Source organism: Sminthopsis crassicaudata, chromosome 2, assembly GCF_048593235.1.
Source record: "Sminthopsis crassicaudata isolate SCR6 chromosome 2, ASM4859323v1, whole genome shotgun sequence".
NCBI classification, from domain to species: Eukaryota; Metazoa; Chordata; class Mammalia; order Dasyuromorphia; family Dasyuridae; genus Sminthopsis; species Sminthopsis crassicaudata.
In genome coordinates this window covers 259,827,368-259,944,943 of record NC_133618.1, presented here as the reverse complement: position 1 = coordinate 259,944,943, position 117,576 = coordinate 259,827,368, and the positions used below count along the sequence as shown (strand labels likewise).

Sequence of the window (117,576 nt, the reverse complement as noted above, 5' to 3'; positions counted from 1 at the left end):
CCTGAAACAGGGTGAGACATTCAAACTAAAAGTAAAAGGGTGGAGCAGAATCTATTATGCTTCAGGCAAAACCAAAAAAGCAGGAGTAGCCATCCTCATCTCAGATCAAGCAAAAACAAAAATTGATCTAATTAAAAGAGATAAGGAAGGGCATTATATCCTGCTAAAGGGAAGCATCAATAGTGAAGCAGTATCAATATTAAACATGTATGCACCAAGTGGTGCAGCATCTAAATTCTTAAAAGAGAAATTAAGAGAGCTGCAAGAGGAAATAGATAGCAAAACTATAATAGCGGGAGATCTCAACCTTGCACTCTCAGAATTAGATAAATCAAACCACAAAATAAATAAGAAAGAAGTCAAAGAGGTAAATAGAATACTAGAAAAGTTTGATATGATAGATCTTTGGCGAAAGCTAAATGGAGACAGAAAGGAATATACTTTCTTCTCAGCAGTTCATGGAACCTATACAAAAATTGATCATATACTAGGGCATAAAAACCTCAAAATCAAATGCAGTAAGGCAGAAATAGTAAATGCATCCTTTTCAGATCATAATGCAATCAAAATAACATTTAATAAAAAGCCAGGGGAAAATAGACCAAAAAAAATTGGAAACTAAATAATCTTATACTAAAGAATGATTGGGTAAAACAGCAAATCATAGACATAATTAATAACTTCACCCAAGAAAATGACAATAATGAGACATCATACCAAAATGTGTGGGATACAGCCAAAGCAGTAATAAGGGGAAGTTTTATATCTCTACAGGCCTACTTGCATAAAATAGAGAAAGAGAGGGCCAACGAATTGGGCTTACAACTAAAATTGCTAGAAAAGGAACAAATTAAAAGCCCCCAGACAAACACAAAACTTGAAATTCAAAAAATAAAAGGTCAGATTAATAAAATTGAAAGTAAAAAAACTATTGAATTAATTAATAAAACTAAGAGTTGGTTTTATGAAAAAACCAACAAAATAGACAAACCCTTAGTAAACCTGATTAAAAAAAGGAAAGAGAAAAAGCAAATTGATAGTCTTGAAAATGAAAAGGGTGAACTCACCACTAATGAAGAGGAAATTAGAACAATAGTTAGGAGCTACTTTGCTCAACTTTATGCCGATAAATTCGATAACTTAAATGAAATGGAAGAATACTTTCAAAAATATAGCTTGCCAAGATTAACAGAGAAAGAAGTAAGTAGTCTAAATAGTCCCATCTCAGAAAAAGAAATAGACCAAGCTATTAACCAACTTCCTAAGAAAAAGTCCCCAGGACCAGATGGATTTACAGGTGAATTCTACCAAACATTTAAAGAACAACTAACTCCAATGCTATGTAAACTATTTGAAAAAATAGGGATTGAAGGAGTCCTACCAAATTCCTTCTATGACACAGACATGGTACTGATACCTAAACCAGGTAGATTAAAAACTGAGAAAGAAAACTATAGACCAATTTCCTTAATGAATATTGATGCTAAAATCTTAAATAAGATATTAGCAAATAGACTTCAGAAAATCATCCCCAGGATAATACACTATGACCAAGTGGGATTTATACCAGGAATGCAGGGCTGGTTTAATATTAGGAAAACTATTAGTATAATTGACCATATTAATAATCAAATTAATAAAAACCATATGATCATCTCAATAGATGCAGAAAAGGCATTTGATAAAATCCAACATCCATTCCTACTAAAAACGCTTGAGAGTATAGGAATAAATGGACTATTCCTTAAAATAATAAGGAGCATATATTTAAAACCTTCAGTAAACATCATATGTAATGGTGATAAACTAGAACCTTTCCCTGTAAGATCAGGAGTGAAACAAGGTTGCCCACTATCACCATTACTATTCAATATAGTACTAGAAACTCTAGCCTTGGCAATAAGAGCCGAGAAAGAGATCCAAGGAATTAGAGTAGGAAATGAAGAAATCAAATTGTCACTTTTCGCAGATGACATGATGGTACACTTAGAGAACCCCAAAGACTCTGCTAAAAAACTATTAGAAATAATTCAGAATTTTAGCAAAGTCGCATGATACAAAATAAATCCACATAAATCCTCAGGATTTTTATACATTACCAACACAATCCAACAGCAAGAGATACAAAGAGAAATTCCATTCAAAATAACAGTCGATAGTATCAAATATTTGGGAATATATCTACCAAAGGAGAGTCAGGAATTATATGAGCAAAATTACAAAACACTTGCCACAAAAATAAAGTCAGATTTAAATAATTGGAAAGACATTCAGTGTTCTTGGATAGGCCGAGCGAATATAATAAAGATGACAATACTCCCCAAACTAATCTATTTATTTAGTGCTATACCAATCAGACTCCCAAGAAACTATTTTAATGACCTAGAAAAAATAACAACAAAATTCATATGGAAGAATAAAAGGTCGAGAATTGCAAGGGAACTAATGAAAAAAAAGTCACAGGAAGGTGGTCTAAGTGTACCTGATTTAAAGCTATATTATAAAGCAACAGTCACCAAAACCATTTGGTATTGGCTAAGAAATAGACTAGTTGATCAGTGGCATAGGTTAGGTTCACAGGGCAAGATAGTAAATAAAAATAGCAATCTAATCTTTGACAAACCCAAAGATCCCAAATTTTGGGATAAGAATTCATTATTTGACAAAAACTGCTGGGAAAACTGGAAATTAATATGGCAGAAACTAGGCATGGACCCACATTTAACACCACATACTAAGATTAGATCAAAATGGGTCCAAGATTTAGGCATAAAGAACGAAATCATAAATAAATTGGAGGAACATGGGATGGTTTACCTCTCAGACTTGTGGAGGAGGAAGGAGTTTGTGTCCAAGGGAGAACTAGAGACCATTATTGATCACAAAATAGAACATTTTGATTACACCAAATTAAAAAGTTTCTGCACAAACAAAACTAATGCAAACAAGATTAGAAGGGAAGTAACAAATTGGGAAAACATTTTTACAGTTAAAGGTTCTGATAAAGGCCTCATCTCCAAAATATACAGAGAATTGACTTTAATTTATAAGAAATCAAGCCATTCTCCAGTTGATAAATGGTCAAAGGATATGAACAGACAATTTTCAGATGATGAAATTAAGACTATTTCCACTCATATGAAAGAGTGTTCCAAATCACTATTGATCAGAGAAATGCAAATTAAGACAACTCTGAGGTATCATTACACACCTGTCAGATTGGCTAAGATGACAGGAACAAATAACAATGAATGTTGGAGGGGCTGTGGGAAAACTGGGACACTGATGCATTGTTGGTGGAGTTGTGAAAGAATCCAACCATTCTGGAGAGCAATCTGGAATTATGCCCAAAAAGTTATCAAAATGTGCATACCCTTTGACCCAGCCATACTACTACTGGGTTTATACCCCAAGGAACTACTAAAGAAGGGAAAGGGACCTGTATGTGCCAAAATGTTTGTGGCAGCCCTTTTCATAGTGGCTAGAAGCTGGAAGATGAATGGATATCCATCAATTGGAGAATGGTTGGGTAAACTATGGTATATGAATGTTATGGAATATTATTGTTCTATAAGAAATGACCAACAAGAGAAATACAGAGAGGCTTAGAGAGACTTACATCAACTGATGCTGAGTGAAACGAGCAGAACCAGAAGATCATTATACACTTCAACAATGATACTGTACGAGGATGTATTCTGATGGAAGTGGATTTCTTCAACATGGAGAAGAGCTAATCCAATTCCAATTGATTAATGATGGACAGAACCAGCTACATCCAGAAAAGGAACACTGGGAAATGAATGTAAACTGTTATTTTTACCTTCTGAATCCAATTCTTCCTGTGCAACAAAAAATTCGGTTCTACACACATATATTGTATCTAGAATATACTGTAATATATTTAACATATATAAGACTGCTTGCCATCTGGGGGAGGGGGTTGGGGGAGGAAGGGAAAAAATCTGAATAGAAGTAAGTGCAAGGGATAATGTTGTAAAAAATTACCCATGCATATGTACTGTCAAAAAAATGTTATAATTATAAAATAAAATAAAAATTAAAAAAAAAAAGAATTTGTCCTTTCTTATACTATAATAATATTCTATAATAATCATATGCCATAGATTGTTTAGTCATTCCCCAATTTGTGGGCTGCTATAGACTTGTATGAATAGGTTTTTTTTCCCTTTTTTTATGTTTTGGGAATATAGATAGTAGTATTCCTGCATCTTTTTTTAAGGATTAGAGGTTTGTTTTTTTTTGTTTTTTATTTTTGAAGTGCTATTTTAAGGAATTTAATTAAATCTTCTGTTTTTAGCATAATTTTTCTTTCATCATTCAAAAAAATTCATATCTCATTAAAATCATTGAGACTTCCTATATTTAGAAATTCTCTTTGTACTGGATGTCTTGTGAATAATTCCCTAAAATAAGACACTTCTTTTACACAGAATTTATAGATGTAATAACTAAATCAAATTATTTGAAATTAAATTCAAATATTCATCATGAAACAATACATTTATTTTTCCTAGATTTAATGTTATATTGGTTATTGAACACACTGGAAATTAGTTTGCACACTTATCTCTCTGTCTCTAATGCAGTCAGTGTAGGCTTATGTGCTCCCCTTTTTCATCTCTAATTTTGTAATGAAATCAATACTGTTATTCTCAAGAAGGATTTGTCAATCAAATTTCCTACTATTCTGCTTCCACTCCACACACAATATTCCCCTATATATCTTAACTTCCCTTTTTAAAATATAAGTTTTTTGACAGTAGACATGCTTTTTTGTATTTTTATTCCCAGAACTTAGCACATTCCTGACATCCAGGAGTTAATTGACAAATTTGTTGATGCTTTATTCATTCATTCAACATAAAATAACTGCTTAAACTAATTTAAAATAACTGGCTAATTCTGAAGTGCAATTTGAGCTAATAAGCTGTGTGTACTTTTTGATCCACCAGTGCCATTACTGGGTCTGTATCTCAAGGAAATCACAAAGGAAAGAATGTTTGTGGCAGCTCTTTTTGTGATAGCAACAAATTAGAAAATGAGTAGATGCCCATCAATAGGAGATGGCTGAACAAATTGTGGTATATATGAAGGTAATGTGTAATATTATTGTTCTACAAAAAAATGATGAACAAGCTGACTTTAAAAAGAAAAGGCCCAGAAAGATTTAGATGAACTGATGCTGAGCAAAACAAGCAAAACCATAATACATTGTACACAATAACAGCAAGAATGTTCAATGATTAACTAAAAGACTAGGTTCTTCTCAGTGGTTCAGGCATTCAAAGCAATCCTAATAGACTTTATAGAAAGTGCCCTCTTCATCCAGAAAAAGAACTAAGGAAACTGAATGTAAATCAAAGCATGCAGTGTTCACTTCTTTTTTTGTTGTTGTTGTTTTTTAATCTCTCCCATGTTTTTTTTTTTTTCCTTTTGTTCTGATTTTTCTTTCCCAATATGATTCACAAAGAATTTTTGTTAAAAAGAAAAAAAAGAAAAGAAAATAGCTGACTGAAACTAATCAAATCAAAACTGTTGTTATCTAATGGGGAGAACTTCATGACTAACTTGTTGAACCCTCTGAGGACATTGATAACTTTTGGAATGTCAAGACATGCATAAAGAAGTGAGCTTCCATTATATAAGGACATTGTAATCTCTTATGTAGGCAAAAAGTAGATTCCCTAGTCTGATGGTATGGCATCTTGTTTTAAACTATTGTTTTTAAAAAATGGGTGTGATCCTCCTAATATATTCATACTACTTATATATACATATATATCTATTACTATCTCCAATTAATTTTCCATCCTTTCTCAAACCTCTCATAACTTACCCTTCCTCTGACTCTTTCAGCTAAAAACCTTGTCTCGTATTTCACTATTAAAGTCTTTCTGAAGAACTTTAAATCAATTGTAAGAGAAGGGAGATGCTGACAGAGGATCATCCCACATGACATGATGCATCAAAGAGGGTGCTGTGTTCTACAAGCAAAACAGAATCACACACAAAGGAAATGGGAAATGCACAAATCTAGAGACAACTTCATCCTACATAATCAATTATTATTGCCCTCCTGACAAAATTACAATGCAAACAAGGATACAATTATTGCCCTAATATGAGCCTTCTACCCTCCCCTGAATTTTGTGTTCTATCTTATTTTGATTATTCCCTAAATCAGCTCAACTTGGACCTCACTCCTTTGACTAATATCTAAATTTGTCTATACCTTCCTCAGTCCATCCCCAGAACCAGTAGTTTTGCTCCTAAACCAAAAAAATCTATTTACCTTACTTATTTAATTTTTTTCTCAAAGATTTCTCTTTTTGTGATTGCTGCTTTTCCTAGAACTCGGTGGTTAAAAAGGAAATTAAATCAAAGGGATCTAGAAAGAAGATTATTTGTTTGTTGTTGAGTCTTCATTTGTGTCTGATCCTTTGACTCTTCACGATTCCATGGACTATAAACACACCAGGCCCCTTTAGCCTCCACTGTCTCCCAAGAGATATCCAAACTTTGTTCATTGCTTTCACACTATCTATCCATCTCATATTCTGCTGTCTACTTCTCCTTTTGCCTTTCCCAACATCAGGGTCTTTTCCAATGAATCCTATTATCTCCTTATGTGGCCAAATATTTAAGTTTCAATTTAGTATTTGGCCTTCCAACAAATAGTCTGAATTGATTTTGAGTATTGATTGACTTGATCTCCTTAATGTCCAAAGACCCTTAAGTCTTCTCCAGTACCACAATTCACTAGTATCACTACAGTGCTCAGCTTTCTTTATAATCTAACTCTGATAAGCATATATTGCTACTGTAAAAAACCATTGTTTTGATTATAGGAACCTTTATCAGCAAGGTTTTTAGTCTCTGCTTTTTCATGTGCTCTGCAGATTTCCCATAGCTTTCTTAGAAAGAAGCAATTTGTTTATTCAACAACAAATCAACAAGCATTTATTAAATAGCTGTTAAGTACATAACACTGTGCTAAATCCTGGGGATACTAAGAGAGGCAAAAACAGTCCAGCCCTCAAGGAGATTACAATAAAAAGGGTAATTATTTAGACAGGAAAATTCTAAATATCTTCCTCTTAGTATTCTCAGATTCTTCATCAATAAAATGAGAATAATAATAACATCTTGAATGATTGTTATGAGAATCGAATGAGAAAATATTTATTAAAAATATAAGGAGCTCTTAACACAGTGTGTGTGCCAGACAATCCCTTTCCTTCCTTCCCTTCCCTCATCTCCTCAACGTCAGGTTATGCTCCCACTGGACTTCAAATCCAATGAACATAATGGTTATTTGACTGAATTAATTGGTCAAATAGAATGTTCATATAAGTTGCAAAGACTATACAGCTGTGTGACCCAGTGGATAGAGCACTAAATATGAAGTCAGGAAGACCTGAATTGAAATCCAGTCTCAGACATAGTCATGCTATGATGCTGGACAATTCACTCAACCTCTGTCTACTTCAGTTTCCTCATCTATAAGACTGGGGATAACCACATTTATCTCCCAGGGTTGTTGGTAGGATAAATGTAATATTTGTTAAGTGCTTTGCAAACTTTTAAAAGGTTATATAAATACTAGCTATTATTATCAGTTGGGTCATCTAAGCGGTGCAATTGATACAGTGCCAGATTCATTTTGATAAATTCCAATCAGGCCTCAAACACTCTGTAGTTTTATTACCCTAGGTAAGTCATGTAACCATGTTTGCCTTAATGTTCTTAAAATTTGATCAGGAAGAGTCAGAAATGACTGAAAAATTACTAAACAATAAAAATAATTATTTGTAGAAGAATTGTACTCCCCTCAGATTCCTCACCTGGAAATTTCCTTTTTTGATGAAATCCTAGGTCCAGATCAAGAGTGAGGGGAAGAGAAAAGGGGACAGAAAGAAGTATTGAAGGAGGTGGGGAAAAAGAAAAAGAGAGAGAAAAATAGAATTGGAAATAAGTGTAGATATAGTCAAGATCTAAATATAGATATAAATTATATGGTTAATATAGATATAAATATTGATATAGACATATTCACAAGTGTAAATTTAGATCAAAACTTCTTAAACTGTGACTCATAACCCTATATGGAACTGAATAATTGAATGGGAGTTCATGATAAATTTAGCAACAAGAAAAGGTATGAAATATTACACCAAAATTTAATTCTTTATGTAAAAAAGCAAACACATCCATCTTATTAGTATACAAATGTCTTAACAAATAATAAAATTATATGTACACCGAAGAAATGTTTTAAAATAAATTCTTTGGTATACATATATCCAGGGTCATGTAAAAATTTCTCAAGTGAAAAGGGTTATAAGTAGAAAAAGTTTAAAAAACCTGGTACAGATGATAGAGATGACAGATCAGTGGCAAAATGGATAGAGTGATGGCATTGAAGCAAAAAGTACCTAAATTCAAATCCAGCCTCAGATACATCCTAGCTGTATAGTCTTGATCAATCACTTCATCTCTATTTGTCTGTTTCCTCACCTATAAATAGGGATAATAGTAGACGCTACCTTCCAGAGGTGTTGTCAAAGGTTAAAAATGAAATAATATTTACAAAATGTTTAGCATAGTAACTAACATATAGTAAATATTATATAATTGCTAGATATTTTTATAATTATTATATATTAGAAAGATGAGAGAGAGAAAAAAAAGAAAGAAATATAGATGTAAACCAAGGCTTCTTAAACTTTTTTTCACTCATAAACTCTTTTAAAGCCAAAGAAATGTTTACATGATCCTTGATACATAAAATAGATATACAAATCAAACATTTACTGATAATAAAACATAATTTTGTGATTCCTATATTCAGATGCAAGACTCCATATAAGGTTGTGAACCACAGTTCAAGAGGCTAGGATATAGACAGTGATGGTGATAGTGATATAGATTAAAAAAAAAAAAATCAGATGCATTAGAGGTGACTTTTAAGAACAATACAATTTCTTTACAGAGGACAGATTTCCTGAAATCTACCTGGTATTTGTTCTGGCTTTTCTTTTCTTTCTCATTCATTTAAGCCCAACCCCAGGGGCCAATCTATACAGACTATGAGAAGACCCATGGGCATGGGAGAAGATGGCCCCTGGAGGAGAAAAAGATAAAAATATTGAACTCACCAAGGAGAAATCTGAAATTTCACAGTGATCACTGGAGTTAAACATAGTTTGGGTGCTTTAAATATTTATAGAGGCTAAAGAAACCCCTAGGAAACAAGCCATTGGGCTATCCAAGTGCAGAAGGAATAAAATAAATGATGTATTTTTCCAACAGTGCTTTTTCTTTAGTCATCAAGGCTAGAATCGCTGTGGCTGAGATTTCACTAAATATTCACTCTTTTCTATAGGTGAATCTGTATCACCATTACCAGGTGTAAGAGAAAGGTGCTAAGTTTCAATACAATGACTACTTCCACATACCTGCTTCAATTGCTCATTATGAATTGTCTGAAGAAAACTCAGAGAACCATTATGGTGATTTGGAAAGATTGAAGATAGAAGAAGATAGAAGATCTAGTTCTAATTCTAGCTTTGCTACCAACTTTGTAAGTTTTTTTGGAAAAGTAATTTTCTTCTTGTTTTACTCATCTATAAAAATAAGAAGTAAGATTGGATGATTTCCTTTTTTTATTAATTTTATAATTATAAAAATTTTTTGACAGTATATATGCATGAGTAATTTTTTATAACATTATCCCTTGTATTCATTTTTCCAAATTTTCCCCTCCCTCCCTCCCTCTACTCCCTCCCCTAGATGACAGGCAATCCCATACATTTTACATGTGTTACAGTATAACCTAGATACAATATATGTGTGTAAACCCAATTTTCTTGTTGCACGTTAAGTATTGGATTCCGAAGGTATAAGTAACCTGGGTAGATAGACAGTAGTGCTAACAGTTTACATTCAATTCCCAGTGTTCCTTCTCTGGGTGTAGTTGTTTCTGTCCATCATTGATCAACTGGAAGTGAGTTGTATCTTCTTTATGTTGAAGATATCCACTTCCACCAGGAATACATCCTCATACAGCATTGTTGTTGAAGTGTATAGTGATCTTCTTCTGCTGCTCATTTCATTCAGCATCAGTTCATGTAAGTCTCTCCAAGCCTTTCTGAATTCATCCTGCTGGTCATTTCTTACAGAGCAATAATATTCCATAACATTCATATACCATAATTTACCCAACCATTCTCCAATTGATGTGCATCCATTCATTTTCAGTTTCTAGCCACTACGAAAAGAGCTGCCACAAACATTTTGGCACATACAGGTCCCTTTCCCCTCTTTAGTATTTCTTTGGGATATAAGCCCAATAGCACCAATGCTGGATCAAAGGTATGCACAGTTTGATAACTTTTGGGGCATAGTTCCAAATCGCTCTCCAGAATGGTTGGATTCTTTCACAACTCCACCAACAATATATTAGTGTTCCAGTTTTCCCACATCCCCTCCAACATTCATCATTATTTGTTCCTGTCATCTTAGCCAATCTGACAGGTGTGTAGTAGTATCTCAGAGTTGTCTTAATTTGCATTTCTCTGATCAGTAGTGATTTGGAACACTCTTTCATATGAGTGGATATAGTTTCAATTTCATTATCTGAGAATTGTCTGTTCATATTCTTTGACCATTTATCAATTGGAGAATGGTTTGATTTCTTATAAATTAGGGTCAGTTCTCTATATATTTTGGAAATGAGACCTTTATCAGAACCTTTAACTGTAAAAATATTTTCCCAATCTGTTACTTCCCTTCTAATCTTGTTTGCATTAGTATTTTCTGTACAGAAACTTTTTAGTTTGATGTAATCAAAATCTTCTATTTTGTGATCAATAATGATCTCTAGTTCTGTGGTCATAAATTCCTTCCTCCTCCACAGGTCTGAGAGGTAGACTAGATTGGATGATTTCTAAAGCCTATTTTATTCCTAACAAGCTATGATTATGAATAGTGTACCCTTTTCTCCTGAGAAATCAGTTCACTTTTTTGGCACTAATCAAGAATTCTTTCTCTTAAGTCACTTTTTAAACACATGCATCCAGTTTATGGTATAACTGGAGAGGAACCGTGATAGATAAACCATTCAAACATTCACTCTTAGTTTATCTTGGGGTGATGTATTGTTCATTTACTTGTAGTCAAAAGTAGAAAAAAGTGGAGGGCATGGTCTTTTTGCTTTATAGAAGTGATTTCTGGATCCTGAGAGCTTGAGAAACGATGGTCTTATGACCAGTTAGTGGGAGTGTGGGAGGAGGAAATACTACATTCTTAAACACCTAACTATATTACCAGAAAGTGTCAACATTCCAGCAATTCCTGCAGAATATTAAACCTGGCTCTTCTTCCCTACAGCTGTACATCTTTTGCCTAGTTTATTTCTCATATTTCTCTCCAGAAAGATAAGAGAGATGATAATAGAAAAACTTAAATCAATCAACCTGAATACTGACAAATATTACACAGGGCTCAGTAGAGGAAGTTTATTCTTTGTGATTTGAGATTTCAAGTACAATTCATTTATCCTTTTTCATGTATCTATGGATAATCAAGTTTTTCACGTACTAATATTCTTGTCAACAAAAAGCATTTCATTGCTCACCCTTCAGAGTTGTTATTTCCAGACAAATTCTGTGAGACTAGATTCTTGGTCTTTGTTCCTGGAAGCATCACAAGAAGTATCTTGTCTCTGGGTCATTGATACCTACTTTGTAACCTATAAACTAATTTTTGTTTAGGAAACTGGATATTGCTTAGAGATAAAATACTTAGAAATTGATTTTTCTCTTTAAGATTTCTCATCACATTCCTCATCCCCACCAACATAGTTCTCATGGAAGAGTCTATTTCTTCCTTCTTAGATATCACTATTCCCTTTTCAAATTCTTTTTTTTTTCTTCTTGATTAACACAGTGAATTTGCAAATCTGATACATTTCACCTTCTAGCTTTAATTTATAGGCTCTGATTCTGTAATGAATCTTATCACTTTTTTTAACTGACTAACTTTTTTAATAAAGTATAAAGTATCCAGTCAGCCCAGTCAACCATTTAAATATCTAATATAGCTTTATTTTCAAGGAATAAATTTCATTCTTATGGTTCAAATTTTCAGTCATATTCTCAAAGAATATGTACCTGTTGACAAAAGCCAAGTTTTGATGGTCTAGAAATTCAAGGAAAGAAAATTAGTTTCTAGCTATATAGCTCTGTCCATAATTTGTCATAAAATGATGGATTCTTATAGAATATTGTTGTAGACAAAATTAGATTTGTTTTCATTGTTCAAAAGGTGGTATTAAATGAATTCTACTTTAATATTTAAATTAACCTTATTGTATATTTTCTGCAGGGAAAATCTGATCCTGAAGGAGCTTCTCTTTATAGGTTTGTAAACAACACAGAAATTAATACTGGTAAGTAGCAGACCAATGACACTTGAAACCATATTTCCAAATATCTTGTTTTTATGTTTGTTTTTGTTTTTTCTAGAACAGGAATAAATATGCAATTATTTTTCAAAATATGAGGTGCAATTCAACAAAAGAAACAAGAGTGAGATTTAAAAGGAAACTTTCAAGGAAGAGTCAACACTATGTTGATTGTGGGGAGTTGACCATCTCAGTTGATATGAGAGATTGTGATGTAGTGAAATTTGAATACTGGATTTGTCAGAAGCTCTGCGCCCAAATTATAACCCTGCCACTTACTAGTCATGAACCTCAGTTTACTCACCTCTAAAATAGAACTAATAATAGCTGCCCAACTTTTTTTACAAGGTTGTAAAATGTTATCATCATGAATCCAAGATTATGATATAGAGGCTATTGCCATATGAGCTAGTTAATTCAATTCTATCTGTAGTTATAAATTGATCCTTTATTCCTAAAACTGTTCTCCAAAAACATTCATTTGGACATATAGCAGACTGGATAAGAGAGTATAAAATTACTGGATAAGGTTATCATGGACCTGTTGCCACTTCTGGTAAAACAATTCAAAATGATCATGTAGCAGTGATTGAGTCAATATATCCACATATATATCAAATAAGACTAAGATAAAATTGTGAAGTCAACAGAGTTCACGTTTTCCCTAAGTCCATCCTAGTTCTTCTACTTTCTCTTCTCCTAAAGCTTAGTTAATGAACTAATTTCAGGCAAAAATATTTAATGAACTTAATTAATGTATTAACATATTTCCTAATAATGACTCAAAATGAAAGAAATCCCTCCACCTTCCAAAATATTTGTATTTAAAAAACAACCTCAAAGTTGAAAAAGAGCATAAAACCCTAGGAATAAAACTATAATGATGAAATTATAGATCATGTCATTATTTGAGGGATAAGCTGCATCCTGCACCTCTTTAAATTACAACACATCTCTTGTACATCTTACTAAAACAAGTTCTGTGTGTATTTTAAGATGGCATTGAAATTCATGGAAAGAATATTGGTTTCTAGATATATTGTTTCTATTTATAATATACCTCATAAAATCATAAATACTAGAGAATATTCTGAACCTATAAATGCTAATGTTACTTCTCTTCCCAGTCCAAACATGTGGGAGATATCTCAAAAGAAAAATGAGATTGTGGGTAATTATGTTGATGGCATTCTGTAAAAAAATAAGTGATCAAGGATAAAACAAAAGTTATAGAACAGATCTTTATAGTTTTAACCAGATTTCAGAAAAAAGACAATATGAGAGAAATGAATTCTATACCTATATTTGTCTTTAATATGCAAATATAATGAAAGTAACAGTCATTTCCATCCATCCACTGAAAGCTCAAGAAAAAAGTTAAACTGTAGGCATCATTGATTTAATTGTCCCTAGTTTCAAAGAATAAATAAATTTGATTGGTTTCTAATGCTCTAGGAAATTCAAGGAACCTAGTGTTCTGTCATTATGAATCAAGTCACATTGAATCTTAGGGTTCCAGAGTTCATTTAGAATAACACAAGGTTGACACCCAAAATAGTCTCAGAATAATGTGTTTCCCCTGCATCAAGCAATGAATCATAGATCTAGAGTTGGAAATCATCCAGAATTGATTTTAGAAGACATTTAGTACAACTTCTTCCTTTTACAGATGAGGAAACTGAGTCACAGAAAAATTGATCAACTTGTCTAAATTCACACAGGTAGGAAATGGCAGAGCTGTGATTGAAATTTAGGTTCTGTGATTCCAAGTTCAGTCCTTAAAATTCAGCACTCTTTCCACTATGCCACATTGCCTCCCTCAAACTCTTTGAGGCAAGTTCATTATTCCAAGAGAAGCTTCAGAATCTCAAGAAAAGTACTCTTACATCATGATTTTTGTCTTTGTCTTTTCTGCAGTTCTAAGACCCATGAATAGGTCAATAACAACCACTGTGACTGAGTTTGTCCTCCTAGGCTTTCCTGGGTCCTGGGAGACACAGGTTACCCTCTTCTCACTGCTTTTGGTCATCTACATCCTGACTCTTCTTGGTAATGGAGCTATCATCTGTGCAGTAATATGGGACCAGCGACTTCACACTCCCATGTACATTCTCCTAAGCAACTTTTCCTTCCTTGAAATTTGGTATGTTTCTTCCACTGTTCCCAATATGTTGACCAATTTTATCTCCAAAACCAAAACAATTTCATTCTGTGGATGCTTCTTACAATTTTATTTCTTCTTTTCCCTTGGTACAACTGAATGTCTTTTCCTAGCAGTTATGGCTTATGACAGATATCTGGCTATCTGCTGCCCACTGCACTACCCAACCATCATGACTGGGAGGCATTGTGCCACCCTGGTATCTCTCTGTTGGTTGATTGGCTTTCTTGGCTACCCAATTCTCATTTTCTTAATCTCCCAACTGCCCTACTGCAGTTCTAACATCATAGATCACTTTTTGTGTGACATGGATCCACTGATGGCCCTCTCCTGTGCTCCAGCTCCTATCACTGAGCTGATCTTCTATACCCAGAGCTCCCTTGTCCTCTTTCTCTCCATTATGTATATTTTCACATCGTATACACTGGTGCTTAAAGCTGTATTTCAGGTGCCTTCAGCTGCTGGTCGGCGTAAAGCCTTCTCTACATGTGGATCTCATTTGATGGTAGTGTCTCTTTTCTATGGGACAGTCATGGTGATGTATGTGAGCCCAACATATGGTATCCCAACTTTGATGCAAAAAATTGTCACTTTGGTGTACTCAGTAATGACTCCATTCTTAAACCCTTTAATCTATAGTCTGCGCAATAAGGATATGAAATGTGCCCTAAAAGCAGTCTTGTGCGGCATGAGAAGTAGCCAATTTTCATGAGTTGCCTTTATTTGACTAAAAGATTCCATACCTTAATTCTCCTAATTAGTCAATTTAGGAAAATTGTCACTTTTTCTAATAGTGCTCTAATTTTCACTTTAAAGAAATAAAGATAAGGACATTTCTCCCTCATTTAAATTCTCTCCTACCTTGATCTAATTGAACCTCAGCTTACTGAATTTCAACATCCAGTGTCAAGATTGTTCTTCAAATATGAATGACATAAATGAGAAATAGAAGAAAATTAATGTATTGCCTTAATAAATGCTTGTTGATTAATAGCTATGTATCTTTATTACTTTTGTATATACAGTTCTCATCTTCATTTTAATCTCCCAACTTTCCTACTACAGTTCCAACATCATAAATCACTTTCTGTGTGACATGAATCCAAAGATATTTGGATATAATTTTTCCTCATTAGTTGTTTATTGGAATATATAATTTTCAAAATAAAGAAAAAAATCAATCAACAATAAAAGAGCACTTTTTTCTGGAATAACTAATTCTGTACTCCTCAAATGAATCAGCTATTCAATAAATATTATAGAATGTAATATAAAAAAGGAATATCATCCAAATTATTCATTTTCAGAAGAGAAACAAAGACCTAGAAAAATGAAGTAACATGTTCACAAAACTAGTGATGGAGCCAAAATTTTTATCATTTATCATTTATTGAACCTTGTAGCCACCACTGTACTAAATTATGTGAGAAATATAAGAGGAATATAATCTGTGGTTAGGAATTTTTCTACATGGAGCAAAAATAATTTATAGAAAAAGAACTATAGTGATGCAATCTGAAGGAAGAAACAGCACAAAGAAGTGATTGAGCACACAAATGTAGAAACATTAGGAGATTGAGTGACCTTCTCCACATATTCTGCAACTCTTTTGCCTTCTCTAAAATTGCCACTTTCTCTAATCCAGTTTTAGCTATCAAACCTGATCCCACTCCCCAAAAATAAATAGATAGATAGATAGATAGATAGATAAATAAATAAATAAAGACAAGCACTTAAAAGTCCCAGGATCATAGTGACACTTACGCAGTATACCCAACAGAGGAAACTTGAGTGACTGTCAAGCTCAGATTTCCAAAGAACTAGAATTCCAAATCATTCTTCTTTTCCCTTTTGATAAATTTATTTTTTTATTATGGCTCTCTTATTATTCTACCTCATTAAGTAAAATCCCTCCGTACATTACTATGTAATCCAGCAAAACAAATTTACATATTAATCATGCCCCAAAACTTATGTCTGTTTCTTTCTACATTTAAAGTTCATCACCTCTTTTTCAGGAAGTAAAAATTCTTTTGGATTCGTGATTTATTATTTCACTGATCAGAGTTCCAAAGTTTTTGAAAGTTGTTTTTTCCCATAATAATATCACAAAAATTGTTCTGATTCTGCTCACTCCATTATACATCAGTTTATAGAACTATTCACAGTTTTGTCTGAAATTGTTCATTTCTTCATTTCTTATGGCCCTGATAATATTCTATTACATTCACAGGAAACAATTTACTTAACCATTTCCTAAAAGGAAGATACCTCTTTAGTTTTTAATTTTTGACTATCATGAAAAGAGTGCCATAAACAGTTATGTGCATATAGATCCTTTTTCCTTTTATTTCCTTGGGGGTATAAAAATAGTATTTCTATATATAGTTTATATAGTCTATTTATATATGGGTCAAAGGATATGCAATGTAAATTGTTTTACAGAATGACTGCACTAAGTCATAGTCCACCAACAACGGATTTGGGTACTGTTTTTTCACAGCCCCTTCAATATTTATAATTTTCCTTTTTTGTCACTTTTACCATTCTAAGTATGAGATACAACCTCAACGTTTAATTTGTACTTCTCCAGTTATTAGTAACTTAAAGCATTTTATATGATCATAAATAGATTGGATCTCTTCCTTTGAAAATTATCCATTTATACCTAAGCAATGTGAATTTATCTAATCCATACTTAGTGGGAAAACCCTACTCCACCCATGGAATTGCTGGATTTCACTGAGTCTTGATCACTATACCTGTCAAATTGGCTAAGATGACAGAAAAAGATAATATAAACGTTGCAGAGAATGTGGGAAAACTAGGATAATAATACATCGTTGGTGGAGTTGTGAACTGATCCAACCAATCTGGAGATCAATTTGGAACCATGCCCAAAGGGCTATCAAATTGTGCATACCCTTTGACCCAGCAGTGTCTCCACTGTGCCTGTATCCCAAAGGACTATAGAAAAGGGGAAAGGACCCACATATGCAAAAATATTTATAGCAGCCTTTTTGTGGTGGAAGTTAAGTGGATGCCCATCAATTGGGGAATGGCTGAATAAGTTATGGTATATGAACGTTACAGAATATTATTGTTCTTTAAGAAACAATCAGCAAGATGATTTTTAAAATGCCTGAAAAAACTTACATGAACTGGTACTAAATAAAGTGAGTAGAACCAAGAGAACATTGTACACATTGGCAAGATTATGTGATGATCAAATCTGATGGACTTGGCTCTTTTCAACAATGATATGATTCAAGCCAATTCCTATAGACTGGTGATGGAGAGAGCCATCTACATCCAAAAAGAGGATTGTGGGGACTGAATGTGGATCACAACTTATTATTTTCACCTTTTTGTTGTTGTTTGCTTCCTTTTTTCTTTCTTTTTCATTTTCTTTCCTTTTTGATCTGATTTTTCTTGTGCAGCATAATAAATATGGAAATATGAATTAAAAATAGCACATGTTTAACATATATTGTATTACTTAATGTCTAGAGGAGGGATGGAGGAAAAGGAGGGAGGAAAAGGAGGGAGGAAAAATTTGGAACACAAGGTTTTGCAAGGGTAAATATTGAAAATATCTTTACATGTATTTTGAAAGTAAAAAGCTATTATTTTTAAAACAAAATCCAATAAAATTTCTGCATAAGAATTTTAAAAATACAAATGTTACAAGATACTTATATTTGAATATAAAAATACTTATATTCATAAGAAAAGCATCCATGAAAGGAAATAAAAACACAATATATTTAAACACAATCATGCAGCTGTATCCCAGAGCTGCCACCAGTTCCAAGCCAAATGGAGCTAATTTATAGCGATGCTCTGAACCTAAAAGTTATAAAAAAAAAAAATCACATTTCAGTTTAGATACAGTGGCTGCTTCTTCCCTAGAAACAAGCAAAAGGGGGTCCTTGAAATAAAACACAACTCTCAAATGCTCAAATTCACAGCCTCCAATAAAGTCACAGTCTGTTAAGAGAATTCATGATTTCAGGGCTCAGCTCTTTCTCATATCTTGAGAACATAATTTGTAAGATGCTGAATGCAAAAAGACTTTTTCTTATTGCCAGATATTACACTCAAATCATATCAATTATCTTCTCTATCAGTATTCTGAAACCTCAAAGAATAACTCCTGACTAAACAACAATACAATATCATCAAAGTCAGTCAATGGCCAAGCCAGAGCAGCCCCTCTGTATCCTGATAACCTTCTTGACTTCTTTGACAGTATCCTCCTGGCACTTGACTCTCTATCTCCTTGGTGGAGGCAGCTTCACTACATACTATCCATTCTCCTCCTTGAGTATAATTCTTAAACTCTTTTCATATTGTCTTCACTTCATCTGTATATCCACCCCACTTCACAGAATGCAAGAATTGGGTTTGATTCAAAGCAAGAAATATGAATCTCAAGTGGAACACAGCTATGAATACAAAAATATACTGGAATGTACTTGTATTAAATTTTCAATATAAGTATTTACACTTTGGAAATGGGCAAATGATATAAATCAATGCTTGGTTTATTGTTTTATTGTCTAGATTTAAGAAAGTTAAGAAGAAAATTTAACAATTCAGATTACATTTTAAAATGTGTCCTGAAAACATTTTTCCCCCAAGAAGAGTTTTTTGCGAAACATTTACCAGCACATTTCTATATGTAACCCCTACTGCAGTTAAGTTTCATTAACATTACCAACATTATTCTGGTACAACATTAACAAGCTTTTGCCAAAACTTCTGGTCAGAAAAGGGTAAGTGATATTACTTCTGAGGATTGTGAAGGGTGAAAGTCTAGAAGGAGCAACTTATGTGCTCAGAAATAAAATTTGCTAATTTACATTTGTAACAAAGTCTAGAGTCACTACTGAATACTAGGTGACCAGATTCTTGAAGTGGAAATTCCATGTGTAAAATAGGAAAAATCCATGACTACAAGGGCAAGTATCCCTATCTACATTTACCCATTCCACCAATTTTCTCATCCTCTTCTGCCTTCAGCATTCTTGGCTCCATATAATCCCTATATTCAAATAACTATTCCTTTCCCTTATAGTCTTCTGCCCTCTAGTGGTCATAGTACTCTCAGTTGTATTTCAATTTTGTAGTTTTGTACCATGATAAAAATTTCAACTTAATCGCCATTTGAAATGGCAAGAAGAGTATAGTGAATATGACGTAATTTCATACATTCACAACATTTGTTTGAGTATTTATTTTTTACATGCACAATCCTGGACTTAGTGCCATTAAAGATATAAAAGAAATAATGGAAGCTGACCTCAAATGGTTACTTATTTTATCTTTGATTCTTTCCTCAACAATAGAATTTTTCCTCTAGGAAAAATCTCCTAAGTATAGTTGATGTCCAGGTTTCCTGAAATTAAGAAGATAGGTCCCAAAGACTCAGAGACACTCATTATGTATTGGTAGAAATAGGAAACCCTTTATTTCTCCCATCACAAACAAAGTTCATAAGAAACAAAGGTAGGATGTGAAATAAGACTTGGTGAGATGAGGAGGGAAAGAGATCTGGGCATGAGGAAATAGCAAGTAAGAATGTCCAGAGTTGGGAAATATAATTTCTAGCATGAGAAATTAGCAAGGAGGCCAGAGTCATATGGATTGAAGAGTCACAGTGGGGTACGTGGAGTAAGAAGTCTTAGAAAGTTTGAAAGAAGGGGCAGCTAGGTGGCGCAGTGGATAGAGCACCAGCCTTGAATTCAGGAGGACCCGAGTTCGAATCTGACCTCAGACACTTAACACTTCCTAGCTGTGTGACCCTGGGCAAGTCACTTAACCCCAGCCTAAAATTTAAAAAAAAAAAAAAAAAAAAAAAAAAAAAAAAGTTTGAAAGAGACCAGGTTATAAAAGATATTTAAAATCAAACAGAGAATTTTATATCTGATCCTGGGGATGATAGGGATTTATTGAATGAAAGGAATATGTCATATGATTAGCCCAGTATTTCAGAAAGATCAATCTGACAGATGAGTAAAGGTGGGAGGGACCGGAGTGAAGAAAGGCTTAAGCAAAGAAACTAACCAAAAGACTATTGCAGGAGTCCAGGCTTGAGGTAAAGGACTAACTTATGTGGTTACAGTGTCATAGGAGAGAAAGAAGATATATGAGAGACATTACAAAGGTAGGTTATGTAACAACAGAACATTTTAATAGATTAGGTATAAGGATAAGAGTGGGGATCTGAGAATTACACATAGTTTGAAAATCTGGGTGACTGAGGATGATATTACTCTCAACAATAATAGAGAAATTATAAAGAGCAGAAGGTTGAGGAAAAGATCATGAATTCCATGTTGGACAAATAATGAAATAATACATTAGACTTCTCAAGGAAACAAAAATACTATTGAGGGATTGCTGAAAAAATAGTGCCCATTGCCCTCAGAGCAGCTGTTACAGAGACCCATCCAAGCAACTCAGCTAATTTTTCAAGGTTGATAAGATCCAGATCTCTCCAACTATAGATACATGGCTCTAGATCTTCAGCTATAGTCATCCTCTGTGGGGGATTCTCTTCTTTCTTCAAGAAGCACACTGTGAGGAGGCTGATGTCCTAATAGTCAAACTCTGGTACTTTCTTTGGAATTAATCACATTTAAATGGAAAATCCATGAAAATTCATTTTGTGGTATTCCTGTCTCCAACCTGTATTCAAGAAAAACAAAAAACAGACAAAAGACAGCCAGGACACAGAGATTCAGAAATTCCCCCTTTCCCTCACCCCTCCCCCAAGTTCAACCTGTGCTTCTCTAATAAATTACCTGGAGACACAAAGAGAGATCTCCTTTCCCACACAATTTACTATGCTCAGATCTAGAAAGTCAATGCTGTCTATCTATAACAAGAAAAGAGAAAAAGAGTAAATAAACTGTTTTACAGCACACTTTTCTAGACTACTGGGAAAAAGCAGATCTTCTAAGAGGAGCATGTCTCTCATCATATAAATTGCCAATCATCCTATAAGTCACTGGGAACAAATCAAAGTTTCTGTGTGCTCTCTAGCAAGAAGCTGGAAAATACATCTATTTCTCTGGGTGGTGCTCTTTGGACAAAGGTCTATCCTATAATACCATCCATTCAATTGGGAGATTCATCAAATGTTTCAATTAATAATACTTCTTGTTTTTTTTTTTTAAATGTGCTACCAACATTCCAGGAATTTATCATTTAGAAATGTAGAGAAAACATAAGCACTAGTTTAATGACACTACATGGTCAATGAGAATAATAAAGACATCAGGTTCTATAGAAATTCAAGAAAATAGGATATTAATAAAGATAAGAATCATCAATAAAAACCTCAAAGAGGAGTTGAGATTTGAGCTAAATCCCAAACAACTAATAGTATTTAAACAGGTATAAGGAAGAAGAAAAGATAGAGAGAGGGAACAACATGTTAGGATTAAGTTAGGAATTGGTTCAAACCAATTGAAAAGAAATTTAACAATAATAATTAAATTTGTTCACCTAGGTTCAAAAAAAATGATTTTTAAGTATAAGAATACTGAACCATTGATAGATGATAGTTTTTTGTTTTTGTTTTGTTTTTTCTGAAAAAGACCTGAGAATTTAATGGACATAGTATGTTAAGGTAGCTTAGAAAGCTAATGTGCTTTCCGGCTATAGTTAGAGAGAAAAAGTTCCTAGATGTAAGGTGATGACCATCCTGCCATATTCTGCTTTAATCAGACCACCCCTGGAATATTGTGTTCAGTTTGGGATGTCAAATTTCTGAAAATTCATTGACAAGATGGAGAAGAGTTAAAATGGTAAAGAACTTTGAGTTCATGCCAAAAAAGGGTCAATTTAAAAAGCTGGAAATATATAGCTAAAAGAAAACATTTAGAAAATATGACAATGATTTTCAAGCACTTGAAGGGACAACATAAGAAGAGGGATTAAACTTGTTTGATTCTGAAAGGAAGAACTAGAAAGTAGCAAAGAGGTAAATTTAGGCTGGTAAAAGGAAACATTCATTTCCTAAAAATTAAAGTTGTGCAAAAGCAGAATAGGACCTTTAGGCCTTGTGGCCTTGAGAAGCACACTTGGAGCTTTGTTCTGGTTTAATTATCTTTTTCAATTTGAGGCAACAATGGAGATTCCAAAATTGACTTTTGTTTATATTTTCCAGATTAAATAATACTATAGGTTTTGTAGTAAGGTAGAAATGGAAAGTAAGATATCCCCTGCAAAAATTGTAGTGTTCATTAAAAATATATAATAATAATAATATTCAGGTCTTTATGATAACCAATTTTAATACTGTTGTGGAATCCTATTGTGAAATCTCCATATATTTAAAATTGTTTTGAAGGCATCTAAATAAATAGTACATTATATCTCAAACTTTGTGATCTTTTGCTTCTTCAGGAGTTTATTCAGATTTCTCTTTAATTCTAAGTTTCAACCACCCAAATAAAAAGTATAATATTTTCTGTTTTTCATAATTTGGTAATAAAAGTTGAACATTTATGTGTATATATATATATAGATAGATAGATACATGTATAATGTGTGTGTATATGTGTACACATGTGTAATGTCCTAACTACTTGAGGAAAGTAACCTCTTTGTTCTCAGTTTTCTATAAAATGAGAATGTTAGAGAATGATGATTTAAAAAATATTTTCCAGTTCCGAACATATAATTCTATCATTATGTAATTAAAAAACAAAAAGAAAAAAAAAGAAAAAATTTAAATATAAAACACAATTTTCAAAAAATATAAACACAAGTATAATTAGGTATTATTCTTATTAATGCTTAAATGTTTCTCATCTTAATTCTTCTCTTCCTTGTCCCATGACTTTAAAGAGAGGAATATTTAATTCTTTTACTCAGCTAACATTGGTATCATATTCTTCCCACAGCTAACACTATTTCCTAGCTCTTAGAATTAAAAGTCTCTAGAGCTTTTAGACAATAGTTCTTTAGACAATAATAGCTCTTTTTTTAATTCCTAAAGAAATTCCTCAGAAGTTTTCAGTTCCCTGCCCTACAAAGCTCTTTATTCCTTCATATGACTTGGAAGAAGTCAGAAGACCAAAAAAAAAAAAAAAAAAAAAAAAAAAAGGAGGGGGACTATTAGGTAGTACTGTGGATAGAACACTGGTCCTTGAATCAGGAAGACCTGAGTTCATATCTAGCCTCATTCTTTTCGGAATGCACATGAAGAAAAATCTAAAATGGAGACCTCATCTAACCCTTACTTTTCACTATGAATTTGGAAAAAAAAAGTTAATGGAGGAAATCTTCCAATCTGGAAGAAGGCAGAGGTTAGACAGTGAAAGTGAGCATCTCAGCAATTCTTTCACAATTTCTCCATCCTTCCCACACGTGGACAGTAAGGGATTTGTTTAAAGACATTAAAGAAGAGGAGGAAGAAAGTCATTTAGCTTGGATAGAAATTTTATTTTTATAACATATGAAATATGTGAGAATTTTAAAAAGGAGATAGTGAAAGGAGTTCCCTTGCCAGCAAAAAGAAATAATTGTAATTCATAAAATTCTATTTAGAATAATTTAATTCATGTTTAAATAGGGACACTAAATCACATGCATGAAGGAAGGTAACACAGGGGCAATGAACTCTTGGATCAACTAAAATGAAAGCATCTTCAATGAAAATGCATTTGCTATCCTGACACACTACTCTAAGCACTAGTTCTGAAAAGAGAACACTGTGTCATGAAAAAAACATCTCCTAAGAGGTTGTAGAATTCTTTAAAATACAAATTGAATAAAAATATGTCTGTATACATGGGGAGATGGATATGGTTGTTTTTCACAGAATATTTGAATCTATAACAAAAAGTCCTAAAATATATTTCAAATATGCATGCCTTCATGGTAAAGAGAAACAAGCATGGTCATTTATTCAAAAGAGCTACCAAACAATTTGAAGATCATCCCCTTCAAATGACTTTGTTTCCTAGGTTGGCTAGCTCAGTCAGGCATGTCCCACTTTTATTCTTCACCAGGAAAGTATTTAAGACCTCATCCAAGGAGCACTTGGTCATCTTTACTCTTTCTCTCCCCTCACCTTGCTGGGGGTAGAAGCAAAGATCAGGTAAAATAAGTCAACAGGCACAGGCCAGGGTAGTTGGCACTCTTTAGGCAGCTTTTGCTCTGGCAATGATACCCATAGGATTTCTTTACCCTCAAGATTTTAAAGATCAAATTGTTTGAAATTATTAGTAAAGAAACTTAAAAGAAACAAGGTTGGTGTTTAAAAAAAAAAAAAAAAAGTCATGGTCCCAAGACTCCTATTTGTATTATAGCTCAGTAGCTCAGGCCTGGGTGATTAACAGAAGTTAAAGAAACTCAAGAGAGTCAATTAGAACAGGAAGCTGGGGCAAGAGAGTGAGAGATGCTACCAATTAAAAGTGAATAAAACCTACAGTGCCAGGGGACAGGATTCTTGGCTATTGCATCAGTCAAGTTCTAACTCTAGTTCCCCAAACAGAGAGGAAAAGTGAAGGGCAGAAGGGAGTGGGAAAGGGACATAAGTGGGTCACACACTCAGCCAAGATTTCAGCTCTTATCCCAGGTGAATGCAATTAAAATACAACAGGCAACCCTTGGTCAACAGAGGCCTGGGCCTGGTGGATGGGGAAGAAATAAGCAAGTTCACAGGAAATCCCCAAGAGAATCCCAAGAAAAGGTCAGGCCTCCCAGGCCTTGTGACAGGCCTTCCAGATAGGAAAGAGCATAAACTCTAGTATAACAACTCTACTACTAACTTAAGGTAGTTACAATCAAATCATATCATACTATCTCCATAGGGGGAACTAAAATTAGTAAATCCCCAGTACAGTTTTCTCTCCCCACCTCCCACCCCCATCCCCTTCATTCTACTCTCTCCTACCTCCACACACAAAACATATGAGGGAGAGAGACAGAGAGAGAGAGAAGAAGAGAAAGAAAAGGGTGAGAGAGACAGAGACATACAGAGACAAACAAGAGAGACCCAAAGATAAAGACAAGCAGAGAAGAGAGAGACAGAAACAGACAGAGAGGGAGGCAAGGAGGATGGGGGAAAGAGAGAGAAGGAGGGAGGGAAGGAGAAAGAGACAGATACATGGACAGACGAGATGGAGGGAGGGAGGAAGGTGGAGAGAGAGAGGAGGGAGGGAGAGAGACAGGAGGGAGGGAGAGAGAGAGAGGGGAGGGGGGAAGAAGGAAGGAAGGAAGGAAGGAAGGAAGGAAGGAAGGAAGGAAGGAAGGAAGGAAGGAAGGAAGGAAGGAAGGAAGGAAGGAAGGAAGGAAGGAAGGAAGGAAGGAAGGAAGGAAGGAAGGAGAGCAGATTTTGGTAAATACATTTAGATATTTCTAGAAGTTAATAAAAAAAAAAAGCCTCATGGAAAGGTTAGTTATACAAACCATGAGTTCATCAAAGAAGAAAAGTAGCCAATTGAAAGATTACTCATTCTTCCAGACATCTTAAAAAGCTCTTCTAAAGGAGGCAGGACCTTGGTTTAGCAGACCAGGTCCCCACACCTACACTTCCAATACAGCAGAGCTCGGGCATCTCCCTTGTCTTCCCATTCTTTCTGCCTCATTTACCAAATTCTGGATCTCAAGTTAGGATTCCACTCCTTTCAAAAGAGAATCTGAACTAGTACCTTGCACAAAGTAGACTCAATAGATGAGTTCCAGCTCTTGGCTCTTAAACAAGGTCCCTGCTTTATCTTAAGACCCTGTAAATCTCCCTCCTGAATTCTTCCTTCCTACACCATTTCTTCCAGCCAGTAAGTTTCCAGCTACCCCATTTCTGTAAAGGACAAAGCCATCCTCATTCTCCTTCACTACCTGTATCTAGTTTTTGAATACTAACATATCTCTCATATTTATCCCCTTCCCTCTAGTCAAATGGACACCAGCCTAGTTCAGGCTCTAACTCCTCCTTTCTAGACTGAGTTACTGCAGAAGTCATTCAACCCATCTCCCTGCTTCATCTTTCCCTTCTCTAATCCATTCCATACACAGCTGCAAAATGATTTTTTAAAAGTCCATCAATAAGCATAGCACTATACTAAGGGCTGAGGATATAAAAAGAAGCAAAAGATAGTCCTTGCTCTCACAATTTAATGGGAGACAACATGCAAATAACTATATATAAACAAGCTATACAAAGAATAAATAACAGTGGGAAGACACTAAAATTAAGAAATATTAGGAAAAGTTTCCTGTAGAAAGTGGAGGACTTAAAGGAAACCAGAGTAGATGAAGAATATTCTATGAATGAGACAGTCAATGAAAATGACTACAGCTGAGGAATTATGTGTCTTGTTCAAGGAAGAGCTCAAGGAAGCCAATGCCCATTGGACTAGATTGATGAGGGATGTAAGGTAGAAAAACAGGAAAGGTCAGGGTAACAGAAAGGGAACTAGGTTATGAAGAGATCTAAACATGAGACAACTTTATTTTTGATCCTGAAGTTAGGGAACCATTGGAAATAATTAAGCCTGCTTAATTAAGCCTTACGAAACATAACAAGACTTACACTTTAGAAAAATCACTTTGTCAGTTAAGACAAGAGGAGAGATTTGTGGCAGGCAGACCAACCAGCAGACTGTGACACTAGGCCAACATGATATGTTGCACCAGTGTGATAACAGTAACAGAGTTGAGAGAAGGGGGCATATATAAGAGATGTTGCAAAGGTGAGATGAACAGGTCTTGGCAACAGACTGAATATATGGGTGGCAGACCAGAGTTGATATAATACCTAATGGTTGTAAGTGTGAAAAAACAGAATAGTGCTCTTCACAGTAATAGGGAAATTTGGAAGCAGGGAGGGTTTAGAAATAAAGATGAGTTGTTTTACAAATGTTGAGTTGAAGACATCTTAAGGACATCCAGTTTGAGTTGCCAATAGGCAGTTGGAGATGCAAGATTAGAGGTCAACAGAGAAGTGAGGGCTAATTAAGTAGATTTAAGAATCATCAGTATAGAGACGATAAAACCCCCAGGGGTTCAACATATTAAACAATACATACAGAGGAGGTCCAATATTCAGTGGGACATGCATGGATAGTGGTCATGACCTCAGTGAAGATCCAGCAAAAACAGAAACTATCAAAGGACCAGAAGAGAATGCTATCTTAAAAATCTAGAGAAAAGTCATTATTAGTGCCAAAGGCTACAGAGAAGTCAAAGACAAAAATTGAGAAAAAGCCATTGGATTTGGCAATTAAGAGATCATTGGTAACTATTTTCAGTTGAAAGTCAGAAGCCTTATAAGAACAGTGAGAAAAGTAGAAACTCCTATTTGCAGATGGCCTTCTCAAGTTTAGCTTAAAGGGTAAGAAATACAGAACAAGTTAGATTTTTTTTTTTAAGATGATAGAGACATAAACATACTTGTGGACAATAGATTAATAGCCAGTAGTTGGTGACAAATTGAAAGTATAAGAGAGGGAATATGATAGAAGACAATTTGTTGGAGAAAATTAGATGGAATGGGATTATTTGTACAAGAAAAGGGATTTGCCTTGACAGGAATAGCCACCTCTTCATGTGAGATATGAGTTGTGAATCTAGTTGCAAAAGTTGTGCATCTGAGTAGTGAGAGGAATGAAGGGAGAAACAGCTTCAATTTCTTCAATAAAATATGAGATAAGGTACTTAGCTAAGGGGAGAACAGTGAAAGAAAGAGCCATCAGAGCTTTGAGGAAGGATGAAAAAATTTGCAAGAGCTACTGATGACTGGAATAGTGAGTTAATTTAGGAAGATATAAAAGGATTGCCTAGAAGTGAGGGCCTGTTTGAGTTTATGTAACAAATTTGTAGTGAACCAACAATCAAGTTGTGTGATTTTCTCCATCTTCCCTCACCAGTAAGCATGTTAGGAGAGAAGGCAGTAAATGAATGAGTGATCCAATGCTGACAACTGATTATAAACAGGAGCAAGGGATTGACTATAGTACTTGACCAGTCCACCAACTGCAATGGTTCAGTTGTAGATTACTCTGCTGGACTTTTAAAGCCTACCCCAAACTGGCCCCAACTCCATTTCCAATCTTTATATGACTCTCCTTCCCAAATTATGGTGTCCCCCCCAAACTAGCCTTCTTGCTGGTCCTCACACATAACACTCCACACTCCAAAGCCTGCCTCTGTGCTTTTGTACTGGCTATTCCTCTTAACTAAGACACACTTCCAAGATGACAGGAACAAATAACAATGAATGTTGGAGGGGCTGTGGGAAAACTGGGACACTGATGCAATGTTGGTGGAGTTGTGAAAGAATCCAACCATTCTGGAGAGCAATCTGGAATTATGCCCAAAAAGTTATCAAAATGTGCATACCCTTTGACCCAGCCATACTACTACTGGGCTTATACCCCAAGGAACTACTAAAGAAGGGAAAGGGACCTGTATGTGCCAAAATGTTTGTGGCAGCCCTTTTCATAGTGGCTAGAAGCTGGAAGATGAATGGATGTCCATCAATTGGAGAATGGTTGGGTAAACTATGGTATATGAATGTTATGGAATATTATTGTTCTATAAGAAATGACCAACAAGAGAAATACAGAGAGGCTTGGAGAGACTTACATCAACTGATGCTGAGTGAAACGAGCAGAACCTGAAGATCATTATACACTTCAACAATGATACTGTACGAGGATGTATGCTGATGGAAGTGGATTTCTTCAACATGGAGAAGAGCTAATCCAATTCCAATTGATTAATGATGGACAGAACCAGCTACATCCAGAAAAGGAACACTGGGAAATGAATGTAAACTGTTATTTTTACCTTCTGAATCCAATTCTTCCTGTGCAACAAAAAATTCGGTTCTACACACATATATTGTATCTAGAATATACTGTAATATATTTAACATATATAAGACTGCTTGCCATCTGGGGAGGGGGGGGGGGTTGGGGGAGGAAGGGAAAAAATCTGAATAGAAGTAAGTGCAAGGGATAATGTTGTAAAAAATTACCCATGCATATGTACTGTCAAAAAATGTTATAATTATAAAATAAAATAAAAATTTTAAAAAAAGGGTAAAAATAAATTAAAAAATAAAAAAAAAAAAAAAACTAAGACACACTTCCTTTTTTCTTTATCCTCTTATAATTTCCACTTTCCTTCAAGCGCTACTTTCTCCATGATTCCCTGATTCTCCACCAAGTAACAAAATGTCCTTGCTTACCCAAATTTACCACGTACTTACTTTGTATATATCTGTCTATAAATTGTTTCCTCCAGTGGAATGTACATTTTTGAGGACGTGAGGCATTTCACTTTTGCCTTTGTATAAATATCCAGCACCAATTTTAGTGCCTAGCACAAAATAAGTATTTAATAAATACTTGATTATTTCACAGGGTTACAGATATCATATGGGGCCCTGTAACATCTCTCTGGGCAGTCTAGAGCAGGGGTTCTCAAACTACGGCCTGCAGGCCATTTATGTGGCCCACAGGGTTATGACAAATGGGCTGAGAGATAGAGACAGAATGTGAGTTTTTGTTTTTACTATAGTCTGGCCCTCCAACAGTCTGAGGGACAGTGAACTGGCCCCCTATTTTAAAAGTTTGAGGACCACTAGTCTAGAGAATGAAACCGCTCCACAAGATGCCAAATGTGTCAACTACCATAGGGATGCTACAGTTCTTACCCATCCCATTTAATTGTGAAGACAGCAATCTGGAAATGGGTTCTTTAACTACTTCATTTCTATAGTATTACCAATCTATTTGAACCATCCTACCTAGAAATCTAACCTTTGTTTAAAAAAAAAAAAACCTCAATTATTATACTTCTTCATCTAAAGCAGGGGTGGGGAACATCTCTCAAGCTATATAGGCCCCAAAAACCATTTGCATAATCAACCTCCCATTGCCTGAAGACTGTAAGCTGATAATTTTGCTATGTTATAATTATCCAAAAGCCTCTTGGCAGAAAAAAAAAGATTCCTCACCAGCGATTTAAAAGCTGTGTAGAAATTGAAAATTTTATAAAATAATTTTGCTCTACAAGGTAGCTAAGTACCTTTATATATAAACATATTTTATACCTCTCTGTTTCTATATGAAAGTATGGAAATAGACAAATAGCAAAAGGCAGGATTTAGGTTAGATTTGATAACAGTAACTTCTTTAAAAAAAAAATAGAACACTGTTGATCTAAAAAAGATGTGACATTGTCTTTCCTGGATATTTCCCAGAATAAGACGACTACATATCTAGAGTTGAGAATGTGAATTGAAAGAATATAGTAGAATCAAGGTATTTAGAACCCAAAGATTCCAGCAAGCATAAAAGAACATGAAAATGTCAGTTCCTCCCATGGCATTTTCCATAATCTACTAAAGGTGGACCAGTGGACATACTCCTAGATTAGTACCCAGCAAAGAGCTATCATTTATGGATTTCTTCATGGGATTCAACACTCTCTTCCTTATCGTCCTCCTAACTGTCCCTTTGCCCCACTACGGAGCCCCAAAGACCTCACCCACTTACTTTCTTATGTAGAACTTAACAAATCTGAAAAACTCCCTAGATCAGTAAGAAAACAAAAATTATAGAGGAGTGAGAACACTAAGTAGGATTACTTTTCCCTTCTGGTTCAAAAGCAGATCCATAAATCAAAATACAGCCTAAAGAAAAAAAGGCAGCAAGAGCCCTAGAGAAATCAAAAGCACTTTTGTTTTTCTTATATTTCTGGTATGATGTTGGTGTTGGTGTTGTACATATAATTCTGTGTCTACAGGGAAATTCTAAGTATGGTGGGGACAGGGTGACAGTAGTTTTCAGAGAAAACACTGAAAGTTGATTAAGATAACTAAGAAGTCCTGTGTTGCTTAGAAAGTTATATTTAGGAATACTGGGGCCTGGAGGTATTTTGAACCCAAATAAGCAGCCAGACAAGCCTTACTACTTCCTATTTGTCCCCCTACTCATTCAATCTAAGTGCCACTATGTGAACACTAGAGAGGGAAAGAAAGGAGAAGAAAACTTAACAAACTACAGGTGACTTTGTTTTTCCAAATGAATTTAATTGATGGCCCCAGCTTTACAGAAAGGGCAAGACCTTGACTTAAAATAAAAAATAAAAAAAGCATTGTCAAAAAACAAACTATAAAAAATTTTAATCCCTCCCCCTAGCAATAAATATTAAACTAATATATACACACATGGCTCAGGGAGGATTCAAGAATAGAAACTCTTGGGGTCCCAGCCCCATAGCCCAGCCCCAGGACTCATACCTATCCAATGATCTTAGCCCAAAATACAGGGATCAATTAAAGCAACAGATGGTATCCCAGGCAAGGGGGAAGGCATTGAGGAGGGCTGAGACAGGGCAACAGAAGGACTGGCGGAAGGGAAGCTAGGTTAAGTAATATGGCAAAAAAGGGAAAAATCCAACCCAAACACATGCCCACCCCTCTGAGTCACTGGGTAAGAGTAATCCAGCCTCTTCATTCCCTGGAACTTCACTCCATGTCTCCACTTCTTCTCTAAGATGTGAGTCAGAGAGTCATTCACTCTGGGGTCGATATGCCACAGTAGAAGCAGCCTGGCTGCTGGAGCCTTGTGGCTTCCCATTTACCACCAACAAAAGGGGTGTCTCCACACGAATACAGGAAAAGGAATAGTTCTGGGGGAAAGAAAAAAAAAGATGAATATTGGTTTTGGATAGGAGGAAATTCCAGAATAGGTCACATCACCCCCTCCTACTCCTCCTTCTCAACATTCATGTGCTCAACTTCATCTTACATTATCCTAGGCTGGGCTACAATTGGAACTGAGCATAAAGAGAGAATAACTAAGAAGTGTCTTAAGCTTAAGTTAACCTTATCAGAGAGAATAGGGGTTTTAGACATGGATGGAAAAAATCAAAAGGGATTCTGAGAGAATTCTACATTTCTTCAATGCTCTCTAGATAATAAAAGAAATAGCTTGTATAGAAGGAAAATTACCAGCATAAGTTTTAAGGAAAACAAAAAAAGTAGGAGAAAAAATGGTTTTATAAGTTTTCTAATTATAATAAAACATACTAACTCACTATACCTCAGAGTCACCCAAAGATTCCCTGAAAGTTGACTCACAGATTCACTTGGTTTTACAAAATAAGTTGGGGGATTTCTATCAAAGATCCTATTATCCCACTGCAGGTTTGGGATAGGACAACTGAGGTCCTGGTAAGGGTTGAGTTCCCTGTTTTCAGATGTGGTTTAAAGTTGAAAGAGAGGATATGGGACCCATCACCCACCTTTCCTTTATGCTGGATTTGATGTTGTCGGAGATGGGGTTCAGGGATAGCCACAGAATCACCAATGAGCACACCCCAACTCTGTACCATATTATACACTGTCACGGCAAAACAGGGTCCCTCAGAATCCACCAGGCCAAATGTGCTGCCAAGAGTAAAAAATACAAAGAGTGTTGGCAGAAGAGAAGACCAAAAACAAGGATTTTACTAAGAAAAACTAGAAAGATAAATAAACTTTTAAAACCAGCTTCATTCTCTGATATCTCCCAAGAGGGCAGGGCCACGAGGCATGCATTAATTACCATTATATATCTTTTCCAAAATACTTTTAAACTATCCCATGTATCCAGAGTCACTCAACAATTAATAATGATGAAACATCAACCAAATTGTTGTGGCTAAAACTATGTTTCTTGTTTATCATTTTAATTATTGTCTCATCTTCCTTCAAACTTTCTAACTTCTCCCAGTTACCCACATAAAATTTGAATTCACAAAGCACCCCCACATGACTTCCTCTACCCCTATACTTTTATGGTGGGGGAAAAGGTGAGGAAGAATAGGAAGGCAAAAAAAGGGACAACCTGTTTTCAACAGTCTAGGAAACTCCCAGGATGGGGGGGGGGGGAACTTTACCAATGCTTATTGAGAATTCTGTAGTTCTGAAATCTGTAATCTTAGAAAGTTACAAGGTAAAATAATTAAAATGTCAGGACTTGAATTCAGTCCTTTCTGATTGTAAGGCTAGCCCTCTATCCACTACTATACCACAGTGTCTCCCATAATTACTTCTCATAATTACAATTTTATTTAATTGGCCCTTTTCTTAATAGCTTTCCTTCTCTTTTTAATCCAACATACCTAGGATAACCTCCCTAGTCAAGCTCTTTTCCTCTTTTTACTTAAACCTCACCTCAAAGCTATCAGCTATCAGGATAATTAGACACATTCACCAAACAGGACAAAGCAAAAGCTCGGGTAAGATCATCACAAATTTAACAGTGCACCCCTCTGAGGCCAAGGGAAGGATGTTTTATCCAAGCAAAAGACCACTCTTGGGACATAAACCAAAGGGAAGTGAGTTGATTTTCAACTCTACCCAGAAGCCACTAAGACTACGGAGAGTAATCAAGTAGGACCTCAATTGCCAGAAAAAAATCTAGGCAGAACATTGGATCAATATAGACACTCACAAGGGCACCTTCTCTTCTGTGGTAAGGCTGAAAAGGACCTTGCCCAACACTACAGTACCACTGTTTATGCCAGGTTGCAAAGTATTCAGTGGCTTTAGCTCCAGTGCCATCTTCTGCCCAGAGGCTGCCTGATAGCGCCCATCCCCACAAGGGCCTAACTGGGCTGGGCGAAGACTTCCCAGCATGCTCTGCAACTTTTTAGCCTTCACCTTACCCTATAGGTGATGAAGATAAAGAAAAGACATGTCAAAAAACCAGCCCCAACCCTTAAGCCACATTGTCCCCATCCCTTCCCACCTCTATCTAGGTTGCCATTCACACAGCAAATTCCAATCCCAATAACCCCATCATGAGAAAGAGGATGAAAATCAATCCATTCAGGTTACCATACCTTGCTATCAAGTAGGCTGGTCAATCTATCTAGGAATTCTAGAAGCTGTTGCTCTCGTTGCTGAGGCTCTGGCCAGGCTGGGTCCAATGCTGCTGCTCTAGAGAAGCCTTCCAGGGCCTCCTCATAGTTTTCCTCATATTTATGTAACTGCATATAAAGAAGTAATCAAGATTTTTCACACACATACACACACAATATGTGCACCATCATTAACTAAACTTTCTATAGCATTTTAAAGTTTGCAAAATTCTTTACATACATTGTTTAGTATCTCTTTTATATACTATTAATTTAATATCTAAATGAACCAAGTCTTACAAAACTTTTCTTTTCCAACTGTATCCTCTTTTCTCAGGATCTCCCACTCCTTCATTCCATCTCCTTTCCTTCTAGAGTGCCTATTATCATACGAGATTGGGCTATTCACCCCATTCCACACATTTTCTATTTTCTTTAGATATATGTTCCAAATTTTGCTATAATCCTACTCAGTTATATCCATAAATTGAGGCTTTATACATTGTCCCATCAATAGGCTTACCGTAGCCCGGTTCAGGTGGAGATCTGGATTGCTGGAGGCAGTCCTGTCCACTTTTTCCTACAGTAAAAATTAAAAAAAAAAAAAAAAAAAAAAAAAAAAAAGTCATTCATTAATGATTTCTGTTTCAGACACGAGACTGGTCATTCTAAACATGGCTTGGGGCCTCAAAGAAGTTCTAATATTTCTCTCCATAACAAAGAGTCCCCTATCCATCTTTGGTTGTACTCTTATTTCTGCTATAAATAGGGGCTATCTGGTCAGCAAAGGGAGGGGATAAATACCCAGATAATGAAACCTCATAATGAACAAGATAAATGAAATTAAAGCTGGTGATTTGTTTATCCATGTTTCATGTATATTTTTAAAATATTACTAAAACTATTATAAGAATAAAATTAATAAATGTGAAAGCATTTTAAGTGAATGACTGAATAAAAAAGCATTTATTAAAGCTATATCCCAAGAACTATACTAAACTTTGGGGACACAAATGCAAACAGAGACAGCCCTTACTCTCAAAGAGCTTACATTCTAATAGAAAGAGACAACATATATAGGGAAGTAATGTCCAGAAAGAAGTATTTGGGTCTAGAAAGTCACGAAAATGGTAAGCAGAACAGTAAAACAATCCAGAGACATGACCTTTTCAGAGGTAAGGGTAGTATTGATTTAATTATAATTCTCTATCTAGCTATCTATCTATTTATTTATTTATTGGCTGGGGTTAAGTGACTTGCCCAGGATCACACGGCTAAGAAGTGTTAAGTGTTGAAGCTAGATTTGAATTCTGGTCCTCCTGAATTCAAGGCTGGTGCTCTATCCACTGCGCCACCTAGCTGCTCCTGATTATAATTCTCAAAGCAAGAGGTGGAAAGAAAGTATTTAACTCAGTTTCAACTGAGTAATAGAGAACAAAGGAATCTGAAGTAACAATAGATACATCCAAAAAAAAGGTTTCTCTTTCCTAACCTCATTAAAAGTCAGATTAAAAAATCATATTCTAGGGGTAGCTGCTTGGCACAGTGCATAGAGCACCAGCCCTGAAGTCAGGAGGACCAGAGTTCAAATCTAGCTTCAACACTTAACACTTCCTAGCTGTATGATCCTGGGCAAGTCACTTAACTCCAATTGCATCAGCAAAACAAACAAAATTATATTCTATCTCTAAATTTGAAACTCAAAAGTAGTTATAATACAGCAAATGGAAATACAAAAATGTGCGCTCCCAGTAGAACACAGAGGCCAAGCACACAGTAAGGAATATATAATACATATAAGGGAGTGTATATATGTATGCACATATGAATATACACAAATAGGCATATGTATATGCATATACTACTTTTTTTAAATGTGTTTTAAGATTTAAATTCTAAAAGGGGAAGAAAAGAAAAGGATCTTTTGTGAATTAAAGGCACAGTATAGATTATGAAACCTGCTAAAAATCTTGCCCTTAATAAAGGTATCTATTCTTTGAATAGAGAAACATTCCTCAGGACAAAGGTACTAGAAAAATACAATTGCAAACCAGGTAACTAATTTTCTTTTGCTAACAGAAGAAGCAAAACTGTGAAATGTAAAAAGTAGTATCCCTGTGCAAAGAAAAAGATGCAGAAAAAGAAGAGTAGCAAAGAAGGTCTGAGAGTTAAATGAGTGAAAAGGCAAATCAATGCTTTCTAAGAAGTTGTGTAAGTAGTTAGAGGATAGAAGGAAACTATCTGCAAGAGTTGTTTTCTTTTTTTAGGGGAAAAGTGATTCTGAAGCTAGGAACTATGTCCTACCAGGTCTTTGATACAAAGAAAGCATTCAAAATTAATTTAAGTTTTTTCCACTTAAACCAGAAAGAATTCCAGGACTATACTACTAAGTTATTAATACATACCTCATTAGGTCAAATTTAATCAAAGAGACACATCATGTTGCCATTTTTAGTGTTCTTAAAATGAGTTTGTAATGTTAGTAACTGATTATTAAAAAAAATTGCCATTAACTATTATTATAAGTACTTTAAAATAAAAGAGTTAATATTTGTAGTCACATGAAAAAGTGTTCCAAATCACCTATTGATCAGAGAAATGCAAATTAAGATAACTCTGAAATACCACTCACATCTGTCAGATTGGCTAAGATGACAGGAAAAGATAATGACGAATGGAATGTTGGAGGGGATGTGGGAAAACTGGGACACTGATAAATCGTTGGTGGAACTGTGAATGTATCCAACCATTCTGGAGAGCAATTTGGAACTATGCTCAAAAAGTTATCAAACTGTGCATACCTTTTGATCCAGCAGTGTTTCTACTGGGCTTATATCCCAAAGACATTTTAAAGGACGGAAAGGGACCCACATGCACAAAAATGTTTGTGGCAGTCCTCTTTGTAGTGGCAAAAAACTGGAAACTGAATGGATGCCCATCAATTGTAGAATGGGTGAATAAAGTGTGGTATATGAATGGTATAGAATATTATTGTTCTATAAGAAACAATCAGCAAGATGATTTCAGAGAGGCCTGGAGGGACCTTCAAGAACTGATGCTGAGTGAAATGAGCAGAACCAAGAGATCATTATATACGGCAACAAGATTATATAATGACCAATTCTGACGGACGTGGCTCTCTTCAACATTGAGATGATTCAAACCAGTTCCACTTATACAGTGATGAAGAGAGCCACCCAGAGAGAGAACCGTGGGAACAGAATGTGGAACACAGCATAGCACTCTCACTCTCTATTATTTGCTTGCATTTTTGTTTTCTTTCTCAGTTTTTCTTTTTCTTCCTTCTTGATTTGATTTTTCTTGTGCAATAAGATAACTATATAAATATGTATACATATATTAGATCTAACATCTATTTCAACATATTTAAGTGTATGTATTGGACTACCTGCCATCTGGGGGAAAGAGGAGAAAATTTGGAAAAAAAGATTATACAAGGGTCAATGTTGGAAAAATTACCCATGCATATGCTTCGTAAATAAAAAGCTTTAATTAAAAAAAAAAAAAAAAAAAAAAAGTTAAATTTCTATAGAAAGAGCAAAAACTGATGTCATTGCTTGCTATGTTCTTTAAGCCTATGGAAAGTCTAAGACAATTGTTTCATGCTATTCACCTGGTGGTAGTTCCCTATACCACAGGCATGTACATAAAAAGAATAAACAACTCTAAATGACTAACTTTGTAAACTCAAACCTACAAAGCAACAGTAAATATCTCTCATGCTAAATACTGAAAGGCCACAATCATTAGTATTAGGAATCTATTGCTACCCACCCCCACCTGTCCCAAGCAATCATTAATACTCACTGCTTGAGCATAAGCACTAAGAGCTTGCTGGGAAATCTTAGGGTTCTGTCCTGCATTGAAGAAGAGGGATAGGTATGCATTCCCTAGGATATCTGAATAAGAAATGCAAAAACAGTTAAATAATTAGCACAAACCCAAGTTATTCTCCATAATCAGCACTAGATCCTTCCATTCATCCCATAGATCCTGTTGTCTAGGGTGAGTGGGTCTCATTTTAAAAAGCCTTGAGCAGGAATTCTTAACCTAGATCCAAGACCTTAGTTTTAAAAAGTATTTTGGTAAGTGTTTTTCAATACAATTAGTAACCTCTGCAAATCGCACATATTTTGTTTTATACATTTAAAAACATTGTTCTGAGAAGAGACCCACAGGCTTCCCCAGACTATTAAAAGTCCCATGACTCAAAAAAGTTCAGAAATCCCTGGATTAAAAGCTAAAAAAACCCAAAATCTATTAACTCCAGACTCAAGGCAAAGACTGTGGGAATAGTTCTGACTCAACCCCTATGTGCACTGAAATAGTATAGTTACCCCTTCACAAAAATTTTGCAGGGGGTCCCCCAGATTTAATAAAAGAAAAATCTACTACTCCCAAAATAAAAGACATGAAATCCTCTAAGAAGGCACTCACACCACGAACGTCCATCATGCACATCCATCTGCACAGCTAATTTGGCCTGCCGGACACTGTCCATAACATTACGGGAGTGTTCCTCACTAGTCTCGGCCCGCAGCTGACGAAGCACCATTGACAAATTCTGCAGAGAGACTTTGTTCTTGTACTGCAAATGAAAAAGATATACGGTCAACCCCCCAGGAACCATCCTGACCCCATCTCTTCATAAAATATATTCCCTAAGCCCATCTTCACATCACTCTCATTTCTAAATTTAAGTCTCATTTTTATCATTCTTTGTTCCCATCCCCTATGTTAGTTCTATATCTAACTCTATTTTCATTCCTGGCTGTCCCTCACCCAAATCCATTACCTTCTCCCCTTCTTAGTCCTTTGTCCCTCATTCCCTCTTCCAGGTTTGCTCCTCAATTCCTGTTTCTAGTCTTCTAATTCTGGTTTAGTTTCAACCTGGCTTTCATGTACTGTAGGGAATTCCTAGACAGCAGAAGAATGTCATCCTTTCCATATGTGATTCCTGTAAATATAGCAGGAAGCTCACATGGGAGAGGGCTCCAGAGAAGCAGGTGTGTGCAGCTGCAACATCCCCTTTCTTCCAGTACACCTCACCCAGCTGGTTCCAGGCTTCCACCAGCTCAGGCTCCAGTTTCACAGCCTTCGACAAAAGCTCCTCAGCCTGAGGACTATAGTCAGGAGTCACATTCAGAGCCTTCCCTGTCAGCATTAGAACCCAGGCCTTTTCCTGGGAAAAGCCTATGAAGGAAGAAAAAGTAAAAGAAATTGAAATATAAGACAATCTTAAAAGGGTTCTTTCCCCCAGGGAACAGGTTCACATCAGTGGGAAGATTTTGGGAAAATTATCATCAGCAAAAGTATTAAATTTCTACAAAGTGTAAAATGCTATATTAACTGCTGGTGTCATAAATTATTATAGGTTAAGGCATGATCCTTGTCTTCAAGAGGCTTATAGTTTACATGGAAAGTGTACATAAAAATAGGTCATGTACATACATACATATATGCATATATGAATGAATTAATAAATAAACATCAGTATAAAGCTTCATATAAACGTATGCATGGTAAAAATAACTGACTACAGAAATTTGCTGAAGAGAAATATAACAACTGAGGAAAGACTTCAAGAATCCAAGTTATCACTGTTGTTTAGAACTGCGAACTAATCTGCCTATAAAATTGTGCACATCCTTGGACTTAGCCATACAAACTATTAGGTCTATATCCCAAGGAGATCAAAGAAAAAGGACTATATATACAAAAATATTTTAATAACCCTTTTTGGGTGGCAAAAATTGAAAATTAAGGAAATATCCATCAGTTAGAGAATGGCTGAACAAGCTATGGATATATGAATATGATAGAATACTATTGTAAGAAATGATGAAGGGGATGTTTTCGGAGAAATCTGGGAAGACATGAACCTATGAAAAGAGAAATGAATAGAACTAGGAGAATATAGTAATTCTGTTCAATACAATGATCTACCAGAATTCCAAAAGATTCATGTTGAGAAGTGCTATCTACTATAGAGAACTGATGATTCAATGCAGACTGAAGCTTATATTTATTTCCTTTCGTTATTTTCCTCGTCTTTTTTTTTTCCAGAGACAAAGGAGATGGAAGAACATAAATAATGTGGAAATATGGTTTTGAATGATTCTGTGTGATTAATGTGTAATTAATAATTTGCCTTTTCAGAGTGAAGGGAGAGCTAGAACTTGAAAGTGAAAATTCTTTTAAATCCAAGCTATCAATAACCATATTAAAAATATGGCCCAAATCATTAATCTTTAGAAAAAAATTAAAACTCTGCAGTTCTACCTCATACCCATCAAAATACCAAATATGACAAAGAAAAAAATGATAAATTTCAGAGGGGTTACAGGAAAACAGACACATGCTGTTGGTGGAACTGTGAATTGTTCTAACTATTTTGGAAAATAATTTGGTACTACTCCCTAAAAGTAATTCAAATGTGTGTACCCTTTGACCCAGCCATATTACTATTAGGTCTATACCAATGAAAGTGGGAAAGAATCTAAAATATTTATAAGGGGCAGCTAGATGGAGCAGTGGATAGAGTGCTGGCTTTGAATTCTGGAGGATCTGAGTTCAAATTCAGCCTCAGACACTTAATACTCCCTACCTGTGTGACCTTGAGCAAGTCATTAACCTAAATTGTCTCAAAAACAAAACAAACAAAAAATAAAATATTTATAGCAACTCTTTTCATAACAATAAAAATCTGAGGGGGCAGCTAGGTGGCGCAGTGGATAGAGAACCAGCCTTGAAGTCAGGAGGACCCAAGTTCAAATCTGGTCTCGGACACTAACACTTCCTAGCTGTGTGACCCTGGGCAAGTCACTTAACCCCAGCCTCAGGGGGGGAAATAAAAAAATCTGAAAATAAGAAGTGTGTCCTTCTACTGGGGAATAAGTAAATAAATTATGCTATATGATGATCTAATAGAATAACACTGTGTTAGAAGAAATGACAAAAACAATTTAAGAGGAAACTGGGAAGATGTGTGTGAGGTAATGCTGAGTGAAGTGTGCAAAACAAAATGGACAACTTTGTATAATGACAATAATGCTATAAAGAAAAGCAACTTTGAGAGACTTTAGAATTCTGATCTTTATAATGACAAAACATCTTCCCTCTGTTTATTCCTCCAATTTATTGTCTCCAATTTATCTTGTCTACTGGGCACTGGGAGATGTGAGACTAGAGGTCAGGAGAAAGGTTAAGGCTAGATAAATAGGTCTGGGAATTTTCCGTATATAAAAGTGATCACTGAACTAATGAGATCAATAAGAAAAATAATTTAGAGGGAGAAAAAAGGAAGGGGAAGACCAGTCTTGGTAAACACTCCTGGTTAGTTGGCATGATCTTGTAGAAGCTCCAGACTGAGAAAGGACTGTCTGTCAGACAGAGGAAAACAAGCAAAAGAAATTAGTGTCCCAAAAACCTAGAAAAAACAAAGTGTCATCAAGGAGAAAAGGAGGATCATTAGTATCAAAGGCAGCAGAGAGATCAAGAAGGATGATAACTGAGAAAAGGCCATTAGATTTGGCAATTAAGAGATCACTGGTAACTTTGGAAAGAGATCAGAAGCCAGACTGCAGAGTTAAAAGAGGAGAGGAAATGAAGGTGCTGATTACAGATTCTTCCAAACTCAATTTACATGTGACCTTCTAAAGAAACGTATCTTCCCAATTGCTAGTATCTTCCTCTTGTAAATTACTATGTATAAACTTTGTATTTAATTTTCTAAATAGATACTGTTTCCTCCCAATTAAAGGATGAGCAGGAACAAATTAATTTTTGTCATTGTATTTCTAGAACCTAGCAGAATGCCTGGTACACAATGGAATTTATTAAAAACTTAATTAATGAAGTTTGGAAGGATCATTGAAGACCTAGTTCAGACTTCATTCTATAGATCATAGGCTGCCATTGAAGGTTTCTAAGTAATAGAGTAGCAAGACCAATCTGTCACTATAGGAAAAGAATTCTGGAAGCTATACGTAGATTTGAAAGGTGATACTCAAATATTCTATGTATCCATTAATTATGATCTTTAGCTATCAGAAAGACTTGTTTGGGGCAGTTAGATGATACACTGGATACAGCACTGGCCCTGGAGTCTGGAGGACTTGAGTTCAAGATACTTAACACTAGCTGTGTGGCTGTGGTCAAGTCACTTAACCCCAACTGCCTCAACAAAAAAAAAAAAAAGAGAGAGCTGTTTTGTTGATCAACTAGAAGTGACCTCTTTACAGAAGTGACCTCTTTACAGAACATACAAAGGGAAGAAAGTCCATCTCACTTTCCCATTGATATTCTATCTTGAATCTTGAGAGTCATACCTACTGCTTCCCCCATCTTTTGTAGAGTCTTTTCCATTTCTTCTCGAACATCCTGATTCTTCTGACCAGCATACTCAACTGGATGTGTCTCGAAGTAGTGGTCCCGAAATGCATAGAGCTGGTCCACCAATTCCTAAAAGTATATTTAAATGAGGCCATCATTTAAAAAGAACAAAAAGCAGAGTAATCTGAGACTGGCTAGTCACGGGAAATGATTTTTTAACGTGGAAACATCAACTCCCTGCAGAGTAGCAGTTAGAGTAAACAGGTCAGAACAACAGGACTGGGATATCAGAAAGCCACAAATCACAACATAAAGCTAGGATTGCAGGCTCGTATTTCAGAACTTTGTTCTCCAGTGTTCACCAAAAATGTGTCAAGGTCAGAATAACACTTCTCTCTCCATTATCAATAATCTGTAGATATGTTCTGGTCTTAAGGAACTGGACTTCAATCACAAACTTGTCTGTTCTATTATTCTTGGCCAAGCCCTGAAACTGAGGCTCACAGAAATACATCATTTTTGTGATATTCACACTAGGACATTTTTCTGGGTTCAACTAAAAAGGGTCAGCAGAGGCCTCTTCTACCTCCAAAAGTCTATAAAAACAAAAACCTTTTCTCAGCTTTCTAACCTGACAATATCAACTTAGTCTTTTCTTCTATCTGTTTTCTCCTGTTTCTTTTTTTTTTGCATAATCCCCTGTCTACCCTCTACAAGGTTACTCTGGAACAGGGGTTCTCAAACTACGGCCCTGACCCAATGCGGCCCACTGAGGACGGTTATTCAGCCATAGGGTTAAGACAAATGGGCTGAGGGGCGGAGACAGAGTGTGAGCTTTTGTTTTTACTATAGTCTGGCCCTCCCACAGTCTGAGGGACAGTGAACTGCCACTGTATTTTAAAAGTTTGAGGACCGCTGCTCTGGAGCGTCCAATGCAACCGTGATCCAATATTAGGGGAATTCTTTCAGCCCCAGTCACCACCAATCTCCACCTTATTTTCTCCACTTAGATCTGGGATCTTAGATCTGAAGCTAGAAAGGACTTTGGAGATTACAGGTCCTGTTAGAGGTGCAGAAGGTCTGAAACCTTTATCCAAGGCCTTCCAAGTAAAAAGCAGCGGGCCCTGGATTTGAACTGCCTGCCGTCTTTTTAAATGGCTCTGAAGTTTTAAAAAAAAAAAAAAAGTTGAACCAAGTTCCTCGGGATGAGTTAAGCCAGATGTGGTTACAATTGGTACTGCTTCAGCCTGAGTTAGCTGTTAAGGCATCTTTCACAGATTTTAGAAATCCCCCTGCGCATAGGGGATTATGTTAAATCATTATACAGTAAATTAAATCATAGCATAGGGCGCTCCCACTCACTGCCACCTTCCTCGGGGGCTGCCTGTCTCAGCCACTGGCAGTCCCCGGACCCCGGTTATAGGAGTACGTAAAACAGGCACATGAATCAAACATTTACTGATAATAAATCACAAGTCTGCCACGCCAGAGTCACGTCCGGGGCGCCCCAAGCCACAGCTTAAGAAACTTTGAACTAGACAATTCCCCGCCCCCACCCAAGACAAAACAGCACTGCAAGAGAAGTGCAGGACTGTCTACTTCGGTGGCATGGGGAATGGTAAACAAAGCAGCCTCACCACAAGTGCATAGTGGGTGGACTTGCAGAAAGGGGGAGTTGGAGGAAGTGCCCCCAGTGGGGTTGGAGAGAAAAGAAAATCCCTACCAGAGCACCATAAGGGAAAGTTAGCTGCTAGGAAACAGCCCCTCCCCCAGAGTGCTCAGTGGAAATGCCCGGAGCTCGCAGAGCATCCCGGCAGCAGGACCCGCCCCGCCCCCAGCCGCTGCAGCGGCCGGTACACAAATGGACCCCCACCGCACCTCGTCCCTAAACAAGGAAGCTTCATAGCCCCACCCCCCACCCCCGGGGCAGGACACTTCCGCACCCCCAGTAACGGCCCCCCCCACGGGAAAGAGCTTGTAGAGTAACTGCACCCCGCATCCTTCAGACACCAGAAGTGCGCACGCCAGTAAACCCACCTAGCGGAAGAGCTTTCGCCCCCGGCCCTACCTGCAAGCACTGCACGGGCTGCTTGGCTTCCTCCTCTTCATCAGCCATCGTTCCTGCGGTTGCAGCCCTCACCTCCCCTGCGCTTCTACCACAGAGAAACAGGAACTCGCGCGGAGCCACAGTGACACCTAGAGGAGGGGAGGCTCCCGTACGCACGTAGCGCCGCTCCCGACTTACGACCCCGGGGTCTGTCAGTCCGTGTACTCCTAGGTGGCCTAGGAGCTGTCTGCGAGCGAGCCTCCGGAAGGCAGCTCGGTGCAGGGGGACCTGTCTTCATGGATATTATTGTGTTCATCTGTATGTCCCTGAATATTACATCCTACAGTATACAACACTATGGGATTGGGAATGGCCCGGATCCGCTAGCTACCTTGCGCTCGAGGCCGGCACATTCCCGTGTAGGGCGGGCGGAGACGAACGGGGGAGCACACGGGGGAGTCAGAAAGACCGCCTGCTCCAGGCTGGTCAGGGACACATTCATTCTGAGGGGCTGTGTGTGACGGAGGCAAGTCTCTGAGCTTCCCGGGGCCCTGGGCACTGGCGCTTTCTGTGCAGATAAGAAATGTACTCTACATTGGTGGAGAAAATTGCCACATGAACAACTGTCCACACTTATGAAACCAAAAGCTGCCACCAAACCTTCTTGACTATTTTTACTTCTTTGAATCCCAATAAAACCTTGAAGTTAATCTTATAAAGGTCTTTTGGTGCTAAAATATGTAAAGTGAGATGTGCATTTGCACTCCCTCTCCTCCCCCCCCATCAAAGATTTATTTAATGTATATTATGCTCATTTAATATCAAGCCCATTGGAATCTGGCATTTAGACAGCACTTAGCAGTGCCTGGCTCATAGTAGGCACCTAAATGTTGATTGATAAACCCAGAGTTGTCTTAAGGTGTGAATGAGGCTTTGCAAAGGTTCTGCAGACCTTAAAACACTGGATCAATGTCAGCTATTATTTTATTTTTATTCCTAAAACATCAAGGAAAATTACACCATTTCTCCTCCCAATCTACAAAAAAATGAATCATAAGATTAGAGAGGAAAATTAAAGGCCATTTAATTCCCTTATTTTACAAATAAAGAATTTGAGGTACAAAATATCTCAGTCTAAATGAGAACCTGCATATCCTAATTCCTTAACCATGCTTTTTCAACATATATCATATCATACCTTCCTGAAACTTCCAAGTCAGAGAGTCTATCCTTTAAAAAAAACTAAGTTTAATTTTTACTGGTTTGTGGCGAGGTAAAAATATTCAAGTCTCTGACTAAAACATACATGAAACTATTCTTCAAAAGTTTTTAAATGCCATCTCTAAAATGAACTTTTGGTTACAGTTTGCATTTATATAAAGGTTTGCAAAGCATTGTATGTAATGTATTGTTTATATTTATGTTTATGTATGTTGATATTCACAACTGTAAGGAAGGTGCTATTACAATATATGGTTTATATAAATTTCTATATATGGCTAGGAAAACTTTCTATAGTGTATGTAACATATGTGTACACATAAATACATGTATGTATATGTACCTAATAAAGCAAAATTGAAACAATAAATGATAAGGTAAAAATACAGCATATGTGTTATATTAAAATGGGTAATTAAGAGCCAATTTAAAGAAAATAATAATCTTTATCAGTCTGACTAGTTTTAATTGGAATACCTCCTTGACAAACAAATGCCAATGAAATAAGATGTTCACTTGCATATTCACAAATATACTTCAAAAACATGCTGACAGAGATACACAAACATAAATATATCAAGAGACATACATACAGAAATATACCAAGAGCATCTAATCATAGATTCATATGTATTTCCCAAATTAAATATATACTTAAATATGATAACAAAAATTCAAGTATAAAATAAAATGACATAATTAAATATTAGAATTTACATACACAGGTAAATACATATACAACTTAAAAGAAGCCACAGTGCTACATATGTATATACAAGTATTCCAACATTTAATATTTTATAGATATAGCAATATGTAATCATACAAGCCAAATAATTACAGTAAGCTTAAATGATGCTCTAAATCCCAATACATCCCCACATTTGTCTGCATATTACTGATCATAGATAAGCAATAGCTCACAATCTGAGTTTAATAAAACAGTGCATTCATTATTCAAAATAATAGACAGGCAAAAGAATAAAGTCCAAAGCCAACTTCCTTCTCACTAAGTTTCTCACAGCAAGCAGCAAACTCTGTAGAACTAATAGCACAAGGAAACTGATAACCTCAAGAATGAGCATTGACTCTTGCCATAAGAATGGCTACAGCATAACTAGGGCCCATTTACTATTAGAAACTACCAGAGAAGAGCAAGAAACCAAACTAGATGCTGAGTGAATTCAACTTCGAAAAATAAGGTACAGTGGCCCACAATAGTTATTATAAATTACCCCTCTTTCTCACTTTGCCCTCTTATTTCCAAGATGGGCTACATTCTTTTCACTTTAAAGTTTCTACCACCACCTGGCTGTGACCCTGCTTCATGACTGGGAGAAGCAAAACTGAAAAAACTATTGCTAGGTTCAGCTGCTGTGGGAGACCCCACAAAAAATGGTCTGAACTGGAAGTCTCCATCTCCACTGCCCCAGTTTCGAACAGGCGTCATATCCACAGGAAACTTGGAAGTGTTCCCTGGAGAGAAAGAAAGAACAGAACAGAATTTAAATATCTATTTCCTTGCAATCTTTAAGAATGTATAGATAAAAGGCATTCTGTAAATATTGTTGACTGAAACTTGAAACTCAATCCTCTGAGAAGAAAAAATTTAATTCTGAAAGTGTTAAGGGAAGGTCTGTAATCACCTGCAATGTAAACACATTTCTGTTTAATTATTAAGTCATAGCTAGCTTCTGATTTCATATCAAAAGTAGTCTGAGAAAGACATGGGTTTGAGAAAGAACTAGAATGTGCTTTTGATTATCACAGAATTACAGAAAGGGAATCTTTCATCTTTTTTCCCCAGCATGATTAATTTGACTACAGTAGGTGTTTAATATATTTTTAAATCAAATAACTCATTTTTCTTAGATGATTCAAGTTCTTATGCTGTGTAGTAATATTCTGAGCAACAACCCGCAATCAACCCTCTAAATTCTCTGTGGTTGACTAAAGAGATTGCAAATTTGGGGGGGTTTTTAGGTATGTGATATAATGTTCTATTCTATCATGTACTCCGTTCAGAAAAAAATGAAGTCACCTCTTTAAATGAGATAGGGATGAAGAATATAATAGTATAAGGCATCAAAGTGGGATGAAAAAAAGGAGATGAGAGAGCTCTCAGCAAATGGACTCTTTGGGCACAATGTAAGGCAAGGTACTTAGCTGAGAGTATAGAAGAGTTGTTATGGGTGATTTAAGGAAGGATAAAAAGGTCTGCAATAGCTTTATCTTACAAGTTTTAGCTTGTACAAGTTAAATATTAACTTTCATCATTCTAAATATGAAATATTTATCCAGTGCCAATGAGTATTATGTTCTATTGTCACAGCAATATTAACATTCTTATTATAAATAAAACCAAAAGAGAAAAAGAAATAAAAGCTAAATGGAAGTTTGGTACATAGCTTTGGAGAGGAAAATAAAGAAATTAATAGAATTGATTTTATCATGTATAAAAAGGTAATGAGATATATTTCATGTAACATAGTCATCTGCTCAAGCATAAGCAAAAAAAAAAAAAAAACCTAGTATGAAGATAAGTGTAGCTTACTACTTAAATTATAGAGTGAAGTAATAGAAAAATTCTATAAAGAACCTGATAAATCTTCTAAATTAATTCATGTTAATCTTCAATTTCTTAAATGCAAAAAATGAGCATTAGAAAAATGGGGGAAAAAAACAATGGAAATATGGTTTGAGTTTCAGAAACAAACGAAACTAGATTTGTAGACTACACAGAAACCTCATACCTAAACATATTTTATTCAAAAGTAGAGTTGAAAGGAGCTAGGCATGGTAAGTACTTAACAACATCATCAAAACACAATGACATTTACTATACCTAAAAGGAGAAACAACTGGTCACCAATATGAGAATCAATATTAGCCACCTATATATAGTTAGACCACTGACTTGTTAAAACAAAAGGCAAAATGAAAATCAAAAATAAAACAGAAGAAAAAATGACTTACAATCAGAATCATTTCAATCTATACAACTTTTAAAAGCTACTAAACACTGAAAAATGGGAAATATTACACTAAATTCACTACCACCACATCTTTTTTGGGGGGTAAGCCAATTGGGATTAAGTGACTTGACCAGGGTCACACAGCTAGGAAGTATTAAGTGTCTGAGACCATGAGCTCAGGTCCTCCTAACTTCAGGGCTGGTGCTCTATCCACTGAGCTACCTAACTGCCCCACTACTATCATATCTTAATGGAAATGTGTCCAGGGTAAAAAAAAAAAAATTGCCTTTGAGGCAGTGACCAAATGAAACTAGAAACCAACTCAGCTGACAAAAACTTGATCTCCTTGTTAAACAGAAAGAGAGCATTAAAGGCAACTTCATTGTAAACTATAAACTCATTTACAAACTCTGGTAGAAGATCTAAAGAGACTGACCTCATAAATCAGTGGGAAGGACTGATAAAAACTGAGAACTAATTAAACTATATTATCCTAAGAGTATTTAATAATGAAACTAGGAGAAATAAGAAACAGATGCAAAGTAGGAAAAATCTGTCAAGATTTCTACAACAAACTTTTTTCCATCAATGTTAATATAGCCACCATATTTGTACAGACAGTTCTTGCTTTATGTAAATTCACATTATACAAATTTAACTTTGCATAAAGAATTCTAAATAAAATTTCAGTCAATCACCAATGATAAAGTCTAAGCACAATGGGTGGGGAAAGAGAATCATATTACATATCAATGTTAACATTATGGAACCATACCATACATACTTTATCATTAACTTTTGCCTTTCATTTGGTAATTCTATTTCATATCATGGTACAGTATTTGTCTGAATTTAAGTACATTTTATGACTTGTATAAAAGTATTATTTTGTGTATACCTATTGTATACAGACAGACGAAGTGAAATGAATGGATAAGAGCAAATTCTAATCCTAACCCTAAATCTGACACTGCCTCCAATTCTAACTTCAATTTTAATCCTACTCCTACCCACTGACTCCAACTCTAATCTAAATTTGCCACATTTGCACTATGTAAAAATTTCTCTACACAGAGATTGTCTGTACTCAATACCACAATTTGTTTTATATAAACACTATAGTTTGTTTATAAAACACTATGTGTTTTATAAGGGATTAGAAATAGCATTTTAAATAAAACAAAAATGGGAAACTGGAAATCAGATAGAGCAGACTCAGATATGCCCCACAGGTAGCCATGCTGGAAATAATACAATTTTGATACAATTAATTCAAGGATTCTCATGACATCTGAAAAAGAGAAGACAATTTTTAAAAATATCAAAGATATAACATTTTGCCCCTCAAAATGAAAGGCAACCCATATTCCATATAATAGAGTGGTTCTCAAGTAATATGAGAACACCTAAAGGGAAAGCCTTAAGGATATTAGGTAAATACCAATTGGAGGACTTTTTTTTTTTTTTTTTGTCAAGTGTTTTATTTTTCCAAATACATGTAAAGATATTTTCAACATTCATTTTTGTAAGATTTTGTGTTCCAAATTTTTTCTCCCTCCCTCCCCTCCATGTTACAATACTTTTAAACATATTTCCATATGTTATGTTGTGCAAGAAAAATCATACAAAGGGGAAAAGAAAAAGAAAAGTGGGGGGGGGGCGATGAAAACACTGCTTCCTTCAATCCCTATTTAGTCTCCATAATTTTCTCTCTGGTTGCAAATGGCATTTTCCATCCCAAATCTATTGGAATTGTTTTAGAACACCATATTGCTGAGAAAAGCTAAGTTTATCATAATTGATCATCACATAATTTTGCTATTACTGTGTTCAATGTTCTCCTGGTTCTGCTCACTTCACTCAGCATCAGTTCATCCAGGCTTTTCTGAAATTAGCCTGCTCATCATTTCTTATATAACAATATTCCATTACATTCATACACCATAATTTATTCAGCCATTCCTCAATTAATGGGGATATACTCAATTTCCAGTTCCTTGCCACTACAAAAAGAGTTGCTAAAAGCATTTTTACACATGTGGGTCCTTTTCCCTCTTTTATGATCTCTTTGGGGGATATAAGTCTAGTAAAGACACTGCTGGATCAAAGGGTATTCACAGTTGAATAGCCCTTTGGGTTAGATCTCCAGAAGGACTGGATCATTTCACAACTCCATCAACAATGCATTAGTGTACATAGAGGATTTAAAAGAGGACACAGATAAGGATGAGAAGGTGTAAATGAATTAAGATCTGCTTATAAGAATTCAGATTCACTGAAATACTGTAAAACATGAGGCTAATTGCACATTTATAGGTCTAACCACAGAGTCTGATCCTTAAAAATATTCATAGAGTAACCACTATTGCAATTTCCCACAATGAAGAAGCTAGAGATCTTTTTTCTAAAAGATTTGTGATGCTGTGTAATAGAATGCCTTGAAAGAAACTTGAGAAAAGAAAACATTCTATAATTGGTTTCTGCTACTAACCACATTGTACAGAGGTGTCTCCTGATAGGCTACAGCTTCAGATCCAAAACTAAGGAAGCATTCAGAAGATATTGGATAAATCCTTTCTGTCTTGATATACTATCTCCTCGGCTGGCTTCTTCCAGCTGTCAGTGCTCCATTGAAAGATGACAACACTAGGCAGTGAGAGGCTTCTTAGATCCTCACAATCTGAGACTGACATGTCATAGATATGGGCATTAGTTCTTTGCCTCAATCCTTGATCACATGTTGGAGGCTATGACCTTATGAGTTCTAAAAGATCAAAAAAGAAGAGGCAGAGCCAAGATAATGGAGTAAAAAAAGCAGGGACTTGACTAAGCTTTCCACCAAATCCCTCCAAATACCTTTAAATAATGGCTCTAAGCAAATTTTAGAATCTTAGAACCCACAAAAAGACAAAGTGAAACAATTTTTCAGCCTTAGACAACTTAAAAGGTCACAAAAGTCTGTCACAAAAGAGTAAGTAGAACTCAATCTGACAACAGTCCCAGAAAACCATAATCTGGCCTTGGGACCCATTGAAACAGCAGCAGCAATAGCTGTGGTAGCTTCCAGAAGTCTTAGGCAACAGACAGTAAGAGGGTCAAAGAGCGGGTCAAAAGAAAATCTCTTTGCTAGTATTGAAGCAGGATTTTGTTGCTTTGCCCATATTCAGAGCACTCACAGAACCAGGACACGGAAGACTGGTACACTAGAATTTACAGCCACAGTGCAGCAGTACATTTCCAAGGCAGAAAAGGGTGCTTGTGGTTGTTCATAGACCAAAGCACAGACCAGAACAGTTAAAAAAAAAAAAAAAAAAAAAAAAAGTTCTCCTTGAATCATACCAACTTGGAAGAACTGAAAACATACAGGGGTCCTTAGAAGAGGAAAAAGCACAAAACCCTTGCACCTTGGGACAGTACACCCTCCATCCTGAAAACAGAGCTGCTCTCTAATAGTCAAAAGTAAAGTAATAGACTGGGAAATAGCAAACAATAGAAAAAATTCTTACCATAGAAAGTTACTAAGGAGACAAGGAAAATCAAAACACACTCTCAGAAGAAGATTAACAAAATCAAAACCTACAGCCATGAAAAATAAAAATTGGTCTCAGGCCATGAAAGAGCTCAAAAGGGATTTTGAAAATTAAGTAAGAGAGGTAGAGGAAACATTGGCAAGAGAAACAAGAGTGATGCAAAAGGAAATATAAAAGTCAATTTGCTGAAAAAGCAAAAAATGGCCAAATGGAAAAGGAGGTACAAAAGTTCACTGAAGAGAGAAAAATGGAAGCTAATGACCTTATGAGAAATGAAGAAACAATAAATATCAAAAAATAGAAAACAACATAAAATGTCTCACTGGAAAAACTGACCTGGAAAATAGATCTAGGAGAGATAACCTAAAAATTCTTGGACTACCATGAATCAAAGAAAAGCCATGATCAAAAACAGTCCTAGGCATCATCTTTCAAGAAATTATTGAGAAAAAAAAAAAAAAAGTCCTGATATTCTAGAACCAGAAGTTAAAACAGAAATTGAAAGAGTGAAAGAGATTCCAAGAAGAAAACTCCCATAAATATTATAGCCAAATTCCAGAATTCCCAGGACAAGGAAAAAATATTGCAAGAATCCAAAAAGAAATAATTCAAGTACAGTGGAGCCACAGTCGGGATAACACAAGATTTAGTATTAGTAGTAGCTTCTACAATAAAGAATCAGAGGGCTTAGAATAGGATATTCGGAAGAGCAAAGGATTACAACCAAGAATCACTAACTCAGCAAAACTGAGTATAATTTTTCAGGGGGAAAAAAATGGATATTCAATAAAATAGAAGACTTTCAAGCATTCATAAAGACAGGACCAGAAGTGAACAGAAAATCTGACTTTCAAATACTGGACTCAAGAGAAGCAAAATGGGGTAATCAGAGAAAAAAATCATAAGGGACTTCATAAAAATAATCTGTTTACATTTCTAAAGGAAAGGATGATACTTGTAACTCAAAAGAACTTTTCCATTACAGCAGTTAGAATATATACAGACAGAGGGCACAGGTGTGAGTTGAATATGAAGGGATAATGTCTAAAACAAATATAATCAATGGGTAAGAGAGGAATGCATTTGGCGAAAGGGAAAGGGGGAAGTGGAATGGTGTAAATTATTTGCCATAAAAGAAACAAGAAAAAGCTTTTATAGTACAGGAAAAGAAGGAAGGGAAAGGGAGGTGAGTGAAACTTACATTTGATCACATTTGATTCAAAGAGGGAATAACATACACATTCAATTGGATATAGAAATTCTTTGGAGGAGAGACAAAGTAAAAGGAGAGAGAAAATAGAATAAATGAGGGGAAATACAGTTAGCAAAAATAATTGTGAGAAGAAGAATTTTCAGATGAAGTAATCAAATTATTTATAACCATATGAAAAAAATTCTCATCATTGATTAGAGAAATGAAAATTAAAACAACTGAGGTACTACCTCATATCTATTAGATTGGTTAAGACAAATAAGGAAAATGAAAAATATTGGAAGGAATGTGGAAAAACTGAGACATTAATCCATTCTTCATAGAATTTTGAACTAATTTAACTATTCTATAGGATAATTTGGAACTATGTCAAAGAGCTATACGACCATGCACATATACCTTTTGACTAAGCAAACTAGGTTTGTATATCAAAAGATAAGAAAACAAAAAGGAGAAGAATCCATATATAGAAAAATATTTATACCAGCTCTTTTCTCAGGGCAAAGAATTGGGGAATGGCTGAATAAATTATGGTATATGATTATGATGAAAAGCTACTGTGCTATAAGAAATGATAAGCAGGATGCTCTCAAAAAAACCTAGAAAGACTTCCATGAGCTCATGCAAAGTAAAATATACTACTAATAAGTAAGAGCAATAATGTAGGCTGATTAGCTGTGAATGACTTTGCTATTCTCTTAAGTACAATGATCCAAGAGAACTCTGAAAGACTTATGATGAAAAATGCTATCTATTCCCAGAGAAAGAACATATTGTATCTGAATACAGATTGAAGTATATTTTTTTTAAACTTTATCTCTCTTGAGGTATTGTGTTATTGTGGGGGATTTGGGGGATAGTAAGGAAGAAAATCTATATTTTCTTTCCCAATGTGACTTTTGTGGAAATTTTAGCTTCACGTGTGTTTTTTTGTTTTTTTTTTAATGTCACAAGGAGTGAGGAGAAATGAAGGAAGGGAGAGAATTTGAACTCAAAATTAAAAAAAAAAAAAATGTTAAAATTTATTTTATATATAATCAGGGAAAAATAAAAAATTAAACAAGAAATTTAAAAATTAAATTTAAATAAATGAAAGATCAGGAGATCAAGTTATACAAGATCTAAGAGTCAAAGTCCTAACTGAGTTTTTCAGTCATTCCAGCACTGATGTCCTGAGGAGTAAGGAGTGATCTTTGGAACCTACTCCCAGTAGTACCATAAATAAACTCTCATCAAATACTGATGCCATATCCGGATATGAATTTGGTGGGACCAAGAGGAATGTAAATACCCTCAAGGTGTTGAGGGAAATTGTTTATACTTCTGTTTTTGTAGTATCTTTGAAGTAAATGGCCCTTTATGAAAACTAATTGATGTGAACTGGTTAAATAGACATGCGATACCAGAATGGTAGCTAATAGTATGGGGAACACCCCCAGAATAGGAGTTTCAATTGAGTATTAGAGAACAGGCAATCCAACCTTTAGAACTCTAAGAGAGAGAAAGTAGCCAGACTTAATCTGGAACAGTAAAGCCAGAGAGATATTCTTAACATACATAGTACAGTTCTGTTTAAGTATGTGATGCAATTGCTTCTACACAGATAAAAGGAATTATTCAATAAATTACATTGCCTACCTCAGAGAAGATTATATTTAAATAATACATGAAAAGTTTCTTAACGTTCATAAACCAAACACTACTGCACTACTCAAAAAAAAAAAAAAAATCTGACCAGCTATGGAAATAAACTCTTAAATTAAGCTAGCCTATACTCCTATACTATATATATTATATATACACACATACATAATAAAAATATATGTATATGTATAAACATCTAAACATACATTCTTATTTATCTATATTTTGCATGTGTCAAGACCAGTACACTGCTATGCTAAAATTCCTAGAAAGAGGGACGAACAATTATAGTGTCAATTAACATTTTTGTTTGGTTTTTTTTTTTTATCATGAAGGAAGTAAAATTACTACTTGTCCATCTAATATAAATTGATAGTTTAAAGGAACCACTGATTACCATCATACCCTGCTTGTTGGAAACATTACCTGTTGGGAAGCCAAAAGCAGCTGGCTGAGAGATCATGGATGGCTCCAGAACTCCTTCCTGGTTGGCAAAGGCAATGTTTCGTAATCTGAGGCTATCATAGAGACCCTGAAGCTTCTGATATTGACGATTGCGCTCCATGAGTTTCTCAGAGATGTCACTGAACTTTTTCTTGTATTCTTCCAACACTTTCTTCATAGAGGTGACTTCCCCTTTCATAGAAGTCAGCTCCACATCTTTACTTTGAATCTGCTGACTATATACCTTCTCCATCTGTTTCAGATGGCCTTCAGCCTTGCTGAAATTATATTCTTGATAAAGACGCTCTTGGTGCACCTATTTAGAATGAAAGGGGAAAGTTATTAAGGTAAAAAATGAAAATTTTACCATCTTTAATATGTCACAAAAGTTTGCACAAGTGACAGAGAAAAAAATGAATGTTCAAAGAAAAGACAGATGATAATTTTAACCTTCAGAACTAAGTTAAAGCATTCTTTCTATAAATCTACCATTAGTCATTGTCATATTTTCCCCTAATTGTTGCTTTTTGAAAAAGCAGATGGTCCTTATTTCTTTGAAATTTTTTGTTGATAAGTTGTATTTCAATACACCATATAAACCCCTACAATACTTCTAGTTGCTTCCAATTGAATCACCTCAATATGTAATTCCTAAAGAAAGTTCAGTAAAATAACCGAAAAAAACTGATTGCAACTGATAGCATCAGTGAGTACCATTCCTGTGTTTTCCATCTGATTTAAGTTGCCATTCAAAGTTGTCTATACTTACTTATAGTAATTGTGTGTACTGTTCTTTTTTCATTCTGTAACATTTTATACTAATCTTTTTCTAATTCTATGAACTCTTTATAGTCATCTTCTCTTATGGTTCAGTATTAGTTCATTAAGTTCAAATCCCTCAATTTGTCCAAATAGTCTTCAGTTTCTATATACACAATTTGTTTCTAATTTTTAAAGGTAAAAATGAATTATTGGGAATAAGTCATACAGATAGATCTTTTCTTGTTAATAACTTTTTTGGAGTATAAACTCAATAATAGGATCACAAAATTAAAGGACACAGACAATTTTCTAATTTTTCTTACACAATTCCATAGTCTTTTTGAAAATGATTAGGTCAATTCATTGTTCCACAAGCAATGCATTAGTGTGATTATTTTTGTAGTTGCAGTAAAACTAATTTTTGCTATCTTTGCTAATCTAATATGTGAAGTAATACATCAGAATTATTTCAATTTGTGTTTCAGTAACAATTTTGAGCACTTGAAATATGATTACTTTTAGTTTGTTTTTCTTCTTTGTTCATATTCATTAATCATCTATTAATTGGGGAATAAATGATATTTAATCTTATATGTGTTAATCCTCTGTAGATTTCCACATGTCAAGCTTTCATCAGAGATATTTGTGTAAAGATTTTTTCCTAGTCCCTATCTTTTCTTTTTATCATTAATGAATTCATTTATTTGTACAAAAGCTTTTTATTTTAAAAATTTTAATAGTGACTTTTTATATTTATTTCATTTATTCATTTTTATTTATAATTTTAAATAGTATAAAATATATTAATATAATTTCAGCAAAAGATTATACCAGATTTTTTTTTAAGCCAAACTAGTTAACTATGGAGATATTCATAATTAGCAAGTAGGCTAGCCATTTGATGATGAATTCTTCAACCATGACAACACATGACCTCTCACTCTTCATCTGCAGTGACAATGGCAGGTAAAAAAAAAAAAGAAAATGTTGCTAAGAATAATAGTTTTTCAACTGTTTAAAATATTAGCTTTACTATTAGTCTAAATATGAGGTCTTTATGCAAAAACCAATGAATGGTGTTAGTACTAAAAAAATTTGAATCACATCAACAATGAAATTTTTACTATAAATAAAAGCAGAAGAAAAAAGTTAAGTAGTTAATTATACAAAAGTTAAGTAAAACTAAATGCACATATTCTTAAGGCAAAGGTGGGATATGGAGAAGATGGAGAAAAATATGTTCTAAAACATGGTTCAAAAGAAAGAAACTCAAAAGTCCAAAGGGAAAGAAATTGCATATTGTGCCTTGTGCCTATATATTAATGCTTATTTTCATCAAGAAAAAAATTTTAAAATTCTGGACATGGTAAAATACCTAATAAAAACACCATAAACAACAAAAGTGACTATATTCTACAGGAAATGACTAATTAACAGATGTGGGAATAATTTCCAATGAACTTCCTATGTATAATCAGACCATTAACATTTTGAGAACAAATATTCAAATCAATGCCAAATTAAAAGAATGAAATAAGACAACATGGCATGTTAATTAAGGCAATTCAAACATTAAAAATCGTTGAAACTGAAAAGTGGGAAATATATGAGACATCTAAATAAACTTAATTTCCTAAAGCAGTTTATTGGCTTATAGATTCATAGATCTATCAACTGAATGATACCTCAGAGGACAACTAGACCGATTCTTTCATTTTAGGGATGAAGAACTTTTATTTCCTTGTCAAAGAGAGACATATCAATAAAGGATAATACCTAGTTTAGAGTAAAAATGTATTTACAAAACCTTAAAAAAAATTCAGGGAGGACAGGGAAAAATTATGAGCAATATCATCATAAAACAATAAGAACTGATAATGAAAAAATTAAGTTTATAGCAAGCTTGGAATAAAAATTAATTAAGCCAGATCATTTTCTAAAACATGAAAAGATCAAATTAGAAGGATGAACATAAACAAATAGAATTACTAAGATTTCCATAAGTTATTTTCTCCATAAAATATAGTTGGACCCTACACATTTTGAACTCTTAACATTCCAAATTTCATGAAGAAATAGAAATAATCCTAAAAAAAAACTAAGATCAAAAAAGGAACTACACCCAAGTATATTCAAAGGATGTCTGAACTACAAGCAATAGAATTTTCAGGGTATTAAAGTATTGATTCTCCAGATATCTGTCAAGAAAGAAGATACTAAATAATTAGAAAAACACATGAGCCTCATAATTAAAAAAAAAAAAAATCAAAAAAATATCCAAAGTTACATGGCAAAGACCATTCTCATTTCTATATTTTTCATCATTAAATATTTAAAGGTTTTTAATCTCATTCAATAATCGTATTTCCCATGAAAAGTTATGTTCAGTTTTATAGAATATCTAACCTTGGATTGAAAGCCAAGGTTTCTTGCTTTTCAGTATATTTCATGCTATTTTTTCTTTCATTCAAACTGGTAATGTAGGGGTGGATGTGGGTATATGTGTGCTTCCTCCTAACTGCTTACAAGATTCTCTCCTTAAAAATAAAACTCCATTGTTAACTGATTGAACCATTCTGGAGAGTAATTTGGAACTATGCCCAAAGAGCTATCAAACTGTGCATACCCTTTGATCCAACAGTGTCTCTACTGGGACTGTATCTCAAAGAGATCATAAAAAAGGGAAAAGGACCCACATATGCAGGAATGTTTGTGGCAGCAAGAAACAAGAAACTGAGTGGATGCCCATCAGTTGAAGAATTACTGAATAAGTTATGGTATATTAATGTTATATAATATTGTTTTATAAGAAAGGATCAGCAGGATGATTTCAGAGAGGCCTGGAGAGACGTACATGAACTGATGTTGTGAAGTGAGTAGAACCAAGAGAACATTGTATATATGGCAACAACAAGATTATATGATGATTAATTCTGATGAACATGGCTGTTTTCAACAATGAGGTGATTTAGCACAACTCCAATAGACTTGTGATGGAGAGAACCATCTGTATCCAGAAAGAGGACTGTGGGAACTGAATGTGGATCACAACAGGTTTTTCACCTTTTTTGTTGTTTCCTTGATTTTATTATTTTTTTCATTTTTAATCTGCTTTTTTGTGCATGATAAATATGGAAATTTATATAGAAAAGTTGTACATGTTCAACATGTATTGGATTACTGGCTGTCTAGAGGAGAGAGTAGGGTAAGAGAGGGAGAAAAATTTGGAACACAAGGTATTGCAAGGGTGATTGTTGAAAAAATCCTATAGATTTACACTTGGTCCTTTGTAAGTATAAATCCATAGGATGTTTTTCTGTTTACATCTTTTTGAAAGCAATTCAACTCACCCAGAAATGTGGTTGTCAAGTTGTGGAGTTTTATTTTGAGTTGATGTAGAAGAATGAAATTTAAATGCCACTTACTCTATCATTTTGACAAAAATTAAGCTTTCCTTTTTTGTGGCAAGTTCATAGAAACCAAGTTTGAACTTGGATAACTTTTAAACATTTCCACTTAACGCAAAGACATTCTCTACTTTTTGTTGTTGTGACGTTTAATCATCCCCTACCCTTTATGGTCCCATTTGTAGTTTTCTCAGCAAGAGATAATGGAGTAAATTGATAAATGGTCAAAGGATATGAATGGACAATTTTCAGATGAAGAAACTGAGACTATTTCTAATTATCTGAAAAGGTGCTCCACATCACTATTTATCAGAGAAATGCAAATTAAGACAACTTTGAGATACATTACATACCTGTCAGATTGGCAGGAAAAAGACTGACAGGAAAAGATAATAACGAATGTTGGAGGGGATGTGGGAAAACTGGGACACTGATAAATCGTTGGTGGAATTGTGAATATATCCAGTCATTCTGGAGAACAATTTGGAGCTATGCTCAAAAAGTTATCAAACTGTGCATACCTTTTGATCCAGCACTGTTTCTACTGAGTCTATATCCCAAAGAGATCTTAAAGGAGGGAAAAGGGCCTACATGTGCAAAAATGTTTGTGGCAGCCCTTTTTGTAGTGGCAAAAAATTGAAAACTGAGTGGATGCCCATCAGTTAGATAATGGCTGAATAAATTATGGTAAATGAATTTTATGGAATATTATTGTTCTATAAAAAATGACCAACAGGATGATTTCAGAAAGGCCTGGAGAGACTTATATGAACTGATGCTGAGTGAAATGAGCAGAACCATGAGAACATTGTATACAGCAACAACAAAACAATACGATGATCAACTCTAATGTACATGGCTCTCTTCAATAATGAGATGATTAAAACCAGTTCCAATTGTACAGTGATGAAGAAAGTGATATACACCCATAGATAGGCCTGTGGGAACTAAGTGTGGACCACAACATAGGATTTTCACACTTTCTGTTGATGTTTGCTTGCATTTTGTTTTTCTTCTTAGGTTTTTTTCTCTTTCTAGATCCGATTTTTCTTGTACAGCAAGGTAATTTAATAAATATGCATACATATATTGGCTTTAACATATATTTTAACATATTTAACATGTATTGGACTATCTGCCATCTAGGGAAGGGGTGGGGGAAAGGAGGAAAAAAATTGGAACAAAAAGTTTTGCAAGGGCCAATGTTGAAAAATTACCCATGCATATGTTTTGTAAATTAAAAAAAAAAACTTTAATTAAAAAAAAAAGAGAGAGAGATAGATAGAGAGAGAGAGAGAGAGAGAGAGAGAGAGAGAGAGAGAGAGAGAGAGAGAGAGAGATGGAGTATTTGCTAGTTTCTTCTCTCACCCATTTTACAAATAAGGATACTGAGGCAAACAGGGTCACACCGAAAGTATCTAAGACCACAAAGATGAGTCTTCTTGTCTCCAGGCCATATCTATCCACAGAATCATCTAGCTGCCCCATTTTTGTCAGTATTCCATTTATTTAATATTGCTTGGTACAGTGAACTTGCTGCTATTATTAATTGCTGTTTTCCAACAATATCCACTGCTACATATGCAAAATCAGATAGACCATTTTTATAGTTAGGATTTTGCCCTTTAAGTAATCTGCTTTAAGATGCAGTTCCAGAAAAATTTTGCAACTAAACTACGAATACATGGTCTATGCTACTATGTTTTTCTGTGCCTTAGCAACCTTTTTGTCAAAATAGAGTTATAGCATTACATAACTCACAGGATCTATCAAGATTTCTGATTTGTTTATATTTCAAAATTCAACAATGTGGAATCCCAGCTCTAAGAAGCTTTATTATAATTGATAAATAATGTGGGGCAGCTAGGTAATTAGGCCATTTTAAAAATTAGTCCTTTTGTCCCTAAAGAATTGTTGATCCATTATCATGCTAATTTTTTAAATTACAAGGTAACCCCAGACTCTTTTACAGCTCATATTTTTTCAGATTTACCAGATTTCATTTACTCCTACTAAGAAAATAAATACTACATTATTCCTTTTCAATTACATTATAACAGCATATGATGGTTATGTTATTTCGTTTGGTTATAAAATGTTCAAATATCATAAAAGCAATAAATAGTTGAATAGTTTTAATCTATATATATGGATATGTATATAGATACATATATGTAGTGTATCATGTCATGTTTAAAAATATATAGTAGCATTTTAAAATAAAAATTAGAGTTCAAGATTTAAACAAATAAGAAATATACATTACCAAAAACAGGAAAATTCCTATAGATAGTTTAAGACATAATCTCTGTAAAGATATAGTAATAACCACAATTTACCTGATATGTCCAGAAGGCCAGTGCTCGGGAGCTAATGTCCAAAACAATTTCTGGTCTCAAACCTGCCAATACCATGGCTTTGTATTCCTCTGTGGGACTGAGCTCGGTTCGAACAATATCTAGCTTACCAGAAAGGGTACTGTTGCAGGCGGGGCAGACAGCCGGAGACCGACTGAACTCACCACTGCCATGCTGATCACAGAAGATGTGTGAGCAAGCAGTTACCCATGCATAGCCAGAGAGCCTGATTCGACACTTTCGATAATTACAGAGCAACATGTCTTCACATATAGACATATTTCAGTAGTAACAATTGTTTCAGGCTCCAAAATGCTGAAGAAAATTCTAAGGAGGAATCAAATAAGATATACAGTTAAACTTTACTCAGGAAAATGGAAGAATAAATCAGACTAACAAGCCCACTTGGCACTTTTGGAACAGTCAACATTGAGTTTCCTCTGTTCATAAACAGATCCTTAACAAAGTTTTAAAATGAAAAGCACATTCAACTAAAAGATGAAAGATTGGGTTTTGCCACTAATTACTCATGCATTTTTTAATGTCTCTTTAACAATCTCTTCATCCATCTAATTCAGTTCCAATTGATCAATGATGGACAGAATCAGCTACACCCAGAGAAGGAACACTGGGAAATGAGTGTAAACTGTAAGCATTTTTGTTTTTCTTCCCAGGTTATTTTTACCTCCCGAATCCAATTCTTCCTGTGCAACAAGAAATTCGGGTCTGCACACATATGTTGTATCTAGGATATACTGTAACATATCTAACATGTATAAGACTGCCTGCCATCTAGAGGAAGGGGACGAGGGAGGGAAAGGAAAAGTCGGGATAGAAGTGAGTGTAAGCGATAATGTTGTAAAAAAATTACCCAGGCATATGTTCTGTCAATAAAAAGTTATAATAAAAATAAATATATAAATAAAATTTAATCTTAAAAAAAATCTCTTCATCTATAAAATATTGGATTAAAAGACCTCCACTTCCTTCCATTTTTACTGGCTGGTGCAAACAGAAAAATAGATTTAGAACTTGAAGGAATCTTAGGAACTATCTAATTTTCACTAATACCCAATTTTTTAAATGAAGAAACTAAGTCCCAGACAGGTTAAGTAATTTGTCCACGGCCACACAAGTAGTAAGTAGCTAATGTGGGACTGCAACCCAGGCACTCTGACACCAAATCCAGCACTTTTTTCTCTCTTTATTGAGTGGCTGGATGACACAGTTGAACACTTGAGTTCAAATTCTGCCTCTGACAGTTACTTGGTCACTTATCGTCTGCCTCAGTTTCCTCATTTGTAAAATGAAAGCAATAATAGCACCTACTTCAGAGTTGCTGTGACAAATTTTTAAGTGTCACGCACTTAGCTAGCATTTAATAAATGCTCGTTCCCTCCCCTTCCCCATATATCAAACTATCATGAAGAAGTTTTATCCAGGAGATACACATAAATACAGAGACCACACAGATGTTCGGTAGAAGAGCGCGAGGGCATCGAATCCACCTTACATGAAGACTTCCTGAAAGATCTGGAAGGGGTGAGGTAAAAGACTGGGCTTCTCAATTCCCTTCTAAATGAGTTGGAAGGCCGCAGAGGTTCCTTCCAGCTCTAGAACTAGAATCCTAGTCAGCTTTTATGAAAAGCCAACAAGAGCCTGAGACAAGGTGAGGGTGAAGGGCCAGAGGTAAAAAGCTCGCAAGGCCTCCTGGGGGTGTGGGGGCGGGGAGGAAAGGGTGAGGGACTTCCCGGAGACCTTCCACCTGCAAGAGGAGAGATTTCCTGGACTTCGCGGGATACTGAAGCCCATGGAGGGGCTGGAGTTTGATTGTGGGTGGAAAGGTTTTAAATTCAGGTAACTTCGAACCACCAAAAAGGAAAAACTTTACTTGAGCCCGCCAGAAAAGTAAAGCTCGAGAAGATGCACAGCGCCCTCAGCCGCAACGAGAGTCTTTCTCTTCTCCTCCCCAACCCCACCTACCAAATTGCGCATGCGTCCGGCTAGCCTCGCGCTTAGACGCGAGTTTTGTAACTGCGCACGCGCTACGCCATGTTCCCTCAAAGCTATAAATTCACTTCCGTGTGAAACTGTTTACCTAGTGAAACTTCGCAGAGGACCGCTAGGTAGCGCAGTGGCTAGAACAACAGCTCTGACTTCAGGAGGACCCGAGTTCAAATGTGCTCTCAGACACTTAACTCTTCCTAGCTGTGTGACCTTGGGCAAGTCACTTGACCCCAGCCTCAGGAAAAAAAAAAAAAAAACTTAGCGAGAACAGATCTTTAGAATAGATTCCCCCTTATTTCTACTCAATCTTTTTCTGTAATCCTCTTGTACCTTTTGCCCAAATACTAATCAGACTTTCAAGATTTATTTCAAATCTGACTTATATAAGTAAAATTATCCTAACGGGGGCAGGGACTTAAAATAGCTTGTTTTTTTCGTGGCATTACTTCACCTGGGCAGACTTTTTTGCCTCAGGGAGGCTTTTAATAGATATTTGTTGTATTGACATCCTGAAGCCCTCATTTGGCATTTAATATAGTTTGTTTTATGCAACCCGTTGCCCACGCCAAATTCTCTAACAAATTGTCATGTGCTTTTTTGTATGTGACCGATCTTAGTGACAACTTTATATACTTATTTACAATGGTTCATTGAAACTTATACAGGAAGTCATCCCAACATAGTAATTTTACATCTGGAAAGGGACCTTGCAGATTATCTAGTATAACTTCCTTGTTTTATAATTTAAGTAATTCCATAGCCGTAAAGTGGGTCAGCTAAAACCAAAACCAAACTAGAAAAATTACACTAGACTAGTAAAACTCTTCTAATTAGATGCTCTGAATTATCAAACAGCATTGTTGCATCCTAGGGACAGCTAGTACGAGGCAGTGGATGGTGCTGCGCCTGGAATCAGGAAGACTCCTCTGAGGTGAAATCAGCTCTCAGAAACTTAACTGTAAGACCCTAAGTAACTCACTTAATCCTCACAAAAAGTGAGCTGCAGAAGGAAATGACAAACCACTCCAGTATGTTTACTTTTTCAACTGAGGTTATGAAGACAACTCACAACTATTACCAGGTAATACATATAAAGTTTAAAAAAAAAAAAAAAAAAAGCTGCTCTCAAGCTTAATCTTGAGAGAAAAAAATGCAAATAAATCAGTACAAAAAGGGCAAATGGGAGATAATCATACATGGAAGGCACTAATTAAGAGGAAAATGGAAATGCCTACTTATAAAAGGGAATTTTTAACCGGGACCTACTTGAAAGAAGACAGCTGGAATGTCATTGCCAATGAGTTGCATTTGTACATTCATAATTTTCATCTTTGAGTTAATTTTTAAAAATTGGTTGCATTATATGTAAAATCTAAAATTGGTGTGAAATTTAAAATCGGGAACCTCCTATGATCAATCATATAAGCTGCTTCAAGTACATTATGGGTTTAAAGATTAAAATGAGGACTTCCAAAACATTTGAATTGGTTTTGCACATCAGGTGATCATAGTTGTCGGATTTTTAAATACTTATTTTCGAGGTGCAGAAGAATCGAGTCCAGTTCTTTTAGAGAACATTAGCTACTTTTGTAGTTTTATATACTAGTTCATTTATTTCTTCAGATGACTACTAAATCTATTTATCTGACATTTCCTGAGTACTATTCCTACATCACCAGTCATCCCCTGAAGATCTCTACCTGCATGACCGACATTTCAAATTCAACTGATCCAAAATCCATTCCTCCAGACTTGAGGCCCCATTATTATTAATTTTCAAAAACATCTTTTCATCTCCTTTACTATCCTTACCCCCCCCATCCAGATCGAGCACTAGCAATACCACCTCCACAACAAAACCCACATCCATTCTCTTTTCTTGGGAACTACCCTGATTCTAATCCTGGACTACTGGACTACTAGCTTTGTAAAATTGAACTACTCTTTCTCATATATAAAGCCATCTTCCATTTAGCTAGATATGAAAACTAGACCATTTTGGCTACAGCAAAGGAAGAATTTTCCATTACATCATTTTCAGCAAGTGTGTGCATAACTATGTGGACTTTGTCAATTATGGCAGCACAACTGGAAACATCATAATGAGACATCAAAAGAGACAGGTGATACAAACCAAAACCCTTTCTCAGTGGTTCAGTGATCCAGTCCCAATAGACTTCGGATAGAAAATGCCATTTGCATCCAAAAAAAGAATTAAGGAGACAATGTAAATCAACACATTTTTTTATGTTTTTTTTTCTGATTTTTCTCTCCCAACATGATTCATAAAGCAATGTGTATTTGAAAGAAAAAAATGAAAAAAATTAATAAACCAAGACCCTCGTAATCATCAATTCAAAGGTTTAAGGGTTATAAAGTAGCAACACTTGGAGGAAGAAAGGTGCACAGAAAGGCAAAAATAATTGCAAAGTTTTAAGCTTCAACATTTCCACTAGGAACAGTCAAGTGCAGAAGAGATGCTTTTTGATAAAGATCAATGAGGTTGTAGCTCAAACCTCAGTTTCATTCTCCTTTGTTGTCATTCTTTTTACTAACTTGAAATATTCTCTAACATTCTTCAACTCCTCAGATCACTAGATATTACTGGTCTTTTTCTAAAAAAAAAAAAAAAATAAAAATCTTGTATACTAAATGTATAAGTATAGCCTAATTTCAAGTTTACAAGTTTTTATTCCAAGGATCAAAACAGGACAAAAATGTATAGCCTTCTGAAAATCTTATATACTTAAAATATACAGGAAGATTTGTAAGTATTAGGATGGAAAAGTTTTCCTACTGAACATTAAACAAAAATCACAGTAATAACGAAATCTCTCACATGGATAGAAAAAAATTAAACTTAAGTTATTCACTCATGCACATTCACAGACAAGCACAAATATTACAAAGTAAATATTTCAGTCACCTTGGAACACCATAGTCAAATTAGATAGTAACAAAATAAGAGGAATTTAATTCCGTTCTTTGCTTAAATACGTTATTGTAATGAACTCATCAAGTTCCAGGTTATAAAATATAAGGTTTTTAGACACACTTGTTCCATTTAAAAGTACAAAGAAAAACATTCCAACATTTATTCAAATACTATTTATTTTTAATTGGCTGTTAATTTACAGGGCTAACAAGGACAAATATTAAGGAACTTTATACAAGATATACAAGAAGATTCAAACAGTTTTGATACTTTTTGGTTCTGCTGGAGAATGTCGGTATTTTTAGAATTATCGGTAACTTCTATCTTCTTTCTGAAAAGGAAAAAAAAATTTCAAAGTAAAAAAGCAATCTTTCAAATGATTAAATTCACTTTAAGTTTACCTCAAAGTTTACCATAATTGTTCTCACTGTTAGTTCCAATTCAATCTAGTTCTTTGCTTTCTCATTTCTCAACTATCTCATTTAGAAGCAAGAGTGTCCCATGTTATTAGATCAGGTGAACCCTATAAATGTCTGGCCCCGCAAATTTCAGAAAGCACTAACAGATGGCCAACCCATCCAATGGTGCCCTGAGTGAAGAAAGACCAGATTTGCTCTGTGATGGCCTAAAATCCCACTGCCAAAACTCAAAGCAATGAGAGGAACAGCCATCTGGATTTCAACAAAACTACCTTCTTAATACACTGAACTCTAAAAACATATCAAAATTTATAAAATGATCAAAGGATATAAACTGACAATTTAAGGAGAAAGTACAAGCCTTATTTAAAAAATGCTCCAAATAACTATTAGAGAAAAGCCAAAGCATCTGAGATTCTAATTCACATTTCCTGAATGGCACTTATCTAATGTAGTGTTGATAGAATTGTAAATTGATCCACTTTATCTAAAAAACAATTTAGAATTATTCCCCCCAAATTACTATATTATAAGTACCTTTTATACCAGTAAATGCAACTACTAGTCTATGCTCCTAAAGAAATTAAGGAAATTAGACCCTGATATATAGCTCTTAGAAATATTTTTTTTTAAAAATATTAGGACAAAGAACTAGAAAACTCAGGAGATATTAATTGAAGCAAGGGTTCTCAAACTACAGCCTAAGTCAGATGTGGCCGGCTGAGGAAGTTTATGCGCCCGCTGGGTTATGGCAAATAGGCTGAGGGGCAGAGAGTGAGTGTGAGTTTTTGTTTTTATTATAGTCTGGCCCTCCCACAGTCTTGAGTTAAAAAGTTTGAGGACCACTGTGCTAAAAGAAATGATTATAAGATGCACAGTAGTACTGGTAGACATATTCACAAGAAATCAGAGAGGAAAGGGTTGTGTGTGTGTGTGTGTGTGTGTGTGTGTGTGTGTGTGTGTGTGTATCTGTGTCTGGGTATGTGTACACAAGTATATATAAAGAACCAAGCACTTTTTGTGAAGGCAAAGATCTAGGGGAAAAGTACTTATTTGGGAAATGGCTAAATAATTGTAGAGTATGAATATAATAGAATTGTGCTGTAAGGAGTATGAGTGATGATTTTGTAGAAATGAGAGGACTTATGTGAACTGAAGCACAATGAAATGAGAATAAAAAAATATTGTAAAGACTACTTTGTAAAAAAAAAAAAAATTCTGAGTGACCAACCATGGTTCCAAAGGACTAATGACAATGTATGCCATCCACCTTGAAAAAGGAGTGATAGACTCAGAATAGAGAAGACATTTGGGGGGGGAGGGGCACAGTAAATATGGAAATTTGTTTTGCTGAGCAATGTATGTGTTACAGATATTGTTTTTACTGTTTTCCAATGATGCAGAGAAGAGAAAAAAATTTTTTAAAAAATGTGGGGAGGGTGATCATTGCCAAATTAGGATTATTATTCTATCAAAGGTTTTAAAGAAGTGGTCAAAACAAATTAGGGCACTTCTCTGTTCTTTTGTTGTTGGCTCCTTTAATCTTCTATATTCAGTCTGAATCTATTTTCTTTAAATCTTTGTGTTCTGACTCACTCCTGTCTCAACCCTGATTCCCAAACAAACCAATTATAAATAAAAATAAACTTGAGTTACAGGCCATGAATTTTTTAAAGTTGATTTATTATTTGTCCGTTTCCATAGGAACTTACCTTTAGTGTATGCTTTGTATTTTTAAATATCTTTCAAAACATGGAAAATTTTAAAAATTGGGAAAAAACACATGCCCTCAAAGCTCCAAGTTTACCACATTTTCTAACTATGCTATGCAAATTGACAAAATTATCCTCTGTACACAATTAGCAAACATTATACATTTATTAATATCAGTTGCTATTTGAAGCCATCCATAATAAGTCCTCTCTCCTCCCCCAAAACAATCTTTCAATAGTTAAATTTTAATAGTTCTCTCATAAATCAAAAGTCCAAAATCATTACAAAATGCTTTTGTGGCTAGACCATAAAACTGACAAGTTAGCATCAACTTTTGTAACACAATGTGTAGATTCAGTACCAGTCCAGTATAACACCCCACTGAAGATTTCCAACACTGAAATCTCCAATTTCCAATTTCCACTGTCTTAACAGTAACATCCCCTCTGAATTATGCCTTAAAGGTCAAATATAATTTTATTGCTTATATTATTACACACATTCTATTACCATGCATTTGTTCTCATAGCCAAACTTCCAAAAGGTAAATTGCAATAGATAAAGCTTATACTACAAAATTTAATAAATGTCACATATACAGAGAGTATATGCCTTTGGGTAGCAGTCCAAACCTTTTTTTTTTATTTTATTTTTTTATTTTATTATATTTGATTACAAATTAACTCCTTGAGAATCACATAACTGTTATTCTTTCTACAGTTATCAACATAATTTCCAGCATGTAATAACTCTACTAAGTTAGTGGTTGTCCATTCACATTTGAAATTTTGTCACCATATATGTAAACCCTAAACTTCAGTGACAATCCATTTCACAACTTAAAATTATAGTTTGTAGAGGGGCTACCAAGTCCTTTACTAATGATTGCCAACAAGGTTTTTGTGACCACCGTTTTCTGGACAGAAAAATTTTTCCATGTCATCCAAAATAGCATCAATGTGTAACACATCAAGAATTAGGCACAGTTGCAGATGAGGAGTATCTGAGATCTAGTACCACCCAACTTCTTAAATTTATCCATTTTAAGCTTACAAGAATAAGACATCCAATGAATAGTTTCTTTAAATGTGAACAAAAATCTTACCATAAAGAGAAACTAACTTGCTGTTGGCAAGATTTTAAATCATGGCTTCTATCACTAACCAATCCAGATGAACAAAGTAAATTTGACTATAGCTTCAATCTCTGCAAAAAAAAAAAGGCCAAAAGCTACAAAAAATTACTATCTAAATGTTAATACTGTGATCCTCCATTTTCTTCTAATAATGTGTGAGACTAACGTCACATATCATCCTACCTTAATTTCCCCCCAAAAATACAAATGAGATAAACTAGCCAAGTGCACCTTCCTCAAAGGGTTTTTTTGATCTATTAGAAAATATTGATAAATTGGAGTCTCCAAAAGAATACAGCTTTTGGCAGAAATAATACAGATTTACATGAGAAACATATGGATTATTTTTCTGGATGATACTTGCTACAAGTTAAGTGGAATTCCATTTTTTATAAAAAGTGATGACCAAAAAGTATCAATGAAATAACACATTAAATTTAAAAAATTTTTCTAAGATTCAGTTTCTCACAATCATATGAAAAGATTTATGATTACTGATACTTGTCAAGGTCATGTTTCCTCAGTTTACCTCCTGGTAACAGTGGTTGCCAATGTTTTTCATTCACTTACTTATTCCTTCTATCTAATTATCAGAATACTGCAAACTCAAAAGCCAACATTTCATAATGTCATTAATTTTTAAAAGAGACAAATGTCCTCTTTTAGAAGGGAAGTTGTTACCAGTTAAATCTACAATAAGGTATTATAAACACAAAAGTTAGAAAGTTAACCTAGTAACTAGACTCAAAAATCCAGGAACAAAACCAACCACCTTTTAAATGTTCACCTCTGGCTCTAGTCTGCTCAGAGTATGCATGCAATCAGGGTAATCAGCTGAAACACGGACTGAAAATGCATTTCATCATGGCAGACTATGTATGTGACAGGTAACTATGATTACTTTTTTAGAGGTATTCCCTGAACAGGGAAACCCAGCTTAAAATAAACCCTTGAGCTTCAGAAGTTAGCACTTTTTACTCTTCCAGATTTATAAAATGTATAAAGCTCCAATATAGAAGACAGAAAAATGTGAAAGGGAATACTTCCCCTCCAAAATATAGTACATACTCAGTGCACCCTTCTATACAAATAAGGCAGAAACATTTCTTTTTAACTCACCTCCGATTCTAAATGCAGCTTCTGCTTTGCAGTCATGCACATTAAAACTGGATAGCTCTCTGAACAATCTAGGAAATGAGACCAAATATATAGAAATGACATTCAGATTTATATTATTTAATTATACTGCACCATGCCCTCATTTAAATTGTTTCAAAGAAACTTCAACACTTTTTTGATAAGTTTTTTAAACTGGCCATGAATATTCAATATTAAAGACTGATTTAAAAGTCAAATATAAGGTAACCTAAAAAATTAATGCCTGAGCAAAAGACAGCATATTATGAAATACTAATATATATATATATATATCCATAAGAGAGCAACAAACCAATTTTTTCCAGTAAAATACAATATTCACTTATGGTGCTCTTCAACAGCCAAAGCTTTCAATAGTTTCACTTTTGCTTAATTAAATGCTGCTATCAGCCATATCCAAGATGCTATATCCATCAATGAGCATTTATTAAATGCTTACTATGTCACAATGCATCTTTCTATAAAATGAAAATTTTCCCTTTTTTATGTAGAGAAAATGAGATAAGGCCATGCAGCTATGAACTATGCCACAAGATGGCAACATGCAAGGTTTTCTTATCCTACAATACAGGGATCTCCCCTGATCATGTGTGACACTAAGTTAAATCATGTGAAACAGACTGGACAACCAACTTTCTTTCCTTTAGAAGACATATTAAATTGAAGGAAAAATAAAAAGCCAAGATTATTGAATTTTATATGGAAATTAATTTTATATCAGATAATTTTATTAAATCCATTGTCCCTACATTCTGTGGGAGTTAATGAACATAGCAAGTGATCCAACTTAAATTCTATTAAGTACTGAAAATGAAAAATAGTCTTCAAGTTCCTAAAACAAAACTTCTTAAACTTTGGCTTTGTGACCCCATATGAGGTTGTGAAAAACTTTGCAATAGTCCAAGGCATCCAATATTCCTCCAACTTAATATCATTATTATGTAAATTTGCTATCATCTTTAATAAAAGACAAAATTGCTTGTTATCAGTAAATTGTTTTAAAATAAATTTCTTGGGGTAGTAAGGTGGTGCAGTGGATAGAGTACCAGCTCTAGAGTTAGAAGGATCTAAGTTCAAATCTGGCCTCAGACACTTAACACTTCCCAGCTATGTGACCCTGGGCAAGTCACTTAACCCTAATTGCCTCAGCAAAAAAAAAAAAAAAAAAATTAATAGATTTCTTGATGATTTATTATCAGCAAATGTTTCATTTATGTATCTTTTTTAGATATACCTACATACCCAGGGTCGCATAAAAATTTCTCAAGATGACAAAAAATCCTGAGGGAAAGAAGTCCCACTCTAAAAGTATATGTGTATAGTTAAATAGTCAGCCTGGTGATCCCCATTCTCAATAACTCATGATTATACTAGTTCTTTTTGTTGCTTTTTATTTAAGTTTTTTTTTTAATTTTCAAAACATATGCAAGGATAATTTTTTAAACACTGACCTTTGAAAAACTTTGCGTTCAAATTTCCCCCTCTTCTCTCCCACCCCTCCCCTCGATGGCATGTAATCCAATAATATGTTAAACATGGTAAAAATATATGTTAAATCCAATAAAAGGATACATATTTATGCAATTACTTTGCTGCACCAGATAAAGTTTAAAAAAATAATAGAAAAAAGAAAACCACCACAAAGAGTGAAAATGCTATATTGTAATCTACTTAGTTCCCAGTCCTCTCTGGGTGTAGATGGCTCTCTTCATCACAAGGTCATTGGAACTGGCCTGAGTTATCTCATTTTTGATGAGTCATATCCATCAGAATTGATCATCATATAATCTTGTTGCTGTTTACAAGACCATACTAAGTTCTCAATCTAATATGGATATTTCATTGACTTTAGCCCCAATGCAGCTCAAAACTTCTGAGCTTAGCCTCCTTTTAATAAGCAATTAAAAGAGTGCAGTACTTCTCTATATTCAACTGGAGGGTACACATGTAAATGGGTAAATAAATAAAAAATAGTTTGAATAGATAGGAAAGCCCTGCTGCCAGATGCTGTAGCTAAGCCTCCATTAGATAGATGAAAGATTATGGGGGAAAAAAAAAGTAAGATTGGAGAGCATATGTTCTGATTTTCAAAAAAGAAAATATTGTCTGCAATATAAAAGGCAATGAACCTGGAACTTAAATTCTAGAATGAACCATTCATTAGAATCTCCCTGAGAATAGGGACTGGCTTGTGCCTTAGTAATTTTTTTTCTATCTACCTTATATTTATATACATATGTAGGTGTGTATGTATATATATATATATATATATAAATCTTTATTTTGTATCTACCTTAAGGCAGTATTTTCATGATTGCCTGATTTAAGAACAAATGGCTGGAAACCATCTAGAAAGGGAAATGGTGGTTACAAATAGCCAGCAAAGGTTCATCTAGAACTGATCAGCCAATCTAAATTTCTTCTTTGGATAGGATTGCTGGACAAGGAAAAAACTATAGATAAAATTTTTATAAAGATTTAGACAAGTTTTGAGATGTTATCTCCCATTCTTCTTGTGGAGAAGATAGCAACATATACAGATGCTTGGCTGGCTGGACTCAGGGGTGTAATAAATACTTTGTATCAAGATGGCAGGAAGTCTCCAATAGGATATGCTCTATTTAATAGAGCATGTTCATTCAAATATATAAAGATGACAAAAATCTAGGAGAACTAACTTTGTGCAAGAGAATCAGTACACAAAAAGGTATTAAGTTAGACCATTGGGCTGAATCTAATAAGATGAAATTCAACAGGGATAAGTGTAAAGTCTTACTTATACCTGGATAAGAAAATAATTTTGCACATACAAGATGAGAGACATGGTTAGCATTTGTTCTAAGAAAAAGTTGGTAATTTTAATAAAGTAAAAGCTCAATCTGATAAAATCAGCCATGTGAAATAATATTAATAGCTAACACTTTATATATCATGTGCCACAGGCTGTGCTAAGCAATACAGCTATCTCATTTGATGTAGAACAACCTTAGGAGGTCTGTGCTATTATTAAGCCCATTTTATAGACGAGGAAACTGAGGCAGAATTAAAACTTTTCTTTAATGATCAAGATTAAAACTTTTTTTTAATGATCAAGAGCTCATTATCTTGTTAGGTATTTGGGACAAACAGGTACTTTAGTCAAATCCTAGTACTTACCTAAATCAGAGTAGCAACCATGTCACCTTCAGCTCTTCCCATACTGAAAAGCTCAAACTTGGTTAACTTGGTCTGTGGTGGGCTGAGACAAGTTTTTCTGGTATTGGACTTCTGCCTCCCAGCTTTGCCCATAAAGCCATCCATGTCTCCTCCCCTGCAAAGGATTTAGTCCCCTTCTTCCCACCAAAAGCCAAATCCATCTTCAACCTAAACTTTGAAAACAGAACAAACAAAGTTATTGATTGCTGTCCAAAACTGGTCACATGAACTCTGCATTAGGCTTACAACTTAATATGTTAAAGAATGACTCCTGGCCAATTTTAACTGGGAAAATCAAGAGCATGATTTACTGTCACCTCATCTCTTCCATAGATATACAAAGAGTTTTAACTTTGATACTTAAATGTAGACTTGACAATGAGAAACAGCTAAAAAGATTAATCTATTGAGGGGTTTTTAGTAATTTAAAAAAAAAATGAACATGATCAGTAGCTCCTTTTCTCTCCTCACCCACCCTCAAAATCTTAATATGGTCTCTGCTCAGGGCATATGTATAATCAGAGTGATCATTTGAAACACGGACTGAATATGCAGCTCATCATGGCAGAAAACTTTCCCAGGAACCATGTTTTTTCTTCACTGAAGAAAAAAATTAAAATAAAATAAATTAAAATTAAAAATGGGAGTTTTGATTAGGAAAAACTTTAACAAAGGGATAATACACGAGAAGCATTCCCCATTTGTTTCCCATTGTATATTAGGAAATAAGCAATATACAGCCTATAGAGAGATGTGGTTAAATAAAGTGAATAACTTAAAAAGGAAAAACATTTTCTGTAAGATCTATTCTGTCTCCACTTCAGCTGGGATCTATTTGCTAAGAGATCACCAGATCACCAAACCTTACACTGATAAAATGAAAACGACCATTTTAAAACGCTCTTAAAAATGGCTTATTTTCACACTTCTTAGCATTCTAAGTTTCAATTAATTCCCAAATAAATTCTTACAAAAATAAGAATTATTTACTTACCCACTACTGTAATTTTTAGATAAATATCTCAGGAGGCAGCACTACTGCCAGCAGACCTGCCTGAGAATTCAGAGGCCACGTGGTGTCTTCTTAAAGGCACAAAGCCCAGTATTCTCATTCCTCCCTTAACCTCCTCATAACCACTAACCGCAAGATAAACTAACCCATATTTAAGAGAATAACTGTTGGCAAAAATTTCCACATTAAAGGTTGTCGCTACAGTCTGACTGGGGTAGAAAAGCCATTATGTAACCACCCCCCCCATCTACATTTTTCCTGGCAAAAACTGCTATGAAAAATAACCACCAGAAATTTCACCTTAAGGAAAAAACTAACACATCCAAAGAACTTGTCCAGGCCCCAAAACTAGAATGGCTAAGAGGAATCCCACAACCCATCTTATTTCTCATTTTACCAATTATTTTATATTTGATATTTCTCAGGCACTGTCTTTCATAAAAATCACAACACATATTACTAATCTCAAATGAAAAGAAAACGTAGTTGGGGTAAAATGAAATTCAAGCCCAACAAAATTGTAACACAACTTTCAAAAGACAACCTTCCCAGGTCCAATGAAAAACGCTGTTTGCCCCAGACTCCCCCAATCCAAGCTAAATCCTATTAGCAGCAAAAGTCCAAGATTTAAAATAATTATTAAATAATTTTTTGAAGTGTTAAGTAAATGAAGAAACAGTTCCAGCCATCCTCCTCATCCATCTAATATAAACGGAGATGGCAACAGTAAAGATGCCAGGCGGGCAAGGTCAGAATCCTGATTCAGACTCAAATCTGCACGCCCTCTGGCAAACAAGCAATATTAGCTAGATGCAGCACCTTTGATAAAACAGCAAGCAAGCCCAGGCCTATAGCTATTCACAAATACCCTCCCCTGCAGCTCTCCGTCCTTTAGGAGCCTCCAGGTTGCCGCCAACACAGTCCTGGCTATTAAGCAGCTCCCAGGCCTGGCTCAGTTTTCCCTTTCTCAAACTAAAGCTCCATATGACCCCAACACTTTCTCATGACTTCACAAAGTCTAATCTTGCTTCCAGCTAGCATCTGGAAGTAAAAGCATGAGTGGATGGTTCCCCCAAACCCAGGTTCAAAAAGGATTGAAAAGACCCCTTCAACATTACTCACCAGGCCACCAGCAGAAAAAAATAAGGTAGGAGAGCCCGGAAATGGCTTTAAGAAGCAGTGGAAGCACCTGATTGGCTAGTTAGTACAAAGCAAAGGCCCACCCTTCCCTTACCTTAAAAGGTGTTAAAATTTTGTGCTTTCCTGTTCTTTTTAGAACAGATACTTAACTTTGGGAGATTTAAATCCTTTTGACAATGTAGTGAAGCATATGGAAGCGCTTCTCAAAATGATATTTTTAAATTCATAAAAATAAATTGCATAGGATTATAAAAAAAAACAATTATATTAAAAAATAGTTATCCAAAATATATAATTTTAAAACAAGTTAAGGAAAAGTATCCTATCTAGACTCTGTGATACACTTTAAAAAAGTAACCAGTTATTTCATTTGCTGCTCTTTTTTTAAAAATAAAATCTACTTAACAAAATCAGGCTAATGACAGCTATTTAAATACTCTGAACATCAAATTTCAATCCATTTTATATCTTTAAAGGACTTCTTTTATGTAGATATAAAAGACCCTAATCTGGGAACTCAATTAAATCCTTAATAAAACAATGGCTCAATAAGTAATCTCTTTTGCATTCCCTCAGCATTTGGGTCCTAAGTATTTATGCCTATAGTATTGAGATAGAGCACTGGACTTGGAATCCCATCTCAGACATTAATTAGCTTTGGGCATTTAGACTCTGGGCAAGTCCTGTAGCTTCTCTATCTCAGTTTCCTTATCTGTAAAATGAGAACATTCTGCTCACTGGCCTCTAAAGTCACTTTCAGCTCTAAATCTATGCTCCTAAATAAAATTCTGGCTGGGCAAACAGCCTCCAGGTCCTCTTAGACCATCTATATGATGATGCTTGATTCATCTTCCTTATTATATATCCAGTTCTAATAAACATTTTAGCCATCCCATACCTATCAAAAAACAAAATATTCCCCTTTCCTTCAAAGTTTAAAACTCCTAACATTGACTTTCACCACCATAGTCTGGTCCAAATCTGCCTTTCTAGTTTTATCCTAACTGGGCAACTCAGATATTTTACTTATATTTTAAAAATTTTAAACTATATAAACTTATAGGTATCATTATCATATAAAGATTAATTTCAAAGTTTTCTGTAAGATTGACTTGTTACTCACCTTATCATCTAGTCAAACTGTGCTTTGTGCCATTCCCCAAATGGCACAAAACTAAAATATCACCTCTATTAGGTCACCCCCGATCCCCAGCCAAAATCAGTTTCTATTTCTTCTGGTTTCCAAGCATTTTCATATAATAATCTACATTTATGTATGTTGCCTCCTTCATTAGAAAATTAAACTTTTTAAGAGCAGAAACTGTTTTTGTTTTGTCCTGTAATACTTAAATTAATGTAAGGTCAGATACTGAAAGCTGAATCTTAAATATTTTGACCATAGATAAATTGGAAAAAAAACCCTCATATTGGAAAAGTTTGAAGATAAAAGGAAAAAAGGCAATAGAGGATGAAATGATAAATAGTATGTAAACATGTAAACAATGAGTATGAACTTACTTGGACACACTTTGACATGCCTTGGGCCAGAGGGTAAGAAGAATAGAATAGATCTGAACAACTGAACAACAAAGTAGCCTGTAGTTAGTATAGTAGTTGGCACCCAGTAAATACTTCATAAATGCTTGTTGATTTATTGAATGACTGATTATGCTCAGTACTTGAAAACACTCAAATCTTTAGCCTCATCAAGTTATTTTAGTTTGAAATTCTTTCATAGAGATTTGGAGCAATCATTCCTATGTTTTGTTTTGTTTTTATTGCAATTCTTCTAAATATTATGTATCCATATTTTTTACATCTTCTTGGGGAAAAGTTCTTCAACTCTCCTTATTTTTCAGATGAGCAAACCAGGGAAACATGGTCATACAGCTAAGTGTAAGTACCAAAAGTGAAAAACAGGTCTTCTGAATACAAATCCATACTCTTTCCTCTGTATCACATTGTATAGGGGTAAAATATCACAGCAGTTAGGTGGTATGGTGGATAGAATGTTGGGCTTGAAATCAGGAAGACATCTTCCTGAGTTTAAATTTGACCTCAGACACTGCATGACCGTGGGCAAGTGTAATATCTTGGTCTTTTGGTTTGCTTGTTGCTTGGTATTAGGTGTTATATCTTGGTCCCTATTTGTTATCTTGATTTTACCCTGTTTGCCTGAGCTACTCATCTGTAAAATGAGCTAGAGAAGGAATAGCAAAGCATTCCTCTATCTTTGCTAAAAAAAAAAAAAAAAAAAAAAAATACCCCCAAAGTAGTCACAACAGCATGGATAAGATAACTTATGGAATTCTGTCCTCTAATTTCCACTTTACACCAGTCCACCATCCCAGTTCAGGCTTTAATTGTTTCTCAGTTGGATATTATAATGGCCTTGAAACTGGTCTCCTTGATTCCAGTTTTTTCTCTCTCCAGTCCATCTTCCATACCATTTTGAGATTAATATTCCCAAAACACAGCTCCAACTGGGTTATTCCAGTCTAAAAAAATAGCCCCTATTTGACTTTAGGATAAAATACATTCTAGTATTTGGCTTGTAAAACCTTTCACAATCCTCCTTCATCCTCTTTCCATATTCATGTGTATAACTTTCTTCTTCATGTACTCTACATTTCAGCCAAGCTGGCATACCAACTATTTCCTATATTAGATGTTTCATCTTTTCTTTCCAAGTCTTTGCAGGTTAGTCCCCATAACAGGAATACAGCCCCTTCTGTAGAATTCCAAGCTTTCTTCAAACCTCTTACCCCCTTCCTGCAGAATCCCAATCTTCCTTCAAAGCTCAGCTCACAAGGTACAGTAGTGATTTGGTCAAGTCTTGTCATTGACCCCACCGAGTTTGGGTTGGGTGGGCTATTACCTTAAGTTTGTGGTTTTCTCAAAACCACAAGACTCTTTCTAATTGGCTGCCTTCCTAGTCCCCGATTCCTTGTTTGCTCAAGGCTTCTATTGATCATTTAATTGTTCTGTGAATCCTAACCTTCTTTAATCTCTCACGTTCTGAAAATCTCTAGGTCAGGGGTACCCACTATCTCACACTACCTCAAAGCTTGCAACACCGTGGAAACCCAACTTTTCAGCATTTCTCACAATTTCCCTATTTCCTTTTTAATAAGGATTTGGTTTCCACATCTTTTCTGTTGCCCCTTCTTTAGACCTTTTAATATCATCTTATATTCCTCATCTATATTTTAATCTTCCTCAAAAATAAATTCTAATTTAATATTTCTCTTTAATTTGTTTGTTTATTTTCCCCACTTTCTCCAATTCTCCTGGTTCAGAAACAGACCTCTTAAACTTTGGTGTAATGAATCCAATCTCCTTCATTAGTCCTTACAGTAGTCTCAGAGCTTAGCAAAATCTGGAATGGCCCATCCCAGTTAAAAAGTAGCCTTTCTAAGATTTTTTATCAGTAAATAGTCACCTGGTTTTAATGAACATACAGTGAATTCATGAGGTAGAGTCTGAGCAAGGAGTCCTTTCAATGGAAATTCTGAAAGACAAGTAGATACTGCCAGTAAATAGCCTCTTAGAAATCTATCCTTCCTCTGAAAGGTTGGGACTTTTCTTTCCTTCCCTGGGTAAGGCATTCCATATAACATTTCAAAAGGTGATAATACATATATCCCACCTAGGGGCTGTTCTGACTTTTAAGAAGAGCTAGTGGCAAACATTTCAATGCCTAATTTAATGATCTGTTGTTTCAAAGTTTGATTCATTGGCTCTATTCTTCCTGAGGAAGGTAGATACCAAGGGGTATGGAATTCCCTTTTAATTCCTAAACGCATCATGCTATTCTGTAATATCCTAGCAGTAAAATGGATTCCACTGTCCAAATCGATCCTTTCCACTAACCCAAACTGAGGAATGATCTGATCAGAGAGGACTTTGCTGACCCCAGCTGCCGTGGCTGAGCTCAGAGGATAGGCTTCCACCCATCCAGGTAAGTGATCTATAATTATCAGTAAATGTTTCAGCTTTCCGATTAGTGACATTTCAGAGAAATCCACCTGAATACTTTGGAAGCACCTTAGTGAGATTTCTCTCCCCCCCTCTCCACCCTTCATGTTTCCTCAGGACCTTTTTGTTAACCTTCTGGTATATCACACAGCTTTCTGTGATTTGTTTTGCCACTGTATAAATCCCAAGACACCCAAACTGTTTAAAAGTCATATTACACAGTGCCTGGGTTCCTCAATGACTGCCCTTATTGAGAATTTCCATCAATTTTCTTGTTATTCCTTTGCTTAACATTTTGGAAGTACCCACCATCCTTTCTCATCTTTAGTACTAGCCCCTAATTTAGACAACTCTTCTGTTTCCCTTTGATTAAAGACGGGGATCATTTTAGGATCTATTTAAGGTATTAAGACTAATATGGGTTTTTTTCTATCACTTAGCCCAGTTCATCTTGCTTCCTCATTTGCAAGCCTATTTCCCCTCACTTCCAGCAAGCTTCCCTTTTGGTGACCCTTGATGTGTACCACCACTATTTCTAATGGCAATAATAATTTTTCTAATACTTGTTTGATTAGTTCATCATGAACCAATCCTTTCCTTTACTACTTATAAGGCCCTGTTTCTCCCAAGTATGAACTTCAAAAGTACGGATTTCCCCATAGGCATATTTGGAATCTGTATATATATATAGTTCCTTCTTTCTCCCTCAGTTTCTTAAGGGCCTGATTTAGAGCATAGAGTTCACATATCTGTGCTGATGGAATGGAAAATTGGATATTTCTTCAAAAGACAAATTATAAATTAACTAAACTGTGGGATCAGGCTCCTATTTTCCCCTCTTTTCTCATTGGCAAATAATTTCCAAGATATGGGGAAGGCGAGCAAGTCTGGGAAGGTGTGGAGTACATAGACTCAACCTTTATCTCTCATCCACTGAAAGCACATGTCTCACATGGTTCTCTTCAGTTCCAATTGTCTAATAATGAAGAGAGCCATCTACAGTTGATGTGGGTTGTGCTCCCTTTAAGAAACTAATCCTTTCAGGGTATGATGTGAGTTGTGTTCCCTTTAAGAAACTAATCCATTCAGATGGATTTATTCCTTTCTGATTCCCAGCCCCTCCTAGCTGATGCATTATTAACTCAACTAGCTAGGACCTTTGATTCACAAATCCTGTCAAAAGCACCCCTTTGAATTCCAATAGGAGATCTGGGCTCTCACAACCCCCACCCAGATCTGTGCCAACTTGGGACACTCACAGGCCCCTTTGGCTAAATCTCTCATTATAAAAGAGCCAAGCTGGAGTTCTCTCTTTGCAGAGGTTCCTAACATGGCTGCCAAGGATCTCTGTCCACTGGGATCTTATTTCTGGTGCTCTTTTATCTCTACCTTCACTTTTACTAACTAGACTTTAACTTTACTTCCAAACCCCAAAATAAACCTTTTTTTTTTTTTTTTTTTTTTTTTTTTTTTTTTTTTTTTTTTTATCAATCTAGGTTTCGAGGCCTGTAAATTCCTTTACAGGGGACTCTGCATCATAACTAGACTGCATTTAACTATATTCTTGCGCTGAACCGAAAGGGGTTACCCCCTTTCCTAATTCTCATCATAGCCAGAGAGGAGTATGGGGAATGAGTGTAGACCACAATATAGCATTTTCACTCTTTCTATTATTGTTTGCTTACATTTTTGTTTTCCTTCTCAGATTTTTCTTTTCTTTCTAGATCTGGTTTTTCTTGTATAGCAAGATAATTGTATAAATATATATATACATATATTGGAATTAACATACAATTTAACATGTACTGGACTACCCACCATCTAGGGGAGGTGGTGGGGGGAAGGAGGGGAAAATTGGGAACAAGTTTTGCAAGGGTCAATGTTGAAAAAAAATTACCCATGCATATATTTTGTAAATAAAAATATATAATACAATAAAATTTTTAAAATTAAAAAAAAAAAGAAAGACAGGGGCCCTGCCCTTTTTGGCCCTGAGGGCCTGGTTATCTAGGTACCGAGCATGGGTGCAGGCCACATAGCCTAACAGGCCTTTCACCAGCCCTTGTGTTATACAATCTTTTGCTTCTAAAGAGAAAAGGGGGAGATGTCGGGAGCTAAGGGCTTCGGCCCTGGTGTCTCTCCCCCCTAAGTGGGCCTTACCCTTAGACAAATTGTTCCGAGAATCAGGCCGACCACAGGTGGGCGTGATCCTTCCAAGAATCAGCCGACCATAGAATGTTCCAACATTGTGTATCCTAACTGCAACATGTTCCTGTTCATTGAACCAGCCATTCCCATGTTCCTTTCCCAGGCCCAACCCTACTTCTCTTTCTCATGCTTTTTGCTATATAGGCTGTACCCCTAGAGCAATAAACTGAGACCTTGACAAGAATCTGCTTGGTCTCACTCTTCTTTCTCGCCCGTTTCTCTTTCAGGCTGGGTCCCCCTCGACACCCCGAATAACTGAGTCCCGATGGACCAGGACAATTTATATTCCTTTGACAGAGCTGTAAAGATATGACTCCCGATAAAGAAGACACAGAGGAGATATTAAGAGACTATCGAAAGACTGGGCAGCTAGGTATCACTGGATAGAGTCCAGAACTCTATCCAGACCAGGAGTCTGGAAGGCTCAACTCCCTTCAAATCTATTAGCTAGGTGACTCTGGAGGCCACTTAGCCTGTTTGTCTCAGTCTCCTCATCTGTAAAATGAGTTGGAAAGGGAAATGGCAAACCACTCTGGTATCTTTGCCAAGAAAACCCCAATGGGATCAGTATGATAAGAACATACACCAATAACAATGCATCAGAGGCTGCAAAAGAATCCAATCTGGCTAACAAAAGAACACTAGTCCTACAAAAGTCTAGATTCATTCCCTGTTCCCTAGGACCACAGTCCTCAACTCCAACTTATGCCCTCAACAGTTTAAACAATTGTACTTCAAAGTTCCTACTCAGTCAGGATTTTTTCATTTGAAATGATTAATCTGAGAAACATTTTCTTCCTTTGTAAAATGAGGGAAATTGGTCTAGATAATCAAGGGCCTCTCCGTTCTGTGATCCTATTTCTCTCTCTTGATGCTTGGAATCTTCTATAAGTATAAAAGATTACTGAACTTGGATTATTATAAAAGATATTATTGATTTCTATATATCACCCTGCAAGAAGAGAAAGTAAAGGGAACCCCATTTAAAATAACTATACATAGCATAAAATACCTGGGAGTACACCTACCAAGATAAACCCAAGAACTATGTGAATATAATTATAAAACATTTTTAATATAAAGTTGATTTAAATAATTGAAGGTATATTGTTTGTGGGTAGACAGAACCAATATAATAAAAATGATAATTCTGCCTAATCATTATACTTATTCCATGCTATCTCAATTAAATTACAAAAATTTTTATTGAAATAGAAAAAAAATACTAACAATTTTCATTTGGAAGAACAAAAGTTTAAGAATATCAAAGGAATTAATGAAAGAATGATAGGGGAATAATTATCAAAACTATCTAGTAGTACTAGCTAAGAAATAGAAAGATAGATCAGTGGAAAAGAATACAACTTACTACAATAATTGATTACAGTAATGCAGTATTTGATAAATGTAAGATTTAATCATTGGGGTAAAAATTTACTATTTGGTAAAAATTATTGGGAACACTGGAAAGTAATTTGGCAGAAATTTGGTGTAGACATAGTTAATACCAATTACTAGGATAAGGTTAAAATGAATACATGACTTAGGTATAAAAAAAGATATCATAAGTAAATTAGAAGAACATATTATCTAGCAGACTTATGGATAGGAGAAGAATTTATAAATAACTGAGAGTCCTTTTCCCTCTTTTATGATTTCTTTGGAATCCCTTCATTTTTAAAATATATTTTTGTTTTCCTCATTGTTACACATAAAACTACTTTTTTTTTTTTTTTTTTTTTTTTTTGTTATACATGTATTTCCATATGAATTTTGTTGGGAGAGAAAAATCAGAAGAGGGAAAAACTATAAGAAAAAAAAGGAAGAAAAAAAAGTGAGCATAGCATATATTGATTTATACTGTTTCCATAGTTCTCTTTCTGGATGCAGATGGCATTTTCCATTCAAAGTTTATTGGGGTTGCCTTAGATCACTGAACTGCTGAGAAGAACCAAGTCTATCATAATTGATCATCATACAATCTTCTTGTTGCTAGTTTTCCTGGTTCTGCTTGTTTCACTTAGTATCAGTTCATGTAAATCTTTCCAGGCCTTTCTAAAATAAGCCTGTTAATCATTTTTGATAGAACAATAATATTTCATTACTTTCATATACCATAGCTAATTCAATTATTTCTCAATTGATGGACACCTACTCATTTTCTAATTCTTTGCCACCACAAAAAGAGCTGCTACAAAGATTTTTGAATAGGTGAGTACTTTTCCCTCTTTTATGATTTCTTTAGAAGATCAATCCAATAGTGTGGCACTGCTGTATCAAAGGATATGCACAGTTTCAATCCTTCGGGCATAGTTTCAAATTGTTTTCCAGAATGGTAGGATCATATAACTCCACCAGCAACTCATTAGTGTCCTCTCCAACATTTGTCATTATTTTTTCCTGTCATCTTAGCCAGTCTGATAAGTATGAGATAGTACTTCAGAATTGTTTTAATTTCAATAGTGATTTAGAGCATTTTTTCATATGACCATAAATGTCTTTAATTTCTTTATCTGAGAACTGTCTGTTCCTATCTTTTGACAACTTATCAATTGGGAAGTGACTTGTATTATAAATTTGAGTCTTTATATATTTTAGAAATGAGGATTTTATCATAAACAATAGGTGTAAAAATTGTTTCCCAGCTTTATGCTTCCCTTCTAATTTTGATTACATTTATTTTGTTTGTGAAAAAACTTTTTAATTTAATATAATCAGTTATCCATTTTGCATTTCATAATGTTCTCTGGTTCTTCTTTGGCCATAAATTCCTCCCTTCTCAAAAGATCTAATAGGTAATCTATTCCTTTTTCTACTATTTTGCTTATAGTATCACCTTTTATACCTAAATCATGTATCCATTTGATCTTACTGATTGCATTAAATTAAAAAGGGTTTGTACAAATAAAACCAAGGTAGCCAAGATTAGAAGGAAAATGGAAAATTGGGGAAAAAAATTAATAGTTTCTTAAAGATTTCATATCTCAAACTTATAGAGATAATTTTGTCAAAATTATAAAAATTTGAACCATTTCACAATTAATATATTGTTAAAGGATATGAACAGGCAATTTAAAAAAAAGCTTTTTATTTTCAAAACACATGCATAGATGTTTTTCAACATTTACTACTGCAAAACCTTTGGTTCCAATTTTTTCTCCCTCTCCTCCCCCAACTTCCTCCCTTAGATGGCAAGTAATCCAATATATGTTAAACATGTGCAATTCTTCTACACATATTTCCATAATTATCATGCTGCACAAGAAAAATCAGTTATAAAAAGGGGAAAAAATGAGAAAAAACAAAAAGCAAGCAAACAATAACCAAAAAAATGAAAATACTATGTTGTGATCCATACTCAGTCCCCACAGTCTTCTCTCTGGGTGCAGATGGCTCTCTCCATCACTAGTTCAATGGAATTAGCCTGAATCATCTTATTGTTGAAGAGAGTCACATCTATCAGAATTGATCATTGTATAATCTTGTTGTTGTGTACAATGCTCTCATGGTTCTACTCAATTCACTTAGCTTCAGTTCAGGTAAGTTTCTCCAGGCATTTCTGAAATCATCCTGCTGATAATTTCTTATATGACAATAATATTGCATAACATTCATATACCATAACATTCTCTATTATTCTCTATTCTCATAACATCATTCTCCAACTGACGGGAATCTATTCAGTTTCCAATTCCTTGGAACAGGCAATTTTTTGATGAAGAAATCAAAACCATATAATGTCATGTAAAAAATACTCTAGATATCTCACACTTATCAAGTTCACTAAAATGATAAGGAGGGGAAAATGACAAATGTTGGAGAGATGAGGAAAAAGCGTGAAACAAATACACTGTTGACAGAACTGTGAATGGATCCAACCATTTTGAAGAATAATCTGGGAATTATGGCCAAAGAATGATAACACTGAGCATACCCTTTGACTTAAATGTCACTATTAGTCCTGTTTCTCAAAGTGATAAGGGAAAAAAGGAAAAGAACCTATATGTTCTAAAATAGTTAAAGCAACTCTCTTTGCGGTGGCAAAAAACTAGAAACTGAAGAGTTGCACATCAGTTGAGGAATGGTAAACAAATTGTAGTATATGATTGTGATGAAATACTACCATACTATAAGAAACGATGAACTGGTTGATTTTAGAAAACCATGGGAAGACTTGTGTGAACTAATGCTGAGTGAAATAAGCAGCAGAAGAAAATTGTTCACAGTAAGAGCAACATTATTCACAATTATTCTTTGAATAATATTGTTGTTACTGTGTGTAATATTCTCTTGGTTCTGCTCATTTCACTAAAAAAATGCTAACTATCATCTGGCCTTCAGTGAATCATGATTTTTTTGTTGGTAGAGGGTCTGATAGTGATGACTGCTGAAAGTTGGAGTGGATTGGATTTCTTAAAATAAGACACCAATGAAGTTTGTTTTATGGACTGATTCTTTCACTTAAAACATTTAGAGGCCATTATAAAATTATTAATTGTTCAAATTTCAGTATTATTATATATCAGGAAATAGGGAGGTTCAAGAAGATGGAGCAATCAGAACACACACAACAGTTATTAAGTCAACTACTTTATATGGCCACAGTTCATGGCACACCAAAACAATATAAGAGTAACATCAAAGATCACAGATTGCCATAACAGATGTAATAATAATGAAAAAGTTTGAAATAATTGCGAGAATTACCAAAATATGACAGAGACATGGTGTAAGCACATATTATTAGAAAAATGATGCTGATAGTTTGCTGGATACAGGGTTGCCACAGACTTTCAATCTGTAAAAAATGCAATATCAGCAAAATACAATTAAAACGAGGTATGCCTATATTCAACAAAATTGGTCAGAGGTAGTTTGACTTTGTTTGATAGTCTATTATAAAAAAAAGTTACAAGGGGTTAGATTTAAGGGGAAATGACAGGCATAAAAACAAAAGGCAACAATATAATTTATAAAATTAATGCAAGTTGCTACTCTTCTAACAGAGATGATGGACTCAAAATACAGAATGAGATGTATTTTTCAACATAGTAAATGTAAGAATTTGTTTTACTTGAGTGTATGTATGAGTACAAATATATTACAAAAGTTTTTGGTTTGGCTTTTTTTTCAATGATAGAAGGAGATGGGGAGAAAATAAAATATATTTTTGTTAAGAGAAAATTAAATTTAAAAAGAAATGCAAGTTGAAATATCAAAGGATTAAATGGAAGAAATACCAAATGATAAATTAAATTGGATATCAAATATATTAAAAGACGTAAAGAGTGAATTTAGTTTGTTTAATTTGTTAAAAAAAAAAAAAAAAAAAAAAAAAAGGAGGAACAATTAGGGAAATTGTGACATTCCAAAATTACAAAGTGACATTAAATAAATTTCAAAACAACAATGGCAATAATAATAGGCAGCATTTATGTTCTATAATTACACATTATCACAACAATTCTGGAAAGTAGGTTATTATGCCCATTTTACAGATGAGGAAAGTGAGGCAGGTAGGTTAAGTGACTTTCTCCAGGGTCACAAGTAACAGAATATATGGAGGTTGAAAAATAATCAATATATAATCGATATTAATTTCAAGAACAGGTCCAAGGTGTAATAACAATGAAAAAGCAACAAATGAATATGTAGATAAAACAACAGAATTGAAGAAAAAAGCTAGAAGTGCTAACATAAGAAAAACTGGGCTTCCATAAGATACCTACTATATACCAGGCACTGTGTTAAATGATGAGGATACAAAGAAAAAAAAATTATAATCCTTGTTTACGAGGAAATTACATTCTAATGAGGGCCAATTATTTTTTAAAAATTGCATTTAGAAGTTATAATCAGTCTAAATAAAAGGCTAATCCAGAAGGAATATACCAGTGTATGTTTAGGGTTTGAAGAAGGAAGAAAGAAAGGAGGAAGGGAGTAGTAATGAAGAAAGGCCTCCCTGAAGAAAATGAGATTTGAGTTGAATCTTGAGTGTAGATGTAAGGACAGAGCCTTCTAGATACAGAATCAGGAGGCGTATCCTATGTAAGGTATGGCAAGAAAGTCATTGTCACTGATCCTAGAATTCATGTAGGGAAGTCTGGGCCAGGTTGTGAAGGACTTTGATCCTTGAGGTAATAGGGAGAAATTAGAGTTTATTAAATAGAAGGATGTGCTTTAGGGAAACCATTTTGGCAAATTAGTGGAAAATGCATTGGAATGATAAAAAATTAAGGCAAGGAGCACAATTAAAAAACTCGTACAATTGGGCAAATGTGAGGTGCCAAGAGTCTGCTCTAAGAAAGCAACTGTGTGTATTGAGAAAAAAGGACATAGTAGAGATGTGAAGGTAGAAATAACAAGGCTATGGCAACAGATTATATGCATGGAACTGATGTGACTCTTAATCAGCTCTTCTGAACCTCCTAGTCTCTAATCCATCTAGCCCACCCTCTGAAACTGTCTTGATTAGCATATTTATAGGCAAGTCTGGGTCCTGTTCAGTTATTTAGGCTCCTTCTAGATCCCTCCCTGGCCTCTCCCCAAATCCTCCCACACTCCTCAGATCCTGCCCTTGCTGAGGCTTTAAAATCCCTGAATGCCTTAAGAATATTGCTTATACATCTATGATTTTGCCTTGCTTAGTCATATGTGGTTGAGCCCATGAACTATTTCACATAATAAATGGCAAATCTTTGTGACCTAGGATTTATTCATGTTGCAAACCATTACTCTCTAACAGTTCAAAATTGTACTCTCTCAGTCTCCTAAACCACTTCATGACCAGTGTGTGAGGGTGAAGGATGACATCAAAGTCTGGGTAGGTAGGACTGAGAAGAGACTGTTACCCTCAATAGAATTAGGGAAGATGGTAGAAGGAAGATCTGGGGGAAAGATGATGAGTCTAAGATGTCTATAGAACATCTATTTTGACATATCCAGAAGATAGTTGGTAAGGGAAAATAGAAGAGGGCTGGGGCAGACTATCAGTGTATGTGAACTCAATGAAGGTTCAGCAAAAAAGACTGAAAAGGATCTGTCATGTTGTAGAAGAACTAGGAAAACACAGCATCATGCAAACCTTGGGAAGAGAGAATATCCAGGAGAAAGGATGATCAATAGAGTCCAAAACTAAAGAGCTTGAGACAGATAAAAAAGATTTAAGACACTGATAAATGATTATTAGTTTTGACAATTAAGAAATCATTGGTAATTTTTGAGCAGGAAGAATCAAAGATGACTCCTAGGTTTTAAAGCTGAGTAACTAGAAGAATATGGATATAAAAAATGTGAAATTTGCACAAAGCTAATGAGGAAGAAAGTGAATTTTCTTTTGCACATGTAGAATTTGAGATGCCTAAAGTACATCCCAGAAAGTAATGTGATATGGAACTAGAGTTCTAAAGAATAATTAGAGTTGGTTATGTAGATTTGCAATTTCTCTATACAAAGCTAAGAATTTGACCTTTTGTAACTCATGAGTTTACTGAAAAGGGACAAAAAGAGAAGAGGCTCCAGGAGCTTTGAAGGACATCTGTATTGAGGGAGAAGAAGACAGATGATGAGCTACCAAAGGAGACTAAGAAGATGTGATCTGACAAGAGGAGAATCAAAGATAAATATCATAGAAGCTAGGAGAAAAGAGACTATCTGGGACAAGAAGGAGACAAGACATTTGAACAATATTAAAAACTGCTAAGAAGTCTGTAAGGATGAGGTCTGGGAAAATACCATTTAACAGGCTAATATCCTTTAGACTCAGTCTAATTTTTGGTAATGCTTTGGCTTGTGATTAAGTCTAATTCATGTTGTGCTACAATGTTAACATAGTTTGGACTGATAATACAATAGATAAAACAAATTAAAATTGCCAAATGTGTAATTTTGAACAACAGAACTTGTTGTTTTCCTATTTTACTTATATTGAAAATTTTACTATTTTACTATATTGAAAAAGCTGTTTTTAAAGATTCTCTATATAACTTAAAGGCCTAGATAAAACCATACTGGATCAGCAGAATGTGATTAAATATTCTGGGTATGAATGGTCATCAAAAAAGGTTACAAATATTCGTGGCATACCCATTGAGTCAACCAAGCTATCATATCTCCCTCCTCCTGGTTTACTTGGAGGTAATATTAGTTCTGAATCACCTTTAACATACTCTCCAGTAAGGACACGAACTTGGAACAAAAACTTGGATCCTTGACAGCCTTTTCCACAAAATTGGGAGGACATATAAGCATCCACTGCAAAGTAGATCCCTTGGCCATATCTTCCATCTATAAAAATAAGCATTTGTTACTGAGTCTTAAATATAAAACAATGGAGAAGCTAAGTACCTCTTGGGACAGATGAATATAGGATGTGGTAGGAGTAATAGCATAACTCCCACCCCAATATAAATTAGGATAGTTTTTCCTTAAAAGGTATTAAAGTCATCCCTAAAATTTAGTTGGCACAAGGAATTAAAGTCTTGGACTACTGATATAACTTCCTAATCACTGAATACAGAACAAACATGAAAAGCTCTTGACAACCTGAGACTGCAGTTAGATCACGATGGGCAACTTGGGCAATCTTGATCAGCTGAATCAATTGGAAATATCCTCAGTGCCTATCCTTATTGATAGGCACTTCTCCTGCTTCTTTTATCTAAGTAAATCTCCTTTAAATGACCTACAAATGTTTCATTTTGTTCCATTATCAAAGCTAAAATACCAGGAGACTGGTGTTTCAGATCAACCCAGAATTCAGGAAAAATAGTCTGGAATTTTACCCTTTTCAGTAGCATTAAGGGCACATCATCTTTAGTTGCAGTATACTCACTTTTCCTACAGGTACTTTTTAGCCCATTTTCAATGATGGATGAGCAGTTTTTTGCTTTTGTTCCATGGAAGAGAAACTGTTCATTCTGTACTCCTGGGGGATTCTTTTTTTCCATCCAGTTCCGCTTGTAAATGTAAGAGGTCCAAAGGTATGGGTTTTGTATTCTTTCTATCTAAATAACAAAATTGAAGAAAGAGAGCCTATTATCATTCAAATGAGATCAATATATTTTTCTAGGTATATTTTGTTTTCATAACACTTACATTTCCAAATTAGATTTAATTGAACAAGCAAGGAATTTCCAATTCCACCACTAAAAGTTCCCAAATCTATTTCTAGAGCTAAAAACCTCTAGCATCTCTTCTTCCTTTAATAGTGATTGTCCTTTGAACCTTATGAAATGAGAGATTGGGAATAGGAGGTTAGATTTCATACTGCCCTTTTTTCTAACTTTTTATTATTTCACATATGCATTTGTTGTAATGGAAATAGTAGGTATTGGGCTGAGGACAGAAAACCCCGACTCTAGACCTGTATCTAACAGTGTATGATACTAAGCAAATTGCTTCTCTCATGGCCTCAGTTTTCCCATTTGTAAAACAAATTTTTGGATTAGATGATGTCTAAGACCCTTTCTACCTACACTCTAAACCCAGACATATTGGTTTAAAGATTATTCAAAACCAGCTTAGGAGAAAGAAAGTGATAATAATAAATGTGGAGACAATAAAAACTGTTTTTAGGGATGGTGGTCTCTATAATATTTCTATAAGATTTTAATAATGTTATGTTTAATACTTTCCCTATACCTTGAGTTAATGAGTGTAATCATGATTCACCTTAAGGATGGTAGTCTTGTTCATGGAATACTTGAACTTCTGGGCTACTCTCTGGTACTCCACCAGATTTGATGAGAGTTTCACAGTCTTCACTGGGTTATCATCCATTGGTTCCCAATGTTGAGGGATGCTCATCTCTATTACAAACAGTTGGAAATACCTTTAGAAACTTAAATGAAATCTGCGAGCTTTCCTATTTCTTATGTTGGGATACTTTATTTTTGCATTTTTGTTCTTTTATTTATTGTAGTTATTTGCATATGTAGTCTAATCTTGGCCATACCCAAAGGAGACAAAGAAACTTTGTTTAAGGTACTAATTACCTAGATCCCCAATTCTACCCCAATATTGACCCTAATCTTAAGGCTGAAGAAGTGGGAAGAGAAAGCAGGAAGTTATTACAAGCATGAAGTTGCAAAAGAAACGGTCCTCATGAGACCCCAGAGAGGACCCATCGAGAGCAAAGGGGTGCCAAATGCATAGTGGATTATTCATTCACTTCATCTCTACCAGGCTATTTTGGAAGATTGAGAAGCAAGAAACAAAGGGAGGGATTCAGGAAACTTTAAATCTTTTTTTCCTAAATGTTCACTTTTGCTTCTAAGAAATTAAATGTGATTTTAAAAAAACACTATTGGCCAATAAATACTGAAATTGCTTGTATTTTATCTAATATTCAGATATAGATAAGACCACAAAGTGATTTTCCCTTTATTAAATAAACATCTGATTTAATTGAACTGAACCCAGAGACTGGAAATGAAAAGGAAGATAAGGAGAGGGACTGTTATTAGACTTTCATAACCCCTTATAATAGTATGCAACACCATTGATGTTTTTTCAGTCGTTCAGTGTGTCTGATTCTTTGTGACCCATTTGGAGTTTTCCTGGGAAAGACATTGAAGGGCCATTTCCTTCTCCAGCTCATTTTATAGAATAGAAATTCAGGCAAACAGGGTCTTTCCCAGGGTCACACAGCTACTAAGTATCTGAGGTCAGGTTTGAACTTAAGAACATGAGTCTTACTGACTTAAATTCTGGCCCTCTATCCACTGTACCACTTAGCTGCCCAAATCCAAGACTAAAGTACGGCAAAATTGTTTTGTTTGGGTTGGGGAGAAGGGACTCAACAGAAAAGAGGAAGCAAGCTAGAAGGAGGTATTGTTCAGAAATATAAGTCACCTTTTCAGGAAATATGAATTGCCTACCATAGTTTAAAATCACTAATATCTGAGAAGAGAGAGAATCAATTCCTCATATGTCTTGGACTAGTACAATTTAGCAATCTAACCACATTATCAGAGTTTAATCTTTCTTACTAGTGCTCTTTAGTATACATATATGTGCATATATTGCATTTCCCTATTGAATATGCATTTCCCCCAGCACTGCATTCTACACATATTAACTACCTAATTTGTTGAATTAAATATTGAGAATTATCTAGAAATGGTCAGCTGCTATTTTGCTCCCAGAATTCAAGGAGAGATTGTTTTGTTACTGGAGTTATGTATTCCTGTGTTCAATGAAATAAATATAGAATGGCTTTATCCTCACACTTGCCTTCAAGATATTCACCTTCTCTTTTCACTTTAAACAGTTTTGTTCCATCTGAGTTTGGAAAGCAGTCTGTTATCTGGAAGTGGCCCAGTATATAGTAAGCACTTACTGTTTGTTGAATTGAGTGGCCACATTTATTTCTAAATTCTTTAAAGGTAAGAGAATCCTTTTAATTGTTTCTTTTTTAGTCCATCTAACTTATTACTGGTAAAGAGGAAGTGAAAAAAAATTAGATACCTTTGTTCATCTCTTGTTAAAATTATTAGCACAGTCTTTCTATTAGCAATTGGTAAACTACAAATGCAGTAACCTATGGTTACATTTTTGCTTAATGTTTCAGAGAATGTTCTGGATTTGCTGTTCTCTAGGTGTTTGAGGGAAAGTATTCAAATACAATGTATTAGTATAAATAAAATAAGACATTAGAATGATTAACTAAAGTGCCTTTTGGATTATCAATGAACTTCAAATGTTTATATTTTTCTCATTATCGGCAAGTATGAAACTGACTAAATAAAGCATCCCATAGAAAAAATTAATGCAGGACAAGGTTAAAAACTACTACTTTAATTTTCCAATTTTCTACCATACATAAATATCATCCAGAATGACCTCCTCTCTCACTCTTATTCATTGAGGACAAATCTAGGAAAAAATGAGAGCTTAAAGAAAAGGACAAAGCCAAGTAAACCCTGATTAAATGAGAAATGAAAATTAAAGGAAAGAAAAAACTCACCCCATATGCAGATTTCCCGCTTTATTTTAAAGATTGTCCCTATGTCTAGTACCAAACCTTCCCTCTTCTTCAAGTTGATCTTGGCTTTTCTAGAATTCAAGATGATTTCAATGTTCTCTTCTTCCTTCCTATATGCTGCTTCCAGTTTTAGGTTTGTAGTTTTGTCAAATGGGGAAAGAGCTGTGTTACCAATGTCATATTGCCATTGAACCACTGATTTCAGGGCTTCTGCTGCTCTATCTATGTCCTGAGCTTCCTGTATTAAAGTTTGCACAACAGTAGCAGCTTTCCTCACATCTTCCTGAAAACCTTGGATCTGTAAGAGATTCCCACGATGATGCAGATTGAGCGGGAAATAGTACCCTTGGTTTAAGACCTTTTGAAGACAGTCTTGGCTGAAAGTGACTATTTTATCACTGTCGAATGTTTCACTGCAATATCCATTCATAAAGTCTTCAAAAGCTTCCTGAAATTTGACTAAATTCATCTCCTTACCCAATACTTGAACCAGTCCTAGTGGAGAGTCACCTGAAAACAAAGTGAAATTCATAATGAGTCAATTATCCTCGATTTTTGAAAATGAAGGAAAATCTGACCCATTCTGATGCCATACTGCCTATGAAAGGGCTAGAGTAATAGGATGTATGAGGAAAGCTCAAAAGAATTGAAATTACTCAGTCTGAAAAAAGCTGAACAAATTGCCCTCAGTTTCTGAAACATTAAAGAAAATGAGAAATAACTATTTTCTAATTTAATTGATATCAAGAAAATAATCAATTATACTAGAATTATAGCAAAGGGCTTAAGGTTTATATATATAAATATATGTATATAACTGGTTGACAACTGGTTGACAACCTCATATGCATATAAGGTTGACAAAACTAGAAATTTGTTTTTAATTTGACAATTTAATTGACAAGATCAAAATTTCCAATCAAATTTCCACTTATTCAGAAACTTATTACATACGGAAATTTTTATATACAAAATCATTATATACATAAATTTCCACATACTTATGGAACCTAGGAATAGGCTGGAGAAGAGGAAGTTGAACTATATAACCTCTAAGGTACTTTACAAATCTAACTTACAGTTAAAAAAAAAAAAAAAAAGGTGGTTTAACTTAGAGGAAACTACTACTTTTTCTTTTCACCAATCTCAGTGGTTTATTTTAATTTTTTAAATAATAGCTTTTTGTTTTTCAAAATACTTGCAAAGATAATTTTCAACAATCACCCTTGCAAAACCTTGTGTTCCAAATTTCTCTCTCATTCCCCATCATCCCCCTCCCCTAGACAGCAAATAATCCAATAAAGGTTAACATGTGTGATTCTTCTAAACATGTTTAGAAGAATGGTTTAATTAGTTGTTGATACAATAGATATTGTTTAGGGCCTGAAGTAAGGAAAGTCAGAATCAAATCTAACTTCATATACTTAATGAATGTGTCACCCTGGACAACTTTATCTGTTTCCTCAACTGTAAAATGCAGGTAATAGTACTTACCTTCCAAGGTTGTTGAGAGGATCAAAGGAAATAATATTTATAAAAGCATTATACTAAATGCTTTTAGCTGGATGCTAACAGCTTAGCCAACTAATAACAGTGATCTTCCTTCTCTTCCTTCTTTCCTTTCTCCTTCTCCTACATATTGGTCCCCTCTACAAATTCAACATTAAAAAGACACAAAACAGTATGCAAGAGATAATGTGTACCATTCCTCTGAAAATGCTTAATAACCACAAATACTACTTTAGGTTACTGCTTTGTGTCTCCCTTGTCATTTTGTCATTAATTGGGAAGAGAATATTTCTATCTATAGTACAAATACCTCCAAATGGAAGAATGTCCCCAAATTCTTACACATCTGGAGATGAAAGAAAACTAATAGGGATTCCAGGGAATAGGACAGTATCTTCTCATTCTTACCAAGAGCAAAGTGTTCTTTTCTGTATCTTCTGAGAAACTTCAGGAGTTCTTGGACAGATGTCTAATAGAAAGAAAGAGTAAGAAACCTACTAAATGTATTAGAAAACATGACATTCCACAGAAGACTCAGAGATCTTTCTTTTGATTCCTCTATAAGATCTAAGGTTCAGAAACTTATAAGCTATTCTTTCATTTCTCATTTGGAAAGTTTTTTTCCTAATCTTAAAAACAAAAAAAATAATTGGACTAAAAGATGAAGAAATCCAGGGAAAGCTTGAACAGAACAATGATATTTGACCAATCACCACTGTCTAGTTTAGGATTCCCCAGAGGGAATATAGAAAAGGACACACAATTACTGATTGAATTACTGATGAATCCATTAAGGGGAACCTTTCAATGCTACTAATTCCTGTGTTTATCCCAATTTGGTATAATTTGTGTGTTTAGAGGTAGCTAGTTTCTATTTACCCCAGATTAGTTTATTTATAGAGTCCTGATTCTCTAGTCTACTAAGCATTTTGAAAACATTATTCATCCTAACTACCATGTCACTCCAAATCAACTTGCATAATTTTGGAGAGAGTTGGTGGCCCCAGACTATTTCACTTGTCCTGAAACCAAAACTAAAATTGAAGCTCAGGGCACCATCCTCCTAATTGGTTTATAAACTGTCAATTATCATGGTTAAATCTAGTTAAAATGTAATTGGATAAATACTAGAATATTTCTCAATAAGATTACCGGTAAAACAAAGATATCCAGTATTTTTACTCTTATTTGATATAGAGGGAGAAATGCCAGCTATAGCAATAAAACAAGAAAATAAAATCAAAGGGGTAAAGAAACAAAATTATCTATGGTAGCAAAATGATTATCTTAAATTTAAAGAACCCCAGTGATTCAAATTTTTTAAATTATATGAAGACTTGTGATAGAAAGTGCCATCCACATCCAGAGAAAGAACTATGACATCTGAATGTGGATCAAAGCACAACATTTTCACCTTTTTTGTGGTTGTTGTTTGTTAGGTTGCTTTTTTTCCTTTCTATTTTTTTCCATTTGATCTGATTTTTTTTTTTTTTTTTACAAATATGGAAATATATTTAGAATTGCACATGTTTAACTTATATTGGAATGCTTTTTGATTTGGGGTAGGAGAAGAGGGAAGAAAATCTGGAACACAAGGTTTTGTAAAATGAATGTTGAAAACTATTTTTGCATGTATTTGGAAAAATAAAACTATACTAAATTTTTAAAAATAAAAATTATTTGAAATAATAACTTTAATAAAGTATCAGGATTTAAAATAAACTAACAATAAATTCCTGTCCTCATGATAAATTCTGGATTAGTCTGGTATAACTATCAAATAGTATCAAGTATATAAAGAATTATTATGTAGAAGATGGCTGTCAGTGTTTACTAAAAAGAGTAAAAATAAATGGACCAAAAATGCCTCAAGAGACATAGTGGGTTAAATATCAGGAACAATAGTTTTATACTCACCACATTTCAGCTTAATGTAGAACATAAGGGCTAACAGTAAAGTCTAGTGGACTTATGAAATAGATAAGTGATGAATCTAGATCTATGCATAGAAACTACAGTCAAAGATAGGAAAATTCCTCCCAAGCACAAATGAGAAAAGTTAAAAGAAGGAAAAAGAGAGAATTTTAAAAACCAATGAGAGCTGAAATGGGTCAGCTAGGGTTATTTCTCAGTATGTCATCAAGTGGGACAAGAACTTAATATCCAGAACATTCTGATATAATATATGACTTGGTCATAGAATCTTAAGAGGTAAAAGAAACTTTAGGAATCATCTTGAAGAGGAAATCCCAAAACTGAAAAATCCTTAAAGGAGAAAACCTCCTTCTACTCAGCCCCAGGGAGGGGACTCCACCCTAAGCACAAACAGTTTCATCTTTGTTATCTGGGTGGGAAAGGCTCAGTCCGGAAAGGCATAGAATTCAATTCAAATTCTAACCCCAACCTGGGACTCCCCACAGGTACCTTTAGCTAAATCTCTCATTATTAAAGAGCCAAGCTGGAGTCCTCTCTTTGCAGAGGGTCTAAACATGCCATCACCATGCCTGGCACCAAAGACTCTCTGCCCACTGGAATCCTATTTCCAGTGCCCTTTTTTCTCTACCTTCAACTTTACCAACTAGACTTATAAACCTCTACTATCAATCTAAGTTTTTGGGTCTGTAAATTCCTTTACAGGAGACTTGCGCTGCCACTAGAACTCATTTAACTCTGTATCCTTGCGCCAAATCCAAAGGGGTTGCAGGGGAGCTCTATTTGACTCCCTGTACTCCGAACCTGCCACTAGACCTGAATGAAACCCTAATTTCATTTAGGTACCTCATTCTAGACCTCATCAATCTGAGCTACCTACCTGAACCTATATCAGCATTTCTGTAATATAAATAATATATGTATATGTTTTATAAAGAATATGAAATATTAAAAAATAAAATTTGTATAGTCATAACTTGTCTAATTGTGCTTCCCTTTATTGTGCTTCACAAATATTGCATTTTTCACTATGGTAAACTCGAAATTCAAGAGGCACTATTTTTCTAACTGCAGGGGCTCACATCATGTCTCTGTCACACTTCGGTAATTCTCACAATGTTTCAAACTTTTTCATCATTATTATATTTTTATGGTAATCTGTGATATTTTGTTACTATTGTACTGTTCTGAGGTGCCACAAACCATGTCCTTGTAAGACAGGGGAACTTGCCCAATAAATGTCTATATTCTGACTAGTCCATCAACTGAGTGTTCCCTGGCTCTCCCTCTCTTTGGACTGCCCTATTGCTTAAGACATGACGATATTGTAATTAAGTTAATTAATAACCCAATAATGCCCTCTGAGGTTATTAAAGGGAGAAGAATAGTCAAAGGTTGTGACAAATTTCATTGTTGTCTTATTTTAAGAAATTGCCATTCATCATAGTCATCATACCCTTCAGCTGATCAATCATTAGCCATCAACACAGAAACAAGACCCTACAGCAAAAAGACTATGATTCACTGAAGGCCCAGATTATGGTTTGCATATTTTTTAGTGATAAAATATTTTAAAAGTAAGTACATAATACTGTTGTATATTTAATGGACTAGACTACTGTATAAATATAACTTTTATATGCACAGGGAAAAAAATCCAAGTGAATTGCATTATTGCAATATTTACTTTGTTGTAGTGGTCTGGAACTGAACTTGCAATATCACTGATATAAGCCTATATAAGAATATATCTTATTAGATTATAAACTCCTTGAAGAAAAGGACCAAATTTGAACATTCTCTAATTTTAGTGCAATATTACATAGACTATGCACTTAATAAATATTTAATAAATGAGTGAACCCTCAAAGAAGCCTAAGCAAGGCTGTGTACCTACTTTTAAGTCCTCTAAAAATAGAAGCATTTTTCTAGGCTTAGGATAGGGGATGAAAAAAGACTCAAGTTCCCTTTCAGTTCTGAAATTTTATCAAGAATTGATGACTCTTACCAATTCATTTTCCTTCCTATAGGCTGAGACCTCAGAGAGCAAAGTATTTATAGTTTTCTCTGTCACTTGCATCTTTACCAAACAGTGGAGTTCTTCAGCAAATGTGAAAAGAACTGTAGTTCCAATTCCCAAAAGGTATTGTTGTATTCCTCTGTGCCTTATGGGGATGCTTTTTATAGTCAATGAATCTAGATCTGCTTGAACAATTCCTCTGGCCTCTTTTACATGCCTCCTTAGTCCTTTTAGTTTCAAAGTTAAAGTAGAATGATTGGTTTGAATGCAAATATTCACCTTTAAGTCCCCCCAGTTCATTATCCGAAACAGGTTTTCTCTGGCTTCAACTAGTTCCAGTCGAGGAGAAATAATTCTGTCTTCAGTTATTGAATAACTCATCAAATATTCCCTAATATTCCTTTCTGCCTCAGCTACTTCAATCCTGGTGCCCACTATGACCACTGAAGTCAAAATACCTAGCTGTGATTTGACACTATAAAAATTAACACTCTTTGGGTTTCTTAGTGCTATGAGTAGAGTTTCCCATTCCAGGCCACTGGTTGCCCACTGAACCTCTTCCGCGATATCAATCTTCCTCTCATAAACCAGGCTATTCAGTAATTCTTCTGCTTGTACCAATTCTCCAAAGTCAAGCCCCCAAATACCAATTCCACCAGATGTGTTCAGCACTGCCGAAATATCTTGTGCAAGGAAAAAATTCTCATTAAAGAGTTCTTCCTGGAGGCCCTGGATAAAATGTATTTGGAATGTGGAGAGTGAGACTGGCCAGTTCTTAAAAGCACTCAACAGACTATAAAACTGCCTCTCCACCTCAAGCACTTCCTTTCGGGGACCCTGAAAAGTGATCATACCTAAAGGATCTTCTGGTAAGGTTATAGTCACTGGAGAGTGAGGAAAGAGGAACTTGCTTATCGTGTTTTTGACTACTGTAAATCTAGGAAGATGGAGAATGGGATGTTCCACACAAACTGACTTTTCGCTGAAAGCCATTTCCTGAACATGTTGTACAAACATCTTCACTTCCTCAGTTAGTCCTACAAAGCAAGGGCCTTCGTATTCTTGTATGCTTTGAAAAGACTTCACTAGAGATTGTTGCTTCTTCAGAATATTTAGAATATCTGTATTGGACTCATAGTGAATAGCATATCTTTTCTTGTTTTTCTGAAAAGCATTCTCCACAGCTTTCTCCCAGTTAGATGGATCTAAGTGTTCTCCTTCTGCTACAAATTGAAGCACTCCCAAAGGGGCACAAGTTTGGAAAACACAGCCTACTTTCTTTAAATCGTCTTCAAACTCTTGGAAAACATCTGGGGAGTCATTAAGATACTGGATGAAAGCATGGTCCTCTTTCCAACATAGACCAATGGCTTCTAGAAGAAAAGACAAGAGAGTTGATCAACAAGTCTTAATTAAAAATCTTTTCTCAGTTGTCATGCTTATTTATAGTATTTTATGGATAGCAAAAATAAAGTCAGATCTAATCAACTAAAAGAATATCAAATGCTCCTGGCAGGCTGAGCTAATATAATAAAAATGACCATACTACTTAAATTAATCTACTTATTTAGTGCCATACCAATCAAACTCCCAAGAAAATATTTTACAGATCTAACAAAATTCATCTAGAACAGTGGTCCTCAAACTTTTAAAATAGGGGGCCAGTTCACTGTCCCTCAGACTGGTGGAGGGCCGAACTATAGTGAAAACAAAAGCTCACGCTCTGTCTCCACCCCTCAGCCCATTTGCCATAATCTGGAGAGCTGCATAATCATCCTCAGCAGGCCACATCTGGTCCTTGGGCCGTAGTTTGAGAACCCCTAATCTAGAAGAACAAAAGGTCAAGAATTTCAAGGGAATTAATAGAAAAAAAAAAATACAAATGAAAGTGGCCTAGCTATAACAGATCTAAAATTATATTATAAAGCAGATCATCAAAACCATTTGGTACTGGCTAAGAAATAGAACAATCAATAAGTGGAATAGATTAGGTTCAGAAGATACAATATTCAATGACTATAGTAATCTAGCATTTGGTAAACTCAAAACCCCCAGCTTCTGGGATAAGAATTCACAGTTTGATAAAAATTGCTGGGAAAATTGGAAATTAGTATGGCAGAAACTAAGCACTGACCCACCTAACACCATATACCAAAATATGGTTGAAATGGATTCATGACTTAGACATAAAGAGTGATACTATAAACAAATTAGGAAAACAAAGGAAAACCTACCTATCTGTGGAGAAGGAAGAAATTTGTGGGAAAATAGAACAAGACATTATGGATTGCAAAATGGATAATTTTAATTATATTAAGTTAAAAAAAAAAAAAGTCTGCAAAACCAATGCAGACAAGATTAGAAGGGAAGCAGTAAATTGGGGAAAAAATTTTTACATCCAAGAAGTCTATTAAAGGCCTCATTTCTAAAATATATAGAGAACTGACTCAAATTTAAAAGAATACAAGCCATTCTCCAATTGATAAATGGTCAAAGAATACGAACAGACAATTTTCAGATGAAATTAAAACAATTTCTAGTCATATGACAAAATATTCTAAATCACTATTGGTCAGAGAAATGCAAATCAAGGCAATTCTGAGGTACTATTACACACCTCTCAGATTGGCTAAGATGATAAGAAAAGATAATGATGAATGTTGGAGAGGATTTGGGAAAACTGGGACATTGTTGGTGGAGTTGTGAACTGATACAATTAATTCTAACGAGTAATTTAGGGGCAGCTAGGGGGCGCAGTGGATAGAACACCAGCCCTGAATTCAGGAGGACCTGAGTTCAAATGTAGTCTCAGACACTTAACCTTCCTAGCTATGTGACCCTGGGCAAATCACTTAACCCCAGCCTCAGGAGAAAAAAAAAAAAAAAAAAGAGTAATTTGGAACTATGCCCAAAGGACTACCAAATTGTGCATATCCTTTGATCTATCAGTGTCTCTACAGGGTCTGTATCCCAAAGAGATCATAAAGAAAAAGGATCCACATGTGCAAAAATGTTTGAAGCAGCCCTTTTTGGGGTGGCAAGAAACTGGAAACTGAGTAGATGCCCATCAGTTGAGGAAAGACTGAATAAGTTATATGAATGTAATAAAATATTATTGTTCTCTAAGATACTATCAGCAAACTGATTTCAAAAAAACCTGGAAAGACTTACATGAACTTTTTATAGTGGCAAGAAACTAGAAATTGAGTGGATGCCCCTCAGTTGGAGAATGGCTGAATAAGTTATGGTATATGAATGTTATGTTATATTATTGTTCTGTAAGAAATGATCAGGAGGATTTCAAAAAAGTCTGGAGAGACTTACATGAATTGATGCTAAGTGAAGTGAGTAGAACCAAGAGAACATTATACACAGCAAGAACAAGATTATATGATAATCAATTCTGACGGATGTGGTTCTTTTCAATAGCAAGGTGACTCAGGCCGGTTCCAATGCTCTTGTGATGAAGAGAGAGCCATCTGCACCCAGAGAAAGGATTATGGGGCTGATTGTGGATCACAACATAGTATTTTCACTTTGTTGTTGTTGTTTCCTTGCATTTTGTTTTCTTTTTCTTTTTTTCCTTTTTAATCTGATTTTTCTTGTGCGGCATGATGATTATGCAAATATGTATAGAAGAATTGCACACGTTTAACATATTTTGGATTACTTGCCATCTATTTTTGTCTACTTGCCAGGTAGAGGAAAGAAAGAAAAAAAAATTTTGGAACACAAAGTTTTGCAAGGGTGAATATCTTAATTATTTATGCATGTGTTCTGAAAACAAAAAGCTTTATTAAAATTTTTAAATAAATTTTTAAAATTAAATAAAAAACTAAATATTAAATTTTTTAAAAGTATTTTGTGGATAGATCAGTGGACTTGTAATCACAAAACTAGGTGGCATGGAGGATAGAGTGCTAGATTTAGAACCTTTATTACTTGTTAACTTTATTCAAATGCTGCTCCACATACCTACTAGCTGGGTGGTCCTGAGCAAATTGCTTAACTTTTCTCAGTCTCATTGTATTCATTTGCAAAATAGGGATAAAATAACTCAATATTATCTCATCTGAAATGAGATAACATTTGTAAAGCACTTAGCAAAGTGCCTGGCACATAGTTAAGTATTTTATAAATATGTATTCCCTACCCTATTTATTAGAGTCCTTGTGAAGATTTTTTTTTTTATGCATGAGTAATTTTTTTTATAACATTATCCCTTGTATTCATTTTTCCAAAATTTCCCCTCCCTCTCTCTACTCCCTCTCCCAAATGACAGGCAATCCCATACATTTTACATGTGTTACAGTATAACCTAGATATAATATATGTGTGTAAATCCAATTTTTTGTATTGGATTCCAAAGGTATAAGTAACCTGGGTAGATAGACAGTAGTGCTAACAATTTACATTCACTTCCCACTGTTCCTTCTCTGGGTGTAGTTGTTTCTGTCCATCATTGATCAATTGGAAGTTAATTAGATCTTCTCTATGTTGAAGATTTCCACTTCCATCAGAATACATCTTCATACAGCATTGTTGTTGAAGTGTATAGTGATCTTCTGGTTCTGTTCATTTCACTCAGCATCAGTTCATGTAAGTCTCTCCAACCCTTTCTGAATTCATCCTGCTGGTCATTTCTTACAGAGCAATAATATTCCATAACCTTCATATACTATAATTTACCCAACCATTCTCCAATTGATGGACATCCATTCATCTTCCAGTTTCTAGCCACTACAAAAAGGGCTGCCACAAACATTTTGGCACATACAGGTCCCTTTCCGCTCTTTAGTATTTGTTTGGGATATAAGCCCAATAGCAGCAATGCTGGATCAAAGGGTATGCACAGTTTGATAACTTTTTGGGCATAATTTCAGATTGCTCTCCAGAATGGCCGGATTCTTTCACAACTCCACCAACAATGTATTAGTGTCCCAGTTTTCCCACAGCCCCTCCAACATTCATCATTATTTGTTCCTGTCATCTTAGCCAATCTGACAGGTGTGTAGTGGTTTCTCAGAGTTGTCTTAATTTGCATTTCTCTGATCAATAGTGATTTAGAACACTCTTTCATATGAGTGGATATAATTTCAATTTCATCATCTGAGAATTGTCTGTTCATATCCTTTGACCATTTATCAACTGGAGAATGGTTTGATTTCTTATAAATTAGGGTCAGTTCTCTATATATTTTGGAAATGAGACCTTTATCAGAACCTTTAACTGCAAAAATATTTTCCCAATTTGTTACTTCCCTTCTAATCTTGTTTGCATTAGTATTGTTTGTACAGAAACTTTTTAGTTTGATGTAATCAAAATTTTCTATTTTGTGATCAATAATGATCTCTAGTTCTCCTCTGGTCATAAATTCCTTCCTCCTCCACAGGTCTGAGAGGTAGACTATTCTCTGTTCCTAATCTATTTATGGTCTCATTCTTTATGCCTAAATCATGGACCCATTTTGATCTTATCTTGGTATATGGTGTTAAGTGTGGATCCATATCTAATTTCTGCCCTACTAATTTCCAGTTTTCCCAGAGTCCTTGTGAAGATTAAGAAGTATGGGTGAATTAGTTTAAAACGTTTTGTAAAGTACTGTATAAAACTTTAAAGTGCTATATAAAATTAGCTGTTATTGTTATTATTAATTATGTATTCCTTTTTCTTTTGATTTAATTGAGCTGGTTGGACTTGATGACCTCTTGAAGTCTCTTGCACCTCAAAAGTTTATGATCCAATGGATACCTCCCTTCTCTTTCATACTGTTGGTTAGTCTTGGTTTCCATGGCACTTTACTCTCCTGAATGTCCTCTTTCATTTGTATTACTCTGTACAGGCCCAATATCGAATGAGGCCATTCCTGTATATGGACTTATTCAATACTGGCCCTCTACATTAATCTGTTACTTCTCTCTCCCCCTCTCCTTTGCTCTTACTTTGTCCTTACTATGAACATTAAATAAGGGCTTTCCTCAAGGTTCCACCCATAGTCTTCTGTTATTCTTTTTAAATACTTCTTTCCGCTTATCACTCATCTATTACCATTGTCTTCAATAACTACCTTTTTGCTAATGGCTTCCAAATCTGTATTTTTGTACCTGGTCCAAATATACCTACAAACTTTTTAAAGCTCTCCATTTTTTGGCCCTATTCTAACTAACCTTTTTTTTTTTTTTTCCCCATTAATTCCCAACATGAAACCTCCTGTATCATCAAGTACATCTCCCTATCATACAAAAGCACTATGTTCAAGGCCCTTTATGTATAGCTCTCTGTTACCTTAAAAAGATAATGATATCTTTCTCAATGCTAGTGATCACCTTTTCTGCAATTTATACTCTTAGAAGTTGCTTAGAGCATTCAGAAGATAAATGATTTGACCAAGATTACAATCAGTATATGTCAGCAGTGGGACTTGAATTCAGGTCTTCCTGGACCTAAGGCCAGCTCTCAATTTAGTTGGCCAGGCTTCCCCCCATATAGAAAAATAGAAGTTTGGGTGTAAATATAAATGTTTATAATGCTTATATATGTTTTATAATATTCTTTTTTCTCTCTGTGTCTGTGTGTATCTGTCTCTCTGTCTCTCTTTTTGTCTCTTCTCTCTCATGACATATATCCCCATTAAATAATTTTATCAGTTTCATCAATACCTCCATCAGCACAGATCATATCCTCACCATCATTTTGGAAGAATGTCCTTAAGAGACTTCAATCGCAAAAATAATCATTTTAAGAGACTTTAGTCACAAAACTCATCACTCTGCCATCAGTTCAATCATAGGCTCACTAATAAGGTTGGTTTCTATAGTACTGGCACACATTTGGTCCCTGAGCCCTTCCAGGTTAGAAAGTCCTGCTAATGTTTATGTTCCACTAACACAGCCTCTGAGAACTCAAGTACCAAAAGATCTCAGTGGAGGATAGGCATATATAATTCTTATATACTATATCACTGTATTTTGTTAATCTTGCCACCTCAATCAAATTGCAAACTCCCTAAAAACAGGAGGGTATTATTAGAATTTGATGTACAGGAGGTGGATAGCATTTGTTAATTAATTAAGTGATAAGTACTGCTATAATTTTCTTAGGACTGAGATTCTAAGATATCTGAAAAAAAAAAAAAAAAAAACCCCACCAGGGTTAAGCAATCTAGTCAATAATAACTTCAATAATGAACATTATCAAATAACACATTAAGCAGAGAGTTAATATAAAACAATTTCATTATATCTCTTTTATATATTACCTTACTGATTAGGCTGGAATAAGGGTAGGAGTTGGGAAGTAATGCATTAAGTATATCATAATTGCATAAGTATCTCATAACAGGTACACAGATTTATGTGTCCTTTAGACTAGTGCCCTTGAGAGTGTGAGGAAGTAGGATATGAATGACTATATTGATAAACATATTAAATTAAATGAAAATTTTGAAGAATATAAATGTTTGTGAATGAGAAGATGCTTGAACTCTCTGGAAAGCTGAATAACTCTATGATATTATTCCCAGACAATATACTTACCAAGAGGGGTCCTAAAATATTCAGTCATCTGAAAGGAAAAGATGGAAGAAATCTGATATATTTAAAATAAACCAAGGTCAAGTCACACCAAAAAAAAATTACTATTTATAAATCCTGAAGCACTGCAATTTGTACATCTTTTCTAAAAAGGTCTAAGAGTCTCTGTATTTGGTTTGTTAATATTTTATCATTAAAGAACAACCTATTTAGTCTCATAGAGTATCTGAGTATTTGATCTATAATTACAAATCAATAATCTGAACAGGTGTCAAAATTATTCATGTAATGAATGTCATTGACTTTCACTTTATTATTGTTTCTGTGAGAGAAGACATCTGTTTAAAACCTCAGCTATCTCTGGCTCACCTCCAACCAGAAATCTACTGTCATTTGAGAGAAGAAAAACATCTGTCCCCAAAATATCTTGCTTAGATTCTACTATTAAAGATCTATTAATTCAAATTAATAATTTTTCTATTAAAGTACAAATACATTAATCTAGGAATCAGTGACTCTCACTTCAGTGTGAATTTATTTTATCAGGTTGAATCACTCTAGCAAGCTAAGTGAGAGCAGTTGCCTTTGAGGAAATGAAAGTTTGATAGCATAGAAGAAGGAAACCTAACTTTAGAATAAGGGGCCCAAAGTAGGGAACAAAACCTAGAGTAAAGCAATTTAATGAGGGAGCTCCTGGCAATAAACAGCTGAGGATCAGAGCAATGGCGTACAATGGTATACAAGAGCTAAGAAGGCAAGTGGGAAGATTTACACTTTTGTCTAAGGTAAGGCTTCTTAAACTTTCTATTTGCAACCCTTTTTTGTTCAGGAAATTTTTACACAACTGAGGGTATACAGGGATATGAAATAGGTATACAAATCCAACAGTTATTGCTAATAAATAATAATTTCGTGACTCCTACATTCAGTTACACAATCCCATATGGGGTCACAACCCACAGTTTAAGAAATTTTGGTCTAAGGTATTTCTGTCCATGATGGCTGATGATGGATTTACTGAAACTTTACCTTCTGAGGATTGGCTGCTTGTAGGGGTTGAATTATCTGTACTAGTTTCATCCATGTATTGGGTTTTTCTTTTAAAAAGTTATTGATCTCTTCCAACATAATACACAAAGGATTAGAATTCCCAGTAGTCTCCAGGTCTAAGACAGGAAAGGAGATGGATTCCAGAAAAGAGCCAAGGAAATTGTTCAAGCAGCTCCAGACCACCTGCTGAATGACCTGCTGAGTAACAATCACAATAATTAAAATAATTAAAAATGTAATTATAGTGCAAGTATAATTACAAATATGTATAGCCTGTCTGTCTCCATAAAAACTCTGTTCTTTGATGGGAAGCAACAAAAGCTGCAGCAAAAGTATATAAGGGAAACAGGATAAAGTACACATGATGTATTTAAGCAATCTCTCCCTTCCTCTGACTCAATACATTTAAAATGAAGTCATAAGAGATTGATAGGCTTAAAGGAGGGTTGAAAACAAATGGAGAGGAAAGAGATCATAAAAAAGGGAAAAGGACCTATATGTGCAAAAATATTTGTAGCAGCCCTTTTTGTATTGACAAGGAACTAGAAACTGAGTGGATGCCCATCAGTTGGGGAAAGAATGAATAAGTTAAGATATATGAATGCAATAAAATAGTATTGTTCTATAAGAAACTATCAACAGACTGATTTCAAAAAGACCTGGAAAGACTTACATGAACTGATACTAAGTTTACTGAGTAGAACCAAGAGAACATTGTACAAAGCAATAACAAGATTACGTGATGATTTACTGTGATGGACTTGGCTTTTTTCAGCAGTGAGATGATTCAGGCCAATTTCAATAGATTTGTGATGGAAAGAACCATTTGCATCCAGAGAGAGGTCTACGGGGATTGAATGTGGAGCACAACATAGTATTTTCACCTTTATTGTTGTTGCTTGCTTGCTTTTTTCTCTCTCTCATTTTCCACTTTTGATCTGATTTTTCTTCTGCAGCATGATAAATGTGGAAATATGTTTAGATGAAATGCACATGTTTAATCTATATTAGATTACTTTCTGTCTAGGGGAGAGAGAGGTTGGGAGGAAGGGAAAAAATTTGGATCACAAGGTTTTGCAAGGGTGAATATTGAAAGTTATCTTTGCACATATTTGAAAAATAAGGAGCTATTATAAAAAAAAAGAAAGAGAAAGAAAAAAGGAAGAAAGAAAAAAAGAAGAAAAGAAAGGAAAGGAAAGAAAGGAAAGGAAGGAAGGAAAGGAAGGAAAGGAAAGAAAGGAAGGAAGGAAAGGAAGGAAAGGAAGGAAGGAAGGAAGGAAAGAAGGAAGGAAAGAAGGAAGGAAGGAAGGAAGGAAGAAAGGAAGGAAGAAAGGAAGGAAGGAAGGAAGGAAGGAAGGAAGGAAGGAAGGAAGGAAGGAAGGAAGGAAGGAAGGAAGGAAGGAAGGAAGGAAGGAAGGAAAGAAGGAAGGAAGGAAGGAAAGAAAGAAGGAAGGAAGGAAGGAAGGAAGGAAGGAAGGAAGGAAGGAAAGAAGGAAGGAAGGAAGGAAGGAAGGAAGGAAGGAAGGAAAGAAGGAAGGAAGGAAGGAAAGAAAGAAGGAAGGAAGGAAGGAAGGAAGGAAGGAAGAGAGGGAGGGAGGGAGGGAGGGAGGGAGGGAGGGAGGGAAGGAAGGAAGGAGGGAGGGGAAAAAATGGAAGAGGTTTTCAGATTTGTGGATGTGCCATAAGAAGGATCATAAAGCACTTCTTAATTTAGTCTGTTCCTGAGGTTCAAGACATTTTTGTATGTTTCCCCCATCTTTTCAATTAATACATGTTTATTGTGCACTTACAAGATGTGTAGGGTATAATGGTAGGTACTATAGATACAAAAAAAGAGAAGACAAAAAGTCCCCAACTATGGAAATACTAATCTGCTTATTATCTAGTTGGATAGATGAAATATGCATGTTAAAAATCAACATTGTAAGGAAAAATATATCAATAAATATCATGTACATGGGAATTGTTTCCCCAGGGTAGATTGCCCAAAGCAAACAGAAGGGAAGGAATAGAATGATAATGAACAGAGAGCCCCAGGTAGAATTGATTCATTTTTATTGTTGACAATACTTCATTAGTTGATAATTAGAAAAAAATTATTCAAAATAGTAACAATAACAACAAAAAAAAGCTCTCATATATAGTGCTTTGCAGTTTACAAAATCTTTCCTACACAAAAATCCTGTGAGGTAGATAGTTCAAGGTTTATTTTCTCCATTTTAAAAAAAGAAAGATGTCACCACCATAGGGTTCCACATATAGAAGTAATAGAAGTATTATATCTTATCTCTGTTTTTCCCCCTGGATATCCTAAATTGAGTGATTGAGAAAAAGAGCTTAACATTTAGCAGTTTAGAGACTACTGATAATTTTGAGTTTTGGTTTGGTATGGTTTTTTGAACTGTTGGTTTGGGGAAAAAAAGTTCCATTTGAGTGATTAGCAATTGATAAAGAAAAAGAGAAAAGGATTAAAGCTAGAGGAGTTGGTAGGATTGAAGTGAAAAAAAAAATTGAAAGGATGTTTGAAGACTATAGGGAAGTAACAAGTAGATAGAGATTCTTTCTTGATTAGTCCGCTCATTATTTTATATGATTTTAGATATTTTAAAGGAAATTTAAGATAGTCCATTCCAGTAAGATCCTACCTACCTTACACCTGGCTCCACTATGCAAGGTAGATAAGTTGAAGAGAAATCATAACTCAACACTCACTACCTTCATCTCAAAGGGTCTTAAAGTGGGAATGTGATATTGACCTGATAAAGATCAATTTATACGCAGTACATGATATAAAGAAGTGCCCCCTAGTCTACTGATCCTACTTTCAGCTCAATCTCTGAGAATTATCTATTTCTACCATAAAAAAACAACTCTACGGGAGAAGGGCCGAGTATTACCCATCAACTGCCAAGTAACCAGCACCCATGGAATGGGTACATCAGCCTACTAAAGTAGTAAGACACTCTGAGGAAAAGACAAGAATTGGCATGTGCCAGGCCAAATAAACCCCCACTCCTTCCCTCACATCATGAAGTGAATAACCCCTTACTTAAACCCCAAAGCTTTGAGACTAGCAATATCCCCTACACCACTAGTCCTGTTTCCCATTCAAGTTCCATAGTCATCGTGGAAAGGAGCAATCACTATTGAAAAGATTCATCTTCCTCATAATTGCCACCAACTTCCACTAACAGAAAAACCTAAAAGCCTCAGTAAAGGCAGCACATACAACACCATGATCTTGCTTTTAGCCCAACCTCTATAGCCATCATGCCAGAGAACAACTTCTATGGAGATGCAATTCGGCAACTGCTTTTACAGTAATTACAGCTGGTCTCAATACCCACAAGTATTAAAGATTTCAAGAAGAAAGTTTTCACTTCCAAAGCCTTTAGCATTGTAAAATAGGTAAACATCAGAAATATGATTTTATCAGTTGAAATGACATTAAAGAAAATGCATCACCCTTTCTTACTGCTGTACCCTAAGGTACATAGTCTCCCCCCTTAGAATGTGAGTTCCTTGAGAGCAAGAACTTTCCTTTTTCTATTTGTAAAGCCAACATTTAGTACATGTTTTACCCATAGTAAATGCTTGATTAAATGACTTTTAGTTCATTCATATTCAAACATTAGGCCAAACCTGGCTCACTTCTAGGCACTGTTGAACTAATCTTGCATCCAGGCAGATGATATATAGGATCTGGCAATGCAGACCAGGCAAGCTGGAAGCAGGAATGGTGATGATATTTCCATGGACAAGATCCTGGGCAGCAAGAATGGTCTCCAGGGCTGTACGGACCTTAGTGGAAGTCTCCTGGACCCAACTTTTATTGTGGGGCTCCAGGATCCAAGGGAAAACAACCACATCTGTCTGTGAATAAAAGAAAAGTTCAGGAAAAAAGAAGAATGAAAATAAATAAGGAAAATTAAGATAAACATGCTCTAAAAAAAAAAAAAGTTTTCATCAGGTAATAGAATTTCAAACCATTTTCTTATAGCTTTGAGATTGCCCAAACCTCCAATACTCTTTTACCTTAGCCCAAACAGAGATCCTTCATGTTCTAACAAATTCTCACAGAAAGTCCATAGGATTCCTTGGTCACCTATTTCTTATTGACTTCACTGACTAGATATTCCCTCTCATGTCCAACTTATTTCATTTTGTTCTAGTCTCAAAGGGGATAGACAATAAATTGTTATGGCTTCTGAATCCCTTGGAATGTTATTGTTTTTCTTCAGGTTTCTTTTTATCCAATGTTTAAACTTTTCTTAGAATCTCATGACCCAGTTGATCAGTTCTGTTGATCAATCATGGATCCAAGGCTGCATGTGTACCACTGACCTAAGGAGAACCAGACTCAGTAGTGACCACTTACTTTCTGGCTGATGAGGTTTCCAACCACCACCTCTGTGGTTACTGCTTCCCAGGAGCTCATGACGTAGGGAAGGAGGACACGGAGATTCTTTCCACTGGGCCACCACCTGCAACATTCCACCTCCCACTCGGCTACAAAGTCATCATCAGTTACTGCAACTGTCAGATTCTTCAGGCTGCTCCTCATGGGCTGCATGCTCTTAAAGGCCTTGACTCCCTGAGTAATCCCCTTTGCTAGGGCTGTTGGACCCATGGGGTGGATCACCAAAGAAGCACTTTTCTTCTGGGACGCGGCTTGCAGTGCCAAAGTGACAGCACTGGCAGTCAGCTCCTGGCTTTCATCCCTAGAAGTCAGCTTCCTCCCTGAGCTATGGCCAGCCCAAGAGGATGACAGCACCACTTGTAGCAACACCTGTGGAATACCTCGATCATTCAGGATATGCTGCCTCAGTACCCTTACCTTGGGGATTGGTTTGACCTTATTTTGTCTGTCCAATGGCCCACTGCTGAGGCGCATGATGACAGAGGCTCGGAAGGTGGAAGCTTCTCCTTTCCAAAGATAAAGACTAAGGCCATTTCCTATTTGGAAGAAACCACTCATCTTTTTTTGCTCTTGAATCAAACCAGGCCATGGATTCATTCTCACAGTGGAATTGAGAAGAATCATCAGTTTACTGATGGCAATCTTGGCATTAGAGACCACTTTCTGGGGTCCAGAGAAGGAAATGATTGCTGAGTTCTCGACTAGTTGCCAGCCAACTTTCACCTTCCAAAGAGAAAAATCCAGAGTTTCCTGAAGGACCTTCCATAACTGGAACTCCTCAGGGGTCACATGTAAAATTTCATTTGTGCTTGAATAACTCTGAAGGTAATCCAGTGTCTTCCAGTCTTTACTGTTTCTGCTACATACTGAGAAGCTTTGTGGCTGTCTCCCTGAGACTCTCATGAAAGGACCACAACAGGGCTTGACTGTTTGCAAGCTGAATCTGGGATCCTTTAAATCTTTATCACCTGAAACTCTTTTACAGCAGGATCTTAGATGAGGTTCATTGCAGGTCACAGAGCCAGACATGTTTGATCCAACCTTCTTACTTCTAGTTCAAAATTGAAAAGTCACCTATCAGATTCTGCAGCTTTGCTGGAAAAATTCAGAAAAGAACATCACATAAGACATGATATTATAGTATTATAGTATAGTATAGTATTATAGTATTAAGAGCCTGATATTATAGTATGATTAGCAATCCCCATAGGAGAGAATACTCTATGTGAATTTTCCACCTTGCATTCTGAAAGCAGGGCTGGGCCAGGGTGAAATTTGATTTTTGTCTTTCCTTGCTTATGTCTCTCTTTCTGTAAGTCTCTATTGTCCCCTATCAATTAAGGTTTGGGAGTGAGATTACAAGAATAAAAGGGAAGAAAAATTAGTTTAAAAAAAGAAGAGCCCCAGAAGTAGAGAATATTCTGTCATATAATTTTATCATTCTTCAGATTGCTCTGTGATTTAGGGGTTCAGTGGTTTTGAGCTTCCTGGAAGGAATTCATTAAACTGGAAAACAGATTAAAAAAAATAAACCCAAGTCCATATCATTTTTATATAAATTAAAAAAAAAAAAAAAAGCATATCACACTTACCTAGCAAAAGTGATACTGTCTCCATTATTCCTTATCAAAAATCACTTTTCCCCAGCATAGATATTCCTTGTAATTCTCCTACTGACCATCCAGGACGTTCTGCCAAATGACTCTCTTCTCTCCTTTAATATAGAGACATTTCCACAATCAGCAATCAAAATGAAAAAGACTAATTTCAGTTTCATTTCCTTGAAAACTTACTCAATGATTTTACTTCAGGAGGTGGGTTTTAAGAAGCATATTTAGATGTAGACAGTATGAGTTTATTAAACTTCAATATTTTCAAAATGAAAATAAGAATAAGGAAAGATGAGGAGAAAACAGAGGAGAAAAAGCTAAGATTGAGGCCCTTTTCAAAATTTTTACTGTAGCGTTTCAAAGTTTTCAAAACTGAAACTCAACCACTCCCAATCTTTTTGGCTCCTCCCACAAAGCTCAGAGAGCAACAATCTCCAGGCTGCTGCTTTAGCCAGATGGCAAGAGAAAACAAAGGGAAGATCTAGAAAGTAATGAAAAGGACAGAACTTTTGGGGAAATGTTCCAGAACTTGGGGTCTTATTTAACCTGCAAAAAAGGAAACTAAAGAAAAACAGCTTCTACACCATAGAAGATAGTTACTAGCTATTAATCATTTTGCTGTTCACCAAATGAGATGGTGGGTTTCAATGCAGCTGGATTGAATGGAGTCAAATGTCAGACTTAACTGGCAATTTTTCTTCCTCCACTCCACTTCATCCCCAACCCCAAAGATATCATTAAAAGCATCAAGGAGGCACTGTATGTTATAGTTGAAAGAGCACAGACTCTGGAATCATACCTAGGTTCATATTTTGGCTTTAATAACACCATTATCGGTATGAATTAGACAAGTAATTCAAGTAATATCTCTTTGAGCCTCCAGGTTTGTTTTTTGTTTTTTTTTTTAATCTATACAATGAGGGAGTTGGACTAGGTCTCTGAAAGCCCTTTCAGATCTAAATCTATGATCCTAAAGCCAGATCAGCTGGCCAGTTACATTTAATCAGCATTGTACATAGGAAAAAAGGCAAAAGACAGTCCCCAATCTCAGGAAGTTTACAATCTCCCTGGGAGTTAGCCTTCAAATATCTATATCCAAACAAGCCATTAAAAGGATAAATGGAAAATAAGAAAAAACAATGAAAAAGGGAACAAAGTAGGAATCAAGTGATTTCACACAAGGGATCTTAATGTAGACCAATAGCCACCAATCACTCTTTCACCTGTGTCCTGTTCTCAGATGAAGGAAAGAAAAGTAGCAAAGTACAATGGGAAGTGTGCTAAAGTTAAAGTCATAGGGATCTGGATTCAAATCCCAGGTCATCGGCTTATGCTCTGTATGATTTTGATCCTCAATTTCCTCAATTGTAAAAAGAATTGAAACTAAAAGACCTCAAAAAGCCTCTTCTAGCTTTATATCCATGATCTTGTGAATGATTTAAAAATTTTTTTTCCTCAATAGCATTTTATTTTTCCAAATATATATATATATATATGTTTATATAGTTTTCAACATTCATTTTTAAGAGCTATTTTATTAATATATTTTATTTTTATAAATATATTTAAGATAAATATATTAAAGAAATATATATGTATTTCTTTAAATTTGCAATAGTATTTTATTTTTCCAAATACATAAAAAGATAGTTTACATCTTCAAAACATTCATTTCTGTAAGATTTTGTTTCAAATTTTTCTCCCTCCCTCTTATCTCTCTCCTCCCCAAGATAGATAGTAACCTGATATGAGTTAAATATATGTAATTCTTTTAAACATATATCCATATTTATGATGTTGTGAAAGAAAAATCAGAACAAAAGGGAAAAAAAACCCACAAGAAAGGAAAAAAAAAAAAAGGTGAAAACACTGCTTCTATCCATATTTAGTCTATACTTTTCTCTCTGAATGCAGATGGCTCTTTCCATCTCAAGTCTACTGGAATTGTCTTGAATCACCTCATTATTGAGAAGAGCCAAGTCCATCATAGTTGATCATCACATAATCTTGACATTACTGTGTATAAAGTTCTCCAATTCTGCTCTCTTCACTCAGCATCAATTCATGTAAGTTTTTCGAGCCTTTTCAGAAATCAGCCTGCTTATCATTTCTTATGCAAGAATAATATGC

General features: G+C 35.1%; 4 protein-coding genes and 3 non-coding genes across 21 annotated transcripts; 1 reads left to right on the top strand and 6 right to left on the bottom strand.

Moving 5' to 3' along the window:
- The first annotated feature begins 14,415 nt into the window (after nucleotides 1-14,415).
- Nucleotides 14,416-15,363, top strand: LOC141553399 (olfactory receptor 11H4-like). Its single transcript, XM_074285070.1, has one exon. The coding sequence runs from the start codon at nucleotides 14,419-14,421 to the stop codon at nucleotides 15,361-15,363; it is 945 nt and encodes a 314-aa protein (XP_074141171.1). The 5' UTR covers nucleotides 14,416-14,418.
- Nucleotides 15,364-31,692: 16,329 nt separating this feature from the next.
- On the bottom strand, nucleotides 31,693-45,069 carry TTC5 (tetratricopeptide repeat domain 5). The gene is made up of 10 exons (XM_074289154.1): nucleotides 44,956-45,069; nucleotides 42,884-43,016; nucleotides 39,535-39,746; nucleotides 38,991-39,141; nucleotides 38,361-38,452; nucleotides 35,056-35,112; nucleotides 34,515-34,661; nucleotides 34,124-34,338; nucleotides 32,931-33,075; nucleotides 31,693-32,315 (listed from the first exon to the last, which is right to left on the bottom strand). The coding sequence occupies exons 1-10, from the start codon at nucleotides 45,001-45,003 to the stop codon at nucleotides 32,196-32,198; spliced, it is 1,320 nt and encodes a 439-aa protein (XP_074145255.1). The 5' UTR covers nucleotides 45,004-45,069; the 3' UTR covers nucleotides 31,693-32,195.
- Nucleotides 45,070-46,600: 1,531 nt separating this feature from the next.
- Nucleotides 46,601-64,463, bottom strand: CCNB1IP1 (cyclin B1 interacting protein 1). 3 transcript variants are annotated; one of them, XM_074289153.1, is made up of 4 exons: nucleotides 64,379-64,463; nucleotides 62,470-62,814; nucleotides 55,944-56,277; nucleotides 46,601-47,631 (listed from the first exon to the last, which is right to left on the bottom strand). In XM_074289153.1, the coding sequence occupies exons 2-4, from the start codon at nucleotides 62,764-62,766 to the stop codon at nucleotides 47,429-47,431; spliced, it is 834 nt and encodes a 277-aa protein (XP_074145254.1). In that variant the 5' UTR covers nucleotides 62,767-62,814; nucleotides 64,379-64,463; the 3' UTR covers nucleotides 46,601-47,428. The 3 variants fall into 3 exon arrangements, with proteins under 3 accessions (XP_074145254.1, XP_074145252.1, XP_074145253.1); XM_074289151.1 differs by having other exon boundaries at nucleotides 64,001-64,446; XM_074289152.1 differs by having other exon boundaries at nucleotides 64,253-64,446.
- A 2,653-nt stretch (nucleotides 64,464-67,116) lies between these two features.
- LOC141555866 (uncharacterized) lies at nucleotides 67,117-115,825 on the bottom strand. 13 transcript variants are annotated; one of them, XR_012486366.1, is made up of 15 exons: nucleotides 115,429-115,825; nucleotides 113,795-114,931; nucleotides 113,059-113,289; nucleotides 109,396-109,614; nucleotides 108,370-108,397; nucleotides 100,823-102,207; nucleotides 97,291-97,351; nucleotides 95,356-95,883; nucleotides 93,060-93,196; nucleotides 92,221-92,392; nucleotides 91,545-91,673; nucleotides 75,011-75,217; nucleotides 71,816-71,883; nucleotides 70,667-70,791; nucleotides 67,117-67,760 (listed from the first exon to the last, which is right to left on the bottom strand). XR_012486366.1 is itself a non-coding variant. In XM_074289150.1 (12 exons), the coding sequence occupies exons 2-12, from the start codon at nucleotides 114,863-114,865 to the stop codon at nucleotides 88,181-88,183; spliced, it is 3,966 nt and encodes a 1,321-aa protein (XP_074145251.1). In that variant the 5' UTR covers nucleotides 114,866-114,931; nucleotides 115,429-115,825; the 3' UTR covers nucleotides 86,459-88,180. The 13 variants fall into 13 exon arrangements, 6 of the variants coding, with proteins under 6 accessions (XP_074145251.1, XP_074145246.1, XP_074145248.1 ...); XR_012486365.1 differs by having other exon boundaries at nucleotides 70,667-70,767; XR_012486368.1 differs by lacking the exon at nucleotides 70,667-70,791.
- On the bottom strand, nucleotides 67,957-68,102 carry LOC141559280 (small nucleolar RNA SNORA79). The gene has a single exon (XR_012487342.1). It is a non-coding gene; the product is annotated as a small nucleolar RNA SNORA79 (small nucleolar RNA).
- On the bottom strand, nucleotides 71,494-71,570 carry LOC141559298 (small nucleolar RNA SNORD126). The gene has a single exon (XR_012487354.1). It is a non-coding gene; the product is annotated as a small nucleolar RNA SNORD126 (small nucleolar RNA).
- On the bottom strand, nucleotides 75,544-75,620 carry LOC141559299 (small nucleolar RNA SNORD126). Its single transcript, XR_012487355.1, has one exon. It is a non-coding gene; the product is annotated as a small nucleolar RNA SNORD126 (small nucleolar RNA).
- Nucleotides 115,826-117,576: the final 1,751 nt, after the last annotated feature.

Bases quoted from the DNA above. Each gene is read 5' to 3' on its own strand.
- LOC141553399 (XM_074285070.1), top strand. From the start codon at position 14,419: ATGAATAGGTCAATAACAACCACTGTGACTGAGTTTGTCCTCCTAGGC.
- TTC5 (XM_074289154.1), bottom strand. From the start codon at position 45,003: ATGGCTGATGAAGAGGAGGAAGCCAAGCAGCCCGTGCAGTGCTTGCAG. The intron at 35,113-38,360 runs GTGAGTATTAAT...TTTTTACTGTAG, and splicing joins TTAGTGCTTATGCTCAAGCA to GAAAAAGTGGACAGGACTGC. The intron at 34,339-34,514 runs GTATGGTAACCT...CATCACCTATAG, and splicing joins CCAGCCTACTTGATAGCAAG to GGTAAGGTGAAGGCTAAAAA.
- CCNB1IP1 (XM_074289153.1), bottom strand. From the start codon at position 62,766: ATGTCTATATGTGAAGACATGTTGCTCTGTAATTATCGAAAGTGTCGA. The intron at 56,278-62,469 runs GTAAATTGTGGT...CATTCTAAATAG, and splicing joins TGGCCTTCTGGACATATCAG to GTGCACCAAGAGCGTCTTTA. The intron at 47,632-55,943 runs GTAATGTTTCCA...CTTTCTCTCCAG, and splicing joins TGCTTTTGGCTTCCCAACAG to GGAACACTTCCAAGTTTCCT.
- LOC141555866 (XM_074289145.1), bottom strand. From the start codon at position 114,865: ATGTCTGGCTCTGTGACCTGCAATGAACCTCATCTAAGATCCTGCTGT. The intron at 102,208-108,369 runs GTAAGTATATTG...CTTTTCTTCTAG, and splicing joins ATATTTTAGGACCCCTCTTG to AAGCCATTGGTCTATGTTGG. The intron at 91,674-92,220 runs GTGAGTATACTG...TTATTTTTATAG, and splicing joins AAAAAGTACCTGTAGGAAAA to ATGGAAGATATGGCCAAGGG.